Genomic DNA, 144,179 nt, shown 5'->3' on the forward strand with positions numbered 1-144,179 from the left:
GATATAAACTCTTTATATCTTCTTCATCTTTCCTTGTCATGCTTGTATGTTGTATGAAATGTTACACCCTGGCCACAGAACAAGAACTTATGTGGAATCACATAAAGAAGTAGCGCAGTCCATCATACTTTTAAAAACTGCACCAACCAGAGGAGAAAACTGAGGGCTGAAACACTAACGCTATTCGTTTTGAGCATGGCTTCTATGTCAGAGAACTCCATGTTTAGCTAGCTTGATTTTTAGCTATGTGTTAGCAAGCTACTGTAGTGTGGTAAGGCATTTAAAACAATACAGCGTTAACATATAGGCAATATAAACACTATATTTTTTGGTGTCTGTTTTAGCTAACTTCCATATTCAAATGCCAGTTATAGGCTAGACCATTTTTTAAAATGGAGACCAAAAGTGCAGTAATAGCGTCCTGCAGATGCTATACTAGCTCATGCATTATTGTCTGTATCCACTTTTGTTCTTAAAGACTCAGTTCAGCAGGTTGCAGAAGTGTATTACAGAGTTTTTGCTATGCTCAACTTATTCCTCGTGTTATAGAAAAGGAGACACCTGAATAGGATTCAATGCAAATAAAAAGCAGTTTTTCCCTTAAAATGCGCACTGTATTTTTTCAGTAGGCTGGGAAGTGAGCTGTTGCTCTAACATCACCGATTTTCTCATACCTCAGGCACTATTAAGTGATGAAGGCAAAAGCTGAAGCGCATTTTGATAAGTCTTTAAATGTTGTTTTTGAATATACTGTTATTTACCTTCTTTAATGCCAGGAAAGCAATATGGCCACAACTTAACACCTAGAGTTACCTGGTTACTACAATAGGTTTGTACAATGGCAACATCCCAGGCATTTATTCATTTTTAGCCATTCTACAAGATAGTCACATTGCCTTTCTCCAAATGTTGCTGACGTAACATTTCCTTGCAAAACTCCAAAACAAAAAACAAGATCTATACAAAGACCTGCTGACAAGCCATTTTCCCCCACACAGTGTAATTTACTGAGTGACAATAAGACAGAAAGGATTCTGATGCTGTCTGAACTTTAGTGGAGGTCTGACAGTACTGCTGAGAGCAGACTAAAAGCTTATTGTGACAAACCAAAGGCAGTTATGAATTGTCTGTGCCCTCTGTGACTATTCCAAATGACAAACCCTAAAAGTTTCCATAAAAATGCTAATATGGATTATAAAGAGAGCCTCCAGTACTTTCCGTCAGCTGAAAGAGGCTATTATCTGGAAATTTAGTTGATATTAGTCCTAATATGGTTCCTGTATAGATTTTTTTTCCCTCTTAAACTGTCAGTAGGTGAGGGAATTTCAACAGTAACAGCGTTGCAACAGTATAATAAGTTGTGTGTGGTTGATGGCGGTTTTTGTGTCCCAGCCACATCCAGGTTGATGATTGGCATGTTGAATCATCATCAGCCCTGTGTGTGTGTGTGTGTGTGTACTAAAAGCTAAGCAGAGGAACTGAACTCCCCGCCACCGTCACATTGCATTACCGACTCAGTGGCACGGTATCATCACATCAAATTAGTCTTAATGAACACAAGCGAGTCGACTGAGGAGAGAGATAATCAAACTTTTATTAAATGACTTAATCTTCTGTACATGCATAATGCAGTGGAAAGAGAGATGGGTCTGTGGTGTCTGTCTACGTGGGGATAATTTTTACCCCAAAACATGTGAATGTATGTGGAAGCAGTGAGCCTAAAGATCATTTGCCACAGCGCATGAGATCACCGTGCACCTCCTCGCTGGGAGAGGAGCGGCTAAATAAAATAAGAAAGTAAAATTCTGCTACCATCAAAGCCTGTTCCCTTGAGTAAACAAAAGAGATGCATTTCAAACAGTATGCTCCTTCAGTTCATTTGGTTATCATACAAAAAAAAAAAAACACTAACTCACTCCATGCATTCTAGAAGGCAGAAAAACAGAAGTAAAATATGGGGTTACTTCTGTGTCATTAAACAGCAGGTTTACAATAAAGAAACTGTAGATATTAGACCTAAAAATAGTTTAGGTGCAAGTAAAATTTATCATTTAAAATATTATTCCAAATTTGCTGTTTACAAAAGCAGAAGCTTTGCTTACCGATGACCTGAATCTCACGGGTCGGAGCTACAAAGAAATATGTAAGACACTTTCAAAGTAAAAGTTGTGCCTTATTGCCGAAATCGACATGTTTCAAAAGGCTTCATTTTTATTTTAAGGCAAATGGTCTCCATTTCCGGTTTGTTTCACAACCACTTTGCGAGCAGCTAGCAAATATTTGCAGATAACTCCTCTTCCAAGCAAACTACAGGGAACTACAGAATTCTGCTAGTGACCGGAGCGATTGCAAGGTTTTCTTTTAGTGCAGCAACATAATTCCTTGTGACAAATTTCACCAAGAGACTTCACAGGCAACCTCCCACAACCACTTGCCAACCAGTCAGGAAATACCAATTTTTCCCTAGTTACTAGCCGTTCATCGACTGGTCTCTAGGCCTGTGTGACTGGGGCCTAAATAATGCTGCCCTGCTAAGTGGCAACCAAAATATATGAGAGAGCCTATTTTTTCCCCCACATTTTATTAATGTACAGTGCCAGCCAATCGTTGTGTCTAAAAAGGTTACACACCCAGTCAGCATTCACATATGGCAGCAACCCTCTTTGTCTCTGTGACAGGAAGTTGTAAAGAGTAAGGTGGAAAATAAGATCTCGATCTCACTGCATTAATCATGCAGTACTTGGACCTAGAGAATTAATGGTTTTACATCCACTCTATCAGATGAAAGTGACACATAGCCAGAACATTACATGGCTATATTCATTTAGACAGGTTTGTGGACTTTAAAGGAGAAACTATTGCTGGTGCTAGCTTTAGCCACACTCAGCTAACTGATCTAATATGTTGAAGTCAAGCCAGAAAGTGTTACATTTAGCACATTTTTAAAATATAGTCAGATTGCTGAAGAATATAAAGATTTTCAAATGCATCTTCAAATACTTTATTATTCTGATTTTTTCCCCCTCATATTTAAGTGACGAGTAAAATTAGATGCTGGGAACATCCCTGGTAAAGAGCACTGATACTGTTTTCCAAAAAATAGAAAATCAGTGAACATTTGTATAGTCCCAACTTCAGTACTTCAATCATAGCATATCAATTGCTGCCAATTCATATAGCTCATTATAAAACAGCAGTCTACATGGAACAGGTCAGATGTAGCATCTTTGCTATGAAACTTTTGAATAAGCAAACCTTTTTAATTCATAAACAACTTTTAGATTTCCAAAAACATTGGATTTACAAAGATGTTTTTCTTGCAAGAAAACATTTTAAGCACAGTGTCTTCAGTTTTGCTCTCACAATTTTCAAACTGCCAATTAATTCTGTTTAAACCGCATATTAAAGGTCCAGAACACTCCGTACTAAACATCTATTAAATATCACAAAGGCTGAACTTGTAAACAAGAGCAAAATATCTTTTAAGAAAATGAATCCACATATATGATAGACAAGGATTTTACCCAAAGACGTTTCCGAAGTGTCAGCTATAATACTCAAGATGTCAACATTGAAATGAGTAAAGCATTTTATTGATATTATTTTTAAACTGATTGTTTAAATGGGATATATTTAAAATGCAATTTTTTTTCCAGATTAGCCCTTGTGGGATTAAGATGTACCAAAAAATTATTGAAAGAAAGTAAATCTGGCACCAGTGTCCATTAATAAAGCACCAGGCTTTAACCATTTAAAAAAAAAATCTCACATGCATTGCAAGGCACTATGCCCACTTTGGCTGCTGATACTGTAGCAATAATTATATTGGATTTGGTCCTAAACAGCAGCACTGCACTGGCTTCAGACACAATTCAAACATTGCAACAATGGAAATCTTTTTCAGTTTACCTGTGTGAGTGTTGGGTGTAGTTTGTGGAGATGTTTGAAAAGGTTGAAAAGACTTTGTGTGCGCTTGTTTTTGTAGCACATACATTCAATGTATTTTAGCATCTTTTTGTTTTTTTAAAGACCTTATCAGAAATCAAAAAAAAAAAAATTAACAATCTAAATGGCCTATATACAATACATTTACATATAATATGTATAGGATAACCAAAAATCCCCACCACTCAGTTCAGCTTTCACAACAATTGGAATAATCCTCCTCAGATAGGAGGGATGCATTTTAAGGCTGTGCGCCTCAGATGACAGCTGATTTACAGTCTCACTCTAACAGACAAAAAACACAGATTCAAACACATAAAAGGTGACCCTGCTGGACTTGACCCAGAGCAGGAGGCTGGTTTGGAGAGGGGAGACAACAGAGTTGCTGGGTTGTTGTGCCGGATCTGGTTCTACCTTGTCAGCTGGCCTACCACTTTCAGCAGAGTCTTGTTCTCTTGTTTGAGTTGCTCGTTCTCATCTTCGATGTCATCCAGGTCCTGTGAAAAGGGCACAACACACACATATCTCTCTGTTTAGTTCCATCAGGACCCATTTAACCACATAAATATTCAAGACCCTGCCTCTATACCGCTGAGAGGCCTGATCAGGTTGTGGAGTGTTCGTCTGAGAGTTAAAATGAGCATTGCTTGCTGCCAGGTTCCCCCCCCCCTCCCCTTCCATTTGGGCTGCCTTGATAGCAACAAATTAGACATTAACAGCTTCAATTAGTTGCAAATGAGAGAAGCTCTAAGTTGCCACAGCGCTGTCTCATCAAAGTGACACTCCTCATTTTCGGTTTCTTCCATCACCGGCCATGATTGCATGACTGTTGGGAATGAGCTGAACAACACTTGGAGGGACTTAAAAAGTCAAATTAAGCAGGTCACAGGTTTACAACACAGCTTGCTGTCTCTGCGGCAAAAAAGGGACGTAAAGACTAATGTAAGGTGAGACACTAACAAGAGAGAGGTGGGGTTTGGTTCCCTTCTTTTGCACCAAGACGCAGATAACTTGATCTGCCGCTCACAAACGGGGTGGGAGGGGTGACTGTTGCTGTGAATTGGCGCCACATAGATACAGTTGATTTCAATTTTATTAGCAAATTTAAGACATTTGAAGACTTTAAAGACTCAAAAACATGATAGCTGTCACCTGTCTGACAGATGCCTGTAACACGTAGCTGCTTCCAGAGAAAAATCTTCAAAAGTTTAATGTAGACACTACAATCACCTAAAGAATCTAGTGCTGCATTAAGTAACAACTCTATACTGAGTAATAGTGATAAGCAAGTAAAAAGCTGTTTGCTAAGAATATTATATCAACTTAGAAAAGAAAAAAAAAAAGGGCAATTGTTGCAGATTTAACCTTTAGGAAATATAAAAGCTCTTTTTCTTTCTCATTAGATGAGCCCATCAGTATTTACTGTGTAAGCTTTCACTGAACACTCTGCAAGACTCTTTTCAAAGCATATCAGTGGGGAGAAAGACGTCCAGCAGTTGAGCTTTATCTCTTCTTTCTCTCCCAAATAAACTTCTACAGTGACTGAGGGTTCAATTTTACTCTGCAGAGACACCGACTGGATCAACTCTTATCTCCTGCTATAACATCAGGCCCTGCAGGAGCCTCTCTCAGGGACGTTTCTGATGGCTCGCTCCCTGCATTAACCATCCTTGGATAAATCACTTCTCTTATGGCCAACCTCTCCTATATGTGATGCTATCAGTATGATGCCTCCTGTATATTGTGCTCTTTTTAGGGTTTGCAGTGAGTTTTGCAGTGTGTTTGATAATGACAAAAGCATTTAGATAATAAGCAAGAAAAATGTACATCATTTTCCACCCACCAGACTCGTGATCCAGAAAACACAGTAAAAAGCTGCAAGTACAGAAGGTTTGGAGAGGTTTCACTACGGATATAAAGCCATCAGCCAACATGTTTCTCACCCTGCGTGCAGCATGAGGTGAAAGAAGGGGGAGAGGAAAAAACAAAAAACACACTCCAACCCATCAAGCCAAATGTGAAAGCACACCTGACCCCTGCTATTGGGTTCACTTTAGTGTGAAATGATCAGACTGTGATAGTTACGAGATCTGTCAAAAGCTCTTCTCACTATAATTGCAGCAGCAGCACTTATTATCGCTCGTCTTGCCATTCTCATGTCTTAACTGATCTTCCTGAGGGAGAACTGTTTAGTTCCATTTTTCAGTGAGAAATGGGTGTTTTTTTGCCTTTGTAAACACTCAATATTATCACCTCATCTACAAATGTGTTTTAACCCGATTTGAATCTCCTCTTAATAACCGTTCAGCCTATATAAGAGTTCATATTTTATTGACTTTGATTATTTTTGCCATGAAGATTTTGCCAAAAACAGCATGCATCTCTTCATTGTTATTTCAAAATAGGCCTCAGTTTACGAAGTTACAATAAGATTCTTTTAACTAAACCCATTCTCATTCATAGTCATTCAAATACTACCACTTTGTCAATGCTACTGGGATTTCTGATGTAACCATAATGCATCTTGGCAATGACACCATGACACACATGTACGCTATAGCAATATTAGTCTCCGTAAGCAAATATTCTGACAAAACATAAGACCATTTCCGAGTTTGTTAACATGTGACATCAAAATACTCCATGAAGGAAGACCAAGCTTCCAAATCTGAAAAGTTGGGAGTGAAAGTAGACTTCATTATTATTTCTTCTGCTTTGCTCGTCACAGTGTTGCAGCTAAAGAAGAGTGATTCCATAGAGTGTACATCGGATATAGTAAGATCACCTACTGGATCTTATTCTTATGAACTCTCAAAGTTAATAGACAGTCACTGCTATGCTGTTTATTTTTTAGAGCCAGATGTTACCTTAATGGGATGAGAAGCTGTGGATTGCCCAAGGTTACTAAAGTTAGTGAGCTTAGTTAGCAAGCTACCTTTGTAAACTGCCTAGATGCAATATACAGACATACATCTACTAATAAGGTCAAAGTAAGAGTGAAATAAAATACTAGAAGTGCATTTGGAAAGATTGTACCAAACAACTAAACAGCATGCCATAATATTAATTATATTATCAACCAATGGACTGTTATCCAAACATAATTAAGCCTTATACATTCCTATGTGGTGTCTATGTAGTAGACTGGTTATCAAGCAACATGAAAAGCAACTCAATAATTAAGATAAATCTGTAATCAACAAAGTTAACCCAGAGGTGTAAGGTGAACTTCAATTTCATTTTTGAATGTGGAGCCCAACTGTGAAAGTCACTTTATAATAAATGGTTGCTGATTGTAATACCTCAGTGATTGGCTGAAATTGGCTAGGTTGTAATTTACTGTTCATCTAGTTTGGCTCATGGCTGAATTTTACTGTTTTGATTTGACTGTTAACCCTCTCAGGCTCAAATTAAACTTGTTGTTGCTAATGCACAACCAAGTCCTGCAGTGGTACTTCTGAGTAAAAAAAACAAAATATGTATGTGGGGTAATCAGGTTGTTATTTTTTAACTGTTGCAAATCGGCAACGCCTGCCTTGAGAAATGACACAATAAAAAAAATTAATTTTGAAAGTTTCAATTCAAAGGGTTTTGAACTGTAAAGGCCCAGTTCAGACTCATTCTCCAGAAAGGTCCAAAAAAACCATGATGCAGATAAAAAGCGTGAACACAGCTGTTAAAAGTAATTTTCAGTGGACTTCATCATTTCTTTCTTTTTTGCTGTATTCAACAAAAACTACTTGCATAAACCAAATGAAAGAAGCCAAAGAGGACTGTTTATCCTTCACTGTTCATCCAAGACGACTCAAATTTAGGCTGACAAAAAACAGCTCAGTGGTGACACCATGATTGACAAATCAGTTACATATGAACCTACCTGCTACACGGAGCAACAAATTTTAATACTTACAACTACTTGTGTTTCAGAGTGTTTAAATTGCAAATTACAGTAAGTTTTTTTCCCCCATTGTGTTTCAAGTTATATAAATTCAAAACTAAAAAAGTATGTTTATGTCCAGCTTCTGATAGACTGCAAGGATAATCAGTGTAGAAAAACACATAGCTATTACACACAAGGCCAGTAAAATGCCAGATGATGATTACAGCCCCCACAAGACGCCCACGCATGCAAACACAAAGGAACACTCAAAATATCAGACATCAGAGCAGAAAATTATGTAGGCTGTGCTCACTTGGTTCAGCAAGTCGATTTCCTCCTTCAGCTTCCCAATGAGATCATCTTTGTCCTGGTAGGCTTTCAGCAACCTGGCGTTCTCCTGACGCTCTCTGGCCAGCTCCTGAAAATGCACACAGATTGCACACATAGTTACATGAAAGGCAAATATTTTCACAAAGAAACAGTGCGTGGAATCTGCATTGAGGTGTACCAGGAAATCTGCCCTGTAATTAGTTTAGCTACACAAGATTTGGAATTTCATACATCGAAACAGTTGCCCTGGAGCATTGCTGTCTGAAAGGGAAAACAAAATGAAGTTAATCAAGATAAATACAACCCGAATCCAGTAAATTGGGAAAGATTGCAATGATGCAAATCTCTAAACTCATATTTATTCACAGTAGAACATAGAAAACATATCAAGTGATTAAAAACGAGACTTTTTAGCGTTTCCAGAAATATATTAGATCATTTTGATTATGGTAATCTTAAAAAAAAAAAAAAAAAAAAAGTTAGGGAAGGGGCAACAAAAGGCTGGAAAAATAAGGGTTGCTAGAATGAAACTGCTTTCTTTTGGTGCAGTGGGGACCTAGGTTCACTAACATAGGTTTTCATAGGTGATTCTGAGCCCATGCAGCAAATTTTGCATGGCTATTTTTAAAGCAGCAACACCTGTGGACTCACAGTTTATGCCCAATGCATACAGAGATTACTCTGGATTGTTAGACTCAGACTTTAATGATATTATGAAACTCTCTTAGCACCCTTTGCATGTTCTCCCTGCGCCTGGGTGAGTTCTCTCTGGGTATTCAAGCTTACCCTTACACTCCAAAGGTATACTTGTTAGGTTAATTAGTGATTCTAAATTGGGTGTCGGGAGCGAATGAGAGTACGAATGATTGTCTCTCTGTCAGCTCTGGCTACCAGCCAGATTGCACCATGCCTCTTGCCCTGTCATACAGCTTGGATCGGGCTCCAGCACACCTGCAATCCTGAACTGCATGGGCAAAGAATAAAACAGAGGGGTGGAAGTTGCTGAACTTTCATCAGAGCCACTCATAAAACTGAATTCCTTCCACTCGTGAAAAACTCCCAGGGATGCTCCTTTTATACCTAATCACATTACTAATTAACTTTATTTGTTGCCAGATGTTGCACAACTCTCAGCTTTTTAAAATTGTATTTTTAAAATCAGTTTCTGAAAAACATGCGACAGCTTTTTATTTGGATCTTACAAAGGCATAAGTGCCAAAAGTAAAAGTGAAGCAGCTACATTTACCAGTTAAAAAAAAGGAAATGAAATGAGCCTCTGCACTGGTCTACTGAAAGAGATTACTTTATTGAAATCATATTTTTACTAGCAGAAACATTTGGTATTAAAAAAGGTGTCAAGAACAGTCAACTGCATTGACTTTTTGTAAGATGACATTTTTTCAATAATGTATGTAATTTTCTATTTCCCACTTCCACAGACTCTTCAAAAACCCACAATAATAAATCCACGCAGACTGTCAGTGAACAATGCATTAATAGTTTCTTTTATATAGTACTTTTGTGTTATTTTCAAATTGTACTTAAAAGCCAGTGTGTTCTTGTCCGCCTCCTCTAACAGCCACAGAGAAATAATGGATATTGCCTTCCTGAGAGAGACAACGATTGTATGCACATCATAAACCGAAAGTTAATGTGCACACATTTTCAAACTGCTGCTATTTTATCATGGTAATGAAGATTAAACCAGGACTTTGTAGTTTCACTTTCTGGCTCTTCCAGATAATCATGAAATTGCTTAAATAAAAAAAATGTATTATGCAGCTACAGTAGATGGCAATAGTCAAAGCTGGCATAATATGACTTTTAAAGCTACCATAGATAAGTGCAGCATTGTATCTCCTCTCAAAGACACCTGAACAAACATTTGTCTTGTTTCTTTCATAAAATACAACAATACCAGCTGAATATTCCTTTTCTTTTATTCTGAATGTCTGTCATCTGACAACAACAGCGTTTGGGAATACTGTCCATTGTGCAAAAATTAAAAAATATACTGCACAAAATACATTGTGCCCCAGAACATTGTAAAATATGGGTATCAATCAAATATGGATTGAATATGGAATTTTCATTGTATTTTCACTTCCCCAGAATGTTTCTTGCTTGCTAATATTACATCTGCTCAAAGCATTATGGGGACCAAAAAGGATGATGTTGGTTCTGCTTTCTAAGTTGCTCATTTTCATGTAAGAACCATTCAGTGAATTATTTAAAGTGGACAATAATCATCAAAGTTCTAACCCGAACCCTAAGCATCTTAGACCGCAGCTGATTAATACAATCATCTTCGTCAGCTCGGGTTGTGAGTAGAATGAGGGGAAAAAGGACTTCCAAAATCTGGAATGACTCCCATGACTTAGCATTCAATACCTTTTCATTGTTTTTAAAGGAGACATGTAGATACTTTCAGCTTTTTCTGTGAAAGATATATACAGTCTTTAACAAACATCTCTTATTTTTAAGCAAGGACCTGCGATCTAATGACCAACCCCTTTAGGGCCAGTTTGCAGACCCACATGGCCTACAATGGGCCTTGCACCAGAGTAAAATGTGGCACATCTGGGCCCCGCACTGTGAGCTGACTGTGGGCTGTCCAGACTAAGCAGAGAGGGGCCCTAAAAGGGGGCACCTACTTTAGGCCCACTGTATATCAACACTCTAGGCTTTGGCTGCCCTAGAGGTGCCCCATCCAGGGCCCACATGTGCCCCATGGTACATTACTGCCACCAACTGGTAGGAAGTGTTGACCAGAATGTTCTTCAAAAATCAACAAAAACAAAACAAAAAAGAGCTACTTAGACCAAAAAGCTACCACAGCAGGTACATGCACTAGTTGCCCAAAGAAAATCTTTATGGTGACCCCAAATGGGCCCCACGTGGGTTTTCGGTGGGCTACCTACAGTGGGTTACCCACACTGAATTCCCTCTTGGGCGCCAAAAAGGCAAAATTGCTATGGGCTCCACAATAACAAGCCTAAATAGTGCCCGCATGGGATTTCTGTGAGTAAACCCACTGTGGAATGGTTCATTGAATACTCATTTTGGGCCCTAAAGGGCAAAACAGCTGTAGGCCCTTTGTGGGGTAAGTGTCTGCGTGCCCTGCCCACACAGCCCCACAGTTCAACCGCAGCTACCCACTGAGAGCTTGAAGTCTCAGTGAAGTCTGAGATTTAGGTGCAGCTGTCTTATATGAGCAGACCTGCATCTGGAATGAAAAGTGAAATAAACAACAATGACAAAAATATGTGTGAAATATGATTTCTGGACATTTGACAAAACCGCTTCATGCTGAAGTCACAGGAGGTATGACTTTTCATAAGGCCACCCAAGTGACATTTGATTCCAAGTTGAGTTTCTACAGTGGGAGCAGGGAGAGGCTGAGTGGCTGATAGGAGCGGTGCAGGAAGAAAAGACATATCTGTACTGAGAAAGGTCATCTATTCAACAACACTGAGGAGAATTTCTGTAAGTGCAGAGCCACAGTTTCCAGCCAGAAAATGTAGAACCTGGGCAGCTGCACAAAGGACTCAAAGTGGAATTTCATCCTAACAAAGTGCTACTGATAGAGGCTTTCAAGTTGGCCAAAAGATACAGCCTTGACTCACGGTTCACTGAGACGCTATAGAATTTTGATAGATGTCAATAACTGATGTTACCTCAGCAATTTTAGATCTCCATGGTGTTCTGTGGGGATGAACGTAGTTTTAGTAACACCCAGAAAAGTCTAGAAGCTCAGCTTTACTCTCAATCGCCGATCTTTGATCTTTTTTTTTTTTAAACAAACAATTACAAGTCCTGTTGTAATGAATCTAACCTGTGCATCAACTTTTGTGTTAGACCAATCCAGCTTTAAACAGCTGCATTTCCAAATATAATTCGGACATCACACTTAGGTTTCCTGGCCTTGTGGCAGATATGCCATCTTCAGGCTTTGAAACTACTTGGCAACCATCTGGTAAAGCCCTAGCCATGTAAGCCTAAAGATTGGTCAATAACCACCTGGCAACCAACCATGACCACAAGCAAGTTTACCTTCCCACCCCCCCCAAAGGTTGGGAAAAGTGAATTTGAACTATGAGATCAGATAGTCAACAATATCCTGGGATATCTGAGGATGGCAACTTGCCAATGCTAACCCAATCTCCACTCACCACCCTCCTCTGCTCGCATATCTGACAGTTAAACTTCATTAAAATTAAATCTACAAATCTGAGGAGATGATATTGACTTCTATATGTTCTATAATATGGAGATAGGAATTAAATCTACAATAAGAAGAAATAAAATTAAGGACTGAAAAAACTAACTAAAACTAACTTGAAAAAAAGTTTTTTTAAATACTCAAGAATTAGATCAACTCTAGTAATCCACAGCAAAACAATCAGCAGATTGTCAGTAAATATTAAGCTCATATGATAGGTAAGGACTGCCAAGAACAACAGGTGTTGACCTTATCACTGCAGGGAAACTATAAAATCTGCCAACACATGTATTCTGACTCATCTGAACCAGAGCAGACGCTTACATTTACTCACCTTTGTGTCTTTAATAAATAAAAACATCTAAGTTTTACGGCAAATGTTAACTTTTTCTTCACAGTCAACTTCAAAAAAATCAAGAAATGCAACATTTCTTTAAATGATAATATTCTTTGGGTTATGTTTATGTGGACGAGGTTCGACTAGTAATATGACTTGATATAAGGTCAGTCTATTTACCCTCTCCAGGTCTTCTATCCTTTTCTCCAGACTTCCAGGTGCTGAAGCTCCTCCATCTCGGCCGTGGCGGTTGTGTCGCTGTCGGCTGTTCCCGCCTGTGTCCTCCTCCAACCCCATTTGTGGAAAGCTGTTATTAACAAACAATATTGCTGAGCCTGTAAGTTGAATGCATCAAAATATTTCATACTTCACATTATACACAGCCACACTTCAAAAGAAAATGAAAGTTAGAAAAAGAGTAACATCTGAGCTTGATTTCTACTTTTCAAAGTGTCCAGTAGTGTATTCACACTGTGGCCGTTTGAAGGTATGAATCACACCCACATTGTAAAACTTCAATACGGATGACACAGCCATCATCAAAAGAGCAGGTGGGGAATATCTTCTGCGTGTTTGCTCTTTCAATTAGGCATGCATTATTAAAACCCCTCTCCCTTTTTATTCCTTTAATGAAGGCCATCAAGGATGTGCAACTTTGGTATAAAAAGGATTCTGATTAAGAAACAATTTACATATTACAACTTCAAATAGGCTCAGGAATGGCAGTGGCAACTTGTGCGTCCCTGCTGTTAAGCTTAGAGACAGAGTCTGGGGCGGCTGGGAATAGAATATTCATGTGCAGTCAATTTCCTTACTGACCTTAATCCAATAATTATTGACGTGGAAACTGGGAATGAAATGCTGGCTCTATACCTCATAACTACAACTACTCCCACTCCCACGTAGCAAGAGACTATGACAGGTTTATATAATCTCCCTGGAAATAAAATTACTTAGATTGTAGGATTCAGTGTGTTGTCTGAAGGGGCTGGTTGGCAGATTTCTACAGCTGAAACAGACAGGAAAGCTGCTGGCAAGACACAGGACAAATACCTCCTTTGTACCATCTGTACTCTTTAAGACCTGCCAGATATGAAGTCCGCATGATTAGACAACTTTAACAAGTACTTTTAACTCTGAAATCGTAGAAACAGCAGTGGAAACTCTGAGTATAAACTGTTAAATTTGTTTATTTTTCTCCAGTGCTCAGTTTCACGGAATGCCAATATTTAAAAAAAAAAAAAAAAAAAAAAAAAAAAAAAAAAATAGTAACCAGACAAGATCGGCTTTCTTGTTTTTGTTTTTCCTTTTGGCATGTTTAGTAGATATCTGAAAGTAATAAGGCTGTAGTCTCAGTGCTGACTGGCTGGCTGGTCTAAAAACAGCAGTCTTGTATAAGGATGTCCTCCCAACTTTTCCTACAAGGGTCTTGTTTTTGAGTCTAAACATATCAGAATAATTCCACTATGTTTGGTCCAATTGTTTCATAGGTACCAGTGCATCCAGCAACATGATATTGCTGGATGATATTGCGAGATTTATTTCTCAGGATATGAGGCTTTTTAGCATTTTCTTTAAATAGTTCCTGTGCTGGGGCCGGCAGTTGATATAGTTCCATCTAAATGAAAAAAATAAAAAGAGGGTGACACAACATCTGCTACAAGGGTAGCAGATGTTTCTGACTGCAAAGCCTTTCTTGCAAGGGCAACTGCTGACCTGCCTCCATTGCTACCAGGCTGCAATTTGCAGACTGGCGTGATGGCCAGGGAGCAGTTGAACTGATTTCCTCAGGAGATCTCCACAGCAGCCACGGTGTAAGCAAAAGAGATATGGACCAAATAAACCAAAGTCTACCCTACATAATCCTCTCCCAGTTCACCAAGAAGTCCTTGAGGGTTTTACTTCCTCTAGATTGATCAAAGATTATTTTGGCATGAACTGGAACTGAATAAAGGTACAACAAAAACAGGTCTCATGATATAAATGGCTTAAAATCCTGCTCCTACATATAAATTCTTCTTTCCTCTATTGAAGCGGCAGTGCCATTTCTCATACACACGCACAGGCAGTATTTTTGTGTACCTTGACATTTACAGAACAAGCATCTTATTTTCCTTCATTCTCCCAGAGCCAACATTGCAGCGGCCAGCGCTTTTGATCAAGAGGAGTCCTTGAAATGCTCTTGTTGACGCTCGTCTGCAAGATAAAGGGGACTTCATTTGTCTCTCTCATTGTGGCTCTTCAAGGCAACTTTATCAGCGTGAGTGCACACGAGCACACAGGCGCGTATATTGTGCAATTCATGCCATGATGTCCCAAAAAAAAGATCCACGAGAGTTACACACAAACATCACAAATACACGGACTCCCCAAGATGCACAGTGGGTGTTTAATCCAAGCCTAAACATCCGAAGCCTCGTCACTAAATATCACACCGTGGCACTTTAGCACCCCACAGGCTGAGGTCTAGGGGAGTTAGAGAGAGAGGCTAAGCACATTCTTGTGAGCCTCAGCAGGTGGGAAGAAGAAAGCACAGACAAGACCACCAATAACAGCAACAGTCACAGGTATAATAACATCTCCGCACAAACAAAAGTGTCAGTGTGTGGAATGAGTCAAAACTTCACTGGAGGCAACAGCACACTGGATTCAGTCGTCTGTTTAATGCTCTCATTACTTTAAAGCAAGACAGTATAAAGCCAGCTTCCATGCAGAGCTGCTTTGAGCTGCTAGTTTACAGGTGCAGTCACTCCTCAGTCATCTCAGTGGCTGCTGGGATTACAGGCAGGCAGAGGCAGCTTGGTTGTGCTTTGGTTTCAAAGTCTTCAATCTTTCAGGTCCCCTGCTTATGTAGTTTCATTCTTTTCTCCCCTTTGGAAAGACGGCACTTTAGACAGTGAAAATTTGTCACCACCAGAGTACTGCCCCTCATTCATAACACACAGCACCTGGAGCAGACCTGCCCTGCTAGACAGGATGTTTGTCAGTTTATGAAACAAGTCAAAAGCATGGTCCCAACTGACCTGAATCATCGTCTTCTGTGGAGATTTTTCCACTGAAAACTCTTAGTGACTGATAGTGTTTTTAGTTTTGCAACTCAAAAAAAGTTACTTAGTTTTTCTCTTTTAGGCTTAAATGTAAACACATTTCCATTTTTCTTTTAGTTGCACCCAAATAAAATAAAACCCCTGGTGCATTCAGACTGCTCTGTGTTTCTCTCCGACTTCTCAGCAGGTGGGTGCATACCAGAGGGAGGCATTTGTGTCACTGCACAAGTTAATTTTAGCAAACACAGCCTTGACCTGGTGGCTGTTTCTCACATTATTTTCATAGATGTGTGTCAGCTGCAAAAGGGCTCTGATTCAAATTCGGAAGAAGCATCTGGAAGCTCCAAAAACACTGACGAGGAAAGATAATGCTGGTTTTTGGATTTTAGACAGTAAAATGTAAAATCATTACATTTAAAATGTAGATGCATGGTAGGTTAGAATGCTCAGATGTGCAATTTTTGTTATATTGTTTTTCTTAGTAGGCAAATTAATATGATAAATGAGATGCAGCTGATTGGATTGCAAATCAGATTTGAATTTAGTGTCATGTTACTATGAGTTTTTAAAAAGGAAAAACCAAATGGTCTGAAAGGGAAGTAAATCAGAGCGCCACATATGTTTTTAAATTGTTCATTCAGCCATCTTGTGTTGCCCAGCCCACCTGGTGGGTTATCCGTAGCGGAACAGCTGAGTGTCCAAGTGAGGCTAACCCAGCTGATGAGAGCAGCAGCCATAATTACATGGCCAGATTGAATGTCAGCTGGTGAACCTGACTGTCAGGGTTGGCCACAACCACTCACTTTAGTTGCAAATAATGCAAAATAAATGCACGGCGGACTCACGCTGAGGGACGTCAACTCTAAATGATACAAACAATTTTCTGTGATGTACTTCATTATCATGGAAAATGAAGGGAAAATGCATCGTTTCAAGAGCCCTTCCCTTAAAAGAATACTAATTTTGATGACCTGTTTAGAAAGAACAGCAAAAACCAGTAAGCTGAATGAAAACTCAAAGTAGAGCTATTCCCAGGAGGTTTCAGTCCAAACTGAAACTGAAAGAGTTTTTTTAGGCTGTTTGAGAAGGAAAGGTTGAAAGCCATTTATCAAATGCCAAAGCAAACTTGACCAAACAGCACCTCTCATTTTAGAACCAAAACCTTTCAAAGCAAATCATTTACTCTGAGCACTCCCTGCCAGCCACAGCAGGGAAGTGATGGCCCGGACAAAGTGTCCAGGGTCCAGATGGTGTCCTGTCAACCAGAGTTCAAACACATCAGCTTTCTTGAACCATGATAGCAAGACAGTAGCAGCACTGAAGAGCAGAAAAATGTTTAAAAAAAACAACAACAGTGACACATGAGGAAAAAGGCCCTCGGACTATTTCGGAGGAAATCTGCTCTCGTAATTAATTACTCAAACTGCTCTTTCTCATCCTGGCCTTTGGTGCTTCCCTTGACATATTACTAGTGATGTTATGGCAGATAAACTCCACTCTCAGTCGGGGTTAGAAAATATGAGCCTCACCTCTTGTAGCGGCCGCTTCCAGATCTTGGAGTCTCCTGAAACAAACAAACAAAGGAAAGATAAATGCTGCTAGTCCAAAAACTATAACTCAAGAGTTGCTTTAAGAAAAGAAGTTGACTTTTCTACAGTAATAATGATTTCAGAGAGAAACGGCAAGACATCTGGGTGATTTTGGTGACATCATTATGCTTTGTTCATCTGCCTTTGGGTTGTATTGGTTCACCAAAAGAAAAAAAGTCATCTACAGGATGAGAGAAATTTATCAGGGGCGGCATTTATAGAAAGCCTTTAGGTTGTCTGTGAACCTTTGTGAATTGCAACTGCAGAGCTGATATATAGATAGGCTTTGTTGCATTTAATAGTTCAGGAGGAGCCCCATAGCCCCGAGAGGTGGAAGGCAATCTCATTTTTGGAACATGTAGTTGTGTATTTATCTTATTGCTTCCATTATTGCGTGATCTAAAGGTTGTTTAGATCTTTGCAGCAGTGATGCTCCCCATAAAAAACGCTTTTGGTAAAGAAGCGATTCCCTGGAAAAAATGAAGTGTGTGTGAGATGAATACACATCTCCTCTTTCCTAAGGTCCTGTGCAGTGAAGGGTCCCGTATTTGATTGAGGAGCCTTGGCTTTGCTGCAATCTATCAGTCAGAGCTTGGCTTTTGTCTGACTCTCAGCATACAGCAGCCTCTGTGCCTCAATGACAAATCATCCATTACCTGTGGATGAAATCCCTCCCCTTATCTCTTCCCTGGATCGATTTACAAAGATGGAAAAGAGTAAGAGGGCAAAATGTAGCAACAATAGGCCTTTAACTAAAATACTGCGCATCTTAGCATGAGGCCTGGTTGAAGTGGCACCGGGAATTAAGAGCAAATTAAAATAGAAGGTTGTCTTTTTGTAGGATTGTGTGTAAGCCAACAGCAGCCACAGCTGCTCCTAAAAGGCCAAGTCTACAGTAGCTGTTTGATCTTCTCCCTCCTTCATTAATAGTTGACTCTAAGGCAGACAGATGCTATTCTACTGCTGTACCTTTTAACTATAATACACAAGCCTCAGAAAACTGTGTTATAGAAAGTTTAGTTTAACTTCTTTTTATATACATCTGTTCGAACTGAATATGGTCAGAAGACAAATTATCCAACGCTGTTTATGGAGCTATAATCGCTATTTATTTATTTTTCTGTCAGTCAAGAACACACACACACACACACACACACACACACACACACACACACACACACACACACCTGTCTAAATGTAAATGTGAGTTTACGCTGTGACTTCCAAACTCTAGATGTCCAGAATATGCAACCCTCCTAGAAACAGTTTGATGGTGTCCAACGAATGTTGATTTTAGTAAAGAACATTTGCTTTTACATTTTCCTAGAAATTCAGCTCATTCAATCCGGTGATGCTCCACGAGTTTTATACATCAGGTCTGCTGGTGTACAAATAAACTCTACACTGTAAAACTCTACAGTACCAGGGCACATCTGGGTTAGAGAAAAAAGCGAGACCATGTGACATCACTCCTGCAGTTTGTTGAAGAGCAGCAAACACACAGGGTAATGCAGTCTCAGGTGTGGCTGTACTTTTCAAAAGTCCATGCAGGTGACACCCTCTGTAACTTTGTAGTGATTAATGCAAAGCATGCCAAGGCAACACCTTATTGAATGGCCCGAGTAAAGAAAAAATAAAAGAAATTGTGGCAGCTGCCAATGGTATCGCTCAGACTCCTCAGACACACCTATGGCATCAGTTTCAAAATCCTACGTCACCTTGTTCTCGAGTTATCGCACTCACAAAATTTCAGAACATTTGACCTCTGACCTCAAGGTTAAGGTCAGTGAGAGTCGAACTCGTCCAAATGTTTTTTAGTAGATACGCCTATGGTATCAATTTAAGGCTTCTACGTGGCCTCCTTCTCAAGTTATCCCATTCACAAGCTTAGGCGTGTACGAGAAGATGAACCCAGGGATGATGACACTTTTAGTGAGACCCTGTGAGCCTTATCAGTATGAGTATGAGGTTTGAATTTCCTTTTTTGCAGAGAGCTATAGGTTATAGATATATTAAACTGTTTTGCTTGTTGCTTTTTTAAAATCATTTGCTCTTTTGTCAGAACCTTGCACTGCTTCGCGATCCTGCACCACAGTCTAAGTACTCCAGACAGCTTTAGTCAGTAACACAGAGGGAACAAGTTATTTATTTCTACCAATATTCTTCTTTATGCCTGCTATAGTAGAAAATAAATAAATATCTTCCGTCTTTTTGGTGGATGATCAACAAGTTTGGTAAACATATTCAATTTAAATGTCACCATTAATTATCTGCAAGAATATGAATATTTAATGAGTAATCACAGCAGTGCGGGAGATGATCAGATTAAAATAACAGTACATTACAATAACACGACTCCAGGACTTTTAATACTGTTGGTAAGTTTTACTCTGTGATGTTGGAATAAAGGGTTGCTTTTAAAATTTAACTTTAATCATGTTTAGTATTTCTGCACTGATGCAGTATTTGAAACTAATATTGGTGAAATCTTGATGCAGAAAGCTGGACTGTATCGATGACAACCGGCCTGTCTGTTCAGTTGAATTCAGGTATTTCTAACAGTTAATGGTCAGCAGTTTAGAGTTATATCACAGGTTTTCTTTGCACTTTTGCAATCGTCTTTGACTTTACCGCAACTGTTGTCAAGCAACCACACTGAGCATTGTGAACCACCTGCTTGGGATACGAGTCTGCAAGACAGTGTAAATGTACAACTACTTCACTGCGCACAACACAAGCCTGTGTAACTTTATTTAGAATATTCAAGCACAGCGACAGCTCCTACAACCCACATCGCAGCGCTCACTTACCAAGAATACACCGAGACAAACATCTACCGTAGAAATGAGCATTTTATCACTAAAATTGAGCACTCTACTTATTTCTGTGCTTTTGTAACCTGCTCCTTCTCCACAACACTCAACACCAGTTGGAATTTGTGATGAAACGCATTCAAAGGTCTTGGTTTAGACATTTATGAGCTGCTGTGGTCACAGATTTATGTTTTGGCAGCTCATTAAATTGAAAAAAAGAAAAAAAGAAAAAGAAAGAAAGAAAATGAGAACATCTCTGCCCATGAAAAGCTGATCTCATTCCAGCCAGTCGCCAAACAGCGCAGGCTTCAGTCGGTTTCTCTGCACAAAGCTGATAAAAATCACAATTTTACTTGGGGCATTCAATAAATCTGACAGACAGAGAGAGAGGGGGAGAGAGACGCTCAAATAAGATGCATGATTGGCATTTTAAGGGATCCTGAGTAAACAGCAGCAAGTACTCAATGTGTTGAGATATTTGCAGGTTCTGGCTGCAATTACAAGCTAACATTTTTTATCTTACCGCTCTATTGTTATACTCAAGCTGTTTTGCAGTCCTCTCACACATTTTATTAAGATGCTAACCACAACTGGCTGTCTGGGTCTTTGATGCCAGCTGAAGAAATAGATGTCAAAATGCCAACCTGGAACATAAATCGAAGGCTGGAGATGAAAACAAGGCTAACCTATAAGCAGCGCTGTAAACAGTAGCAGAAAGTCATGTTAACCTCTTGTCCTCCCTTTCAGATTCCTAAAAGACCTTTTCTTACCCCCTAAAGTGCCTGAATTAGAAGTTAAATTTAAGGATTTTTCAAATTTAACTCCCCCATAGTTGTTGCTGGGAGCTTGCCTGTCAGAGATAAGCACTGGTGGTTGGCCCATATAGCCATAATCTTGAACAAACAAAGGTGTGAATGTTATAAAATACTATTTTAGGCTCTACAGTGAACTGCACTTTGCTGCTAACACAGCTCCTGCTGGAAACGCCATGTGACGGGTTGTGAACACTTCCCTGCTGCTCAGACATGATGCTCTGCATCAGCACCGCTTCTTGGTGTTGAAAGGTGATAATGAAAAATGCAAATGTGGCTTAAAGAGTGCTGGATGAAGATTGCCGGGGATATGCTTTCTCCAGGTAAAAAAGAGAGAGCGAGAGAGCGAGAGAGAGAGAGCTGAACTTGTCTGCCGTGGAGCTGGCTCCTTAATAAAAGCAGAGGATCCAGAGGAATGTTCCATGTGGTTCTGGGCTGCTAGATCACTAGAACAGGTTTCCTTGTAGAACCTGCATACCAGAGGGAGGTAAGCCCTGATAACAAGGAGCACTTGCCTGCACTGGGTCTCTCTGATTATCATACTTATACATGTGCAGGAGAAGAACCGTGTGGGTCTGAGCTCTAATGCACACACAGTGAACACATCTCAGACTAATTTAAATGCATCATGGGTCCCTTTTATAAACAGAGGCATTGCTGAATTTGAAACATCTGAGCGTCTCGAGCAGCTTGTTTTGGTTGGAAAATGCTCTGAGACCTGGGAAGGCAGTTAGCAGCAAAACAGCTCTGAACAGAAGGTGAACGGAGCTTCTTTTCAAAAAACTTTTTGTCCACATATCTTGAAACAAGCTAAGAGGCCTGGCCTGATGTTGTATATCATCATGGAGCTGACACAGAATTTGATAAATGGTGCCCGAGGGGAACGGCACTATTTTTTAATTTTTTTATTTTTTTTTTAAACATGCTCCATCTTTGCAGATGTCCAACTGACAGCTCTGCTGTAAATCTGCTGATCGAATTGTATCCCTCCTGTTGTTTTTTCTCCAAGTCTGACTTCTTCTGAACAAGCTGGCACCGGAGCCCCATGAGAATAGAAATATCAATTTTAGATGAGTGACAGTGAGACATCTAATGGTTAGTTCCTGCATAGCCACATCTGCTCTGAGTTAGAGCTAATACGGAGATGGTGAGATTAGATTCAGCCAATGCATGATCGGGCATATTCTGCTCCAAATTATAAACCGAGGGTCCTCCCCTCTACAAAACTGGATGCGTGGCAAAGAGCTGATTCTATTGAACTCCCTGCTGTTTGTTTACATGTAGAACACTTTATGTAAACAGTTTTTTTTATTGAGGCCACATCTCAGCAGGTGCTGTCACAGTCTTCCTGTTAGTGGGGTTGTTTGTGTACATATTTCATGCACAAGCCTTTGCTTCGCGTAAATAGCCTCAGACAGTTCCAGCCCAAAACAAAATAAGCCTGCTGATGCATAACAGCCAATCCATCTGGAATGCGTCTCCTCACTACATCCACACGAGCTGTCACACAGCGGCACAGCCATTAGATATTCCTATTTATTTTTTATTTCGTTCAAAAGCCGATTATCATGTCAGTCAGATGATTTTCGTACAGGATGTCTGAGTCGTCGGTACACAGCTGGATGCTTTCATATCCTCTCTGCACTCTAGGTTATATTGAAAATCAATGCATGTCCATTAGTAGAGAGTTTGAAATTACATACACTGGAATATAAACTCCTGTTCTGGTGAAAGACAGAACTCAAATTACCAATGTGGTATTATTTATTAAGGCTCTGTTTTTACTCGTTCATTTACATCCTCGTTATACAGAACACCTGCTGGACTTAGACAAAGACCAGACGGCCTCTGCAAGAGCTCACTTCTATTAAATAAACACAGAATCACTTGCCAAGATTAAAAGATTCAGTTTGTAGACATCAACAGTGTCAGGTTCACACTCTCAAGAACCAGACGGCTTCTACACAAACCAGATTCTGCAGATTCTGAAATTTGATGAATGTGGCCCTTTACTTTGTTGGCCCGAGCTCCACTATGCTAACGCTAAGCGGTGGTGGGATGTGATGATCCTGTTGCGTTTCCACTCACGTTCAGGACGAAAGCTAATCATTATCAGTTATCTTTTATTTTTGTTTAGTCTATAAAATAGCGCTCTACAAGTATTCACAGGCCAAGATAAAGTCTATACACTGCTATTTTTCCCCTGGACACTCAAAGATATTTAATTTTGCACAAAAAAAAAAAAAAAAAAAAAAAGTAAAAAGGTGCACGATTAGGAATGATTCCAGCCATACTAACCAAAAATCTCATAGATTTAACTTGGCCATATAAGTCATCCTCTTGGTCAGCGCTGTACCACTTCCTGGGTGGCACACTTTTAACCACTTGAACTTCAGTGATGTGTGCTGGATCTGCTTCGGTGTTTCAATCCAACGCCTCTTTAACATATTTTAGAGCAGGGCTCGCAAAATCGCTAGCCCGACGTCCCGGAGCTAGCGATATCTCCGGTCGGGCAACCAAAATCTATCTCAGCCCCGCCCGTCGGGTTATCATATAGCCTGACGGGCTAGCTCCGGGACGTCGGGCTAGCGATTTTGCGAGCCCTGCAGAGGAAAACAAACCGTCAGGGAGGCACAGCTACTGGGAAGAGCAAGTTTTAAGCAAAGACTGGGGTCTAAATTGTTTGTGCCAGTTCTTCCTTCCTCTAGTGCTGCAGGGTGTTAAGAGCAGACTGTGAGCTCTTCTGCTGAAAATTCATTGATTTTCTGGGAGACCCAGTTCTCATTACAGTGCTCCCTGACCTGAAAGTCAGGTTGGTTTGACACAGAAGTTGTTTGTCTCTCTAAAGTCCAAGTGCAACTGGTCTGAACAGGACTTCCACAGAGAAAACAGCAGGAGCACAATAAAGAGGGGACTGATTTCCAAAAAAAGAACTTTCTGATTACACCTTGCATCTCAGTGTTTAAAAAAAAAGAAAAAAGAAAAGAAAAAGAAAAAAAGAAGTTAATTAGACCACTAAAAAACCCAGACTTATGAGGAACTGTTGCACCAGCTGCTTTGTTTGTTACATTTTGCCTTTAACCTCTTTTTCCATTGATGATGAAACACCATGACACCTTTGTGTTTTGCAGCTTTTTTTGCAAAAACTAAGCATTCTCAGTGCCTTCCTGAGCTCTGAGTGTCTCTGTTTGGCTGCACTGATGTTACAATATGTAAGATACTCTACTCAAAGACATAACAAGCGAAAAAATGCTGTCTGTACTCTGTGGACATCCTGTGCTGAGGCTGATTTGCAAAATAAAAAAACAACACTCCTTTTTATGTCATGTCACTTCTTACCAGTAAGTAGCCAGTGGCAGGGTCAGCTGTCATCGACTCATTCTGAAACGTGTTGGCCTGAACCAGCTCCTCCTCCTCCCTCCTGTCCTTCTCTCCGCCATCATCATCATCCAGCTCATCCAGGCTCTGTGATAAGGTGATGACAGACGAAATTAGGAAGTGAAGTGGACACAAACTATGTTTACATGCACCATCTGTGTCAAGGTTGGTAAATTAAAGAAAACTTCATGCGCACAGATCTAACATTGGTCCCATTTTACCAAATTTGCATCATATAAACGACTTCCTTGTTGGTTGCATAACCGTATATCGCATGAGGGTTGTACGACTTGTAAAAATGATGAGGAATCATTTGTGCATTTGTGTTTTCAACAGGCAGCTTGTCAGCAGCCAAACCTCTTCTCTAAGCCAAGGTATGTTTTTTTTTCCTGTATACAGAAGATAAGATGCTTAGATAAAACAATATATTTAACAGTGAGAGACAAAAACAACAGCTTCAAGCGTTCACCACACTCTAAATATTCACCCAAGAGAGATGCATGTGAGAACAAATCTCCTATAAAGCCAAATCAGGCCTTAACTTGTCCAAAAACAAAATGCTGAGTGACGCACCACAGGACAGCCTCCTGATGTTGGCCTTGTCGACTCACATTATTTGCTGTGTGTCAGCAAATAAAATGGCATTTAGAGGTTTACTTGTTTTTTCTGAAGCAAAATTGGGGACAAACATAAGCAGAGAGTCAATTATTGGTGTCAGCATCAACTGTTAGCCACAGGTGTAGGTATTAGACCAGAACTTCACAACTGGTGCATTCACTAGTAGCAGGTGAGCGTCTTTTGTCCTGCCTCTGCTTGTTGCACAACAGAAGCTCCCTCACATTAATCCAGTAGTTTGAACCATTTCCAGCTGTGTGCAGCATGTGCAAACTGAAAAGTTCAGACAATGCACTGACCTAATTATCACAATAATGTCAAGAATTCCTCTGTGAAAAAGGCTTTGGGACAGATTCTGTCTGACTTTTTATTATTTTGTATAAAAATATGCTCAGCTTGTTACTTTTTATACAATCTGCTTCTATGAATTCTTTATTCTCATCTGAAACCTTTTGTTTACTCTTCAAGATAAGTGTACAATCAAACCAACCCCACCCTCCAGTGCTTAACGGGTTGCTAGAGTCAGTCCCCCAGACAAATCCAACAGTAACTTCCTCATTTTATTGCATTTGAGTGCACTGACAAATGCGTGGTGACAAGCAAGGTCATTCCCACAGTAACAGCAATATTGACCTCTGGCTCAACACAACCAGGGTCTCCTCTTAATCCTCTTCAGACATGGTCACATTCACTTCCAGGAATCCCCCAGGAGCTACAGCTCGAACACTACCCTAATGCCAGATGGACTCTAGTACGGCAACAGGAAAACAGTCTGCACTCGGCCTTTCACCTCCTGAGGACAAGTCGGGGGGGATTTTTGACCAGTGGAATGTCCCTTGAAAACACAGTAAAAGACACAATATAAACATACGGAGTGCAAACATCCCTTTGACAGAGGCTAGCAGCTTTCATAATCGAAGCAGAGAGCTTTCGAATAGTCTTGGAAAACCAACTTTACTTCTGATAATCTTAATTTTTTTATTTTTATCTTAAAATATCTGCACAGCCCAAACTTCACACTGAGATGGAGTACGACAGAGTTACTGGGTTCATCTGTCAGGAGCGGCGGAAATGCATTGCACAAACACGTCTCAACACTGACGGCCGGATCGTGACACGAGACAGAACGGGGGCCAAACTCCCAGAGGGGACAATGCAAACCAGGCTTTCCCGTTTTACACCGCAGGGTGAACAAAAGATGGCTGCCCAGCAGACCCTTCATCGGTAAAAATAGCCTTACAAGGTTAAAGAGGAATGCAGTCATTTGCAAGGCTTTTCCTGCCAAACGGTTTATCAGTTGTCCTTGGGGAAAATGCTAGTTCCTTCCGAGTCTCACTCAGAACTTAATGCTAGCACTCTCCTCCACCTCACCGGTGCTCTCATCTCCCACACAGACACCTATGGAGGTATCCCATGATGGGGCATAATTAGGAGATTAAGAGCAATGACATATGGAAAATACCATAAAACAGAGTTCTGTCTGTGTCAACGCAGAGTGGATTGCGCAATGACTAACCACTCTGCTATGCACAAACTTTCCTAAAATGTGGAGTTGGGAATCTCAAAGTTTGTTTTGGAAAGAGATGGAGCCCACTTTGCTCTCTAGTATTCCAAATTGCTGTGCTTCTTTTTATTTCAGCTAAAGGAAAAGGGTATCTGTGTGTGTCCATATAAGGGGTGTTTCTGCTCCTGACATCATCACAGTGTGTTTATTTTTCTGGCCAGTTTCTTACCTTGGGCCAGCTGGGCAAAGCACTGAAAGTGCTGAAGGATGAGCGTCCAGGGCACTGACTGAATGCCTTGAGCAATGTATTTGCATTTCAGCATTACACATTATTTCTTCATCCCAAATAGTGTCACAGAAGTAATGCAATGTTCTGTAGCAACACTGTAGGGGCCTCGAGAGTCCCCCTCTGAAACACATCACTCTCCACAAGTTTGTACATACAAGGACCCACTTATAGCAGCCACTGTTGGCCTATTCTTTGCATATTTTAAAAACACTTTATATTTCTCTGTATACAAATGATATAATCTGGCGTGCATTTACCATTTTGCAGACAATTTTGTGCACACTTCACTGAGGCTAAAGTTCATTTAAAACATAATCTAAATAAGTTAAGAAATTAAGAAGGGAAGAGCAAAGACACATGTGTCCTCCCCCAAACAGTTTTGGAGAGTCGAGTGAATGCTGCCCAGCTGGGACCGATTATCTGCGGGAGAAGCACTTTTTACACAATACTAAACCCTAATTAAGATTAATTAAAAATACACTGAATGTTCTAAGATCATTAAATGTTGAGCCAAAATTTTAATGTACCAAAAGTCAAAGCACATACAGTAAACAAAGGTATCAGTTTGTGTACTGATGATATTAAAAAGATCATTACAAACTTGAGTGTTAGAGGACTCTCTCTCCAGAATCCTCTCTGCTTCCTGTTTACAACAGGACCAAGTGTCAGGGCGTGTTTACTTAAGAAAAGCACATATCCTGCTCTGCTTCAGCCTCCAGGCCTCTGTCAGTCACTCTCCACATGAAGAATAAAAGAAGCTACATCTGGAGCAGAGCTTCACGGTCTACTGGAATGTGTGTTGTGGTTGGAAAGTTTCTCCGCGGGGAGGAAAATGATCACTCATCTATTCTGAAGCTCCATCTCTGGCAGCAACAATGCAAAGGCTACAGTCTTTGTCTGCAGCACAGCAGGCTGTGTGCTTTACTTCCCTGCTCTTTAGCTTTTAAATGTTGGTCAAAGGGATGCTGTGTGATGGGAGAAGTGATCGGTTCCCAAACTAAAGTGGCTACTTTCAAATCATCCACATGAAAGACAACAATAAAATAAAAACATTTTAATTATAGTATGCTAAAGTGTATAATCATCATTATTATTATACACTGAATTTTCCCATGCCAAATAGGGTGAACACATCATGATCTTGAGAGTAAGAGAAAACTTAATCTAACAGAAGTAGCAGAAGCCTGCTTAATCTACTTAAGACATATTAAGATAAATGTCTTATTTTAAAATGCACAAAAAATAAAGCCTCAAACTGAGATCATTTTAGTTGGTTGAACACATGATTCAAGTTTCAAACCAAGTGTCCACAAAAAGCTGCTCAGCAACAGCTCAGCAGAGGTAGCTACAGCTGCAGTGACTTCCATGGCAACCATTGCTGCAGCAATGCTAACGTATACAGTGCTTTAATCTGTACAAACTCACAATCTGTATTCAAGGGAGAAATGTGTACAGTGTGTCACTCGTCCCGTCTTCCTCCCCTTAACCCCCCATGGCTGTTCTTCCCTGAGCCTGGTTCTGCTGGAGGTTTCTTCCTGTTAAAAGGGAGTTCCCCCTTCCCACTGTCGCAAACTTCATAATTAAAGGGGGTTGTTTGATTGTTGGGGGTTCTCTGTAGCATTGTAGGGTCTTTATTTTACAATAAAAAAAACCACCTTGAGACAAAGATAACCCAAGAAAATTTGCAAAAAGCAGTTTTTAAATGATGATTTCATTGATTGAGGAAGAAAAGATATGTGGATTAGTCAAATTCCTGACCTGAATCCAATTGAGATGCTGTGGCATGACCTCAAAAGGGTGGTTCATGCTCGAAAACCTTCCAATGTGGCTGAATTACAACAAGTCTACAAAGATGAGTGAACCACAATTTCTCCACAGTACTGTAATGAGACTTATTGCCAGTTATCACAAACACTTGATTGCAGTTGTTGCTGCTAAAGGGTCGATCAACCAGTTATCAGGTTTGGGTTCAATCACTATTCCACAAAGGGCAATGTTGGTTTTTTCCCCCCTTAGTAATAAACACATTCAATAAGAAACTTCACTTTGTGTTTTTACTTATCTTTGTCTAATATTTAAATTAGTTTGATCTGAAACAAACTGTTCATCTGGATGTAGCACAAAACGCTACGTCCGGATGAACAGAATCAACTTTTGGAGACTGTACCACAAAATGTCTGAGCTGCAGGAGGGCCTGAATAGGAGGGTCCCAGGATCACAGGATGACCCCTTTACACGTTTTGGCTTCACTGCATGTTCACCTTTTAACCGTTTTGTTTTGGCACGAGATAGGTTGTCCCTTTTACTTCCACTTTCTCATACTCGGTGCAGATCCAGTCTAAACATACATTCTGTCAAACTGCCAACAGCTCGACCACTTACTCCTCAGATTTATCTCCAAACAAGCAAAGGGCAGCTCCAACAAAGGCACGCTCGTATACAGCAGACTTAATGACTTCTGTGTATTAATCACCTGGCACTCGCTACAGCACAGTGACTTCATTAAGATGATCTATTAGGGAAGAGGTAAACTGGCACACCGATGCCCACTGTCTTTTAATCAAGACTGCCAGTCAAGCTCAGATAACGGGCACAGACAGGCACAGCACTGCGCTCAGGTATGGCAGAGATCAAAGAGAGGACATCCGCCCCGGAGCTGCAGGCTGATTAATGTGACACCACCGACTTGCCAAGGTCACCTCTTGCTCAGAGGTATGCCAACTCTGAGCAAGAGTGAGACATCATTTGACATCCTCCCCAAAATACGACTGGATCATCGCCAGGAAAAATATTACATTTAATTCTCCAAAGAAAATATTTTCTGTTGCTGCCTGTGGCCTCCAACCAAAAAAAAATAATGTTTTCTTTAATCAGTTACTGGTATGTCTGAAAAAAGGCTGAGAAGCAGAAGACACTAGATATCCAATGTGGGGGTTTTAGTGTGAAAACAGGGTGAATGTTGTGCGTCCAGAACTCAAGCAACTGAAGCTTGAATATGTCCAAGATCAAATGAATCATGATTTTGGTTTCTTAAGTATTTGCTGAGTTGTTATTTGGGTTATGATTTTATCTGATATCCTTTTCTTGTTTCTTACGTCTATTGTGTTTACTACTTTCTGCCCATACCAATTGTCTCACTCGTGTCCAAGTAGCCAATCAGCTTCCAGTGTACCACCACAAGTGGCCAGATCACCTTTGCTCTTCCAGAATCTTACCTTTTCATCCATCCCCTATGTTCCGTGATTTTATTTTTTCCATTGTATTTTCTTGTGTATTAAGTCTTGTTTATTTTTCAGATTTTTGCTGCTCTCCTGGTTTCTTTTGGTGGATTGCATTTGGGTGCTCTGCTTCTGTGGTTTGTTATATTTCCACATGCCGACACATAACCAACATTTATACAGAGGAAAGGACATAAAAGGCACATAAAAGCACCACTTCTCAAAACACTAAAGCTGTATATTTTAAAAAAGGTCTACCACCACGTCATTTATGATTTATCACAGTTCACAAACCCAGTCCCGCTATAGCTATCCTTTCCAAAATCAGATGCCTTTGCATTTGGTTTAAGTCTCAAAACTGTACAAGAGGGCCTTTTTTTTTAAAAAAAAAAAAAAAAGAAAAAGAAAAAAAAGATAGGGTTGTTTAGGGACAGAGTCGAGTCAAACAGCGTACATGACTTTCCCAAGAATCAAAAGCTTTCATTGGCCTCAAAGCCCCGGGCTGCTTTCTTTAAAACAGTCTGTTTATCGAGCAAAATCTTTCACTCTTCAGCTTTGAATTCTGAGTCTTGACCCTCATTTTCACTCCAAGTGAGAATATAATATTTTAATCAGCACTTCGCCAGACCTCAAAATGAGTTCCCTCTACACGGGGGGTTCTGGAGGGGAAGACGAAAGAAAGAGGAAAAAAAAAAACTTTCTGCAAACAAACAGGCACGGCTGTTATTACTGAGAGAGAGAGAGCTACGGGATACGTTAGCCTGAGATGAAGGCCTGAGGGCAGGCCAGTTGGGCTCAGCAGGTCTGGGCAAAGATCTCTGACCGTCTGCAAAAGCTTTAATACATCTGTGGGAAACAACTCTTTTCATGCTTTTAAGTTTGCCAAACTTGTTCTCCTGTCTATAACCTCCACAGTAGGTTGGAACAGAGCACCGACTTCGACCGGGCTTGTAAACAGACTGGCCGTGTGTCCGTTTTAAGTATGCGCTGGCAGGGTTGAGAGGACAGAGGAATATTTACAGTTTTGGGGAGGAGGGTCACTGTTTAAATGGCACGTTAAACTCCAACACCGCAGACCTCCACCAACAACCACATAGCCCCTGCTCAGCCCTCGGCTCAGTGATGTGGTACTCAGTGAGAAGTCTGAAACCAGAGACAACACGACTGCAGAGATGTCCGTGTCTCCATGCATGTGGTAGACATGCAGAGAGAAGCTACACAGTCAAATTGGATACATTTGCATAAATATTTAAAATGTTAGTCCCAAAGAATTGTATTGCAGAGTCTGGTTCTAATTTTCATTAATCTTAAGCCCTGATATTATTATTGGCCCTAAAAATAGCATCAGTTAGACTAAAACCAGGTTTATTATGGGGAGTTAAAAGTTTTCATATATAGAGTTCACCTGTTCACATCAGTTCCCCAAAGGAATTGTATTTATTTTCCATCCTTAGTGGGCAACACAAAACCATAGAACTGTACAACTGAGTGAACAAATAATTCGAGTTTATCAAATAGAAGACTACTGCTGTGCAACTGCTACTACAGAGCTTGTTACAGTGGACCCCACCGGACTAGACTGGACTGGAGGCATGTAAAAGAGTGTTAGACAGTCTAATCATGTGCTCGGCCACTAACAGTAACAGCAGCCAAAGAGAGAACTGCTTTCACCAAAGTAAGCAATTACTGGTAATTTACAGCAAAATTAATGAGGAAGCAGTACAATTTTTTACTTTCCTAAAACCTCGCACTCTATTAAAAAAGAAAAAAGGAATCTCTTGGAAAAAAAACAGATTCCTGGTACAAATCTATTTGGAGTCACACTTTTTCCTTAGTGATGTTCATGACTAGTCCATTAGACAATTAAACATTATCCCATTTGCTATTTGACACCCCAAAATACTAGTTGGTTACAGTACTTATTCCCATTTGAAACAATAGATAGCGCCAGTTAACTGCTGGTTCTAGGCTGTTACATCAGCGCTGTAGCCCCGTCACGACAGCTGCACTAACAAGCTCAGTTCTGCAGTACGCTGGTGCACAAAGTAAAAGGTTTAAGGCTTATAATCACTCGGCTGGAACGATGTCTAACTGCTTTCTGATGGAAAAGAAGGCTGCTGGTGCATCATTTCAGCCCCAGTCTGTAAAGTTGATATAGTGTGTGTGTGCATGTTACGCACAGTGCCACATGTTTTAGTAAGACATTTTTCCCCATTACATTACATAAGTAACAAACTATCATAATGCACGATGCCTTCAAAGGCAGCTCTTCAACATGGATTGAGAGAAGCACATGGAAGGTCAAGGGAAGACTACAGATAACTTGTTTTCCCCTGGTTTAAGCAGGCTTACTCGACTCTCGCGCTGCATCTCTGACCCTCAGCTGACCATAAAATGTTTGCGACAGTAACCCCTCTGCATGCAAAACTCGGAAGGCTTCAACACTAGCAGCACAGCAGATTAGCAGGATTTTATCAACATGAGCCTCCTCAGCTGAATATCAGTCCAGCTGACTCACTGCATCAATGAGAAAAACAGACGTGTTTCACCTGTCAAACTCTGGCACAAAACAGTTATTATCAATTCAGATCCAGCTGTGGATGAGTTCTAAACTGCTCATTCTAAGCATGACATCAAGGTGAAATTAGGAGTTATATGTAGTGACATTCTGTGTCAATGGAATACAAATTGTATTACAGGCTGTGCAAAACTACTTGGTGTTGCTAATGGCTGACATTAACCAGTCTTGTCAAATGCCATGAAATTGTGTAATTACAGTTGTTCTTTGGATCCATTGATCCAAAGTTGAATTTTGTTTACATTTGATTAGATTTGCTCAATTAGAGAAAATTAAAAATTCTCACTCCTGTATCAATCATATTGTAAAGCACCTAATCCACTTCATGCGTCCATGCTACATGCATTTATTATTTTTGTTTGTTTTTTTTAAATTCTGAAACCTAACCAATACCTGTTCTTTGTTTCAAGACCGACTGTGCTTGAAAATGCTGATATGAAGGACAAACACTGCATGGTATCCAGACTATAATCAAAACCTCTGTTCAGGAGCCAGGTCAGCAGTATGTGTGTGTTCAACTGGTTCTCTTTGCAATTATTTAGGCCAGCATATGCAGAGATTGTTGCCCCTTTTCCATCAATGTGGTGCCAATGACTAGTTACCCTAACTACACAAAGAACATCACAAAATTGCAAGGTCGAAGTCGGAACCGCAAAGATTTCACCAGTGATTAGAAGATGGAGCCCTCAGCTTTCATCCATCATGACTTTCTTCCACAATGTTTCCCAAACGTCTGCTATTAATGTTAAGTAATGATCAGTACTCAAACCTGATTAAATGTCAGCTGGTTTTCAAAAGCAGACCTTTCTCAGGACCAGCACCACATTAGAGGAAAAGTATAAAGACTGGATTCTTGCAGTACGCTAAAATAAAATAGCGGTACATAAATTAGGTATTCATCATTCATTTTCGCTGTTAACTTCTTGAATAACATTAAACATGCGTCATAGCAGGTCTCATATGTTAGCAAAATTGTGCTGACTTGCTCTGTAGTTTAGCCGTCAAGTGGTTTTTATTTCATCTAGTCACCGAAAGCTGAATCTTTAATTATGCAATCCATCACAGTGAACTTGTAGCCTACATTCACTTTGTCAGAGTAGGGACTTTTTAAAGTGATCTGCAGTTCAACTGCATTACCAAGCCGGCAAGAGAAAAATGAAAACACACAACGTAGTGTAGTGAATGACGCAGCTCAAACAAATTTTAAGTGTCTCAAATGAATCTATTGTAGTGTACAGCAGTGATGCAACTGTCAAATTGGTCTTAAGAGCCAGTTCATCTAAAGCTTTAAGTCTACAATGTTTAATGAAATATAAGCACTTTTATTTAGAACCCACAGACTAACAAATACTCAACCATCCTGACAAGCCCATACAGACACTCATCCTCCCAATACATGATTTTGAGTAATAACTAAGATAGTTTAAACATCTGCATGTCCCAACCGCAGACTGAGATGCTTGTTACAAAAGCCAGATAGAGATGGCGGGGGCAGGCTAGTGGTGAGGGCTGCTGCAGCGTTTATCCCAGCAGCCTCTCCTGAGTCCCGTTTCCCAGTAATGAATCCCGTTCCTGCAGGCCAGCAGCAATAATGGGGTACCTTCTGCACGAAGTGCCAAAACTGCGGGGGGAAGTGATCCTGTGTTTTGTCTAACCCCTAATCTTGTTTTCACCCCAGTGCTGGCATACGTGGGCCTTCCTTCCTGTCCTGAATTTTTTTTTTTTTTTTTTTTTGAAATTTCGCAGCAAACTTGTACCAAGCTGAATCATGATAATGGTATTCACTGTTTATAGCTGAGCAAAACCTCAGCGTTACCCCGTTGTTTTCTATCTTACGTCCCGTTGTCCAAATACAAGCGGGATCTGGAAAACCACACAAGCTGCTGAAAAACGTACAGAGGAAGAAGAGAGGAGCCAGAGGACAAGAGGGCACTGAGACGGCATCAAACATCCTGAAGCTTTCTGATTGCGCAGTTAAGCCTTTTACCCAACAAGCTGGATTTTGTTCTTCCACAGCCTGTTGATTTTTAGTTTCTCTTTAAATATTACAACAGAACAGGATAACGTGCTCACCAGAGGCTGCGACTTCTCTGGATTAGTTACAGCCGGGGCCTCTGTTGCATGCTGATTTTAAGGGGACCCATTACAGTGACTGCAAGCTCTATGCTTTTCTTCTTGGATCTAGTAGAGTAGCTTTGCATGATTGGCAGTTCAGCATTATCCTCATTTAGTTCATACTTGGCGATGGTGCAGACCCTCAGTTCATCCTGTGGACTCTTTACAATATAAATCACATTAAGGCTACTGTTGTTTTGATTAGGAGCTGTATAAATAAAATCGAACTGAACTTTGCAAACAAAAGATTCTACCAGCAGGTGGGCGGGGCTTAGCCCACCTGCTAGCCCTCAGGCATTTCTTGCACATACACTAAGCTCATTATTTGATTGTATAAATAGAAAAAAATGTGCAAGAGTATATATGAAAGCATAAAAGTCCCTTTTACTTCTTTTAAGAAATATGGAAAACAGTTAGCTTTCCGTGGTGAGAATATACTGTGTATATGCCATTCTGCCTGTGACATAGATAGATAGGAAGGATATCATTAACAGAGCTAAGAGTTTATAGGCGCTTATCTTGTGGACATTATATCAGAAGACTACAATGTGAACCCTTGACCCCAAGCTGCAGTTGAAAGCCTCTTATTCTCCACCAACGTGCTCCGTGGAATGTCTGCTATCTCCTCACATGTACAGCATCTCTACTATTGCAGGTAACACAATGCCAAATGGTTTGTTTAACATCTGCTATCCCTGGCCATTCTTCTGTTTTACCAATAAAGCCTCCCAAGTAGCTAGACATTGGTATGTTTTGCAACCTGCCGTAGATTGAGCTCATCCATTTGGCAGAAGATGAACAAGTGGCGCTTTCAGACAGAGCGGTTTTGTGTCGGCAGACCCTTCTCGCAATGGACTTCTCACAAAGAAAAGGGATGCCCTGTGCCGGTGTGGAGCACTGACACTTGAAGAGCAGAAATCTGTCCTGCCTCTCTGTTCACAGGGTTTATGTAATGACCGAAGCAGTCAGAGAGCCAAGTGCCATTCAGTCCTTGCTGCCTTTCTGCTCGGCCATCGTGTTTCTTGGCCACCACTGCAGTGTTTTCTTGGCTCAGGGCTCAGGCTTATTCACAGCTCTAACGACTCTGGGACTATCCAGGTTTCATAGACCTATCAAAAAGAACCACAGATATTCTGTGCAGGAGTTAAGCCAGATCCACTACATCCAGGAAGCTGCAGAAGTGCTAGCAGCAACTAAAGAGCATATAGCTTTCCACACACACACTGCCAGATGGATGACACTATAGCAGAAAGTCATTTTTCACAAGCACATATACAATAGTCATTTTTACAGTTCAACATTATAATAATAACAACTTCTAAGTCTATTTTACATGAGCCAATAAAAGCTCTAATTATGCTGTGCATTTCAGAAGGCTTAACAAGCAATTATGTGTACAATTTCAAACTTTTGCCCTCGTTTTGAGACTCAAACAGATTTGTATAAAATGAATTTCCTTATTAACCACGTGACTCATCTTTACAAGCACAGCAAAACAAAATTAACGGCGTTAGAGTAATTCCACATGGCTAAATTTGGATTGCACTTTTGCACGTTAATGTCTTAACAGGGTAAAATTACAACAGGCTGAATAATTGCTTCCGGATTTTCTGTATTTGCATTCCAGAGTAAGGTGGTTTCATATCCTGCTGCAGATTACTGCAGTACACATTCTTGTTTCTTTGGCTTTATTTCAAATTACTTTTCATTCAAATTTGGCATCTATTCTGATTTAATCCAATAATGAGAAAGGTGGGGATTGATCTAGCATAAACAGGGAGCAGGCTATACTCAAGATCACACTGAATTAACCATTACCCTAGCTTATCATAACAAATATGCTGAATGCATTTCCTAATCTTGCGGTTTCAACTACAACTTCTTCAACAACAACAGTCACCTGCTCTGGGCTAAACAGGCATGCACAAATGAATTTTACTTTAGCCCTTCACAATCTTGTACACTTCTACCTCCAAGAAAACCAAGATGGTGACAGCATAATTGGTGAATTTGAGACTTCAAAAGCAAATGCCAACAACCATCTTTCATATACAGTCTTTAGTGTACAAAGACTGCTCAAGTGCTCTTACACAGAAAGTGTATCATGCAAACCAGTTTGACATGGATGTTTTAACTTCACAGCACAGTGCTATTAAACATGCTCATCTGCCCTGCTTTCTGCCACCCTCTGTTTTTATTGAAACTTCAGAGAAACAAGTAAAAAGTCAGCGTGGGAACAACATTCAGGGAGAAGTACTGCAAGGTAGTAAATATATTTTGTAAAACTGTTCTTGCACAGTGCAGAAGACTGCACCTGAGATGGCCTGCGCTTGCCAAGTGATTATGAAGAGTAAGAGAAGAAGCAGCAAGTCAGCTGAGCCCTCAGTTTGCCGAGTGACTGCTGGGCAGCTGGAGAGCAGTAGCAGCCTGAGGGCACCTGATGGCAGTGCTTAACCATCCGGTTTCCCGACAGACACCTGAACAACACACCTGGCTATAGAAAGGTTTGTGGTTGTGTCACGTCTCCGGGCAAACACAGCTGTTGCTGTCATGGAGTCACAGAGGCGAAAGACCAAATCACAGTCCTAAAAACGTCTTGCGTAGCTGAACAGTCAGTAGGTGTGTGCATGTGTCATTTTGCAGGCATTATGTTGAGCTAAATTTATCTCTGAGTATCTGGGTGAGTTCTGTTGCGTTCCCCCCTCAGTCTATTTTTGGTTTTGATTGATTTTGATGATTGGGAAATTAGAAAAACAACCTCAGTAGACACTTTGTAGGTATTTCGTGGGTTTCTTGTGATAGAAAGCACCAAAACTAATGATTTATATGCACTTCTTCTCAAAAGAATGCACTAGAAGATCAGCTGAAAAGTACATTTGCTGCCACAATGTCTCTTGGCAGCGTCCATCTGCCCTAGAGTGCTGTTATCATGCAAAAACCAAACCCAAAATTGTCCCCAAAATAATCCAAAACTACATTTATTAGATTAAAAAGTAAGATTAGCACCTTCCATGCTCATTTCACTTTTAGATAAAGAGAAAATTTTAAATTCTTTAGTGAAAAAAAGTTCATACTTGCACCACAGGGAAATTCTTTCACTTACAAAACAGAGGAATAAATTAGCATTCAATCAAACACCACACAAAAACTGTGGTCCCCCCCCAAAAATGCCAGAGAGGCTGGGGTATTAGCTTAGAGTCTTGATCTTGTCATTAGTGGAGAATGTCCGCTTTTTGGCATTTTAAAAGGTTTGGCTTGTCGAAAAGGAATTTCTGAGTCTAAATCACAGCCTAATTAAGGAGATAATGTCTCATAGAGAAAAAAAATAACAAGTACCTCTGGCAACCGGTGCACCCTGCAGCTTCAGAGCAGGTCACATTCAATTATTTTAGACAGAGCATCTTGCTGTCTCTTAAAAATCAAATTTAGCAGTGGGATTAGGCTGCTTTACGGAAAATAAATTGCCTTCTTTGTCTTGTTAGCTCCGGATCATTCTGTATTTTTCACCATGTCTGGCTGCTTTTCAAAATAAATTAATAAATGAAAAAAGGCTCATATTTTTCTTCATGGAATCATTTTTGCTGAAACACCACCAGACTCACATAATATCTCACACTCACATGCACAGTAGTCTACACAAGGCTACCATCTGGTAAACAACCCTGGGACCCATTGTGAGGTCCCAGTGTACCATACAACTGTATCCATCTGTTTCAACTCATTTTGTTCCCCTTGTTTTGTTTGTTGTTATTAGAGCCCTTTATTGTGTTGGGAAATTATCACAAGACAAAATTTAAGCATTCACAGATATGGCATTTCGATGGATTATTGGCTGTGCGTGTAGCCATATCAATACCGAACGTAATTCCATCCATGTTGAGCAATTCAATGTTTGTTGATGAAATGCAAAAGCACAGATGATTTACGCTGAATAGTTACAGTTTCCCAGATATACAGCTTACTTGGACAGGCAGGGGATCTTGTTATATTGATGCCTGCCCAAGTATAGTTATGAAATTTACTTGCATTTTTCTATCCATACGATCCACAACATGACTAATTTACTACTGAAAAATCCTAGCACTATTATTTTTTTTTTTTTTATAAGTTCAGCTCAGGGCCTTCCAGCTTTAAAATCTTGGACTGCATCAGTCCAAGATTCTGGATGTTCTTGCTCTGGAGGTCTACTGCAAGCTGAGGAGCCATGCTAACAAGAACCAGAAGCAGGGGGAAAGCTGACACGGCTATGCAGAAGCTCGTTCAGGCTGTAGAGGCTTATGGGAACATCTTCACCAGCTATAGTCCAAGATGGAAGAATTGGGCCTGTCTACATCATGAGAACCCTACATTTTGTCAGAATGTATATACATTCTGACCATTCTTTTTTTTAAGTTTGCTAGTTTTACCTTCAGAGTTGCCTTAAATCTTCACAGCACAGATTGAACAATGTGCTGAAATCCTTCCTCAGAGATTTTGGTCCATATTGACACAAAGCATCACACAGCTGCTGCAAACTTCTCAGTTCCACCACATGCCAAGGTGTTTGATTGAGATCTGGTGACTATGGAGGCCATTTAAGTGAACTCATTGACACGTTCAAGAAACCAGTTTGAGAGGATTACTGCTTCGCGATGTTAGCCTGTTGGACCGTAAAAGGATTATGGGTCAGCAGCAATACTCAGGTAGACTGTAACTTGATATTTTGTTATGACAACAGGTAGGCTAACAATAGAAATATCCTGTTTAGGTTCTAAAGTAGTGCGGAGCATTACTGGCCCTACCTTCAGGCTTCTGCTGAGTCATGTTTCATGTTTTTTGTCAGCTTTAGCTCATCACTAGAATGAGACAGGTTGATTTGGGAGTGCAATAACCCCTCAAAACACATCAAATCTATAATAAATGGCAATGAAAAGCGTTCAGTGAAAGACTAATGAAGTGCCTGTTATTAATCGGTCTTCAGCTGTCATTCATGACTCATTGCTTGCCAACCTCCGTGGTTGAATCCATGGGTGGAATTCACAAGTTACAGGCTATAGGAGCAGCTTTTCCCCCAACAAACAGGACGGGGGCCTCTGGGACTCTGGTAGCTATGATTGACATGGCTTAGGAAGAAAAACAATGAGTGGAACACAGAGAAAACACTTCTATTTAAAGCCTACATCTGCCAAACTATTCTCCATGCAATACCATTCCCCATTTTCATTTCTATTCATGATGACTCCTGTTGAGAGATGGACCATTCCAGGTGAAAGAGATGGGAAGCTGGCTGGCGGATACACCAAAAAAATATTTATAATCAAAATAAAAAGTGAGGCGATACCCTCAGAGTTCACGTTCACGAACGGTGAAAATAATGGAGTGGCGAAATAAGAGGCTTTAGAGGGATGCGTCTGTCAGCATCAATGTTTTAAAAAAATTAACCAAGATGTCTTGTTGTGAGGCACGACAGGCAATGACGTCACTTCAGAAACAAACGCCTGAACCATTTGGTGCCATTTAAGACAAATGTGTGCTTTCTGTATGCCTTTGTGCGTTTCTCTCCTCTCTTTGTAAACTAAGACAATTACAGGCTGTTAACAAAGATTTGACTAATTTACTCTGCTTGTAAAAGAGGTGTAAGCATGAGCTAGAGGCAGGTGACGTGTGACACGAGCCATTTGGGAATTTGGAACAATAATGGGCTTAATTCAACAGATGTGCAACAATTAGATGGGATGTTGCTGATCTTTAAATAAAAACATAAGCAAATGATGTACAGTCCTGCTCCAACAAGACTTTAATCTTTTCTAACAAGCTCCCATCAGTCTGACAACCATTATTTGACTATCACTGCGGTCAAGTAAACAACATAACTTCCCCACTACCCTCAATTGTACACACTTGCTTATATTACTTTAAATGCATAAATTATACAAATCTTTACTTTTGTTTCCTTTAACATGCGCTGTGTTACATTTCCTTATCAAATACCCTGTATTGCAACCACAGCAATACCATCTCTCAGTTTTATAGTCATTTTTAGACACATACTCATAAGGTCAAATTCTCATTACACATGCCTTTAATACCTGAGATGCATCACTACCACATTTTGCTTGCAATACATCTCATTTCTGCTTTATTAAATTATTCAGATGCAGCTTTCTGGATACTTACTTCACTGCTATTTTCCTCATCACCTTTTTCATGTTTATGAGCTCTCATAAAAACTGTGTTACAGGCCCAGTTATGCTCCAACAGGGTAAGAAATCACATTTTGCATGTGTCTACCCCCCCTTATCTGATAAAGACCCCCCCATGTCTAAGTGAAGCAGCTGAATAAACCCTGACAGTTCAATAACCAACACTAAGAGCAACAGGACTGTGACAGGATTCTGTCAGCTGGGAATAATTGTCTGTAGAGGAAAAGCTACAGTAAAGAAATAAGAGTTCAAGAAAAAAAAGCAGAAGTTTAGTTTTTCAATATGAAAATTAAGCACCACAGTAGCAATGAGTGTGCTGCCCAATCCCAGACTCCACACTCGCAGACTTTATAGTTCTGTTCTGCTAAGACCACAGGGGCTTACGGCTGTCCCGCTGTCAAATCGTCAATCGCGTAAGGGCTCCTTCACAGACATTCTGAGCCCTTTCTGCCCACTTTCTGTAAGTCTGCATTTCTCCAGACTTTGCCCGAGGGAATTACTTTACATCGTGACGTTGAACACTCTTGCACTCAATCACTTGCAGGTGACGTCAGTTTAGTCTGCCAGGGTTTAGCGCTCAAGCCTGAGAGTTTCTCATTTTAGACCAAAGAGTAATCAGACTTAACAGTGAGCGGCGAGCCAGGTGTATCAGAGGAATTTCAATGAACTGCGAATTGATCCCCAGAGCGACGGCAGTGGGGCACTCATCGGGTTTCTGCGGGTTTGCTTTGGCAGGTTACACCACACTCTCTCCAGACTCGACTCTTCTCAACAGCAGAGAAGAGAAGCAGACACTTATAAAAAAAGGGATTTTTCTCCCCCCCTTCTGCAGCTGTCGAACATGAAAATTACATCTGGCGGAATGATCAAACCTGTGTGGTCACTGACCACTTTGGTCGAACCAGACCCGCCATCTCATTGCAGAGGTCCGTGTGAATGGAGAAAAAAATAGAAAAGTGATCCTTCCAGGCTGAAGCATAGATCCAAACTTTGGAGATATTATTGACTCTCCACTGAGAAGAACGAACGGTGTGAGATTAATATGACAAGACAGGCTGCCTGAACAGAACCAGTGTTCAATAAGTGAGTAGATATTATCTGAGGCTAAACAATAAACAGACTGTCTCATTTCACTGGCAGGTACGGTCTTATCTGACTTCTACAGACACATATCAAAACACGAGACAACAAAGATACAGCAGAGAAGATGAAAGTGAGTTACTCAGCTTGTGCATCGGTGGGCTTCCTCTGCATGCTATACCCTCAGGCAGAGGACAAACAAAAGGATGTTTTTTGCAAAGATTGGCATTTAACCAACTTCAGATATAAGCACACAACAAAGATGCTACCTCCTCTTCTTCTCTTGTCTGCACGCTGTGTTTTGATGCTCTGTGGTAGGTGGTGCAGATGGGGTAAAAAGGTGTCTAAATTCCAAACTACACACTAAAAACTGACTTGTTTTTCAAGACTGGATTCCAGAAAGCTTTGGCTTCATATTTATTTATTTTTTGCATTAAGTTGATAACATCTCCCTTATCCTCTCTTAGCTGCTCTCATCTATTCTCTCTGTGGGCCTCTTGTGGATTTGTGTAGTCTGCCTTCTTTCCAGGCATCTGTTCTTTTGTAGTCCAGCTCATACCAGCGGTCTCTCTTCTTCAATATTTTTATTTTATTTAGCCAATAGTGTTGCTGTGTAAATCCAAAAAAGTTAATTTCCTGCTGTTATTTATTTTAAATTTACTTAAAAGAAAAACTTCATATGATTCATCACTATTTTCAGGGCAGATGTCAGCCTCCTGAGTGTTTCCTACTTTTAAAACAAAGGAGCGCACCACATTAAAGAAATTTCCAAAATTTTAATTTTGTTTGCACTGACACATCAGTTCTGTATTAAATTTAACACTAAAATAATGAAAAAAGTGATACATAAAAATATCAAAAGATCTAATCTTTTTATCTGTGCAAAAAAAGAATAAAGAAAAACATTTTTTTTTTAAAATAAATGTAAGTAGGGCAAAAAAAAAAAGAAAAAAAAAAGATGGATGCAGACTCAAAGCCATATTTAAAATGCAGTCTTCATAATGGCCACCAGGGGGAGTCTCTGTTGATCATAGACTGAAATCTGATTGCACAAACATCTGTAAGTAAAAGACCCTAAAGATTTTATTTACATCAGGAAGTGTTTTCCTGATGGGGTAATGATCTCGTCCATCGTTCATTTCCAAAACAAGGCTCAGTGTATGCATTCATCTTTTATGTACAGTCTATGGCTACGTCCACACGTACACGGGTATTTTTGAAAACGGAGATTTTCCGTTTTTGTTTTAAAAAAATAATCCCGTTCACACGTAAAGGCAGAAATGAAGGAAAACGCTGCTAGGAACATGCCAAAGCAACAGGTGGCGAGATATTTCTAACCGTGTAGAAATGTTGGCCAATCAGACGTCTAGAAGCCTCGGTGGGAAATAGTAAACAAAGCTGGGGCATAGAAGCAGAACCGAGTTGCATGTGTGGAGGGACAGTAACTGTGTGTGTATATGTAAGCATTTAAACACTGCAGAGAGTACAATTAACAGTAACACTATTGTAGAAATTCATTTCACCGAAACAATAACGTGGTGCACAGTGTGACGTCAAAAAAAATGCGCACACCTTTGATGCTGCGTTTTCTCCGTTTTTCTGTCCACACGTAAATGCAAAAACAGAGTTTTAGAAAATATCCACCCTGGCCGGAGTTTTTAAAAATCTCCGTTTTCAGTGACCAAAAACGCCGTTTACGTGTGGACGAAAGGTGCAAACGCATAGAAAAATCTGCGTTTTCAAAAATACCCGGGTACGTGTGGACGTAGCCTATATTGAAGGTTCTGCAAACAGTCACTAAAGGATTTTCAGTTTAATAATCAAAATGATGCAGGATAAATGCAGGATAGCCTGTTGTTTCAAGGCACGGCTTTTTGAATATAACTATAATTTTATTTTATTCTCCATAAAATAAACATTTAGTTACTTTAGTGGGCTTGCTTCTTCAAATTTACGTTTGTGGACCCAAACGCTGCCTAAATTTTGGTCTCCAGTCTGAAAATAGGGCACTGCAAAAGCTTTATACCCAAAATAAACACATGGCACAGAATTACTGGAAGCTCTTCCACAGAGAGGGGGGGGATTTGATAAAGGCAGGAAAAGAAGAAGAATTATGCAGCAGACTGATTATTAGGTTATGTAGCTCACTGGAGGTTACAATTGCTTGCCTCTTACAGTTGTACACCAGCAGCCCTTTTCTTAGCGATTACATCCTTTCCACCACTAATGGGGTCAAGACGGGACCCTTATCTTTTTGGGGGCACGGCTCAGTTTTCTTCCAAGCAGGCCAGCTTCACAGATGCCCTCCCTCCTCAACCCTCAAGTGCCAAAACACACAGAGTAAACTATATACTGCCATCTGCTCTCCTCAAGGCAAACTCTCCGGAGCAATCAACGCTGCAATTTCCACCATAAAACAGTGGTTAAATGGATTTCCCTGTGGACAATCTGGAATTTGGACCAGCAAACTGAAACAAGCATTATAGCTGACTACACCCACCTCTACTCTTGGTGCTAAAACAAGCAGCAAATTAATCTATAAACAGGGGGAAAAGTTGATTCAGTCACACAAATTACAATAGTTTCAAAAGAATTACTCACTAATGAGTACTTCCAACTAAATGGGTTACAAACAAAGTGCTCTGACGGGTGCTTACGTGTAGCAAAGCATGTAATGAAAGCAAACAATCAGCACTTTCCCAGAATCATGCTGACGTCATCAAGTGCATATTAGGCACTCATAAATAGGAAACTGACCTTGACATTTATGAGCTTTTAGCAGCTAATACTCAGTCAATGCACGACTCTTGCACGGTTTTACTCTCACAGATCTCCAACAGATCTGAGAGAGACTTTCAAGATAAATAAATACCTTAAACTCCGCTGCATTGTTCTCTGATCAGGTTTTTTGTGTTTCTGTGGTGCGTGTGCACATTCAGGAAATAAAAACATGTGGCACTGCAATAGCTAGGGCAAGTTTTGATTAGGGCAGTGTATCCTGCTTTCATGTGTTTAATGCGGTTGTGTTTTGGATTACATAATGACATGCTGTGTTTAGCCACATGTATTTATAGAGGCTGTAAAAAAATAAATTAATTTGCCCTTGTAACAGGAGGCGATCGCGAGCTCCTCAGCAAAGCAGAAAGACAAACAATCGTACTGGCCTTCCTCATCTCTGGGAGTGGAGCCTCCCCCCTATTCACCGTCTTTTCTTGTGTCTCTTCTGCCACTTTAACTCTTAAATACCAAAAGATATTTTGGGCACTGCGCGAAAAAGAAGTCTGGTTTTGGTCATGAACTTATGCTGCATTTATCTTCATTGCTCTTGCATATTTTGTGTTTTAAGGCTTATCTGAAAGCACTTTGTTTTGGAAAAGTTCCACATGAATAAATCTTTGTCATCAATGTGATACTGTGAGGGGAAAATGTTGATTAACATGCTTTTCCAGGAACTACATTCCAGTTAATCAGATTGGCTCCATTCAAAAATTTCATACTCACGAATCTGTGCAGGCTGTGCATTAGCACCACTTGACCATTACCACAATTATTCTGGTCCATGCTGAGATCACAATACTTACAGAAGTTGCAGATTTTATGATCCGACTTCTACCTGTGCTCGATGGTGACTGAAAAGCCCTGTTCTGCTCACGTTATTTAGTTAAAGCTGCCATTCGATTACTCAACAGCATGATCCGCCTGTGGATTCATCCACCAACATGCATACTGTGGTAAAAAGAAACTGGTTTCCTTTAACGTGAATCCGGTGGTCCAACAGAGTGAGAATATTTCCACACACCTAACAGATTTGTGAGCGAGGACCATCACTCTCACCCTTTTTACTCAAAGTTAAAAGAAGTGAAACTTGTTTGTGCCTCTGTACATGACACTGGTTGGTCATCAACCACTGCAAATGTTTGGAGGGAGATCTCTCTGAATTTGACACCATCATTATAGTCTTCCCGCATGTTGTGCTCCAGCAGCACAAACAAATTAACTCGCATTAACCCAAAATTAAGAGAAGTGCTTTGATTTGAAGCCTGAAACCAAGGTGCTGGTTAAAACCCTGCAATACGTAATTTGAAAGTGATAGCAAGCCGCAGCCAGTTTAAATGTTCTCTGAACTCTAAAACGACAAATAATTAAATTCATCTCTGTATAAATGAAAATCTGTATAAATCAATTTAACTTGAGCGAATGGAGGCCTTTGTTTCAGACGCAGTTGTGGAGGTGGTGGTATAGACGTAATGGCAGTAGCACCATCATTAGGAGCATCGGCATACCGTAGGGAGGCATGTTTAGCTGCCCGTCTACCTGCCGAGAGGATGTGTTGCCAGATGGGGACAGTGACCAAATTATGTGGTACAACCGGTCTGTGGATGACTACTGCTCGTTTTGTTGTTGGTCAGCGAAAAAAAAAAAAGAACAGTTAAAGTGAAACAGTGTCCTTTTTTTTTTTCTTTTTCTTTTAGAAAATCAAACCTTTTGGTGCATTTGTTTTGCACTTTCACTTCAGAAATGTATTTCTAGGAGCAGCAGAATTTTTAATCCCCTCAGCGTCTTTAATCTGGGTCCAGGCCGGAGTGAATTCTCAGTTACCCGACACTGTTCCAGCGGTAATCTAATACGTCTTGATAACAATCTGTTCAAAGGAGAAGAGTGAACTGGACCCAGTGCAGCATGTGACAGACGGAGCTTTGATCATCGTACGAGCAGCTCAGAGGCCGTCAGTTTGCTTTGACATTTAAAACAATCCCACAGCTTTTATGTTTTGACTGTTGGCACCGCCAACCTTGACATCTCCTTATCCATTCAACACACTGAGGGGTTTCAGAGGCAAGGGTTACTCTAGATACAAGCCATGACAGGAGGAGGAGTTTATCAGGCTGTTTTTACACACTCACTGCAGCTCTGAACTTTCTTAGATATTCCCGATATCTGGGAACAAAAATGCTCCAGTGCTGTGGGATATTAATGGTGTCTAACCTGCCAGCTCCCTGAAGTAAAGCATGTGTGATTTCAGATTGTACCAATGTGTGAAGAGTACCTGTAATAGTCGGACAATCTGCTCTTTCTATAGGCGGCTTGCTTCCCCTTGCGCTATATGTGAGAAAAGCACAGCCTTTTTAAAATATAATCCTGAAATTGTCACAAGTTTTTGTGCAAAAATGGCACTGATTTTTAATGACAGCATCCATCCATCCTTATCCAATTCAGCCCCTTCAATGGTTGGAGGGGTACAAGCATAACAGGGCACTAGTCTATTGCAGGGTTCACACAGGAAGACACAACCATGAAGTTCCTAGACACAACCATGGAGATGCAAGGACAACACAGATCTGACCCAAGGACTGAAAACCCAAGACGACTGTGTCACATACAAAATAAGCATTGATCCATTCGCTTCGGCTTATCCTTTTCAGGGTTGCGGGGGGGCTATCCCAGTAGTCTTAGGGCGAGAGGCAAGGTACACCCTGGACAGGTCACCAGTCTGTCACAGGGTCAACGTAAAAAAGCCACAGATTTAAGAGGTTAACAGTTACCAACTCAAATATGGATTAGGGTTAATATTAAAGCATCGTGGCACTGAAATTGTACAAAACATTTCATATCCCAATACAACAGCAGTAGGATTATATTTGTACTTCCTCACTTTTTTTTTTTTCCCCCCTTTTGTAGAACTTTTTACACAATAACAAAATTAGAAACAAGCAGCCTGATCAGCCATAATCAGGTGCTGATGAGTGAGAAAACCACTTGCTGTCTCTAAATGGGAAACAATGTCCAATTATATTCATGTGTTATCACACAATGTGGTGTCAACAATAATTTAAAGGCATGAAAAAAAAATATCTTGAATGTGAAATTTTGTTTTCCGCTCCATGTTAGTCAGTATATCATCTGCAACTTCATTTTCAGCAGTCAGTCAAACTTTGAGTGACAGCGGGTTTCCAAATCTTAGTGAAGGCAGCACTTCGGATAGCAGATGGAGGACAAATTGCGCCTTTAATGTTTAATCATATTCAACTCTTCATGTGCTGCAAACTCGCAGGAAAATCAGAAGGGAAGGCAAATGCAGATGCAATAATAATATTTCAACTGATAAGAATGAAGTAAAATCCATCAGCGGATGAGTCACTTTGTCAGGAAAAAATAAATATGCAAAACAAACCAAATATAATTAACTTAATACAAAAAAAGTAATAATTCAATTTGATGACAATGCCTTAAGCAAGAAATTCTGAAATTTCAGGTGCTTCAAACGCTCTGCCGTCTCCTTGCTGCTGCCAATCGCTCATTCCCAAAATAGAAAATAATCTGAAAAATTCACTGAAGGCAAATAAAGGAAAGTTTAATGAAAAATGCACTGGTGCTGGAGGCCAAACGTCAAAGCGTGCGGAGCCTGACATTTATTTTTGTGCAAATGTGACTGGTTACAACATTACATCACAAGACCAGAGCAGTGGTATAGCTTTACAACAGGGAAGTGGAGCACAACATGCTCCAGGAAACAATAAGTTTTATGCTTCAGCTCAGAATAAATCTTGCTATGTAAAGCATGCAGACAGTTTTTGGCTGCGCTTAGTTGGACTTTATTGTCTCGTAAATACTTTTTCTTTTCTTTTTTTTAATGTAAACACCAAGGATTTACGAAACACACAGCTTCTGTGTACGTACTGCAAAAGGAAAGCCATACATCAAACCCGAGCCAAAATATTATGAAGAGTGCTGAAATCTGAAGATGTCTGTGACGTGTGAAGGCTGAGAGAAGACACTGAACACAGCTTATTGTTCTGTGTGGTACGATTCAACCCAGACTACCAATCGTGTCACCACATTCCCGTCATAGCAGGAATAAGAGAGAAGATTTGGGGGGGCTGAGCTTGTTCTGGAAGAACGAGATAAACATTTTCCACTATTTGAGATCTTTATGTCAAGCGTGCCATTCAGAGAAAGACAAATAGCTGAAGCCTTTGTAGTTTTTGTTTCAGTTTCAAAGTGCAGACAAAAAGGCAGAGCGGGCCTGGGCAGGGCAGGGCAAGAGCATGATTACCACATTCCTCGCTACTCCACCCCACCCGGTGCAATGCGATGGCACAGGCGCAGCACGCCGACGAGTTCTGGGCGACAGTAAAATTTCTCTTCTCCAATCCCTGCTAGCTGTCTCTACGAGGCTGATTCAATGCGTCACCGCATCTCCATATTTACATACAAATAAGAGAGCGGATGTTGATAGTTATCGCTGCCCTCCCCTCCGTGTGCCTGCGTTTGTGGTTACTTGCCAGTTTTCTTTCCCCCTCTTTTCCTTAAAAACCTGCAGGGATGTCAGATTAGAAAAGTCACTCAATTCGCCGAGGGCTATTAGAGCTGTGGAACCTCCCTTAACCTGGATAAGGCAACACAAAGAGGGATATGAATAACAAACGTGACTGAAGACTGCAGATATCAGCTAGCAACAGGGCCTTAGAGAATACACAGGCGTGTATTGACAGAAGGGGGATAATGGTCTTTTAAATAACGGTTTGTGCATTCCACGCTGGCTTGTCAACTTCCTCTGCTGAGAAGCATTAATTAGGGCTCTATACTACACTGGCCCTCAGGCAAAGAGACCTGATCTTTTGTCCTGTTCTTCCTCCATGGTAGCAGGTAGATTTACTACATCCTCACCCTGCTTCTTTCTCAGCTCAAGCCTTTGCCCATGGAGAGGATCGCCCAAGAAATTTGCAATAAAGTCTGCGGGACTTTCAGCAGCAGCCTGGAGGTCTGAGCTGAGAAAGAGAGGGAGCGAGAGCCTGGTGTGAACTCACTCCCCTGAGCCGAGCCCTGTTTGTTATTCATGAGAATGCTGGCTCTGCTCGTGAGGCTCTGGGAAAATTATACTGTGGGCTCGGACAAATGAACTGATCCTCTCCGGCGCATGACAGAAACGGGCGCTGTCCGTCGGCAGTTCTTCCACGACCCCGTGCCCTGATGCGGCTTATCTTGCTCAGCAGAGTAAAGAGAAAAGAAGAGGGCTGGATTTGGTGCGTGTACGAGGAGGAAGAGGACGAGAAGGGCGAAGGACAGCGAGCGGGTGAATTAGTTCAGTATTTTCAATAATAGATATGCTTGGAATAAACCCAACTGCTCATCGGTTTGGGGAGGGGGGAGCGGGGTAAGTGCATTCAGGCATGCCCTGAAGCCAAACCCAAGTTCAGAGAGGCTAAACATAACGACACAAACAGATTTAAAATAATAACTTGTTTATCTGCATTTAATGTCAGCATGATTACATATTTTAACCCTGTCGCACAAAACGTTCATCCAAGTTTTTAAAAGGCGAATCCAGTACTTTATACAGCTTAGGTATTCAGTTTCAGCGCCTGCCACATAAAAACACAAGCACAGACAGCTGATTGAAACCTCTTAATTTTTCAAGGCTAGAGCTCCTTATCTGCTCTTTGAAGTATCACTTGAGGAGAGAAGGGCAGTTCTAATGCTTAAAGAGAATGAGAGTGGCAGGGCTTTGCATGCAAATGAAGAAAGCGGCTAGAAAACACAGCCAGATTAATGGAAAGCACGTCGGTCCAAACAGCACACGGCGAGTCCCGAACTAACTCTCGAGACTTGCCCATTAATGTCTGCGAGTCCTGCTGGAAGTTATAAATCAAACATAAAATTGGACAGCCAGAGCCTTGCAAATTAGCCTTTTCCACACATCCAAAATCGTCTTTCTGATCAAACACTGCCGGAGGTGTCACGATGGCTTCTGTGCAAGGTTGCATAACAGCACAAGCGATGTAATATTATGTAAGGGATCTCCAGAGGGACATCAATCACCATTATAAATCACTTTCCTCTGAAGGCGCTTGAGACTCACCAGGATTTTCATGGTAGGCGTTCAGAGACGGATACACAAGAAAGACACATGCAGCTGCATGACCACAGTTTAACCTCCTTTCTGCACGCATATGGCAGACCCCTACTTAAACAGAGCGCCTCAAAGCGGACAGTTAACATCTCAACAGTGGAAGGAGAGCGAATGACCGATAAAGCTGGCTGGCAAAACGAGAGGCAAGTTTGTTACTTGTGTAATTTGGATCTCAAGTCTCAGAAACAGCAGCAGTTCCAGTTACCCCACCCCCCTTTTTCCAGTGAGTAAAAAAAAGAAAGAAAGAAAGCTAAACAAAAATAAAAAATAGTTTGGAACACACAAGTGTAAGCCTGACAGCCGGTATGTGAACGGCTGAAATGGTGAATTTCTCGAGGCTACGTCGCCACAATCATCACACTAATGTTCTTGGATTTGCCACAGGTCCCAGTGAAGCTCGACGTCCAAGCACTGACATCAGAAGCCATATTTTTTCACGTCAAAAATTCCTGTTTAAAAGAACATTTCTTTCCTATTCAAAAGTAGTTTTAAGAAAGATTTTACTTTGTAGAAATTTTTTTTTTTTTTTAAAAATAGAAAATTGTAGCCGATAAATGTGCACGCTAATCATCCTTTCTTTTTCAGAGTCATACATCTCCAACACAGACAGACAGCATATACAGGGTTTTTCCCTTTGGATCACAAACAGCAGCAAAGTCATGATAATTAAGTGCATTTCTAGGCCGGGGGCATATTGTTGAGTGCACCTTGCTTGCTTGCTGGGTGACATAATCCTCAGATATACAGTATTGGAAACCGTTAAGGCATGTTTTGCATTCCAGCAGAAGCGAGGCAGGACCATTGTGTACAGGGGCCATTGTGTTTGTCTGCTAGCAGACACCACACCAGACCGTGAGTCATGCTAAGCAAAGTCTGAATTCCCCACCAGCAGCTAAAAGCGCACGCTGGGAAAGGTTATGGCTCGCTCACCACACAGACTTTAAATCAGCTCAAAATTCAAGCTTGGTTCACCTTTACACCCGACTACCAAGACAGAAGAAGTACATGAGCCTGGAAATTAAAAACTGGCTGTTAGGACAATAGACTGCAGTTTGTTGAAAAGTGGTCCGCGATGAGATCATGCCACTGTAAAGAGGAAAACAAACAAACAAACAAACAAAAAAAACCCTCTAAGACTAAAAAAGAAAAAAAGAAGAAAAAGAAATTCAATTTCACATGTCAAGCTAGCTACATCAGCTACATGAGATGGGTTCCCACTTCAAGCCCGCAGACATGATTGAATTTTAAGGTTAGGTGTTTTTTACATTAATATCACCTCCTGTTCTTTTGGAGCAGGGGTGGGGAACAATTCTTCTCAGATTCTCAGAAACCTCACCAGGGCTCGCAAAATCGCTAGCCTGACGTCCCGGGGCTAGCGATTTTTCCAGTCGGGCTACCAAAATCATTCTCTGCCCTGCCCGTCGGGCTATTGTAGGAAGGAAAAATATATGTCAATGCTTTTGCATTCTTTCGGAAATGTAGCTGGGTAATTATGTCATTGGCATCGGTGAGCCACTGTCAATATGTGACATATTGAAATCGCGTTTGAATTTGCGCTTGTTTTTTGCTTTCACTTTGCAATCGCGCGAACTGTGTATAGAGAGCGACAGCACTGATTGGTGAGTGACGATAATTTGCGCACCAATTCCTCTGACATCGTCTTATCAATCGTTAGCTTACTATCAAACATGACAAGTGAAATCTCCCGCAGCTTAAACATGTGAGAGGTTGATCGCGCAGAGAATCGCTGAGCGTTATGTGAGTGCAGTGCGCGTGTAAAAGCAGCAGGATCAAGGCTCGCAAAATTTCAAAATCTCTGGTAGCCCTTTGGGCAGGCATTCTTCAGTTTTTGGTAGCCAAAAATAAATTTAAGTAGCCCAAATAGAAAAGAAAGCTATTTTTTTATGTTTTGTTTCCTTTACAATATTATACATTAAAGTATAATATTATAACGGAAACAAAAGTTAATCAAAAAAAATTGTTAAAATACAAATCACAACAACTGTATAAAAACAACATCAACTCAAATACTTGGTTCAAATTGAACAGAAATTTCTATGAACTTGTAAGAACTGTGTAGAACATGAATCAGTCTGTGTCAGATCCTGAATCTGAAATTTCCACTGAAGTCATGGGTAAGAGGCAAGTGGAACCAAGATCTAGGCCATTTGCTTTTTGAAGTTTGCAAAGACTGATAAATTTTGCCAGTGGTAGTTCACTCTTTGCAATATAGCACGCTGTTCTAAACAGCTTTTTCAGGAGTTCTTGTTGTGCTTGGTTTATTTTTAGTATGTCTTTTTTTTTTGCAATTGCTGTTTGTTCTGGGAAAGATACTGCAGACTGGGCAATAATGCATTTCTCATGGGTTCTGATGGGGTCTTTCTTAAAATTACTGGTCCCAGTAACAAAGGTGCTTGTCGACTCAGAAATCAAATGAAACTCACAACACACCTGGCAGAACATCATGTTATTTAGCTCGTCATATTCCAGCCACAGAAATTCTTTTGTCCATGAAACCAAAAAAGTTGGGCTTTCTTTTTGCCTCATAGTCTGATTTGTCATAACCTTTCCGTTTTGCGGTAGGCTTTTCTTTGGCTGTCCCTTCTTCACCCTGACCCGTCTTATTTGGCTGAGCAGAACTAAAATACCAGCTTAAATCCTGCTGCTTTTACACACGCACTCACATAACGCTCAGCGATTCTTTGCGCACTCAACCTCTCACATGTTTAAGCTTGCTGTGAGAGATTTCACTTGTCGCGTTTGAATAGTAAGCTAATGAGTGATAAGACGATGTCAGAGGAATTGGTGCGCAATTAATCGTCACTCACCAATCAGTGCTGCTGCTCTCTACACACCGTTCGCGCGATCGCAAAATGAAAGTGAAAGCAAAAAGCAAGCGCAAATTCAAACGCCATTTCGATATGTCACATATTGACAGTGGCTCATCGATGCCAATGACATAATTACTCAGCTACATTGGCGAAAGAATGCAAAAGCATAGACATATATTTTCCTTCCTACGATAGCCCGACGGGCAGGGCTGAGTAAAGATTTTGGTAGCCCGACTGGAAAAATCGCTAGCCCCGGGACGTCGGGCTAGCGCGTATAAGCGCGTATTCTCGGAAAAGTGGTTGCAGGAGGTGAGCTGGCTTCAAACAAATGATGAACGCACAGAGATGTGGTGCGGAATGTGCCGTGAAAATCCCACTCTAGCGGACAAAAACAGCCTTTTATATGGACGCAAACGCGCGCTGCAACTTCTTATCTGGTGCGCGTCTTTTATTTTGACAGCAAATGCGCACATGCGGACCACTTATGTGCACCCGTGTAAATAACATAATGTTCTGCCGGGTGTGTTGTTGGTTTTCCCTCGATTTCTGAGTCGACAAGCGCCTTTGTTACTGGGACCAGTCATTTTAAGAAAGGCCCCCATTAGAACCCATGAGAAATGCAAGAAATGCATTATTGCTCAGTCTGCAATATCTTTCCCAGAACAAACACCAATTGCAAATAACATACTAAAAATAAACCTGAAAATCAGTTTAGAACAGCGTACTATGTTGCAAAGAGTGAACTACCACTGGCAAAATTTATCAGTCTTTGCAAACTTCAAAAAGCAAATGGCCTAGATCTTGGTTCCACTTGCCTCTTACCCGTGACTTCAGTGGAAATTTCAGATTCAGGATCTGACACAGACTGATTCATGTCCTACACAGTTCTTACAAGTTCATAGAAATTTCTGTTCAATTTAAACCAAGTATTTGAGTTGATGATTGTAATTTTTATACAATGTTGTAATTTGTTTTTCAACAATTTTTTGATTAATGTTTTGTTTCCGTTACAATATTATACTTTAATGTATATTATTGTAAAGGAAACAAAACAGGAAACAAAACATCAATCAAAAAATTGCTCTTTTTTTATTCGGGCTACTTAAATTTATTTTGGGCTACCAAAAACTGAAGAGTCCCTGCCCGAAGGGCTACCAGGGATTTTGAAATTTTGCGAGCCCTGCTCACTTTAACTCTTTACCCCTTAAAGGCCCACTAGTGGTAACCCTTGAAGCTCTTTTCTAAAAAGAGCGGCTTGTGTCATTTTTCAGACTTGCTCCCAGAACAAAATTACTGGGTTTGCACGAGAGGTTAGTGAGTGTGGTCTCTACTTATGCATCTACCCTTGGAAAAACAGGTAAATTTATTGAAATATAGTGAGGTGACAAAATTCATCATGACCGGTGGAGGGGAGGTCATCAAATGTAATCTTTATTGGGGGAAAGTTAAAAGGGGGGACCACACCAAGCTGACTCAGTATAATTCAGTGCTGAACTAGAGAACTTGAACTCACTATATTATTGTAAATGTATGTTTCTTAGCTAGTGTTAAGCATACCTAACCTAAGACTTAAAAACAAAAAACAAAACAAAACAAAAAACAGGAAACACGTGTAGCAAGTTAAACGGGACCAAGACTTGCGTCACTATGGGAACCACATGTGTCTGTGTCTTTTAATGCAAGAAATATAGATCTATTAAGTGAGAGTGCACATAAAGTTTTGACGTCTTCACTTCTGCATTGTTAGAGGCACTCATGTTACATTTAAAGCCTTTTGGATATATAACTATGCTCAACTTTGTAGCTAACAAAGCACCACCAAAACACCTACAAACTTTATTTTATCAAAGTGGACCCAGTATTTTATTTTCCATTTTTTTGTTTGGTAAAAGCTGCTTTAATTCTGTTACTTTGAACCACAAAAGGTCACTAAAATACTCCAGGATACCTTACAGCTCCAATCTGCATTCGCCTAAAAAAATGTGACGTTCCTGCCTACAGCTCAATTTTGTGATAAGGCAGGTGCACTTGGATGCAAACATCATGCCTATTGTGAGAATCATGAAGCTCCGACACAAAACGCTGAGTTTACATTCAGGAGTTTCTCAAATAATTTCCAGGAGAACATGCCAGGCTCTCTCTCCCTCTTTCTCTGGATAATATTGAGGCAACTGTTTGCACTTGATTGGGTGACCTTTGAGGCTGACACGAGGAAGATAAATCCAGCCCTGTGGACAGAGAGCGCTGGTGACACAGACCCATTCATCGTGTCCCGGACAGCTCCACATTTAGTACTGGACCAGAGGTAAAAAACAGGGAGGGAGAGCGAAAAAATAAAGGTGAGGAGAAAGAGAGGGCACACGGGCCACACACACAGTTATACCTCATGTTTACTTATGAGCTTGAAGCCTGAAGTCGTTAGACGCAAACAAATGGCGGTGCATCCATGCAGGCTCGAGGACTGATTTGCTAATGAGCTGTTTGAGGAGATAGCCGAGGACAGCGGGGTTTTTATTAGAACTGGAGAAGAAGAGAGAGCAAACAGAAATAGGAAAATAAACCTAAAGGGTACAGAGACCAAATACCAGAAGAAAAATGAAATGCAGAAAAGAAAAGGACCAGACAGAAAGCAAAACAAGGAGCTGCTGGTGGAAAAGCGGGATTGGCTGTAAAAAGCAAAAGCATACAATCAACCCGGATGGCTTGTGATGAAAATCCAATCTGTCACACTGATGAGAAGTTTCATTGGCTATGAATCTTTTAGGAGGCCATCAGCAAAGGTTAATACCCAGAGAAGGAGAGAAGCCTCAAAGACACCTTGATGCTCAAATCTGCCACTCTGACAGGCTTCAACTAAAAGAACGACTGAAACGCGTCTGCAGCCGTCCATTCAACTTTCACTCAGAGGTGTTACAGCCAGACGCCAACAAGTAGAAACCACTAAATAAAGCTATACTTTTTTTTTTTAAATCAATAAAGATATAGCTTTTAAAAAACAAACATAGCGGTCTCAATTATTCCACTGCTGGGATTGGCTTGGCGCGTAGTTTACATCACCGAGCCTGGTGATGCAAAATTAAAGGGGTGAGCGCACAGACCCCTGAGGAAAATAACATGGAGGAAATTACATGGTCTGCCTGCACTTCACTGAGTGTCTCATAACAAGTGGTTGTCTTCTAGTGCATTGCAAATCATGTTTGTCAGCCGTCCTCAGTTACTGGGAATAGAGTGAAAAGCCCTAATTTGTTGATACTTTTTTGAAAGTATCACCTTAAAAAGGTTTTAAATTTTGTTTTCATATTTTTAAATATTCACTTTATGCTTTAAAGCATCGTAACAACTCATCAGCCTGATTAGACGAGAAAAGAGAAAGATGATTGGTCCCGGTCTGTGAAGATCGGAGATCAGAGAACAAATCACGGCGTCTGCATCCCACTCTGTGCCGTGGCCTTCCTGTCCGATAATGACAGGCATCTTAAATTAATTTACCCGACATGCTTTATGTGTGAATTCAGAGAGCACGTTTGTATAACACAGACACAATTTAACAGTGGCAAACAGATGTTTCAGCTGCAATATGGAGCCTGTTTGTCATGGAAAGAGGGGAAACAGACAAACAGAAAAAATATTTATCATCAGTCTGACTTTAAAACAGGTTACAAAATCAACATCAAGGAGAATCTTGCCCAATAAGCACAGATGACGTAGTTATCGAGGCAGGGTTAAAAGCTCCTCGGACAAAACAGCTTGAGCAACGTCAAAGAAAAACACAGCAAAGGTCGATATGAATCCGACATACCTCTGATGATTCACGCTGACATTATGTTCAAAGAGAGCAGAAAGGCCAAGAAGTGACGCAAATCGTTTTCCTCCTTTTTAAACAGTTGTTGAGCGTGTCTGACAACGTGTTGGTTCTACAAAAAAAAAAAAAAAAAAAAGGAAAAAAAAGAGCGAGTCTCATCCCAAGTCCAAAGTTCAAAACACAAGGAGATATGACAAAAATTAGTTTTTCCCCACCAAATATTGCCAACGCCACAGAATCGGACCTCTGCACTCTACCAAGAAACCAAAGGTGACGAGGTCAGCATAGCTGTGTCACAGCAAGAAGATCCTGGGTTCAAATCATGCTGCATGGAGTCTCTATAGGTAATCCAGCTTCTTCCCACAGTCCAAAGACATGTATGTTAGGTTAAGTGGCAGTTCTAAATTCGCTTTAGCATCAGTTTGACTGTTAGCCTGTCCATGGTGTAACTGTGAGAGTCTCTGCTGTGTGCTGCTGATAGTCCTCTGAGTTATTCTGCATGTCTCAGACTGGACACTTGGGTTCAACAACTTGCTACATTACTGCAAGTACAGCACAAGTTTCCGCCAAGCGTTTATCCACCTAAAACCAAAGACAGCTGAAAAAAGTCCCCCCAGAACACCTGCTGAATCATTACTCATCTAGAAACAGTAGCAAGATGCTTCAACCTCTTCTGGTGATGGAGGGTGAGGCAGGCTGGGTCAGAACACTGGCAACAAAAGATGACACGTCGGCAGTAGGAAAATGTCATTAAGCCAATTATGGCTAAGTCATCTCATAAAACACATGAATCCTCTGCTTGTTGGTCAAACGCCTTCACAGTCAATTAAAGAGTGCTGTATGTAAACTGAAAAGGATCGAGAGGATTTCTCTCTTCTGTTAGGTAAAGACCGACCTCTGATCAGTCTTTCTTTTCGGTTAGTGGACCTGCATTCATGCCGGCCAGTCTAGATGCATTTGTCAAAGTATTGCTAAGAAGTCATGACGCTTTATTCCAGAAACTGCAGTTGAAAATGCAAATGTTTGTTTGCATGTCACTCCACAGTATGGAAGTTAATCAATATATAATTGGAATATTCATAACCCCTTTTTTTTACTTTTACTACCTTTAAACTAATGTATTTATTGCTCTAACAAAATATGCATTTTATAAATTGTGTGGCAGAGTGTTTCCTCCATCTGGAAACTCTCCAGTCTTCCTGATTATGCTTCTCATTTTATGATAATTTTGTTAACTGGATAAATGCCTATACTGCAGCTTAGGCTGTTAAATATGAGGCATTCTACTGTGTAAAAACAAACACACAATAGTCCCCTTCAGTTCATAAAAGTTTATTAGTTTTTTACGATGGTAGCAGAACACTTTGGTGGCCGAGCTGTGCTCAAGTTCACTGTGGTGAAAACCTTGAAAATATTTGCTCATTACTCACTAAAGCAATGCATCCAGCTATTAACTGGCTGGTCTTACAAACTGCACCGCATACTTTAACTCTGAGGGCTCAAAATGAAGAAAAAGAATGCACACTCCATGTCTGCATTACACAACAGACCCTCAAAATAAAGTCTCAAATGTATATTTTCCAAGTCAACAAGAGGAGAGTGTTTGTAAGTAGCATTGTGTCCCAAAGTGGCACACTGCCTTGGTAAACACAACTGTACACACACGTTCAAGAGGATGTTCAAACACAAAGACACTCGAGCTTCAAGGCAGATGCATGAGAGCAGGTAAGGCCTTCTTTCGACTGGAGCCAGTTTCTGGCTTCTCTGTTGTGGAGGAAAGCTTAAAGATCAAGGCTTCATGCGTTTGGCAGTTTAGAGCCACATATTTATTCAATTTCAAGGGTTCAACTGCGTGCATTCCTTGCCCTTTCACTGAGCCATGTTTTCAATACTGTGTCCTTTTGAAGTGTGACTTTCTGTGGCCCGTGTGCATCTTTTCAAACAGCCATGCATCGGGAGAATATCTTTCGCAGCTATCTGACTTTCAGTAGAAAGTTGAAAATTTCTACTGCAGCCAAAATTACCACATAAATCCTCACACAACTTGTTCTAATAAATATTATTTGTTTTCATTCAAGGGCAACCCGTGTGCCAAGAGCACCACTGAAGTTTCATATTAAAATATGCATTTTTGCAGTTCTGTTTATGAAAATTAAGTTTGTCCTCTTTGCGGTGAGAAAAGACGAGAAAACCTGCCAAACAAAGCACTGGTAAGACTTGAAAACATTATCCTGTTCAGCAGCATTTCCCTGTCTAACTCCTCAACTTTCCCTCTTAAGCTCTGCAAACCGTAATCATGTTTGTCCATCATTTGTCGAGTGGAGGTTCGGTCACACGTGTTAAACCAGCTCCTCTGATAGCAGCGATGTTCACAGAGCAGTTTGAGTGAGTCCCGTGGTGACATAACCCAGAGGCAGTGCGTGAAACCTGTTAGACTGCAGACAAAAATCAGCCTGTTAGTGTGCATTCACTCATGCAAATATAACTGAGGCTTATTGTCCCCAATGCAATAAAACCACAGCGTGAGCAGAGCTATGGCTGTCTCTGGTTGAATCGTGAATGAGGCTGGGCTCATTTCGGCCAAAGTGTACTTTGATATTTTAAATTTTAAATCCTTTTGACACTGAAGTGATGAGATGATAACAAAACCTGCTGAAAGGATACATTACTAGTTGAGTCTTTGGCATCTGAAAACTAACAGAGGTGCAACTTTACACTTGCAGTTAAATCTTTAACTTTGAGATCCACTGCTTCCTTACTTCCACATTCACAGCAAAGCTGCTAACAATCCTGGGAGTGCTTTTAACATCCAAGAACTGTTCTGGGAAGTTTTGCAAAACATAAACTTGATGATTGGACTTTTCTCAAACTATAAAAACCAGAAAGTTTGTTGAAGATTGAGCTGAACTTTTAGCAACTATGTGCAGTATTTCCTCTCTGCTTTTATGTCAGTGTCTGTGCTGTTTAGGCATTTTTTGTAAATACCTAGCTACACTAATAAGGTCAGTCGATAAAAAAGAAAGAAAATTGAAAGATGACTAAACAAAGTAGCATGAAAAATTCCGATCCACGTACTCAAGGCAGGTCTAAACAAGTAATAAGAGGTCTTTAGTTTAGCCCACTAAAGACCTCTTATTACTTTGATATTCTGTAGTCAACTAAAATGAAGGCATTTTATTACTTTTAAAAACCTGCCTCGAGTACTTGGACCCAGATTGTTTGTTCATAATCTCTTCATTTCTCTTTTCACCATTTTTCTCGTCCATGTGCACCAGCACTAGTGATTTTAAAACATTTTTTGCAAACCTTCCTCTAAGGGCGAGTTGGAATAACTGGACACAGGTTCTCCCCTGTGCTACAACCTGTACAGTGGTCACCCAAACATTGAGGGTGCTGCACAGTCAACCTCTTGGTGACTGACTGATCACTACAAATGCTGCAGGTTGTCCTTGACAGAAAAATAAATTCAATGCAATTACCAAGCAACCACCATTTTTTACTAGTCACGTGGAGGCTGTTGACCCATTTTTGCTGTAGTGTGACTGAGCCTTTACTGAATTCTCTAAGGTACATAAGAAACGGCACAAATAATTATGCAATCAGTATTATAGCACATGCCTGTTTACATTTTTCCATTGCTACTTCAGTTGGAGCTTGCATCAGTTTGTATGTTGTGATTAAACATCATGCTAGCTACTTTAACCTAATATCAAAATGACCAAACAACGCTGCACAACTGAAATGAGGAAATGTAAAATCTGTCCATTTAAAAAGAGACACTGCATCTCTTCTAACTTTAAGGCAACATTAAACCGTGCAATACATACGGGAAAAGGTAGTCTGAAATATCTTGTCAATGTAGAGCACAGACCAAAGGATTCAGAAGCTACAAAATGTGACCCAGACTCTAAAATAGAAGAGAGTGGGAAAGGGAGGCTGGGGTCTCCAAGTAATTCTACTTTAATGAATACAAACAGACAAGCTACCAAATGCCTACACAGAGCGGCCTGATTAGGGCTGACTCACAAATTCCCCACAGTCGTCAGCAAACACACAGGAATGTCCGACAAGTAGGTTACACACTGCAGACGCACCAAGTCACAACATTCGCCTCCTCGTTTGGTCCCCAATTTCGTTTCTTAACACCCACTGTTAGGTAAGCGCTGTGTGTGTGTCTGCATGTGGTCAAACCAGCGAGATCCCCTGCAGCAAAGTACAGAGTGATCCCCAACAACTACACAACGGAGGGAGGCTTGTTTCTAAGAAGCGGAAGCATGAAATCGATTATCGTTTATCTGTGCGTGCCTCCACACACACAAAAACAAAGTGCATTTTTATACACTGCATGCCAGTTACTGTAACACACACCAGATCTTGTTTGTTTTCTCAGCTTAAATGCTGGTAATGAAGACGAAAATAAAGGAAATGAATTATGACAGAGGCTCTGCAATACGCTGATATAAATGTCAAACAAAAAGGTGCAAAATTACTGAGTAAAGAGAGAGACGTGAACTTTAAAGCCAAAACAATGTCCCGAACCGAAGGTCAGATGAGGACAAGGCTATTCACTCTGACATCGTTTTGCGCCTGCAGAGAAAACAGTCAGGATGGATTCTGTTAAACACTTGCATGGCTTATGGATGGTGGGTACTCAGTTAAACGGCCTTTACCACATTTGACCAGTACAAACGCCACACCATTGATCATTTTCTGCTCTATTCAGCAGTTTGTTTTAAAATTCCAGGCTGACACGAATACAACAACACGTCGATTGATCGCAAACTTCTCCATCCTGGATATGCGCACACTCAAGAGTTAAAGATTAGCCAGAAAGATGGCAGAAGACTCAAGCAGAATCAACACGTTTCACTGTGTGTAAAAACAAATCTGCATCAATGGACATCAGTGCTGAGGCTGATTGCATCACCTACATCTGATCACATTTGTGAGAAATTTCAGTGAGGTCTCGACTTATAGCCGAGCCGGCCTCCAGGCAAGCATGCAGGATGGCTTTCACCTCACAAGATTTAGACTAATTCTGCATGACCGTGCATTCCTGTGCACGCTGCGCACGCTGCGCAGGGGGTATGTCATTCTTCAGTAATAATCTACAAAGTCCCTGAACCCACATAACTAAAGAGCAGTGACCTAGATAAAAGATAGTTTGAACTTTGTGTGCAGATTGCAGCAAAACTCCAAAAGTAAATGTCAAACTGAAAAGGCAAGTGATCTTTTAATGTCTGAAATGAACAGACTACTAACGGGATGGTCCAATTTTTAGTGACATCTTGCAGTTTTAAGTCAGTCACAATTCTTGTGTTTTGTCCCTCTCAAGCAGAGTGAAACTGTCACGTATGGTCATTTATGTAATTATATATGGCAGAATTTACAGTCGTACAGTGCTTGACAATCCAAGATGGCTCTCTTACCAGTAACGATAGATGGATGGTTTCATATAAGGTTGTAATTTTACTTGCTTTGTGACCTTTTTTGCCTCCATTTGTTTGTTTTTGTTTTATTTGTTCTCACAACAAGTAATTCCGCCAAGAGAGTTTGAAGTTTTATCCCGTTTTTGAAACCAAGCCCAAAGTCTCATAACAAATGTCCACAATGTACTCTCTGGTAAGACTTTACATTCAGTTAACGGCTGAGCTGAACGTACCAAAATAACAGAGTTTACTACCTACAGAGTTTGTGTTAATGATCTAATCAAGATAAAGCAATCAGACCTGTGGTAGACAAGAGTGTTACACCCTCCAAACCAGGGGCACCAAACTCATTTTACATCGTTGGCCACATACAGCCCACTTTAATCCCAAGTGGGCTGGACCAGTGAAAATATCTCATGGAATAAATCTGTGATATTTTAATATATGTATATTAAAAGAAGTGCAATTTAAAACATCTCAGTTTTTCCACATGATAAAGAAATGCTGCTTTGGCCCTAAATTTTAAGAAGTATGTAAATTTACAGAATACTTCTGTTAGCTCATTGAGCTCACCGTTCTACAACTAAAAATCTATAGTTTTTTTTAACTAATTGCAAAGACATCATTTTTAGCTCCGTTTTTTGTGAACCTGCTGTTAAAAATCAAACATTTCTATAGCAGACAGTGGGAAAACAGGAACCTTGTTATTTAATGGTTTATCCATTTTAGAAGTGTTTATCTTTACCAGTAGAAAAGGCTTAAGAAACTTAAGAAAATGCAGTTTAAAGTGTAAAATGAATGTCCTCTTTCACATTTTTCAAATCCAGGTTAAGCCAGTGGGCCAGAATGGCCCCCCAATTCTGGCCCACAGGCCTTATGTTTGACACTGCTGCTCTAAGCAAACTAAGGAGGGGGGGGGGGGGGGGGGGGGGACAAAAACAAAAAATCTATTTGGAAGACTTGTTGATGCCCCAGTTGTACGGGAAAGCACATGTGGTTTCTTTACACCCATCTCCTAAATGTAAGCAGATATGAATCAGTAGCAAAGTGTTACTGCCGTCTGTTTGAAAGTACACAAATTTATACACTCATTCTACGTTCAGGACTTTAAACATTCTGTTTAAAATCCTTTTGGTTTCTTTTAATGATTTATCAATGATTTTAACTGTACAAACAGTCATAAATTCTCTGACCAAGGACCAAGTTATAAAATGTACACACACACACACACACAAATGCACACACAGTAACATTTCCATCTCACAGCCTGTTTAACACTGATCTGATGCCTTCTGACAGCATAATGGCTGCTCACCTGGTCAGAGGTCACTTTAATGGGAGCAAGCATTTATGTAACAGTCTTACAAACTGAGCTAACCCATGTGTCGCAGCCCATTACAAGGGTGCTGTGTGCTTTATGTGGTGTTGATAGGTGCCTGGTGGGTTGGTAAAGACTTCATCATGGAAGCAGATCAGCTCCTTCCTTCCTTTGCTGAGGCCACAGACAAGGGCTTTTGTAAACAATTCAAAATGCTCTCCTTGGAAACTGGTGCTTCTCGCTTGGAGGAACTTCACTTTTACGAACACGTGCTTTAATTAAACAGGTTAGCATTCCTGCTGTTCAACCAACAAATGAAAAGGAGGAAACAAAACACCCGGCCCAAATAGCCCAATGCTTACCTAAGCCTATGATAAAATCCCTGTGGTATTTACTGTGATGATGTGACCTTGTTTGGAGAAGGTTTTAAACAGCAAGTAAAACACACTCCACCCCATGCAAATTTACATTCTTGCATGTTTTTGTCCAGCTGTGAACTGAGAGCCTTTAATAAGCAAACTACTGCAGACTTTAATTTCTACTGTCAGTTTATTGCAGCTTTAAACTTTAGCCAACTTTTTTGTGCCTTGCATTTACTGAACTGCACATTTTAGGTCACTTCAACTATAACGAGCTTGAAGAGCCAAAAGTAAAAGATTCTTTTAACTTTAAAGCTTTAAATTCTGTTTGTGGCGGTTTGCATTCATTTCCACAAAACAATCAAAACTTTAGTCAAAGAGAAATATCAGCAACTTGCCCAACTGTGACTCCATTTGTTATGCAGATGAAAGTTAACTCAACGGTCTTGGACTGCAGCCGGCAATGACCAGATAACTTGCACAGCAATTATAAACCTATTTTCTTAATTGCTTTTAAAAACAGATCAAGGACAAGAACGTGGACCTGGAGTTTGCCCAACTCACTGGAGAGGCAGCTAAATAATACTTAGTAAACTGCCCACCCTGTAAGGAAGGAAACATAAGGACCAAAGCTAGCCAAGTCACTTAAACTTTCAAAATAAGAGCAAGGAAATTGTCCGGCAGTGAAGCGTGCACTCAAGTTTTATATGCATTGATTCTACAGAAGAAAGAAACTTTATAAATATTTTGTCACAATTCTCATCTTGATCCGTTAACTGATTTTTATGTCATAAATGTCATTTTCTAGCATAAAAATTATGGCTTGATCACCATGGTGATGGTGATGGTGGTGATGATGATGATGGCGATGTTGTGCTGAGCAAAAACTGCCTATTTTCCTTGTAATGTTTTATAAGGTCACATCCTCTATTTTCAGTTTTTCCACAAATATGTTAAAAGAAAAAAAAAATCTGCTGATCTTCATCCTTTCTGTGAAACCAATTTTAAACATTTTCTCTGCATCTGGATTTGGGTTGGAAGGAACCAAACGTCTGCCCTCAGCATGGCCCTTCTCCAAACTTTCACCCTTCAATGAACTTCACCAAAGAACAAAATGGAGCAGAAACTAATTTGGGAACAAACAAGGCAGGGGTGTTTGAATTTAAGGTATTTGCTGATTAATGTCAGTGCAGACTGTATCTGTGAGAGCAGATGAAAGAACCGATGCCAAAACTCAACTGTGCACGAGCCCAATTTGAGTTGCACCACACTGCACTTCATATACAGTTATATACACTTTATCCTGAAACAGTTTTATTGTGTATCCTGACACGCACATGGATTTTTGGTGAAATTTCCATGTGGAAGGAATGCAGATGTGTTTGAATAGACTGCAGCTCGCTCTCCGTGAACTCTGTGCAGTTCTGGATGCCTGTGACTGATGTGCTGATTAGCTCAGTTTGAGGTGTGTCCTTTTGTCTGCACCATTTTTAGTTCTCAGTAATGTGTCATGTGATGCAAACACAAAATATCTCTGTGTGTTTTTCCACATATTCACAACAGGAATATGTGTTGCTAAACCTGCATTTGCTGCTGGTGCCATTTCACAAGTTGCTCCTGACTGGTACCTCTGGCACGTCACATTTTACAAATTTCATATTTTCTCATTATATTCCTATTAAAAACAGTACACGGGCCTTGCAGTACAAAAACTGTATTTTTTTAACCAACTAACTATATTTGCATTTGAATGCCTTAACAAAAACACCATTTAATTTATCAAAATACTGACGCACTCTCTGCATTTCTTCTGTTTTCTCTGCAGCACACAATGAACTACGGTCACGTGAAAAAAAGTTTTTGCAGGACACTGTGCAGGAAACCTAAGTACACCCTTACTGCTGCCATAGAAATCAAGATATTAAGTAGCAACCAGGTGCTACTAGTCAATTGTCCTGAATTAACCGATCACCTGGAAGCGTGAGCACCTCTATAAAAGCAAAAATTTTGGCAGTTTGTAGAGCTGGAACATTCAGGTGTGAATGAACATGTCACAATTTTCCCAGGAGTAGGCGTCCCCACAAATTCACACCTAGGTCACACCCAGACTGTGCAATACCTGGAGAAAATAATAATAATATCATCATCATCATCATCATCATCTGAGACTCTACGCGCCTCAGCATGTAAAACATTAATCTTTGTGACAGCCAAGAAAAAGACGGAACAAGTATGGCTTGTTTGGAAGAGTTGCTTTCTTTAGAAATCTTTAGTTTAGCATTTATTAGCTTCAGTGAAGGAAGAGTTAAGAAATCTCAATCTTAATAAGCAGATGCTTCCCTTATCATTTCATCATTGTTGCACAGGTGAATTTGGCCAAACTGACTAGGATTAAATTTAAAGACTAGTTGCAAGTACATAATATCATTGTAATTGGTTCTTTTGAGCCATTTGCAGTTGAAATCACATTTTTCCTAAAACCTAGTTTAGTTTAATTTTAATTAGTCATGTCTGGTTCATGTGTTAACAGGTTAACATGAGTTTGTACGAAGCCTAAAGTGTATTAACAACTCTGTGGTGTCACAAATAACTAGGTTAAACAGGGAGCCCTCTTGTCTCCCGTATCCTCCCATTGCCAGAGTGTTAACTGCGTGAGCACTCGGCCCAGCATTGCACCTTAAACCTGTTGACCTCCTTTTCAATGACGCTGCAGACAAATAGCTGCGAGGGGCCGGATAGCTCCACGCTCCCCAGCAGTGTTTGTGGAGCAGACTCAGTCATGTACATGAAACACAAAGTTCACTGGCTGGAGCGGCAGACCACAACCTCATAACTCTCAGAGGTCATACATTTTTTTTAAAAAGCAACGGCACAATGAGCGACATGACTCATCACCACAAGACTGCAGGCAGCGTGACCTGATGGGAAACGTGCTTACATCACAACCCAAAACATTTTAAGATGAGAGAACTCACTGAATCTAAACTCTTGTTTTCGCATTCCTCAGACACACACAATGTGCTGTGCAGGTCAAAGGTCAGCATCGGCAACAATGCCCTCGGACCCGCAGGAGTGAGCAGGGTGAGAGAAAGGAGACACCGTCCCGGCTCGCTGGACGAGGTACTGACTGATGCAATGCAGAGCTGGGAGCTTTTATCGGGCCATTATAGCCTCAACAGGCAGAAGATTGGGTTCCCAGGATGCTATGAAATCCTGCTCAGAAGCTATTATGCTGCACAGAACGAGCGGGGAGATAATCCCAGGCATCTCTATTCACACCTGTCCACTAATATTCACATCACAAAGGCAGCTTGTGTGAGCAAGTCTTCATTTGCATAGTTTGCTGTCCCCCCCAATCCAACAGGAGGAGAAAAGAGAAAACTTTTCACAAAAGGAGTCCATCTGCTGGGCAACCGGTTTCTGGATTTTTGTGTTTCCATCTGTGTGCAAAGCTCATAGGATCTCAAACCATGAGATAAAGCTTCCATAATTAAAGCTGGATTATAAAACTTACAGTTGGGTAAACATTACTTTTAAATGGTGACACAATGCCAAAAAACTTATATATATTAAGAAGAATATTAAACTAAAACAACAAAAACACTACGTTTTTTTCTATACAGATAAAAAGTAGGAGCTGGCGTTACTAATTCATCAATAAACAGAACAATACAACATCAAAAGATTGTAATTTTATATTTTTTGTAGAATCTGAGTGTTATATTTGAGTTAATGAGGTACACAGTAATTGAAAATTGCAAATCTTTACTTTTTCCTGAAGGGGTTACTGCACCAGAGGCAGTGCAGGAAATGACTTCAAACTGCAACTTTAGGAAGTCTGAAAATACTCAAGACAAATTTAAGATGCTGGAGGTTGATTATAGGAGTACACCCTTTAATGGTGAACTCAAACCAGGCAAGTGTGTTTAAACCAGTCCAGTTCAGTAATGAGCGTTTATGCTTCATCGTGCTCGGTTCAGCCCACTAAAACAGATGAGATTTGGAATGGTTCACTGAACTCAGGCGCGGTAATCATCTGGTTTGATTGCACTTCCTTAAGATGAGCTGCTCCGTGCAGTATGACTGAAATGTGATAAATACATGAAGGCAGACGAGAGCACTATACCCAGAAATAAACAAAAAAGCCTCAAAGTACAAAGAATCATGGCGTCCTCTGATCTGTGCACGAGCGCTTTTCTTTAACTGCAAGAAACGCAACAAATGCATTTACATAACTCTGACATAGCTGCCAAACAGATACGATCGTCTAAGCTGGTAACCATCTGACCCTGCTGACCTTCTGAATAACTGGCACGGGTGTGCGAAAGCATCAGACACGTGTCAAAATGTCCCCGGGGATGCTCCTTCGAAATCACCGGCCTAACTATAACGCGAAACACGTGCATTAATCTCATGTTACGCAGGTTTCTGATTGCCCGACTTGAGGAAAAGTTTGGCTTCCCATTCAGGAAATCTGTCACATTATATTTAGCAGCAGAGGTACTTCAGCAGCTGAAGACAAAAGTCAAAGATTGATCTTTGGCGGCCTGCAGTCACCTGGGCTTTAGGTCTCCATTTGATCACCGCTAACGGAAGATAAGCGGAACAGTTTAATCACTGTTATCTAACTCCAGGTGACGATGCTTGACAAAGTATGATGATCAGAACCTACCAATCAGAGTTGTGGAGTCAGATGAATACAAATGCTTTCAGCAGGGAACCTTTTTTTAAACCTGCATAGTATTTGTCATCTTATTTAACAATTGTAGTGATCTGCCTTCAGCTGTACATAATTAACTTTTAAATAACAATTAAAAGAGAACATTAACAGGAATTGCAAGGCGCTGACAGGAATTAGGGTATGCAAATAGTTTACAAGCACACTGGGCACAGTGTTGGACTGCAAGCACATCAGCATCACATAGCACCCATGTCTAGTGCACAGAAAACCTGCAGTTTCTTTCATTGGACACTTAAAGCTGAATTCAAAACCAGCAGGTACGTCCATCTTTATACTCATACTCACTATACTTTTAGGGATAAGGACCTGCCTCAGGAAGTTCTACAAACTTTCTCAGACCACAGCACTTCCACTTCTTTCTCCTTCTTCCCCACTCACACAAATCAGCTCACCACCTCATCAGATCACCTACTACTTCCCCCAATAATAGACGGTTCGCCCACTTTACTACATAATGAGCTGCCTATGGGCTCGATCTAGCATATCTGGCGCAGCCCAGAGTGCTGAAGCCCAGCATTACAGCCTGGCTTGTGACCAGTTTTCAAACGGCTTTGCTCGACACTGCGGAGCACCTAATAACAGGATGTGAGGCTCCAACTGACAGGCTGGTCAAACTCCAAGTTGTGCTGCCCCAGGGGCATATTGTTCTGGGTAGCTATCAAATAGGAGAATGAAAGGTGGTCACAGACCAATTTGAAACACATCAGAATACCATCCCCTTACCAAAAAAAGAAACCAACAAAAAACAAAAGGGTGGGCATCTATTCCGAGAATTTCTGTGTAATTTGAGTGTTTTTTCAGTGTTGGCCAAGCTTCATATCAGAGTTCCTGCATGTGTCTGAACCACAGGAATCGGCCAGGAGTGCAACATGATTTAAATCCAATAACAATGAATGTGCAGCACACATACTGTACACCTCCACCCTCTCCCACCATCTGAGAACTGCTTTCATTTCTCTCCAGCAGAGGCTCGATTAAACCAGACACATGTATGGGAGGAATTTGGAGTGTAGGAAGGCAAGTGGTGTTCAAGTGCAAGACACAGAAGCCACTATTTCCTTACAAAAAATAAAAATGCACAAGCATCAAGCATCCACCCATTTCCACACATACAAGAGGCTAACTTTCACTAATACTTTTTTGGGAATACTTTTATTCCCAATAGAGAAAAAACATGACCAATCCCAAAATGGGCCTCCAAATTATACCCATTCTGATGCTAAGGTGAATCTCTGCCCTCTTTTCCCCCGACTCACCTCATTGGATGGTATGTTCACGACACCTGTGGATCTCCTCTTTTCCCTTAACTTCCTCTTCTCGATCTGTCCTTTCCCCTTCCTGGCGCTGGGCCCGGTGCTCTTCTTCTCCTTGCCCTTGCTGCTGGGTGACGGGCTTTCCTTGTCACTGTCGTTGCAAGCCATGGGAGTAGAGTCCTGAGTCTTCTCCGGCTGAGGCAGGGCCTTCTTCAGGTTGCTTCCCGGCGTGGCTGAGGGTGTCACGGGGTGGTGCATTTCCTCCTCGGGCCTCTTTAGAGAAGTGCCAGAGGAGGACCGAGCAACCGCGTAGGAGGAGGGGTGGCAGTTCCCAGCGGAGGAGTTTCGGTCCGGGTTGCCGTTGTTGGTGAACTCGGTGGCCGAAGGAAGAGGAGGAGGAGATGGAGGAGGAACGGCGTAGCGGCTGCTGTTTGTATTGCTGGCACCCAAGGGAGTACCAGTGGCTGCGGCAATGTCCCCCAGCATTTTGGCTCTCATTTTCTCCCGTTTTGCCTTCCACTCCTCCAAAAAGTCCGTCGCGGCGCTTGACTTGAATCCGCCTGTGGCCATGATCCCTTTTTTCTGATAAGTTCAAAGTCGAACGGAGGAAAAAAGTAACTTAAAAGTTGAAGTTGATGTGAATTTTCAGCTCTCGGTCGCCGTCCTAATTGCACCGCATTCCTCAAGTGATTAACTCGGGAGCTGCTGAAAGGTAGAATGAAAATAAAAAGTCAGGACAAGTAAACTTTCAGCTGTTCATTATGGAGGTGTTTTCACCTCCACCTCGCGATACTCCGCGTGCAGGACGGGTTTTGTTTAAAAAGAAAGTTTACAAAGTCCGTTTATCTCTAAGGTAACTTTCCGCCCGAAAGAAGAAAGTCAGAGTGTGGAGAAGTTGACGAGAGAACAACAAAGGTATAAATTCAGGTAGAAACCCACCTGAGTGGAGCTGTCTCGGTCGCTGAACTGCTCTTCACGGTCCAACCAGGTGTGCCCGAGCTGCTCTCACATGAACTGCTGTAGTCTGCGGAGCTGGGACCCGCCGTGCTCGCTCTGCCCCTCTGAAAACACCGGCTTGAATCCCGTAAGTGCGCGAACACGTCCGACTAAAGCCGAAGCAGAGGAGGGGCGCTGTGTAATAACTCTTTACTGTTCCCACAGGTGCTTTCGGGTTTAAGGCCATTTGTTAAAGCTTTTACAATACTTATCGGCGATATTTCCATAAAAATAAAGGTTAATATAGTTAATTATTTTTATCATAACATTTCTATATTTTCATGCTTCCTTATATGTAAGTTGTGTAAAGTGTATATGTACAAAGTTTCAAGCAGCTCAGATTCTTTTATTCTGCTTGTATATATTTATATCTTTTTCAGTTTTAATTCTCATATTATTATTATTATTATTATTTATTTTTATTTTTTTTATTTATTTATTTTTTTACAATTGTTTCTATTGTTTTTAAATCACCAGCTGGTTTATTTATCTAATTTTGTATGTGGATTATTTTCTGTTTGCCATTTGCAGTCATTGCACAGGGGGACATATTTCTTCACTGTGAATATGACAATCATTTTCTATAATTTTGAAAAGTATTTATCTATCTATGTTACAAAAAACTAGCCAAGACCAGTAAAATGACTGCAAATCCCTCCTTACCTTTCTTTAATAAGTGTAAAGAAAGGAAAGAATTGGTTCCATTGTCGATTAGAAATTTGATAAACATTTTGATTTGTATAAGAGCTGCATTTATGCTCTTTAGATTAGCTTTGGGGCCTTTTTATTACCTTGCCGTAAGAAGAAAAAGTGTAAAGAAGAAGCATTTTCTCCTTTGATGAGCCACCCAGTTACAAAAGCATGATTAACTGCTTCGTAAGAATAAGGGCAAGGTCTGCTGTCATAACATGTGCATGCATATTTAACAGTGCAAAAGCAACAACTCTGCATATGTACAGTTTCTTTTGTAATAAACATTCGTATTTTACTTCTTTATGATCCGAACACTGTCTCTAGGTCTAGAATTCTGTTCACCCCCGTGTAGTTATGCTGGCTTTGCATCACCACTCAGCAATCGAAATTCATTTTTTACAATTTCATTGCTGTTTTCATACTTTTTTTTTAGCCATCAGTTGGTCAAATTGGACCCTCTGGTGGGTCCAGACCTGTCCTTGAAAATCCATCCACTCCTTGCTTTAAGCTGTAATTCACTGAAAACTTTCTATTTTGCTCTGAGAGTTGAGTTTGAGAGTTTGAAAATGTTATTGTTAAAGTCCCTGTACACCTATGCGGCTCTGACTTGTGTCAACAGCAACGGTGTCGCTGATTTCACGTCTTCAGTGGCCCTTTGATATTTGCATAGTCACAGTGCAACACTTCGGCACAAGGGCATTTCTCAACAACTTCTCTCACGCAGGTCCCACAGAGTCCCTTAGGCACCTGATAACTCACCCAACCAGCTCTGATCAGATGAAATGCTTTCAGGGAAACTTGATCCCTGGGTAGGGTGAGGGCAACTTTCGATGACTGAGCAGTTCATTTCATCTTATTTTTGTTATGACTTGACAGTTTACAAAAAATGTGCGCTGCTCAAAGTTGAAACTTCACTTTAAAAATCGACATGCAATTATATCTGTACTCAGTTGTTGCTCTGAAATATCCGAGTCCTCAAAGTACCGAATCATGCGTTCAACAGACAGAACACATGTTTGATAACAATAATAAACCTCCATTACATTAAAAAAAAGAGCAAAAATGAATGTTAGTGTGAACACTTTCAGTGTGTTTCTTAGACGGGAACAGTCCTTCTAGAAGGAATCCTTGCACCTCAGCATAGTGAAAAGCCTTCAGGCACTTACACGGCCACTTTGTTAGGTACAAACTGTTCAACTGCTTGCTAACAGAAATATCTACTCAGCCAATCACATAACTGCAGCTCTATGCATTAAGACCTGTACACATGGTCACGATGACATGCTGAAATTCAAACCGAGCATCAGAGTGGGGAAGAAAGATGATTTCGCTGACTTTGAATGCAACACGTTGTTGATGGTCTGAGTATTTCAGAAGCAGCTGTTTTCCTAGGATTTTCCCATACAACGATCAACAATCTCTGAGGAATGCTTCCTCAGTTTTGTTGAATCGATTCCATAATGAATTAAGGCAACAAAAAAAAAAACTGGTACCGGCAACATGTAAGTGGCCGGTGAGTGTATTTAGGGAGTTGTTTTGATGCAGTGTCCAAATTAACGAAACTTTTTATGATCATAAAAACTGCGTTGATGATTTCTGAGCCCAAATAAGTTTCAGGATTGTTTGCAATTTCTTAAACATCACAAGCTAGCCTATCCCAGCTGTCTTAGGGTGAGAGGTGGGGTACTCCCTGGACAGGTTGCCAGTCTGTCGCAGGGCTAACACATAGACAAAGACAACCATTTGTGCTCACATTCACTCCCCCATTCACACCTATGGACAATCTAGTGTTCCCAATTAACCTATCCCCAGTCTTTGGACTGTGGGAGGAAGCCGGAGTACCCGGGGAGAACCCACGCAAACAGGGGGAGAACATGCAAACTCCACACAGAAAGGCCCCGGCCTGATGTTGGAATTGAACTCAGAACCTTCTTGCTGTGAGGCAACATATTCACATATTGTTGGTGTTCACTGTCTTGCCTGATGACACTTTAGGACACATACTGAAGGAGCTGGGAATCAAAGCCACCGATCTTCCCATTAGTGGATGACCTACGCTGTCTCCTGAGCCACGGCTGCCTGACTTCACAGAAACAGGCCTTGGGACTTCTTTATGAAACATCCTGAGGTCTGATCATTGCTTTCAAGAAAGGTGCTTCACAAATCCAGTTTACGTCTACTATTAGTGCACAAAGAAAATGCCAGAGAAGCTCTCTTCGAGGACGAGAAGCGCAGTGACAGTTTTATGAGGGAGTTAACAAATGATAAAACTGTTTTCAAGCTCAAGCACAAACTCAGAACAAGGAGTTAATATGATGGGAAGCCGCACAACAGCTACCAGCTCATTAAAATACAGCAGGTTTTGCAGCTTTCAGTCGAGTCTATGTATAACTTTGTTTCTAAAAACAAGTCCCAAAGACATCATTATCATTTCAAACCTGTTCTGGAGTTCTCCTGCATAATGAGCCGTAGTTAGAGGAAGTATAATTAATACAACATCCTGCGAGTCCTTGCAGCATACTGTTGCAAAGCTCCGTTTTCATTACTCTGCATTGCATTCCAGTGATATTCCAGCCACATTCATGCCATTACCCAACTGTACAAGCACAGGCTTCTCTGCTTGCAGTGATTTAAAGCTGCTATAGGTGCTTACTGTCAGGAACCTAATTTCATGCTATGTTAATATCCCCATAACTCACCTGTGCTGAAGGATATGAGCCTATTGGTGCTTGATTTGTGTGCGGCCAGCTTGCTCACAAGGGTGCACTGACTTTAAGGGAAGTTTACCATGGATACTCAAATGTGCATATCTGAAATAGATTGGCTTACATGTTATTAGTTTGGTGTTTTTCTGCCATAAAGAGCAAAAAATGTGACCTATCCACGTGTCTCAGGAGTGAGTGGGAGGCCAGGCATTCAGCCATTATCTCTGCATGTGCTAACCCTGGTACAGATAATGAGAAAACCTGGGTGGAGCATGGGAGTGAGGTGCCTCTCCTAAAAATAAACCTTGATCTATGGACTCGGGTCACTCTGCTGCATATTTAGCATATTTCTGTCTGCTGTTGAGGAGGGGGAGAAAAAAAAGAATGAGGAACGGGGGTGCTTAAAGGCTGCTGCTAAGTGTTTCCTTTCATGCCAACACAAACGCTGCTGTGCAACTTAAATGCCCAATAGCATTCCAGTAATGCATTACTGAAATAGCCAAGCTCAGGCTCGGTATATAATGAACACTGAATTTGTATTCAAAGTACCCAAGAAGACTCTGAGAGCTATAATAAGTGGCCCTATCATGCATTTTGTAACCAATAACACATTTATGGTAAAGAGGAATAAAATGCAGCGCTCGCTAGGCTGTAAAATGAGCAGTGCACGTAAAAATATATTATACATAACAGTGTGTAATAGCCACTCTTGCATTCACACATTTTCATTTATTTGACAGTAATGCTGCAGTCAGGAGCTATTAGGTGGGTAATTTGAGCAGACTCAATCCGAGCTCGCTCCCCATGAAATTGTTTGTCCAATCTAAGGAAGTATTCAAGAAGTGTTTCTCCCAAGCCTACCAGATGTTTGCGCACATATGTCGAGTGGGCCAGGAGTCCACAGAACAGGGGATTTTCACAAGAGAAAGCCTTGGAAATATTTATTTGGTTTTTAAATGAGAATCTGGTAATTGTGATGTGTTGTTGTTTCATAGAAGAAAAGAGTCACAAAGAAAGAGTCCTGTGATGAATCCACTGCCTTATTAGGCACACCTGTTCATCAGATCATCACATGGTATAAAGATGCAGTCAAAAAGATCCGGTGAAGTTCAAACTGAGCATCAGAATGGGGACGAAAGGTCATTTTAGGGGCTTTTAATGCAGGTTGATGGTACCAGCCAGGCTGGTTTGAGTATTTCAGAAACTGGTGATCTACTGGGATTTTCCCCACACAACCAACTTTAAGTTTTACAGAGAATGGTCTGACAAAAAAATCAACTGAGCAGCTCTGGGTAAAAATACTTTGTTGATGTCAAGGGTTAGAGGAGAATGGCAAGATTGCTACAAGGAAGGCAGCAATAACTCAAATAACCGCTTGTTACAACTTGAAGAGCACAACACATTGAAGCAGACAGCAGCTAAAGACCACACCAGGTGTGGTCACCTGTCAGCTAAGAACAGGATTACGAGGCTACAGATTACACGGGCTCACCTAAATTGGACAATAGAAGACTGAAAAAACGCTGTCTGGTCTCGTGAGTCTCGATTTCTATTATGTCATTTGGATCGAAGGGTCAGAATTTGGAATAAATAACATGAAAGCATGCCCGGTATTAGCGGTTTGGGCTGGCGGTGTTGTTGTAATGGCGTGAGGGATTTTCTTGACACACTTTTGGGCCCCTCAGTATCAACTGAAACACTACATCCTACATGACCATGTCCATTCCTTTATGCCCACAGTGTACTCATCTTCTTGTGGCTGCTCCCAACAAATTAACAGAAGAAGAATTAAAGCATGTATGAAGGCAAAAAAATGTAGCATTAATACATAAATTAATACTATTTGTGTGTTTAAGTTGAGTATTGCCATATTTGAATAATAGGCTAGCACACTTGATTAGCGAGGCTCATCTGTGACTTGTTATTAACAGAGATGCTAACAGGGCTAACATTGAGTATCTTTTAGGAGAAACAATTGTTAAATAAGACTAAAGAGCACCCACCGATCACTCAGCACAGTATGTATGTTTTTAAAAATAGGGGGGAAATTAGCTAGAGAAACCAGACTGTAAACACACTCTTCAACTCTGTCAAGTTGGGTATTTTAATATGGGCATCGGCTCATTCTGTAGCTTCAAGAGTTCAAGAAGAGCTTGTTTCATGATCAGTCACTTGCTGTCATATAGCTTGAAATATGCTGTATTGGTGTCTATTTGCACAAAGCTCTTTGGCTGCCCAGGGAAAGGGACTGTTTGAGTTCAACCTATGCAGAAGCAACAGCGTCATTTTATGTAGACATAAAGGGTATGCCAATCTTATCATGATCAAACATTAGGAAGTGTTATTCAGAAACTGATACTGCTTTCTCTAGAAATGTATTTAAAAAGACAATTGATGGAATTCTTATCAAACTGGATATATCTCATTTTTGTTTGCTGAAAGGTTTTTCAAGATAAATTATTATAAAATGTTAACACTGTTCTCAAAGGTCAGCACTGCATTACCTCACAATGATGATAATAGAGGCTCGGCTAATCTAAGAGTCTGAAGCTTGATTATTGCAATGTCTCAAAAGCTAAACCAAACTTCAATATCACATAAATGAATACAGGAGGGCATATATTAATAAAACTACTGAATCACTGAGTATAAAATACAGGCTATGTGAGCCTGGTAAATGAGGCCAAGAATGTGAGCACGTATAGATTCAAGTTTCTTGGTGGAGAGCTTTTTGTAAAACCCGGAAAGAATACTTCTTTTTTCTTTTTGCTCACTTTGACCTCCCTTTTCCCCCCAAAGTTGATCCTGGATTTATGCTGCTGAGCTTCCTGTTACCGTCCTGTTGTAGTTTAATCCTCCATCATGTCCAGGACTGTGAGTCAGCAGAGCTCAGCACTGAGCTACAACAGCAGGAAGGAAGTTAACCAGAGGGAAAGCAGATGGTAGTAGGTGACACACTTCCTGTAAGATACCGGAGAAATGCAGCAGTGATCCATTCGCTGATCCATTCATTTTGGCCCTCAAATGAAACAGTTTGAATGCAAGGCACAAATTATAGCAAGTAGGAAGTTTAAAACAAGAAACAGCAGGTTATTCAAGACCGAATGATAAGTCCCTCTTTTAAGAGTATTAATTTTTTCCACCCATTGTATTTGTGATATCATTCTTTTGGTCACTACCCAGAGCTCGTGGCCACAGGTGAGGGGAGGAATGTAGATCAACCGGTAAATCCACCGCTTTGTTTTCACTCTCTCTTCACCACAACAGACCAGATAGAGGTGCATCCGTCAAATCTACAGCAACTCCAGAATTTCTGGGGAATGTTTCCAACGCCTTGTGAAATCTATAACTCAAAAAATTAAGGAGGTAATAGAGATAAATGGTGGTTCAACCCAGTAATAGTAAGATATCCTAATAAACAACCTTCGGGGCTGAAAAATGAAGCTAATGTGGACATGCAAAAAACTGCAGCCTCTGGAATGGCCACTCGATGATGCTAATCATCAGCCATGAAAATAACAGATTTACAGCCTGGTACGGAAAAAATATTTGGACTCTGTAGTATATTTTACGATAACTGTATAGGTTGATGATATATAACAAATAAGCTTGTTATTAGGTAATGCTAACAGCTTGCTAACCAAATAAGCTGATTATTAGCTAATGCTACCAGCTTGCTAACCAAGCTTGCTAGCTTTAGCTAATAACTTAGCTATCCACTCTCTAGTTTAATATTTTTCCTTAACATTTCCACTGACTAGACTAGACAATTGTTTAGAATGTGTGAAAATGAACCCATGCTGATATCCTCAAACTGTAACAAAAGTGTAATGAAGCTAGAATCAGTCTCATCTTCATCTGTGACTACCAAAGCCAATTTTTTCTTGATTAATCTAGTTAAAACTACACTCATCTACAGGTTCTTCAGTGTTCCCTTGACAGAGCAGGATGTTTAGTTTCCTGTAAATCCAGCCGACATCTAGATTCATCCATCGCAATCCAACCCGCCTTGAATCCAATTTTTCTTAACTGATCGTGTTCATCTTTGTTTGTGTGGCAGACTTGAGCTGTCACGTCACCCGTACACCTCGATTAGTCATCGTTTGTCATCTAGCAAAACCCAGCTGCTGTTTGTCCACAGAGTGAGCCGAGGGTTTTGCTCATCTCTCAGAACCTAAGATTATACTTGGGAGTTTAAAATTAAAACTGGGAGGAGGTTTGTTTGGGGCACTGTAACGATGGAGTTGGGTAACGAGGGAGATTAGACCATCAGAGTAACAAAAATGAGTGAGAGCATCTCACCAACCATCGTTGTGGATGGTTCCCAACCTTGAAAAGCAGAGCAAGTCATGTCATGGTGGAGATGACATGACATGACCATTTAGGTCTGCTGAGATTTATTTCTCTTCACGTTTCTTACGCTTTATGGAGTTTTAACAAGACCTGACCATGACGATTAAAGAATAAAGCTAATGTTTTATTATTCATTTCAAGCAAAAGTTTTACAGATCAAACCTAATCTTTACCACATTCTAAATTTATTTAAATACCTGCTAATTATTACAAAGTTACAAACAAACACTAGAAATTAATACACCAAAAATGGTGCACAGATGTCTTAACCAGTCTGTGAGTACAGTTAATGACAAAACAGGCTCTATTAGTCACCAAAACATTGCATTAAAATATTCCAAAAAATGCTGAGAACACAAACACAATTCAACTGGGGTCCGGAATGTGGGGCCTCCCTGCTGCTGCGGAGTTGGGGCGGTCTGCTTCTCCCCACCGCAGGGAAAAGGGTAGCACCACCTGGGTCTGGGTGCGGTTCCCCCCACCAGGGGCAAGGGTACCTAGACCCGGTTCGTAGAGTACGCTTAGGGAGTGTGATTGTGTGTACAGTGTCTCTTTATGTCTGTCTCCACGTTGGTTGAGTGTGGAGTAAGTGCATATGAGAGCATGAGGGTGGGAATGGATGTTTGTATCTGTGTGTGCCTGTATGTCTGTGTCTATATGTCAGGTTGGGTATCAGACGCCACCTCTCTGAGGACATCTCAGGCCCTCCAAGGTTTGGAGGCCTATCTCCCCCCACCACTTACCCTGCCGGGGGCGGACTCCCTCAGACATCGGTGCGTTGGTGGTTCTTTGTGTCCGGGGATGGGCGTCCAGGTACACACCGGCTCACTCCTTGGCGGCTGCTTATCGGGGCCTGGAGCCTGGGGCTTGCTCGGGCCACTTCGGAGGTGGGGTGCCCCCTGCCTCTCGGCCTGGGGCTCGGTCACTCAGGCACAGCTGGCTGCTGGCGGAGCTCACGGGCGCGTCACTGCAACCCACCCTGGCTTCTGCTCTGTGGCTGCTGAATGACCCCTCATCTGGGACTCTCCTCAGCTCTTTCTGGGACAGTGGCACGGCTGCCCCTCTGTTGGTCTTCCTTGGTCTCTTGTGTTCTGGGGGCCTCTGGATGTCTGGAGTTTTGATCTCCTCCATACCTGCTTCATGCCCTGGAGGACGGGGCAGTGGCCCCCCACACCCTCTAGCAGATCATTACATGAAGGAACCTTTTAAAAAAAACAAGCGCGTCCATGCTCACAGGTGTACACACGGGTGATCACACACACAAACTACACCCTTTTTGGCTCCTACCTCAAAGCACACTGTGCTGTCGATCTTACGTGCTGCACAATAATGTTTAATATTTAGTATTTACTGTCATATTCCCATATATCATTGTGATGTTGTTTATTCTATTACTCTCGTTTTCTTCTGCTTGTTTTCTTTTTTCTTTCTCAACAGGTGATCCAGGTGATCGATATATGTATTTTTTTTTCCTGCTTATTCTGTTGGTTTTTGTTTTTTGCCCTTCTCCCCCGTCCCTCTTCTCAACTGTTTTTCTTTCCCTCTTTCTTTCTCCCTTTTCTTTCCCCCAGTCAAGTCTGTCCCGTATTCAGCAAGTGAAAATAAAATAAAGAATAAAAGGTGAATCAAATGGACCATTACGGCAAAGCTGGGATGGTCAATTTGGTAAAGAAAATCCGTTGGGCATCTTTCTTCGCCTTTAGACAATAATTCTGATGGCAAAAGAGCCAAACGGGACAGGCAAAAAAAAAAAAAAAAAAAAAAACACAATTGAGAAGTCCAGTTCAGTGACTTGAAAAAGCATCTTTTTCAGAAACATAAATTTTTGACTTTAAGTCTTAATAAAATATAAAACAGTTGAGTTACATAGACATTTACTCCTACATAGTTATCATAAAGAGGAAAATTAAAAACAACATAATTTGTAGCAGTTACAGCTTGTAAAATCTCACCACTAGATATCAGTAGCTGAAAACGGAATTCTGTTTTCTTATAATTCTAGATACAGTAGCCCAAGCCTATTCAAATGGCGGCCCGCGGGCCAAATGCGGCCCAGAAGCAACCTGCGAGTGGCCCTGCCTGTGGTCCTGGCAGAAACACAGAGAAAACGCAAAAATTTATTCATTGATTTTTAAAAAAAAATTAAAAAATTAAAAAATTCCTACAGCGTAGTGTAGACTGTGAATGCAACACTCCTAGTAGCCTAGCAATATTTAACCCACAATGCACCGTGATGTAAACATATTAAACAATCATCGTAATATATGATGCGACAACAGCATGTCTTTCTCACTCCAAAAGCGCAAAATTGACAATGAAAATTGTCGGTTTAACCCTACCTGGACTGACAAATACTTATTCATTTTACCGAGTTTAATAATCTTACAACCGGAGTTGTACTACCATGATGAGGGTCCTGTACAGCCCAAGAGAGAGCTGCAGCAGCTTCCCTTCGTGTTTACTTCTTGGCGAAGAAGAAAAGGCCTTTCACAGATTCTGAAACAGTGAAACACTGCATGCTGGCCGTGGTGGATGCGGTGAAAAGTGATGAAAAAATTAAAGTAAGTGTGACATCTGCTATTTATAACGTACCCCTGTAGGACAGTTCAAATATTCGTAGAGTAGAAGTTCTGGCGTCAGACGAGTTTGAAATGCTGTTAGATGACCTGAAGAAAACTGATGTAATGTCTATAGCAGGAGATCACAGACAGAACTGATAATGCACAGTTGTGTGTATATGTCCGTTTTTTGGATGGGAAATTGCTCGGCTTACTACCGTTAGAGGTACACACAGCTGGCGAAATAATGTTTGAGAAGATTTCAGCTCTTTTTGAGGAAAGTGGTCTGGATATGAAGCGTGTCTGTATACTTGTGACGGATGGGGCTCCATCCATGGCAGGAAAAGTGAGTGGTCAGTGAAATATTTATTTTAATTTGAAAGGGAATTATCAAAATGGTTTTTTGTTATTATTATTATTATTTCAAATGTGCAAAAAATAGTTTAGTTATAGCTCCCTTTTTTTAAAATGGACCTTTTGGTGTGCATTTGTGAGAGGTCACCAGATTTACAGGGGAAAAGGAATAAAAAAATTACTTGTTTTTCAATACAGTTGTGTGGATTTGAAATTGATCATGATCTGCTGCTTACTGGCTTCAAAAAAAATATCTGGCCCAGATAAATTCCTCGGTTTGAAAATCTGGCCCAACTAACTTCGTAGTTGAATAGCCATGCCGTAGCCACTGTATGACAAACAACTGTACCTGGCGTTAATATGTAATAAGTCACTCCGCTCTCTGATACAGGTTGATGAGTCAATGTTTGTTTTTGTAGAAACAGAAAACGAGTGGTTGAGAATATCCTGAACTAGCTAGCTGCTAAATATTAGCTGCTGCTAGCCTAAGTTCTTTAAACTTTTTTAAAGAGAATAAAACGACAGTATGATGAATTTTTAAGTACTTTTATACACATTTTCATCGCTCAGAACCCTGACTTCAGTTCAGACTTGAGGTGAGTAGGAAGACGATGACGTTTTATCCAAATGTTGTTTGTTGTTTCTTTCTTTCTTCTGTCACATTTTTGCTTACTTGGTAGAGGGGAACTTTTTTAGATGATAGATGATGGCTGAATTAATCAAGCTGTTGAAAGATGTAAGCAGACACTAATCGGTGGGTTTTTCTATTAAATAACCTTAAAAACGTACTGACTCAACCTTGAGTCAATGACTTTATAGCAGACTTTTGGGGGAGCACGCCCCAAGTGGCCAGTGGAGGAACTGCAAGTTTTGGTACTTTGCCACTTTGCATGGTCCCATTATTGACCCTGATGATTGGCCCAAAACATCTCAGTAATTATTGGACAGATTATTATTTAATTTTCTACATTTAGTCACCAGATGATGAACTCTAATTAGGCTAAAAATCTGAAGTACATTGGTTAAAGTATTTTTGAATTCAATTCAACCATTTTACAAATTACCCAGTTTTAGTGATAATAATCATGGTTCCTAAAGCATCCCACCAACACACACACACACACGAAGTCTAAAATTTCCTATAACTCCAGGTTAGCCTCTTGCCTGTATACACTGAGTCCTGGTGTTTTCTTCTAGTTTGAAACAAACATCAAAGACAGGGAGCATTAATTCAAACCATTTGTTTCTATAACTGCATGGAGTCACACTCAAGGCCAGGAATCTTCTTTTCCAATCATCTGTCAAAATCCTCATGAAGACATTTTGCTCGAGACGCTCGAGGAAGCATGTCCATATCACAGTCAAGATGCAGACCACACTTCTTAACCACATGCTGAGGCAATGGAAAATAGAACAGCAAGACACTTTTGCATGACTTTAGGCAATTACAACATATACCACAGCTTAATCGCAAAGCCCTATCTAAGGATTGGAAATCATCACAGACCCAGACAGCTACTGACGAAACAGGGAAAAACAAAGGCTTGCTGCAAAGGTGTTTCCTCACACGGTCTTTACAAAAAATGTCAGTGGTATGTAGTGGAAAGTCAGTCACTTAATGTGTATGTGTGTTTTCAGATTCTTCACTTTATTCAGAACCCAGTATCATCCTCTGGGTTTCCATTAAAAGCAGCGAAGCAGTGCAGGCTGAGGAGTGTGAATACTACTGCAGGGATTTTAAGCTCAGGAAGGAAACTGAGCACAATACGAGCTACATGTCACGAGTGTGTGAGCTGTGTATGTTTACATCTTTGAAGCAAAATATAAAGAAAGACTGATCAGAACTGGAACTGAGTGGCTCAGACTGCCTTGGAATAATTAAATGGTACATAGTTCACATGATAGTCTGCAAACCTGAGCACCATCTACTGGTAGTAACAGAACCTCAAGAGGTTCAATCTAGCCTGGAAAAGGCAGGAGGAATAAGGGGTATATAAAAAAAAAAGCTATTAAATAATGTATGACTGCAATGATTTTGCCTCTCTGATTAAAGTATGAACGCATGAATCAAATTCAATGTTCTTATTTATTTATTTACTTTAAATAAACCATGAGTTCTGTAGATAAAGATGTGTCCTGCCACTCAAACATCAGCAAATAACATGGACAATTTCTGTCTTGGGCAAATTTTGTTTACATTAGTAAAATTAGTATTTTTTTCTTTTGTGCTAAAACTGGCCTGCAAAAGTGTTCGATCTGGTTTACTGCATGGTGCTGTGAAGAAACTGCAAAAAGGGGCATAATTTTTGGACACATGCTATAATACATTTACTTTAATATGAGGCATGACCTCTGAGTGTGATGTCTGCAGTGACATGGTGCATGGGCCTGCAGCTGTGCAATGGTCACTGTGCCCATGTCAACCCAGCTGCATTGATATGGAAACCTATCAAGACTAAATACTGGCTAAGGAAGTATTTGTACAGACTCCTGGTCCAGAAAGGCCTGCAGTACTCAGGCAGTGCATGAACAGCTACTGTCCTGGAGGTCGGAGCAGCTCATCTTGGTACCTCTGTCCAGTCCGATTTCCACCAGGAACAATCTGATCAAGCATGCCAATAGCCTGGCCTCAGCAGACTTCTGACGACAATGTTGGGTATGCACTTTTGCGTATGTGTATTCTGAGACCACTGGCTTAAGAATGCAGTAAATTGAACCAAATATGAGGCGTACATTTCAATTCGGCACACAGTTTGCCAATCCCACAGTTGGCTAAAAACCAGGCAATTGAAACCATAAAGTACTCATTTTGTTAAGAGTGACAAAAACAGACAGAATTACAAATGAGCAAATTTACAAGCTACAACCTCTGTAGCTTATGAACAGAAACACTGTAAATAAAAGGGTGTCCCATCTGCTGAAACAGCTTTAAAATGAAAAAAGAAAAAGAAAAAAAAGAAACACGGTAAAATAAAGACACGTAGGAACTTTACAATGTACAAGTTTATTTTTAATGAACTCTTCAGTGGTTGGTAGTCACAGCACAACTTGCATGTATTAAGCCACACACCTATTTTACAAGATGATGGGAGAAAAAAAAATCAAAAAAATCAAAAAACAAAAAACCCCAAAACAAAAAACAACAACAAAAAAAGTTGATGGTCAGTCCATCTGCAGTGACTTTGTCTTAAATTCTTTGACTAAAATATCCTTAAAAAGGCCACTGAAATGCATAAAATGTTCTCAGATGAATGGAATATTTGATGGTGGCGATTTTGCTTCAACCTGACATCAAGACTCCTCACATGGCATTGACAGTGCATGTAGACATTGTAGAAAGGACTGGGTTAGCAATACCTAAGATACTTTTTTTTTTTCTTCCTTTTTTAAGTGACAACACCTTGGCTATAATACTAGAGCTTAAAAAAATGGAAACAAAATTAACAGCACTCTTCCAAGATACTGAATACAAAGAAAGTGAAATGTAGTGAAGCGATTACTTTTCTTTTTTTTTTTTTTAACTTTTACAATTGTGCGAACACTTATTTTAAAACCGGAAAACAAAAGCACTGAACACTGCCAGCCGTCCCGTGAACAAGAGAGGCTCTACTGTATTGTATCCAATGTCTTTAGTCTATAAAGGAAAAAAAAAATATAATAATAATAATAATAATAATAATAATTAAAACACACCTGTTTGTCCTCTGGAATTTTTAATAGTAACAGACGGGAACCATAAATGCATGCCATGTGCTGGTCTCAAACAAATACATACAGGTATATACAGCATCACTCAGTACCTGCTAAAACAAAGTGAGAAATACAGAGTATAAACTGACTACACTACAAACCTAAAAAAAATTAAAAAAAAAAAAAGGAGGGGGGGGGGGAAGAAGGTGAGCGATGGGAGTGGTGGAAGAGTGAAAAATCCTACTTGTGATGGACTCGTCATCATTAAAGCATTTTAAAAAAAGGAAAAAAAATGAATATTGCACATACAGTGAAAGCTTAAATTCCACCAGGTCCGCCTCATGTCGCTAAAGCGAGAATCCAAAATTTTCCCTCTTGGAGGAAGACACGCAGAGGTACCAAAAAAAAAAAAAAAAAAAAAAAAAAATTTTGGAGGGGGCGGGAGAACTGTGTGTGCATTAGTGATTTGTGGGTGGAAAGGGGAGAAGGGGGGTGGTAAATAAAGAAAAAAAATGATGGGGCCACAAGGAGCTGATATTAGGCAGAAGTGGCACTTTGAGGGTTTTGAGGGGAAGTGGAGGGACTGCACAGCACACAACACGTACACAGGAAGAAATGTTACATCAAATAAGAGATTGTGGCACAAATAAAATCAGGTGGTGGATAATATCTGTTCTTCAGAGATAGCCCAGAGTGGGAGTGGGAGGAGCGAGACAGAAGAGACCGATGCAAGTGCGTTTCTTTTTCTCTTTATGTACAACTAAGGCTTACTGGTTAAATAGTTTTCAGGCTTCCCCACCCACAATGCTTTTACATGCCGATCTCTCACACACAAAACACACGCACACACCCTTCTTCCTTTTGCTCTGTAAACTCAGTGGTTCCATCAGGACACCAGCCACACAATCTAGTGGGTTCAATTCGAGGAGGTGCATGGGGAGGGGAGGGATGGATGAACATGATGGGTGGATGCTGCAGTGGTGAAGGAGCAAAAGGGCGATTAAGAGTCGGGAGAAAAACAATGGGAGAGGGAAAAAAAAAAAAAAGAAGAAAAAAAAGAAAGAAACACGGGAGTCTTGTCTCTGATGTCTGTTGCAATTAATATCTAAATGTGCAATTCCATTAGTCACTGCCATGGGGGACTAGGGGGGTGCAGAAGATGGGGCGGGTGGGGTCTGTTCTACTTGGAAAGCTTGCTAATGACTCGAATGAGCGCTCCGTTCTCGTCCTTTAGTCTCTGGTTGTCTGCTTTCAAGTCTGGGAGCATCTGAAAGGGGATAAAGGGAAACAGGAGAGAGAGAGTGAGAGAGAGAGCAAGAGAGAGACAAGGCTTAGACAAGTCTCGCCACGTAAACAGGTTAAAAACCAGCCACGCCGCTTCCCCCCCCTTTTTTTTTTAAAAACAAACTGTTAATTGCAGTCTGTGTAAAGCAATCTCAGGAGTCACACACAGCATCTCACTTTTGGCCGTCTGACTTTGATTAAAGAGGAAAAAACAAAACCCAACATCTTTGTTCCAAGTCAAAAGTAAAAGCGGGCACACAACAGGCCAAAGATTCTGGGAAAGCCATGCAGAATCCAAGCGGCTGCTGCAGGCAGCCTCAAAAATACACACAGCAGAGGGGGAAAAAAGTCACATCTGATCAAGTGCAAATCTGTTAAAATGTTTAACGTTAATGTTCCTGACTTAAGGCCATTATACACATGCTCATCGTCTGCAGAAAATTATTCCCTAGCTCAGAATCATGCAGACTTGCTGCCAAATGCAGTGATCTGATTGGTCAGATCTGTTTAAAAATTGCAGTCTGTGTGAACGGCTGCATTAAGAACACGCTAGTCGAAAAACACTCTTTAAACGCACGGATTCCAGCTGATCTCGCCTTCAAAGCTGTCTACTTGTGCACCTCTGCCTCATCTCCAGCACGGCAGCCAGTTTAAGACCGCTTCATGAAGATCCTGTTCTGACAACTTACGCCTCAGATTTTATTGAGATTTTTACCCCAAAGTTGTGCAGACAGAAAACACTGATTTCTGTCTCAAACTTTCACAGTGAGGATCATCACTGGCAGTTAAAGCTGCTGGGGCTTCTTGCATCGACTGAAGATGCTACTTCTTTGTGACACTGTCTAACTTTTAATATGGGTTCTTACTGTAGCATGCTGGCAAACCGCCTGAACTGTGGAACGTGTCATCGCGTGCTAATCTTCCAACACCGCTCACTCAGCTTGGGGGCCTGGCTCTTTTTTTTAACTCTTCTTCAAAATGCAATGCAACTTCCACATTGCCACGAACACACATGCAAGTGGTCAGAATGGGATTTTTAGAGAGCGATGCAGGGCTGCACAACGAGATGACCCTGAAGAGGAGATGTGCCAAATTTAAATCAGGTAAAGTTTTAAATTTGCAACGGGCAGAGATGCAGAACTTTGTGATCACAACTCAAATTTGAGAGTTTAATTTAAGTAAAGCCAGATTATGCATCAGTTTCCTCTTCTTTATGACATCTACTGAACTTCAAAACACATTCTTTTAAACATGTGCATATTAATGCATTACAGGCAGCAACACGGAGCTGAATGAGCTGTAGTAAGTAAGCCAGACTTTCTCTTGCCCCATAATTTATAAATCCTGGAACTGGCTGTCAGTTGTAAAGTTTAAATATCTCCCATAAAAGCACAATAAAGACTTGAAAAGTTCCTATTTGGACAGCAGCATGCTTTCAATATGATTAGCTGATTAAATAAATGACTTAAAATATTCGTACAAGGGTGTAAGACATGTTCTACAGTGTTTAGAGGAGACTGCCCCAGAGACCCAAGTCCTGCTTGATTTCATATAAGGACTGACTGCTTGTTTAACTTACGACACTGAACACACTATATTGTGTACAAGTCCAAGATAAAACCATACGTGCATGCATTCGTCTTAAATATTTGTTGATGTCATTTGGTAAACTCAACAGAAAAGGAGGGGAGGATAAGGTGGGTTTGGTCTCTGAAGGTTTGGGTCCAAAGAGTTGATGCCATAGGAAGCCACTTCATGCAAAGAAGCCAAAACAAGCCAAACAGAACTACTGAGCTCCCCCTGAAGTAATTATCACAAGTAGAAACTTCAAAGAGGACACTTTCCTTCACAGTACAGTCAGACCTGTTAACCCGCAAACATTTACCTGAGCTTTGCTTTATTCCGTTATCATTCACATGTTATTTGAAATATTTAGAATAATGTTTAATGCGTTTTGGAGGTGTGGAAACCACCTGACAGGTGTGTACTGCAAAAGGAGAGTGTCCTGCTGTGAAAACCAAAGAAAGACACCCTCCCCAATCCGAAAACAAAAAGCTCTGGGGAAGCAGAGGGGGGCAGAAAGGGTTGTTTTTCAAAACCAGTGATTGCTGGACGGCTGGACACCTGCCTGTCTATGGGTGCAGGGCAGAGCACGAATGGAGCATGAGAAGAATGGGGTTGCAAGGGGGGAGAGGACAAGGAGGAGAAGAAGAAGCAGAAGAGGAAAAAGAGAGAAGAAGAAGAAGCAGGAGATGGTGGTGGACAGACGGACGTGGCTTAGAGGTCGACGGTGGGCAGCTGGCTGCAGGCCGACTGCGAGAGCTTTGCCACCACGCGGGCCAGGGCCCGGTTCTCAGCCTGCAGCCGCTCCTTAACCTGGCGTAGGGCCTGAACCTGCTTTACCTGGGGGAGGTTCTGCAGGAGGGAAAAAAAAAGAAAAAACCAAACAACACAGAAAGAGGAGGAGGGACAGGGCGAGAGTGGCAGGAGAGGAAACATGTTTGAGGAGACAAAAATCAAGAGAGAAAGGATTAATGAAAGACAGGACAATATAAATTAATAGAGAAGAGGGGCCGAGAGAAGGACAAAGGGGGAAAACAGAAAAGGAAGATTGTTAGAAAATGGGGACAGATTTTGGAAATTGAAGGAATGATTAAGAGGTTCAGCTTGATGCTTGTCGACAGAATGGAAAAGTGACACTGATAAGATCAGCCAGCTGGCTAAGCCCTAAAAATAAACACTTTGTTATCACAGTGATGGGAGAACACATGCTTGCTACAGTTTAATAGATTTCTTCCCCCTCTTTTCTTAGCTAAAAAACATTTTCCCAAAAAGAAATACATAATTAATCATCCTTAAATGTTAACAGTGGACAAATATTACAGCAGCTGACCTCAGATGTGCCCTGAAGAGCAGAAGGTGAGATTAGCAGGTGTACAAATGGAGACAGAGGTGGTTAACTGTGCCAGTCCAAATATAAAAATCTAAACACAACTGTGCCTAAGATTAATATATATTTTTAATTATTCATTTAATATGCCAAGAGTGAGGTGTTTTAGTATGAGCGAGACTAACTACATCCCTATATATGATAAACAAAGCTGGTGACTCCAAGTTTTTTTTTTTAAAATTACCTGCCATATATTCAAGAAAAAAAATTGTCAATTTTGATTCATGACTATTAGCTTACAGAGGTTCTCAAAGGCTTCACCAAACAGTCTTCTGACACATTTGGTAATGTTTAGCTACTTGTCAAGTGATGCTAAGTCTAAACTAGTTAAAAGAGTAAGATTACCTCCCCTGTGTGAGGGGTACCTGGTCCCAAATACTCTGAGCGGCAAGTGTAGCAGTGTTACTGTCTGTCAAAATTATTAAATTAAGTATATAATATGCCATTTACAATTTTTAAATTCAGTATGTGTGTGCTGGGTACCTTAAGTTCCTCCTCCATCTCAGAAATCTTCCTTTCTAGAGCTCTTCTTTCCTGTTGGGTGGAGGAACGCAGATTAAATCTGAACCACGACACAAAATAAACACTCCAGTGCAGGCATGGAAGGAGAGGTGTAGGAGATGGTCGGGATGTAGTGGTGACAGGGCACGCTTGAACACAAGCTTATCTAGTGAGGCATCTGCAAGCAGCAGCCAGTTCAAACTTATACATTCAATTCATTTAAAGCCGTCTAAAGACTGGAATGAGTCGAGAAACGGGGATGAAGATGTTTAGAGGTTGTGTTTGATGGTATAGCTAATGAAATGATTCATGGGCAAGGATGTCAAATGTCTTTAAACCCAAAAGACAATCCTATAATGTAAAAGGCGGCAAGGAAAGAATGACTTGTATGATGACAAAATGTTGCTTAGATTAAAGCATGGGCTTAAAAATAATGAATGATGTTTAGGAATCTGTGGGTTATGATGATGTGGCTACAGGAGCTGCAGCTGAAGATGCCAAAGCCATTACAGAAAGGGTGAAAACACACATGCACACTTTTTTATATAACAGCAATTTAACAGCCTGCAATTATTCAACTTTCTACAGAAATTGAGGTCATTTCACACACCGGAAAAAACAAAAATAAGCAGTCTTGAGAAGTGGTGACCACACGCTGCCTCTGAGGTTCAATAAACAGGTGAATAAAGAAGGTGGCAGTGTTCTGGGTGGCGTGGAAGGAGGGTGGGCTTCCCTTTGACCCTCAGCTACGTGAGAGACGACAGCCAGCAGCAAAGAGGAGACTAACACAAAAACTGAGGGTAAGATCATACCACCACCCAGATGATATTGGGGCCTGCTTGTTACCTTCAGACATAAACCCATTGGGGCAGTGTTACTGGGATGTTTAGCCAAAGTAACTGAAATAAACTATATTTAGTCTGAGACACACACACACGTTATACATGTTTTTAGTAAATGTGTTAATTTAAAATAAAAGGGACATTTGCAACAGAAGTGGGTTATTACACTAGCTCATTACCCTTTTCTCCATCTCAAGCTGTGATCGGTCAGCGTAGCGTTCCTGCCTCTGCAATGGGAAACAAAACTGTGTCAGAAACCTTTACAATCCCATCAGGATGTTTAGCCATGCCATGAAGTGCTTCTCCATACCTGTGTGGCCTTCTCTAGTTGTAACTTCAAGTCTGCCAGCTCCAGGTCTGTGTCACGTAACTGAGCCTTCAACTTCTCGTTGTCAGCTAATGTTTGCTCATAGAGCTGAAGAGAGGACCAATCAGATCCAACAGTCAGAAAGTGCAGCAGTCAAACTATTTATAATCAAAGATTTGTTGAGACTGGCCTACCCGCTGAGAAATGGGGCACATACATAAGCTTTGGTTTGCATTTTTAGCTAGTTTTTCTGTTTAGTTTTAAGCTTTTAAAAAAAGTTTTGGTTTACAAAACCAAACCTCAGAGACGCGCAGACATACCAGCCTCAAATATGCACAAAGACCCTGCTAAAGCTCACTGTGTTAAAAATATTCCTTTGTGTTTCCAAAGCAAAAACCTGTGTTACATTTATTTTTATTCTTGTTTAGTCACTTAACTAAAATGCATTTTTACATAATTCATTTTACTTTTAATTAGAATAAATCTGGGCTTGAGGCAAGGTTTTATTACTCTACCATCTGCCTGTTTAGGCAATTACAAATTAAAAGGGAAGCCTATGTTTTGTTAATTGGTGTATGTGCAGTACCATTGATACTTTACACTACTTGCACAAGACAACAATGCTCGGTCCTACTTATGTTGGACCTAACATCGGCTTTTGACACTGTTGACCACCACATCCTCCTTGAAAGGCTTAAACACTGGGTTGGTGTATCTGGAACTGCCTTCGAGTGGTTCTCCTCATATCTACATCACCGATCTTTTTCGGTGGTGGTCTCCGATTTTAGGTCATCCTCTACCTCCCTCACTTGTGGTGTCCCTCAGGGTTCGGTTTTGGGGCCTTTATTGTTCTTAATACATCTTCTTCCCAGCATATAATGGGCTCTTTTGAGGACATTCCTTATCACTGTTATGCTGATGATATTCAGTTGTACATCTCTTTTAAACCCCAGGATTTATCTAAGCTTCAGCTTCTGAATGACTGCTTAGATTCCATCAAATGTTGGAACATTGGGAAAACTGAAGTCCTCATATGCGCTCCGGACAGATTTTTTATCCCAGATAGTGAAAGCCTTGGTCCTCTCTCAGTGTATGTTAAATCCTCTATCAGGAATTTAGGTATCACTTTTGACTCAACTCTTACATTGGATGGGCATGTGAAATCTCTGGTTCGGTCTTGTTTTTATCATTTAAGAAATGTGGCTAAGTTAAGCCCTATTTTATTTCGTTGTGAACTGGAGATTGCTATACATGCATTTATTTCCTCACGTTTGGACTATTGTAACTCGTTGTTTATGTGTCTAAGCAAAGGTTCTCTGGATCGTCTGCAGGTTGTGCAAAATGCTGCAGCTAGGCTGTTGACAAAATCCTCCAAGTGTTCAGTACACTGGCTTCGTGTTGAATTTAGAGTACATTTTAAGATCCTGGTCTTGACATTCAAAGCCTTGCATGGACTGGCACCATCCTACATCTCCGATCTGCTACAGCCCTATGCCCCTAGCAGGTCCCTGAGGTCATCTGATCAGGGCTTACTTGCTATAAAACAGACTAAGATGAGAACTAAGGGTGAAAGAGCTTTTGCCACTGTGGCCCCGAGACTCTGTAACGCTCTCCCTCATAAATTAAGAACCCTGGACTCTGTAGTTGTTTTTTTTTAAAAAAACACCAACTCAAAACTCACCTTTTAAAAACGTTTTTTGTTAATTTTTTTGCCTTTTTTATATTATCTGTTTTACCTTTTTATTATTTGTCATCTTATGTGCAGCACTTTGTGACTGTCTAGAAAGGTGCTATAGATATTTTTTATTTTTTATTTAACAGTACTGTGCTAAAGTCTTAAGATTATTATTATCACTATTAGGCCTCACTCCTTGGAAGCAAAATGTAAAGAAATGAAGGATGTCTCAAGACTTTTGTAAAATACTTCATGTTTACGAGTTTGAGTTCTTTTGAAAATAAATACCTTCTTGTAGTCAGTGGCGTCATCTTTATCCAGTCGGCTAGAATACGGCCTTCCACTTTCACCGTAGCTACGGGTAAAAAGAGTGTCATTACGATCTAAGGATGAAGTGCTCTCATTCCTGCAACAGTAATGACAGGCATTTGTTTAAAACAGAAACACACACACACAAAAGGAATAAACATAACATGATGGAGGGGAAAACCTACCTGAACAATCGGTCACTCTGTAAGAAAGAAAAACAACAAAAAGTTAGAAAGCAGTTTATTCTGCCATAAGATGTTTTCAGTCTCTACAAAAATGCTAAAATACTAGAAGATTCAACTCTGATAGAGGGTTTCAAAAGAAAAGAAAAGAAAAGAAAAACACTAAACAGTAGGATGGAACCAGTTATTTAGACTACAGCCTCCTCTATGTCTCAGCACCCGACCTTCACTCCCATGCAGCGGCCTTCCTCCCAGCTGCTCTGCATGCACATACAGACACAGTAACAACTAACAGCTGACAGGCCAGCTACAGCCTTGAGGTGCCTGCACTGTGCCTCTAGGTCTGCTGTGCTTGTGTAGTGCCACAGCCATGAGAATGGAGCCAGACATCAGATAGGAAGGTCAGGTTGAGGGGTCGGTCTTCCAGCTATTTTAAAAATTGCAGTCTCCTTCTGGAGGCAGAGAGAGTGTGGTGACACAACTATGCTACACTCTGGGTTTTCCTGAGAGTCCTGAGAGTGCTTCTAGTGGGGGGGTGAGATAAAAGCTATAGAGCTAGCTCAATATTATTCAAGGTGCAACTGGAGAGAGACTTTGAATACAGACTCTGGAATCAAATTGGCTGTTTTTTGTTTTTAAATGATGTCTTTAGCGTCTTATCTACTAATTAGGAATCAACCAAGCATTTTGTTTCGGTACCAACATTTATCAGGATGACCTTAGATGAGCTTAAACTTAAGAATATTTGCAAACTCAACTTAAAAATACATTTTTATCCTTGTAATTAAGAGAGACGAGCTAGAATGAAAGAGGTTTTCCTGTACATTTCTGGATAAGGGCTCCTTTCCGATTTGGTCCACCCTTTTTACTGTCCTACAGGAAGTGATGGTAAATAGCTGTTGTCTCTCTCTCTTTCCCAGGATCTCTGTACTCAAAGGAAAACTGTGTTCTCCATTATGCTTCAAAAGACACTCCCATCCAAACAGGAAGTGCACCCAGCCAACAATATTTTCACAAAGCTGCCCTCTCTGTGGCTTCTAAAGACAGTATGAATGCACTGGATTCCACTGCTTTTTTATGCTTATGTCACCAGAAGCCTTTAGGAAAATTCTTACATGTTATTTCTTGTTCGTTTTAAGCTGAAATTCTGACTCCATTTGTGGAGAGAGAGAAAAAAAAAAAAAGGGCTCAAATTTCAACTTGTCAGCATGTCATTTAAGTGTGTGTTCTGCCTATAAAAGACCTGCATTTCCTTCCTTTTGTGCTTCTACATGTTTTGAAAGCCCACCGATCTGTTGCCGAGTGAGCCTTTGGTTTGCAAGGTCACCCTCATACACCAGACAATCACCGGAAGGTGGAAAGGGGGAGGACAATAAGAAATTCAAAGGCAGGAGTCCAAAAAAAGAAAAAGAAAAGATAAGCGGTAGGGGAGAAAATCATAGCTGTACAGCAAAGAGTAATGAATATCAAAGACTAGTCCACTTCCTTGGCCTTAACGACATGAGTTGAGGCGAGGAAGGACCAGAATAGTAAATAAATGCAAAAGAGCAAAAGATGAAATAGACATCATGGGATACAAGGAGAAGAAGGATGGAGGCTGGAGGGCTTCTCCTTAGTCAGTTTAATCTACTTTTTCTCCTATGCCCCGAGTTACCTGTGGCTCTCCCTTGGCGTTGCCCTCCTCCGAGTCCGACTGTTGATCGGGGTCATTTTCATCACCCTGGAATTTAAAAAGATATGAGGGTTAGGTGCTGCTTTGGGCCATCCATATGATCAAAGAAACACCCGAAGCTGTGCACGAGTTATGAACTGTGCACTTCACAAAGAGTGCGATGACCACTTCAAGAACTGAGCTCTAAAGAGAAACCTTTGCACTGTGTGCAAATCTCTTACATCCTGACTCCAGAAGGAGACCCCAGTGGAACGTCTCTTTTCGCGGGGCCGCCTGCGATCCCGTATGGAGCGGGGCTGAGACTTGTCCTCTCCCTCCTTTTCCTCCTCCTTCTTGTCTGCTTCTGCTTTCATTGAGAAGAAAGTCAACAATTATCGGACAGATTATGATTGTGTCACATAAAGAAACCTAGAGAATTACATCCATGGAGGATTTAATCTCTTCTCTTGCAAACATATTAAAAAAATAAATAAATAAAAATAAAATACTCTCAGCACATATGCACAGACAGCCACTCACACCTATGTTCGAATTCAGAATCCTTAGTTGCCCTAACCGGATGCATGTTTTTGAACTGTGTGCATCTGTGTGTGAAAACATGCCCTAGCCTGCATACAAAACAAGGACTTTCATGCTGTGAGGTGAAACTGTTACCCTGCCACCGTGCAAGTTTGCGGTCTTCTCTTATTTTGAAAGCTCAGTCCTTAATCAGCTAGCTCTGGCCTTTCTGTTGAGAAGGCATCCTGCTATTTTGGGGAAAAGCTTGGTCACAAGTCTGTCACAGTTTCCTTCAGCTGCTTTCAATTTTCCAAGGACACTTCATGCATTGGTTTGTTTAATTGAAGAGGTACTTAATTTAAAAGACAACCCAAACCCCTTCTGTGTCAATGGTCTAAATCAACATTTGGCATATGGCCCATGTGAAAACAGTGGAGACAGTTACAGCGGCAGGCATGTACGGGCTGTGCCTATATGGCTTTATGTGAGAGCACACCTCACCAAAGATGGCACAGTTTTAAACAAGAGGGATTAGCAATCCCCTTGAGGCAACATTAATAAACATCCATTTGCCCAGTTTACTACAGAGCAATTCAAATCTGACAAAGTGCAATGACTGTTTAAGATCTGAAGACATCTGTAGTGCTGCCACACACATACTGCCATGCTTTTATGTGCATTCGGTTTAAATTTGAAGACTTTTCCTCATCAAACACAACCACAACTTAAAAAACTTCTCAATACCTGTATCGGGTATGAAAAACACTCACCCTTTTCTGTATCTCTGGAGGAACGGCTATAGGAGGAGGTTATCCCCGTCAGACTGTTAGGCCTGTTGAGGGAGCTAGAACTGGAGGACGTGGTGCTAGAGTAGGAAGGGATGGAGGCAGTGCTGACTGAGGAAATGGTGGAGGTGGAAGAAGATGAAAGCCTTGACCGCTGGGAGAGAGGAGGGTAAGATGAAGAGGTCAGGCTAGCTGTAATATTTAAATTTTTATAAAATATTGTGTCTTTTCAGTAATACATTATAACAATATAAACATTTAAAGTATGTACCTCATCGTAGGTGCGGTACTTGTATCGGTAATCATCGTCCTTCGTCTCAGTCTCCTTCTTCTCCTCTTGCTTTTCCTTGTCCTGCTTCTCTTTCTCCTCCTTCTCCTCCTCCCGAGTCTTTGTGGTACGACTCCTGCCGATTGTTTTCTCAGCCTCTTGTAAATCAGTCAGAGTCACACCCTGGAAGAAGGAAAGTCTTTTTTAAATTTCTTTCCTTAATGATTTTTAAAAATAAGTCTTATATTTGCAGATTCTATACATGCTGCAGAATTGGTAATTAATTAGTTCGAAAACTGGTCGACTGATCCAAGCAAATTTTTCTTTTTAAACCAGGGACAAAGCTCAAATTCTGTAAAATGAGCTCTTGGTACAAGAGCTGCCTGTGTACACAAACAAAAAATAAAAGTCTGGGCTGTCTCAACAAGAATAACAGGTCTTATTTGAACAGTCTGTGGCCATAGAAATACAATACAAACCAGGAACATGCAGAGGTCATCATTTGTTAACAGTTTGTTTTGATGTGGGAATCCACCTTTATTTGGCTTATTAGCAGTTTGAGCAGTAGTGACTATTCTGATCATGTTAAAGCAGGTTTCCTACAACTGAAGACTCAGAACAACATTTAAGAACAAAAACTGATGGGGATAAAAAAAAAAATTTAAAAAAAAAGTCAGATTAGAGACATAAGTTATGTTTTTGTGGTTTGGTTGAGGCTGTAGTTGTAGGTTAAATTAAACATGTTCCTATGAATACCAAATTCCCATTCTATTTACCCTACCTACAGATAACATTATAAAAGAATGGTTTAAAGGCAGCATGTTATACTCATTTACTGGGTCTTAGTGCAGTTATATCACTGTATTTTAGCTCCCTTCCCCCTGCTGGTAAACCAACTTTCTTCTGGTTGGCTAGTCCTTGTAAGCACAAGGCTAGAACAGCAGGTGGGTTGAGTTCACAAACAGAGCTTTTTGAGATGGCCATATTAGGATATCTGCTCTTACTGACATCATACAGAGCCAAGGAGTAGGACAAACAGAGTGGAGCCTGACATTTTGGCTCACAGGGTTAAGGGTCATTAAAAGGAACATACACCTTTGCAAACATAAGAGATGAGTACTGAGCATATTTAAGGTGATGTGGTTTAACTAACCTGGGTGGACCTCCTTGACTGTCGAGCCTGTCTGGAGCGAGCTTTCCTCTGAGACTCCGACTCCTCATCTCGCTTTGGAGTCAAGTATGACCTGAAAGAGACACAAGCAAAATACACAAACACACAGAGGTTAAATATTTAGAGGAAGCCAAGAAGAAGCAGAAGCAGAAGAAGCAGAAGAAGCAGAAGAAGAAGAAGAGCCCCTCCTGAATGGGGAAGTTAATCTACTTAAATATGCTTCGTTCTTGCCCTCATGATATTGAGCTTTACCTTTCGTTAAAGAAACAGGGGTTACTAAACAGGCTCTCTAATCAGCAGAAATTGCATCCAAATGTACAGATTTGCTGATAAAGTATTAACACACCTGCTCACACAAATACATGGGGCATTTACAGGTGTAAACAAGACTTTAGCAGTGTTTTATTTCCACCTTAAAACAAGCTTGCAATGGAAATGCGGTTAAACTACATGTAAAGAGCCAGGCGTTGCTTTCATCTGACGCGTTTTCAGCTCTTATTTAGACTACACTGGACTAAATCATCATGCATGTGACACAGGTCAACCTGTTAATGTGATCCTGCTAACCTTCAAAGACGCAGTCACATCACAAAATCTAAATATAAAGATGGAGGTAAGACTGTGTCACTGTGCGCTGGGAAGTCCTAGAGTGAAGTGTCAAAGACAATTTAATACTTTGTATCAACTTAAAGTAGCAGGTTCTCTTTTTACTATGTGCTTGTTCAGTGTCAAGAATGGAACCCATTAATCCTCCTTACACATCTGTTTACCTCCACAATATTGCTGTGCTTGTGTTTTTACCTAATGGTACATTTCTTTTCTCTGGTAGTTTATTAAAAATGTTAATATTAACTGAGGAAGCAGTCAGCTGCAGTGTAGCTTGGCTGGAGTAAAGCTATTGTGAAAAAAAAAATCACTGCTGTCTGCTAGATATATATTTGTAATATAGCAACAAAGAACAGATATGAGAAAGAGAGGGGAAAAAAATCTTGGTCATTTTCCCTCCAAGCCAGGATTTTTAAAATAATGTCTTCCTCGTGTGTTATAAGTTGTAAAATGAGATATAAACCTAGGGTTTAAACGTTCCGGTACGCGAGCTTCATGCCCAAAAGGCAACACAATTTGGGAAATAAAACAGTAATCGCTCGTCTCAGGCTGAAACACGCTTCTGTTGGCCACACAAAAGTATGAACTCATTCAGCCCAGACTGGGGTCTTGGCCTTGAGGAAAATGTGCTTCTTCTGCCCACGTTCCTTATAAGGAGAAGTCACTGGAGCAGTTCAGGCTCTGAAGCAGCCCGGCCCCACTCCCACCGTGACAGGTGGCTTATTTCAGCCTTGCTACAGGAGGACATGCACTGGACCCCACTCAAACATACACGTGCAAGCACAAGCTCTCTGCTCGCTCGCTCACTCCCTTCCCAGAATGTCTGCACAGAGTCTAAGAGTGAACACAAACCTACAGAAATGGAAATGATGGTAGCTTTTCTTCATGAAATAAGTCTATGGAAATGCTGAAAGTCTCCTTACATTTAAACAGCACCATAAATTTGGTGGACAGATGTGATTGCGATAAAAAATTCACAAAGTTTAAAGCGCTACTAAAAACGAATGAAATCGATGTTTGAGTCGGTGTTTGGTTTACCTGCGTCTTTCGGTGCCAGTGCCAGTGGTAGTGGTGGTAGTGGTAGACGTGGTGGTCGTAGTAGAGCCAGTGTTTATAGTGGGGACGACAGCAGCAGACTCCTTCTCCCTCTCTGCACTCTCCTCTGACCAGTACCTGTTTATACACACACATTTTAAACAGATTCCCTTTCAGCTGCTGTAATACAAATACAACAATCCTAAGCCTGTATATACAATTCAGGGCCAATTACTATACATTTTCTTGCCTGCCAGATGATCGTGTCAGACCGTTTGTTATAAAACCACTTCGAGAGTTAGCTCACCATCTTTTTTTAGCACTTTGCTCCTCTCTGGCTTTTGGTATCCACCACTTATGCTGCTGAATTTTAACAAAATAAACAAAACCTAGTAACATAATACAGTGTTTAAATTTCCACTACAGTAATAATACAGAAAATAAAGAGAATAAAGAGAAAAAAAGGCAAACTGTTCAAGCTTTGAGAAACTTCTGAAAATTAGTAAATTTATCATCATGGACATGGCTATCAACTAAATTAGAGGACAAACTATATTATACAAATATAATACATGAATATGTGGTGAAACTGACCAGTATTACTGCTGCCTTCTAGCTTGTTTAAAGAAAGAGTGCATGACCTCAAATGATAACTGTATAGATTCATTCAATCATTCAGCTGCAGCTGAATTTCTCAACCTGAAAAGAAATTGTACCTGCTGGTGAGACTGGTGGAGCCAGTGCGAGTGGAGGAGGAGCCCAGGCTTGAGTACAGGCCACGATGGCCGGTGGGCGAGGTAACAGATGAGGAGGTGGAGGTGGTCGTGGCGGAGGAAGTGGTCGAGGAGCCCAAGTCCTCGTGTCGTCTGCCGAATGAGCCGCTGTGGAATAAAGAATCACCGGCAAGATGGAATGAGATGCAAGTAGAGCCATTTGATAGTGGCCAATCGTGGTTTCGACTTTTACTTCAATAATTAGGACGTGAGTTTATCAACTTTGTTTTTGTTTTTTTCTTTTTCATTGCACTGTATAACAACTAGTGTCCAACTAGTTTACTACGCTGCATTGATGGTGAAGGCACATTAGGTGGGAGCAGTGATTGTTGTTAAGAAGGGACAGATGATGATGTCTCACCATGGCATTTTTAGTTGCAGTGATGGCGCTACATCCAAACAAATTTTTGTTTTATATGACTTCTAATTTTCTCTTTAAATAAATAAATAAATAAAATCCCCTCTTAGATGAGTGTTTAAACAGTTCCTGGGACATTCACACTTCATATGAATGTCTGGAGAAACTTCACAGTGACCATTTACAAACATCCGGGATGCCTACACTGATCCCAACAACAAACAGTTACTCACTTGAAGAAGATGCTAATACGTTCTTCTCCTTGTACTGGAGTAATGCACAACTATAGGGTGGTAAGTGTAGTCGATTACCATTAATCATGTTTTAAACCACAATTCTAACTTTACTGAAAGTTGTAACCAGCAGATAAATAAAAAGCCTTCCAACATTAATTAAGACATTTAATATAACAGGGAACACAAAACACAAGGTGGTCACTCCAGCCGAGCAGAGATGCAGAAAGCGAGAGAGGACAGGTGTTTGTAGAGATGGTGGTGCCTCGGTGAGGCTGGTGTACCTGCGGTAAATGCTGTAAGACGGGTAGTGGGAGGTGGGTGGCTGCCAGGGTTTAGTATTACAGGTGTTAGGGTCCAAGTTGGAGGTTGACGAAGACTTGGCTGGCACGTCCCGCGTGCTGCCGCTCCGCCCTAGCGCTAGCGTATGGGAAGTGCTAGCGTGTTGGCAGGCAGGTGGGCGAGAGAGGCATGTTAGCGGTGAAGGCGCACACATACAGACATATATACGCAGAGAACAAGAAACATACATATTTAAGACTCTAAAGCTTTGACACACTGTTTGTGCATTCATCTCATTTGGGAGAAGGATGATACTTTGCTGTATTTAAAGAGTTAAAGAAGGATGAGATACATCTAAAATCATCCAACTGTTGGGAGATCTTCACCATTTCCCCCCTTTTCGGCATTAGATTTAAGGATGTCTTGGTTGGAAACATCGAAACTCAGAAACGCAAGAAACAACAAGTTCCAAAGCAGCTTTTACAACCTGAAACTTGAGTGAGTTCATTAGTGGCTCACAGCCAGCATTTCTCCCATACGATACAAATGCAGCACAAGTCCATGTCCAAGTTCTGTGCCACAAACAACCCTTTCTTATTTAATTGATTTATTAGATTGTTTGAGGCTTGTAAAATATCTCAGTGGCACAGCAACCTGACAGGACAAGTAGAGTCATGCAAAAGACTCTTTGGCGGTGACAGAGAGGCACTGGGCTCATTTGCATGGCTTTCAGAGTAGCTGCTTCAAATGCAAGCATGTACATACACATCTCTGATGACATCACTAAAAGCAAATTTCCCTTAAGGTGACTGATAAATTCACTATCGATGATCTACACAGTTAATTTGGGTTTCAAAGCTATGAAAGGCACCCGTATGATGGACACGACGAGATTGGGGTGGGAAGTTGTGGCAGAGGTTTGTACTACAGCCGAGGCTAACCTGCGCTGGTAGCTGGGGGTTCGGATGGTGGAGGCACTTCCTTCACTGTTCTTCAGGTCGTCATCCCAGCGTCGCCGGGTGTAGGAGCCGCTACGTATCAGAGCAGTGGAGTCCCTGGGAAACCACAAGCTAGAATCGTATCCCACGTTTCCACAGTAACATGTATACTAAAGGAATAGGTCTCCCATTTTTAAAAATTGTCCTTAATGTGTTTCTCAATTACTAAATCTATCACTGTACATTTAAAAAAAAAAAAAAAAAAAAAAAAAAAAAAAAAAAAAAAGCAGCTGCTTAAGGCCACACCATGCACAGCATTGGGGCACCCAGCAGTGAGCAACAGGAGCCACACAATCCAATGCATGTTTGCACAGGGCCACACGTCTCCAGGGATTCACCTGTTTTCCTTCTCGTCAATGTCCGAAGTACTGGCCAGTCTCCTGGGAATGGTTGGAGCCACATAGGCGAGCCGGGTTCCTTTATCCTTTTCCTGCAGGCAGCACAACAAGCAGGACATAGCTGTAAAGAAGCTGTGTAGTATTGCTACAAGAAAACTCTGTTACCGCGATAAAAAACACAAAACCTTTCCATTAAGAATCATCTACCCAACCCCGCCTACTAAAAAAAAAAAAAAACAAACCAAAACTGCTTCAATCCCTTCTGACCTTCTCCTTGTCTTTGTTGTCCAGAGATGTGGAGAGGCGAGGGCTCGAGGCCGAACGCATAACCCCAGTGGTATCCTTCTCCCTCTGTGCCTCCTTGGTGGCAGTGATCTCGGCCAGCGCTCCATAGCTGCCCGTCTTCCTCAAACCCAAACGCCAGGACGCTGGAGACTCATCCTTCCTCTCCTCCTCCACTTTAGTTGAGACCTTTCCAGCAGGCTGAGTGACCTGAGTGAGGAAAGGACAGCAGTCTAATTAAGACACCGTTGAGCATTTAGAAGGACAAAGATGTTTAGAGGTTTTTAGTTATCGTGGTAAGTAACGCAAAAGTCAAACAGGTTAAAAACAAGTCAGATTAATCCATAAGGGCTGCAAATTTTAGATTTTTTTATTTCAGGTGGAAACTTTATTATTTTTAAAAACATGTCAGATGTGACACATGACCAGAATGCCTCTTCCTGACTTCAATACTATATATAAATATACTCCTGGTTATGTCATTTTCAAAATATGATGACTTCAATAACTCTTACAGCCTGTGGAGGTTTTGTCTGAAAACAAAGTTTACAAGCAGCAGCGGTCGCACAGATGTGAAATGAAAGCATGATCAAGACAGTGCATTTGGTGATTACAAGTGGAAACGCCATGCTAGGGTGATAGGTGAAAAGCAGCTACTGGCAGCAATCAATCGCGATTTTGGTTTTTCCACTGCGCGTGGTTTGTCGTGCCATGAACATCCACGGTTAGGTAATGGTTTCCCCCATTGCACCACGGAGGAGGGGACAGGTACCAAAACAATTCCTGTCTGTTATTGCTGCACATTTTATCAGCCTGTGTATGAGGGGCAGGGGCTCATACGCTGCAGCACTGTCACCTGGATAGCTTACTGCACGAACAAGCCCTACTCGATCTTCAGTTGATAATATAACGATGTTTGGAAACTAAACCACAGCTGTTATTTCACCACATTATGTCGGCAACTTTGTTAACTTTGGAAAATTTTAAACAACTTCTTAACAAGAAATCACAATAACTGCCTCTTTGTACTTATTGTGATACTAATTATGTAATCAAAATATGAGAATAAATCCTTAGTGCAGGTAGCAGGTAAATTAGCAATTTACCTGCTAGTTAACCTCTGTCTGTTCTGTGGTTTAAATGCATTTCCTACATTCTTTTCTTCACAATAAAAGCATCCTGTTCAATCACCAGTGGAAATTTTTATTAATGTGAAGCATGAAATGTTCAGTTTATGCCATTAAACTAGTGGAAAAACCCTATATCGCCTGGATCAGGTCAGAGTGGTTAGGAGTGTTTAGTGCTTTATCAGTGCACAGGTGCATGTAGGATTACAGAACAACTCTGGTGCACACCAAGGCCTCACCATAAGTTTTTTGGGCACTAGAGAAATGCCAGTTTTGCGCAAACCTTGACGCCACAATGCAGGACAGCCTGGCTCCGCCACAGGCATGAGGGGAGTAATACATTCAAACTAAAGCCAACCAAGACAAGAGCCCAGGGTGAGAATGATGCAGAGAGAGAATGACAGAGGGAGGGAGGGCATGGAGGAACAGAGAGGTTGAGACAGAATAAGAGAAGCAGCAGCAAAAGAAACACACTTTATGAGCAAAGACAGGCATTTTAAAGCCTAGTCACACCACACAATGCTCACTGACATTAATGTTCTCAAAATAAGTGACAGATGCAAACACTGGAATTTGGACTTTGCTAACTTATTAGACAGAGGACATTGTGGTTTGAGTGAGAATCAGGCTTCAAATAAGGACAGGAACAAGAAGTTTATCTCAAGAGAAGAAGCAGAAAAAAGAAACCAAAAAGGCTCTAGATGGGTGTCTGGTGGTGAGACAACCTCTTTTTTTTTTTAAGGTTCATTTAAGGGCTAAAGTCAGGTTTGGAGGTGGCATCACATATCACAGACTTGGGTGCCTCAAATTTAAATTTTAAGAACATCCCCTACATGTGCAACATGTTTGTTTCACACTTCAATCTTGCTTCCTTAACGTTTTCTTGCTTGTGTTTTTACAACTTCTACTTTTCTGTTCTATTTTTTTAACCTAGAACAAAGAACAAAGACCAAGAAGCACTAATGACAAAAAAACAAAGTTTATGATTACATTACATATTTTTGTAAACACAAATATTATAATTCACAATATTTTAAATGCGTTCAATATTTCCCCATTAAATCAAAGAGGAAAACCTGCCCTTGGGGAAACTCAGAGGGTTCACTTTAGAAAAAATGCTTGGCATTATTCTGCCAGCAGAGGGCAGCAGTTTCAAAAGTGGAACATGACTGTAATTCAAGGCCTAGTTTTACTTTTACCACCCAAATGCATTAGTCTGTACACTTTCCTCCAACCTTTAGAACAACCTACAACTATACTGCAGAATTTTCCAACCGTCCCTATCCTGTTGCCGTGTTTGTTAAAAGCTACTTACATTTATGTTCTCATTCAAGCCAGACAGAGCTATTTTTAAATTTATATTACTCATTAATTTAAACTATAGAAATGTATATGTAAACACCTGACTGCAAAATCAGGTTTTTGTTGCAAAGGGAGAACAAGTAATCCCCATCCCCTTTCTCCAGACAGGGCAGGACGGCAAAGAGTTCCCCGGTCGTACCTTTTTAACTGGTGAAGTGGGGGTCGTCACCTGGTTAGTTGGGCTAGTTGGAGAAGACACCGTGACGCTGGTTGGTGTTGTGCTGTTGCTCACTGCTACTGAGGGCTTGCTCTTTTCTGCTGAGGTTCCAAAAAACCCCCCCCCCCCCAAAAAAACCAGGTGAGAATAGTCACAATATGGTTTCTTGACCAACATGCAGAACAAGTATAAAAGGCCCAGAAATTACAGAATTAAATTGGTGGTTCATAATTAAAGTTTTGGCTCAAGACTTGAGCCAAAACACAAGTCTAACATAAAAATCATACAGTACCTGCTTCAGTCTCTGATTCTGAATCTTCTTCCTCCTCTTCTTCACTAGAGCAGCTTGATTCATCCTTCTTACCCTCCTCTTCTTCGTCCACTTTCTCTGGCTCTAAGGTCTCGATGCGAGGAGCGCTCTTTTCGGGCTCCAGAAGCAGCGTTTCTTTGCTAAAAAACACAAATGTAACACTGTTAGTATAGTACTGCAGCATCAGTAGAGAGTAGGGCTCACAGATAAGCAACGTGAACTAGATTTTTTAGAGTTTTGAGTTTGGTAAACTGAAGACATTTTCCTTCACCCCCTGCCTTAGACAGCTTCACTTTCTGGCCAATTGCAGGAATAATAAGACGCTACTCTCATACATGAAAGTAAGAAAGAAAAAAAAAAGTTTAGAGAGAACAACACTTGACAAAGTGAGATTGTTCTCCTAAAGATATCGTCATACCTTAGCATTTTTGATTCAGTTAACCATTTCCATTCATTACTTCTCACTAGAAAGTTACCTCTTGATTGGCTTCAGTGATTGATTGTTGTCCCCAGTGGTGGTTGTTTCAATCAGAGGAGATTTCTTAACATCTTTCTTCTCACTTCTCAGCTGGAATTAAGATGATAACAAGACACTCATGAGTCCAGCACAGGAAATGAAATTATACTATAAAAATTAAGACATGTTTTCCCGTCATGAGAAGGTTTCTTGGAATCTTTCAAGAATTTTGTTCAGATGCCAAAGTGACTCACCAGATTTTGTTTCTTCTGTAGTTCTTCTAAGTATCCCAGAACATCTTCATCTGCTACATCAAAAGCAGTCTGACCCTGAAGGGAAACACGTAAGAGTTAAAGACTGCACTTAACCTAATGACTGCTTCTAGTTCTAGTTCCTCACCATTTTATTCATGATGTCCATGTCACATAGATTCTCAACCAGTATCCTACAGGCCTCCTCTTTGCCCCAGTGTGCTGCTGCATGTAGAGGAGTCCAGCCATCATAGTCCTTAATATTTACATCATACCCTGCTTGGATTAAAAGCCTACAAGGAAGACACAGGGAGGGTGAATGTGCGGAGTGAATGACGGATTTCATTCTGTAAACTGATTTTTCAAAGTGTTGCTAGGCTTCGAGCTCTGTTGTGCGTCAGTATTGTAACCCCAGGTCACTTTTATGAGATACAGATTCCCCGAAAAAACAGAGACGTAATCTGAAAATCTTAGTCATCCCTTAGCAAAGCTCGGTGGGGCTAGCAAATATTTCAGCCAATAAATCTGCCATGATGGGGAAAACATTTGGATCTCTGTCCCGTGTACGGTAGTTGTGCTAAACATCAGAGATCTTAGAGCTATCTATGGCAGCAGAGTGTGCTGGCTGGCTTCCCGGACCAGATGGACAGGCCGTTGCGGTTTCTATCCTTGAGCAGTGCAACGGTATTAACAACCCACAGTGACGATGTCAGAACGAGGCAAGATGACAAGATGCAGAGACCGAGATATGTCTGGTATTACCAATGAGGCTAGGCATCACCACCATCTTTACTATAAATAGTGTTCAAATAAAGTAACATACAGGAGACACTTTATGTACCAAAGTGTGCTCCAACTGTTTTACCGTCTCTGAGGGCTACTGCTTACTTTAAAACCTCGACGTATCCCTTCGCGGCGGCTACATGGAGCGCCGTTCCTCCAGATTTCGTATGCCGCACGTCTTGGATCTGGCCGCTGTTGAGCCACTGCCGGGCATCCCTCAACATGATGCGCTCCTCCTCTTTCCGGGCTGCCTCGATATCAACCCCTGGAGAAATGGAGAAGCATGATAGTGTACAGACAGACACCCAGGGATTACCTGCTACTTAGGAACAAGCTGCCCGCTGCAGCAATGAACCTAGAGAGAGAACAAGACCCAATTAGATCAAGATATTTATGACTTCTACTTGTTTACATCCAGAGTAAGGTATGCAAATGTTTGGAACAGGTTGCATTAGTGACCTGTTCATATTCTGTTGGGGGGGGGGGGGGGGGGGACCATTAGTAATAGCAGCTGTCTCTCTCGCAAGCTGCGCAGAATGCAAATGTTGAATATTTGTTCAATTCTGCGCCCCTTAATAGGGATAATGTAGCCAGTGTAATTCACAATAGCAAACTGTGCGTCAAAGGGACCACAGCTGTGTAGCAAAGGTGTAGCTTTCACATTTCTCAGATTAGCCTACTCTAACTGATGAACATAAGCGACAGATATCAGCTGAAAAAGTTAAGGTGTGAAGTCTGCCTGGTTGCTTTTATATTGAAAACATTTTAGAACAATATAGAAACAAATGTACCTATGCAGACACTTAAATCTCTTGTATTGGTTTGTCCTTTTGAGGACCTAATGTAATGGCCTGGCCTGAATGAACTTTTCACCAAGTTTGCCAGCACTGCTCTAGATTACAGCCAAGACAAAACAAAATATTTCAGCTCTGATGAATGAGATGAATTTTTAGGCTTTTTCAAACTGCACTTTTATCAAGCCAGGCACTGTTGCATTTCATTGTTAGAAACTTTCTTTGGAGGGAACTAGACACAACATGGTTCTGCCATGCTCTGGTGTCAGCCATTTCATCTGCTCTAGGGAACAGCTTTATGCCAATAATCTGTCAATGTAACAATACAACGGCGGCTGCGAACACTCCAGCCGGTAAGTGGCTCAATATGTTGAAGCTATATGCTGCATGCAGAGCAGCCTGTATTGACACGCCTGTACTGTCTTGATGACACCTGGTTGGAGCGCAAGACTGTCTGAAATGCTCTGCTGCACGATCTGAGAGCGATAACTACAATGAACTGTATAAACAATGATCCAAAAAAAAAAAAAAAGGGTCTGGGGCAGAAGCCAAAACTTCAGCTGGTCTTCTAGGTTTTTGTTCTGCACCCAGGGAAACATCACCACTCATTTCCTGACAGCATAGAATGATTTAAGACCTCAAGCTTTTTAAAGCAATGAAAGGACATCTGTGTCTGCAAATCTGCCATGAGGAAAGGGCAGTCAGAGGAAAAGTCTACGTTTACCCAGAGGTTTAGCTTCAGCTAGCTGGAGAGGAGCATGAGAAGGACATTTGTTTCCTAAACAAAGTTCGCCAGACACAGACACAGTGGTTTTCACTCTTTCAGGTTTCTGATAATGAGTCAATGAGTATTAAATATCATAGGAGAAAAAAGAAAGAAAAGAAATTAACCCACACTCGACACAAGCTGAAACAAGAGCGGTCCAAGACTGCGTGTTTCCAAGCCTAAGGCTGAATATTTACTTTACACAATGCAGGACATGTGAATCTCCGAGATATTTAAAGCTCATTGTTAGTGATTTAATGTAGTTTCCCTGAGTACAACTGCTTGTTTCACGCTAATAAAAAATGAAACAAAAACAGGAACATTGAAAACACTAAAAACTATTTTTAGTATAAATTTCATATTTTCAATAATTGAAAATATGAGGGTCTTTGGATTATAATGTTTGTTGCAAACACACACTTTGGAAAGGAAACTGACTCAATTATGTAGACATCAGAGGCTCAGACTACATATATGCACAAATATCTCCTCGTGCCTAATGTGTTGACAAATTTTTACCATACTGACTTAATGTAAATCACATTCTGCAGAATTTAAGTTCTAACAACCCTCCCACATCTGGATTATTATGAGCAACATCTAACATTTTTTGGCATTTTAATTTACTAAGATTTTGTAAAGGTATAAGACAAAATGCCCAATAAATCTTGCACCTGGGAAAGAATTATTCCAAAAATCCAAGTGGTTAATGACACACTGAGCAAGTTGCTCATCCTGCATCGCTTTGAAAACGATGGCTGGTCGCTGGTGGACATTTAAGGCCCCGGTTGCCTAGGTTACACTCTAATGTGTTTTCTAATCTGTGAGGTGTCAGTCACCAGTATCGTGCACTCTCATTGATAGTCCCTTCAATCTCTCACCACAAAGTTTATCACAGGATCTGCTCACTCTACATTGTCAGTGGTTTTCTTTCTGGCCTAACTTAATGTCGGTAACTTTCTATGATCTTTGGCCACAAAGTCATTGTGGATTGCTTACCTTGTAGATGCAGCTAAAATGTGCTTGCAAATCTGTCCGTATCTTTTTCAGTAATCTTAAATGTACCACAGAAAACCACCATGGCACAGATAATTATGTTGCACATTGAGAGGATTAGTAAGCTAAATTCTAAGAAAGTGAAACCAAACAGGAAGAAAATGGATTTCAAAGTTTTATGTCAAAGAGAGCAGCTTTGGGACAAAGGCTGGGCCTGTTGACTCACTGTCGTTGTGTCCTTCTCTGACCTGACAGTTCTAATAAAATGCGGTCACGGTTAATATCTACCTGGAAGTGTCCTGAACCAAGAAGGTAACATTAATCAGACTTTGCTTTTTCCAGTGTTTGGAACAAATCTAAACCTCACTAGCTTGGTTTGGTCAATGAAGAGGTGAACCAACTGAGGCTTGGGAACTGCTGGTGGTCCTATGGCCTACCAGGGGAGTTCAATCAAGTTGATTAAGTATGACTTATTTATGGAAAACGAAGACAACAGGAGTTATTAATTTGCGATTAAAAAAACAACAACTTTTATTCCTTCTGAAAAGAAAAAAAACAAGAACAGAACAAGAGGCGAGTGGAGGAATTGGCAGCAGTTCAACTTTGAGTTTTTACAAGGGAACAGCACATCTTCTACCTGAGCAAAAAGAAGATAAAGAGAAAGTCCACTACACCAAAAAAGGCATCGTGTCCCACTTTGCCCTGTTACCACTTGACCAAGAGTTTGTGTGGTGAACCCAAAAAGAAAACTTTACAGAAGCCCACACCGAAGCAACCAAAAACCCAACAAGTAAATGTAAAGACAAGTCAAAAGAAATCAGGCTACATTTTCATCTGAAGAAAAGCTGCTGCCAGCTAAATCCACATTCCTCTCTTCTTATGCTAACAGGACCTTCAATCAATTGTGAGGCTGTCCACTTTCAGTCCATTACAAGGACAGGCAGCAGCTTGCTTGCTGTGGCTGATGGAGAACACAAGGAAGATGGCAGCGCACGTAAATCATTGGCCCAATCAGGGTCAAGGAGAGCATGGAAGGGTTGTCCCTGTAAAGGCGAAACTACGGTCAATCGCTAACAAGTTTAACCTCATGACTGGCATCTCTTTGCGAGGAGAAAAATCACATTACAAACATACAGAAGCATTACACAACAGCTGGTTGCATAATGCTGCCCGCCCTACCTCTAGCATAAAGGGCTGAGCTGTGGATTGTCTGCAGCTGCCTTCAGCTTTGCAAATTCACTTTGCAGCTGAGTTATAATCTTGCTAGCACTTTATGCAAGACCGTGTTCATAATTAAATTCATAATATCCACATATTGAAAATGTATTCAGTAATCTGGTTTTAAAAAAAAGAAAGGAAAAAAGACTGAAATGTGCAATGATTGTGGGGGAAGCAGTGCGAGGATGAACCAGGCGATGCATCCATCAGGCAAATCGAAACTGACAACCGCCACTGGCTAAGACACCTGAGGACTGGGTGGGTGCAAACTCCCCTGACATTACATAATATGGCGCAAACAGTGCTCTAGGTTCAATTATCACTGGATGCCACAAGCTCTCAAATATTTGAATCCTGAATTAAAGAGAACAGAGATTGACAGCTCAGAAAGCCTTTTAGACTGTTAGAAAGGCAACTTAACACCTGAAATTTGTGCAATTCTACGCACTTGCACAATCTGACTACCTGTGTAAGGTTTCAACTTTGAACCTCAGTGCAAACTATTAACTAAAGTGGTCGAACACTACATACGTCCTCCAAGACTATAAATTTACTCCACAGCATGCATGAGTTGAGTCCCTGGATCAAGAAGGGTGTAGACAGATTCATTTGAGAAATTTTCTTGAGAATACGCCCACCAGTATTATTAACATGTATGCTAAACCTTCCTTTAATAACTTTAATGGTTAGTCCTTTCTAAGTTGGATCAAGCACCACCTTTAGTAAAATATAAAAATATATAATATTCATGCACCTTAACCACAATGTGTACCTAAGAGAACAGCAAGCTAGCCAGGCTTTATTAGTGAAGCCGAGGAGCACCCCCTCTGGCCTCAGGCCAGTTAGCACGTCTGGGCATGGCCCCTCACCACAGGGAAGGGCCTTTCATCAAGAGCGCCCTGACCAAAAATAGTAACACCTGACGTTTTGCTTTTGAATCATCACGAGTGCTCATGACACAAGTGGATTGCAACTCTATATTATGTAAGTTTTTCAGTCAAACAGGAGGGTGGAAAACAGCAAGCGACTGACACCCAGTGAGAATTCAGATCCTATTTGAAAACATACTCATACATGCATGAATACAAATGGGGCCCCTGGCTGCTATGTTACCTTCAGCATGTCCGCAGGCCTGTTTCTAGACATCACATGATTAAGTTGGAACAAACAACAGTGCTCAACTATGAGGCACTTACAGTGTACAGACACTAAACTTCAGCAACCAAAAGCTCAACATCCATCTGTCTCCATTTCATTCTTTCTTTCACATTTGGGTCCTGCGCTGCACCATCAATCACTACAATCGCGGAAACACTACAAACTGTTGGCTGATTTATTTGTCATGGCTGGAGACTGGAGGTGCAGGTATTCTGGTGGAGTTTTTACCTGGAGACAAAACTCATCTGTGTAAAGTCTGCCACAAATTTTATTATTATTATTAACAAACCATATGTTGACTTTGCTTAAAAAACTGTGGTGAAAGGAGGTGCAATGCCTTGTCCTCTAACCCAAAAGATTGGCTACAGAGTTGTTCAGGCCTTAACAAGTGGCCTGCTAAGGGCTAAATTAATCTCTATAGCTCTGTGCCAGATAATTAATATTTGCCAAGAGACACTAAAAGCAGATTATCCAGTTTTGGTTGTTTGCTTTTGTTTTATTTACGTGGGGTGTGGGATAATAAGATTAGAGCTACTGTACACTGAAAACAAAAGGACTTATTGCAAACCTATATAAAAGGGTTCACTTCTGCATAAATAATATTACTACAAACTAGGAGAGCAAAGTTCAACATTACTGTAATACTGTACCTTGCCGGTTGATCTCATTCTGCAGGAGCTCCTCCATTGCCTCCTCTTCGGCAATGTCCAGAGGCGTCTCGCCCTCACTGTTTACAACTCCTACGCTGGCACCCTGGCTGATGAGATACCTACAAAACAAAACATCACAAAAAAAAAAAAAAACCACCACAAAAAGAGTTAAACTAGTGGCAACAGAATATTTTTCAGAGCAATCTTTAAACTGCAAGAATCAGCTGTATTAAAGGTTGCGGTGAACTTTAGCTCTCAAGGGTTTGAAAATGGGCTAAAGGCAAAAGTGCCCTCCTTGAACAAATGAGTAAACGGTTCAAAATGAGACATGTGCAATGTTTTTCTTGGTTCTGTGCCAACATTAGCCAATAACTACACCACAACCTGTGTCTCCAGTTTAGACAGTCATGACCTTCACATCATGGTGTGTTTAAACTGTATTGGGTCCTCTTCCGGCTATGTAAACACTGAACATACCACACCTAAGAAGCTAAGAATGTAGTGATGGCGAGGAGTGGCAAAACCCCGGTCAATGTGTAGTAACAATTAACATTTTTCTGCAAAATAACTGGTCGATGATGATGAAGCATTTCCATTCTGAGAAGGCAGTTCTTCACCAGGAGCAACGGATCTGGTGGACGACACCTCGACAAGATTCCCAGTTGGAGATGCACTGAGGCATCCCCACAGTATAATACTGCCACCATCATTTTTCACTGATGGGACTGTTCTTTGGGCCGTACGCCTCCCTCTTCTTTCTCCCAACATAAGCAGCATCTCTGAGCTCTAGTATCATCTCAAAGGACACGCTTCAAGCAGATATGTTTCTCCAGGATTATCCAGGAAGATCAAGGTTTGGGCCATGAAACCTTCTATAAAGAACACAATTTAACACTGCATTCACGTCTACTTGGTTACATTTTAAATACTACTCTCAATAGTCACTCAAAATATGTTAACCCGTCTACATCTTGAGTTAAGCTGCCTCAAATTAAAACTGTGGCACGATTCAAGGCCTTCTCATTAGACTTTAAACACGCACAATCCAATTCCCACCCCCTTAAATAGCAACTACTGACTTACTACACAGTTACATTTCAAGGTTTTTATCTCTTTTTGATTGCACTTTCTATTCTGCCTATTTTAGGTTGGCTTTACTAGTTTTCCTGGCTTTGCGGTCTGGAGCTTTTGAACCAAGCCTACAATTAGAAGGCTGTGGTCACTTCTAGGGACAGATCCAGCCCTGCTTTGCAGTTCCTGCTGTTGTCAATGAAGATCCTGGGATTAAAATGGGTCTACTGAGAGCTCACCGCCCACATCAGGTTGTCGAGTTTCTCTCCGTGACATGTCGTCTCCATTAGTCACCAGTATGAGGATCGGCACTTGACCTTTTGCTTCAAAATGCGACAACAGAAAGCTTCTTGTTTTCTGTGCTGATGTCAAGTTCAGGCCAGCTGAATGCAGATTTTGCTGCTCTGAGAAGACCATTTGGGCAGTTCAGTTAAATGGCTAATGTAAGATGTTTTTCCTCCAATGGCTGTTTGTAAACTTTGGGAAAACACCAGCAGTGAGGAATACATTCTTAGCCAGGTTCCTGTAATGCAACACAAATAAAGCAGGTCATAGCACTCTCTCAATAATCTGAACAATGAGCACGACTGAGCTCCATCAACCCCCTTTAGCTAGTTTAAATATCCTATGATAGCATCTCTGCCCTATGAGCAGTCTTCTCAGTTGAAAAAACACTATGAGCAAGAAAATACTTGAGTGAAACTTCAGAGCTTGATTCCAGATACAGCAGGTGACCCTGATCTCTCCATATTTGATTACATCACAGATGTACACACATAACAATGTGCAAGTTATCAGATGGGCTGCCGCTGCTGTCCAAATGTGATGAGAACTGTTGTACAGGCTATGATTGGTTCTTGGCATTTTGATTCTGGCACACCGTATGAAATGGCATCATGGGTCAACAACCCCCCAGCTTAGTTTTTTTTCATCACCCCTGAGTGAGGAAAACCCCTGAATCTGTACAGCAAATGATACCCTTTGTCCACAGGTGCAGCTCAGATAAAGAAAACTCTCCACCAGCTTAAAGGACTGCCAAATATTAGTCAACACAGTGCCAGATATAACAACAGAAAGGCACACATGCAACGTTAAGTGAACCCATTTTGAGTTTCCTTAACGTATGTCACATATACACTCTGGTACAATATTTGATGCTCATATTAAACCTTGTCACAGTTTCCAGTAACGAGATGAGGATGTGCACAAGTATATCATGCAAACTAAAAGCTCTGGTTTCAGACTGCTCTAAACACTGTCAGGGAATTTTTTTGCTCTTGGTGTTAACGTAATCAGATATCACTTATATTATCATCTCATGCTGTATCCAGCTGTACAGAGACGATGCATGATAAGAAAACTGCTAGGCCAGCCCTAAAGTCACTTTGTGCCTCACAGTCCAGAAATGTTAACGAAAACTTTGCACAAAAGGTTCAGGGAGGAGTTTAGCAGTTACAAAATATCTGCAGCACAAAACAAAACAGGAAGTGAGGATGAGTCGGCAGAAATCAAACCTGATGAAATAGATACTAGCGCCAAAAAGGCCTCTTGATACTCACTCTGCTATGTCTAGGTATCCACAGGAAGCTGCAGCGTGGAGGGGGATCCAGCCCTCGTTATCAGGCTGGTTGATGCAGGCTCCATGCTCCACCAGGAAAGTCACCATGTCAACATTGTCATCTATGCATGCCTGAGACAGGGGAGAAAAACAAATAAAGCCACAACTTCTTGACTGTGTTGAACTAAGTGCACTTGGGTACATGCACACATGCTTGAGTGCTTATGTCAGTGGGGTGGCCTGTGCTATAGTTGCATCTCTCATGGAAAGGGCATTACACCCCCGATTGGTTGCCATGTGCATTGCTGGGAGATTTTGGCAGCTGAAGCATTCTCAAAATGCTCGCACATAGCAGGGGTGCTAGAAATACCACATAGCATAGTACTGCTGACAGAGGCACTGGGGTGCTGTGCATATATTTGCTGCTACTTTATCCTGAGAGTTATATAGTGTAGAAACAAAAACCTGAAAAAAAGGTTAGCTGTGCTATACATCTTCAAGTACAGAGCTGTCAAAAACAATTGGATTTTGAATGCATAAACCATTTAATTATCATTATTTGCAGTAATAATACAGAGACACCAGCTGTGCTTTGTTGCTCTAAACCTCAACTTGACAAACTGCAGTGCCCACATATTTCCACCTCCTCCCACTTACAGTGCTATCACCACCTTCATGTCACAGTCTTGTTTTTATGACAAATAAACAGGGCCTCGAGAAAATAAATAAATAAAAAGGCATTCATTTAAATTTTGGAGGCCCTGTATTTGCAGCGTCTAAAGTTAGGAAGTTTAGTATTGTGAAAAATTAGTAAGTCTCAGTAATTGAAACCACAAAAACTACACATGCACATGGACAAACACAAAGTACATTCTCTTCATACTAAGAAGATGATGAATTCTTCAAATCAACATCTGTGTGGAAAGAAAATTTAATGCCTCTAATTGCCAGCACTCAATCCAATCGTTTGGCCATTCTTTAGTGCTGGTGACAGACAGGATGCCTGTTTCTTGTTTACAGACAGGAGGGAGGATGTCCTTAACAGGTATGCAAGTTGGGGTGAGGGGAAATTGGAGAACCCAACAAGTAAAACCAGAAGGATTTCACATTAAAAGAACTCTGTTCCGCTCAGAGGCCGAGCTCAGAACAGACTTTCTAGGCTGGGTGAAGATACCAGAGGGAGACTGTGCACAAACCCATCCTAAATATAGTTTGACTCTGAACATTAAAGACCACAAACACTCCAAAAGAAGCATATTACTGTGCAGCACACAAGGAGACCACCCACTAAAATAGGAGGACAAAGGACATATTACAGAGTGTCACTAAACAAGATCAGGAGCACAAAGACTGCTTTAGAATTTATATGAGCAGCTTTGCAGTTAGTGTTCATCATAGACCAGTATGATGCTTCTACAGCAGTGGTAATATTGAACCTCTCTCTGGAAGGCCCCACCTAACCAAACTACCCAAATGACACAATTAAAATGAAAGTAACACAGATGAGATTAATTTAAGATCCTCTGACTCATAAAGTGGGAGGTATAGTGACTCTGCTTAGATTATGAAGGCAAACTTGCACCATGATAGGAACAAATTTGCATTTTCTATTTGTTAGTTAGAAAAGGAAATTTACATTTCTGAAAGCCGAATTTCCCATTTCATTAGAAGGGAAACCACTGTTTAAGGCCTGCCAGTTTTATTCTGTATCCATGATAGCTTTCACAAGTTTTCTAAGCAGTAAAATACTGCTCATTTTGTTTGTTTTCTTGTGAATTTCAGAACTCGCATTTGTTCACTGCCCTTCCAGGGGTGCATGCTAGAAGCATGAGTGTTTAAATCCACAACCACATGTCATTTTCATTATGCCAATCCTTGCTTCCTTCATTTTGCATCTCTTCCTTACATCTGAGATCCTTAAGAGCTGGAACTGAAAATTTCAAACTATTGCCTCCTTATTGCCCATTTACAGTAACATCAGTTACACACACATTATTAAGTGAATTATTATTGTCGCTGTGTATATTCATTCAAGTTTCCCCTTTTTCAAACTTATTTAGGTATGGCCCAAGCTCTACAAGGAGTTGTTTTTCTTTTTGTCTCTCGGCATGTTTAAGTACCAAAATAATATAGATTTTTTAGGCCATAACTAAAATATTATAAATTGTGTACAATTCATTTATCAAAAGGCTGAGAGAGAAAAAAGAAGCTGTCGAAATCCAAATCAGGAAGTTAATAAAAGCAGAAGAAAAGAGCATACAGTGCACTTTTCATTCAGTGCACACAAATGGCCTGAGGTTAAATAATGTCTCACATCAAACATGAGGTGACATGTAAAGCAGGGGTCATAAATAAAGTCATGAAGTTGGAGTGCAAAAAAGTAAAAATAAAAAAATGTAGCTGTAGCTTTCCTAACAAAATGCTCAACTGCTAAATGATTGTAGTAAATACTTGAGATAAACACTTGAAATCCACAATTACCACTTGCGCAATATATTAAAGAAATTAAAAAAAAAACAAAACAAAACCAAAACTTCAAACTCATATTTGAACACAGTCAGGCCATCTCCTGTAGTTGCTATGGCAACAAACGTGTGGACAGGGGAAACAGACGCATGAACACACGGCGTCCTCACGTTCAGGGCAAACCGCTATCTGGCTGGAATCCTTGTCCAAATTTGGGCCGTTTACAGCACCAGAGCTACAGAGTGCCTGCAGAGGCCTCCCTGAGCTTACTGACCGTGTGAATGAGCGTTTGTGTATGATGATGTCGTAGGGTTTAATGCCCCACCGAGTCCCTGAAGCTGCAAATGGACTTTGATTTAAAGAGATCAACCACAACCAAGGCTGCAACTCTCATCATTAGTACAACAGGTTTATTAGTTTGATGCCATCATCATGGGAGAATTATGTGCCCCTCTGTGTCAACACAAAGCACTGTGTGGTCCCTACGCAGGAGCTGCACTGGCAAAACTGATCAAAAAACAAACATAAAAAATAATTTAAAAAATCAAAACCACATATACCATATCCTGTTCATTTCAACGACATACTGCTTGTATAGGTAAATGCATCTCAACATAAATATCCTTCATTTAGTTTAGGTTATACAGAATGGGTAATACCACAAATTGTTGTTTTGTTATTCCAGGAAACAATTTACTCCCTAATAGACGAAAGCATGTGCAGTTTTTCTTTATTTTTAACGAACTAAGCTATAATCAATAAGGTAGCTAATGCATGCATTAAGGCTGATATGAAACAAAGTGTCCACTATACATACTGAGGCAAATGGTAAATGGATAGGTACCTGCATACTGCTTTTTGTGATCTGAATATTGTCTAATCATCATCCCCAAACTCAGACTCTGATCTTGATCCACTGATTGAACCACTGACCTCCTGGGCCATAGCCACCACAAAAAAAGGAGTCAAAGAATTCACATCAGTAGTGCAACATCTATAATAAAAATTGTACAAATAATGCTACCAGTCAAAACTAACTTTAATTCACTTAACTTTAACAATTCCGTATTAAGGTAAACAGTAAATAGACCATTTGCCTTAACTAGTCTGAATGATGTCTGATCTAAAGCAATGACGGCACATGCTTTTACACAGCTACAGAGCCTCAAACTGGATAAACACTGTCGAGTCATGACCCAAGGCACAAAAGCACACACAGGAGCTAGTGTTGACATTTAGAAAACAGACCAGCGGGGGAGGAGAGAAGACAATTAGGAATTAATTCCTCAACAAGCTTTACTCGAAGTAACAACAACTTAGCTGCACCTCTGTAAGCGACTCAGTCTTAACTTTTGTTTGGGTTTGTTCTCTCCCGGGAGAAGTAGCTGCAGCACCCAAAAAGTGAATACCTTGAACAGCAGTCAGCCCTTCTTTACTCATCCATAAAACGTGAGCTAAGCTAACCTCTGGCTGCACAAACTACTTTACTATCAAAAAATGTTAAAACAAAACAACTGCTCGCAACTACTGATTGGTCTGTTTTACCTAAAGTTATTGAAATTTATGCATTTTACTGTTTTATTGACCCAATTAAAAGATATTAAGTAAAAGTAAATTAGACCCTGCTTAAAAAAATGAAAAGAACAACAAGATTAAAAAAAAGAAAAAGGATAAGATTTTCTATCAAAATCTTGTGATCTTACTTTTGGGGAAGGCAGAAAACCTCAGAGTGTCACAGTTTTGTATATGCATGCAATAATACTAATCAGCACAGACAGAAAGCAAATAGACGCTGCTCCCATATTTTTCCCCTATAAGGAGGACCAGCTGTAATTTGTCACTTCCAATCACCGTCCTTGCTGTGGCCATTTTGCTCTGCGTATCCTCCAGAGATTCATAAAGGAGTCTATTGCTTTGCAGGATTGGAAATAAAGATAAGTGGTCCTTACAGACAGCTGACTGAGTGTTCCTGCATTCCTCAACTAGAGGAAGCCAGGAAGTAAAGTGAGCTGTCCAATAGACTGTACTTCAATTGAAGTAGCCAATCAAGTTTTTCTTCCACATGCAAAACACCACGAGTGATAACAGACATGCAAAGCACAGACAACTGCTAGTCTCCTTTTATTAATCTGACAATTTAATCTGTATTGCAAAAATAAACCACCCAATATAGATTAGCGCTTTTCATTTCCTCGCTCACAGCTGCAAAATGTGCATGTACTTGGCGGCCATCTTTACAGCTTTCTGCTGCTCATCTGAAAACTGTCCCCCATACTTTCATCTAAATCCTCTCCCCTCAGTCATCCCCCACACTTATTATCTCTTCAAAGTCTTTGTCCAAGAATGGAAACAAGCCCCTTAAGGTGAATGCACTGGTGGCTGCGACCTCCCTCTTCAGTGCGTCACCAGCCTTCCTTCACAGGCTCCCACCAGGAGCCCAACAAAGGTAATCCCTTAATAGCTGTAATTTTCTGTGGTTGACAGGTGCCATACTAACAGCCTGAATCAAAAGTATGATAGTATAGGAGCCCCAAGAATGGGCTTAAATTAGTGGATATAAGAGTTAAATAAACTCGTAAGTCATTTTTTAAATTTTCTATTTGTAAGAAAATAGAATGCTGCACCAGTGCTAGGCTCATCTTTGACCCAGGCCTATTAAATTATACTAGATAATGCTGCTATGCATGTACTACCAAAGTGTAGCCACATTGCATTTTAGTTGTCTGCATTGTCTGGCATCAAAACTGAAAATGAACTCATGCTGGACTTAAGAGCTGATAAAGCTCAACTAAGTTACCTTTATTGAATCACAGGAAATAGGGTAGAGATATCAGCCATGTGCCAATCAACAAACCATTTACACTGTATAGTAGTACCGCAGAGACCATCACGATTGAGCTGTAGTTACATTCGTGGTGCATGGCAAGGTATAGTGTGGGGTATAGCACTATTCTAGATTTGGTTTATAGTGTGTTAAATCTACAACAAAGTGCAAAGTACAAGTTGTACTGTTCTATATACAGTATATAGTACATGAACCTTAAGTTAGTCTTCAAATGGATTTAGAGTAATTATAGCCAAGTATAATGAATAATTGCTGGTTATTTCTTAACAGGTTAACAGTTAAGTTCAGGTACGTTCTGTTAATTTTTTTTAATTATTAGTTGGAAGTACAAGATCAATTAGAAGGAAAAAACATTCCCAAAGTTGGTAATCTAAAACTGGACATTTTCATATGAAAGGCCTCAGATTTATTACAGCATCTTCAAATAAGATGATACCCATGTGCTCTCATTTTAATCTACGTCACCATTCAGGAACTATGCAAAGAGGAAAGCAATGGTACCATTTCCCCTTTGATCCGACAGCTCTGTTCTGCTTTACGACAGTCATTCAGATATACAAAGTGGAACAGGTTAAATTCATTGGTTTCTGTTTTGTATCATGCAGAAATGCAGGGCTACAGAGTGTAATTTCAAATAACAAACTTAATAACTGAAATCATTTTATCATCTCCAATCTTAATGATGCTAAAAGAATCCACACCCAAGGGAAAGAAAAGGAGGAATGAGACAAGTACCATGACATCCTCGTCTAGCACATCATAGAATCTAAAGGCCTATTCATGCACCTTTGGTTATAATGCTGATGTAAGGGAGATGGCATACTCCAGCTGAGCTTAATCATGTTTATACAATTCAATCAGCCCCCGAGCAACATATAGGTGCTGTAGTGTGCCTTCAGACATGGAGTGACTCACTCTGAAGCAGACATGTAGCCAATTAAACCTGTTTGGCCAGTGTGCGGAGAGGAGAAAAGAAGGCCTTGTGAAGTCTGAAGTTATTGGATATGCAGGTAAAATAAAGGTGTGCTGAAGCATAAAAATAAAGGTGGTAAAAAACCAAAAACATTTTAGCTAAAACAATGTGAATTCTGTTCTCCAATTAATCCTTGAAGTAAATGAAATCCTAGATTGACCTTGGAGACAAAGTCATAACTCACTGAAGGCTGAGCTGCCATGCGTCATTAAACATATGATTCATCCCGTCAGGGCTGAGTTCTTGCTTCTCTTTAAGATAAAAAAGGTTCTCCGTAAGAGAACATGACACTTCTGGGAAGGAAAAACAAATATACGCACACGCGCGCACACACACACACACACACCTCAAGAACTAATCAATGGATGCAGGATGCTCCATTTGACTGGTCGTTAAAGTACATTATGTGGCTAGCTTCTGAAAACAGCTCTGTTAATCCATTGTGGGATGTGGCTCAGCAAGAACTCTCAGTGAAATGTCGAAGAGAGTGCAGTTCTCCAAGAAAACCCTGTTGCAATTTTAAAATAATCAGAAACAACGAACAAGTTTGACAATCATCTATGCTCCTTTCATGTTTCTGTGGTGGTGACCAGGGTTTTTTCCTGGCTCAGAGTAGACCTGCCTTTGCAGTATGCATCTTTGCCACATACTGCAAAGGCAAAGAATGCGTTATCCAATTTTTTTAAAAACCCTATCAATTTTTCTGTGATTTCTCACCATTTGACAGAAACATTCCAATTACTACAGTAAATAAAGCTATTCATAGTAATTTATACACCGGCACATGTACATATTGTTGAAATGCCCAGTGCTATAATGGTTTTTAAGGCCAGTGCAAACCTATTTTAACCCATCAGTCATAACAGACGGCTTGACATCTAATTTGCTCTAAATCACAAGATGCCTGTGTTATATGCCTGCATTTGCCACTTCAAGTGGCAGTTTGTGCAACAGCAAAATTAAACCCATCTCCTTACTCAACCACAGTAAGATATTGATACAGCTCATGAACATGTCATCAGGTTTTATCATCCTAAACAGAGTCATCAAAAATGCTCAATATAAGCATTGCTTTCATTGTTGACTTGCTTTTTTTTTTTTTTTTTTTTTTTTTTTTTAAGACAAACTTTCAAAGAAGAGCAGCTGCCAATGAATTCCTTGGACACACAACTTAAGCAGCACAATGTGCATGTCTCTCCTTTCCATATTTATAAATTACCGCACCATGGAGGGCTGTTTAAAAGCACAGTTGTGAGATTAAATTACTAAACCATTCCGAGCCAGCAGAGATAAATATGGAGCAGATCAGGACAGAGACAACAATACTGCGTGTGTCAGCCTAATCCTGAGATAATATGGAGGAATCAAACCATACTCTGTACAAGTGCTGCATACAAGATGGGAAAAGCCAAAAATGCACCCATGACGTGCATTGAAGAAAGGAGGCCGGTGTGTTGCCATGACAAAAAAGCCAAAGAGAGAACATGGGTTCAGGCCTTGCCGGGCTTTTGTAAGAAACATAAATAAATAGAGAAAGGACTTCATTTTAAAGCACGCGGGGGTTCGTTGGATAACCCTTCAAGGCAGCACTTGCAGCAAACCGCTGAGAGAGACAACATCAAAAAACTAACGCTGAAAGGAGCATCTGTGGTGCCATCCTTCTTTTTTAACCTCTTGCAGGCAGGACTTAACTGTTATTGAAGCAACTCTCAGGACCTTTTATGGTCAGGAAAATTGTTGTGCAATTATGCCTTTGTTTTTATGACATTTAGTACTTCTTTTAACACTTTCAAATTTGTTGTATATTACAACAATTTATATTTTTACTTTGTTTTTACTTCAACTATTTAAAGACATACTGTATTCAATTTTGAGATACATGTTCTTGTTTAAGCTATTCATTACGCATTTGTTGTGCTTAACTAGATTTTTAACTACGTAACAAAGGACTCCCAACACTCTGGGATGAACAACGCATATGTGCAGGTCCCACTGCCAATAATTGTGCTCGAAAGACTTGGTGTGGTGATATGAAGTCATTCACCCAGAACCCTATTGTGTTGTGCATGGATATTAAAGTTGGTCCTTGGTTTCTCTTTTTCAGGAGTTTCTGTGAAACTGACTAGTTTTCACTAGAAGCGTTGTTAGACCTGGCTTGGCAGGAGTACTTCAGTACAATCTGATGTTCTGCTGTAACGCTAATTGCTCACAGGAAAAGCAAGAAAGCGGCAGGTCTTAATTTCTTATTATCAGCATGAAGAGAAAGGCTACTAAGATTTATTAAAAATAAATAAAAAACAAAAACACACACCTTGGTTTTTGTTGTGTAAGTATCTAAATTACAATTCCTGGTGCACAAGGCCAACCTGGTGTCAGAGGTCCTCTGGCCTGCCTGCTTTGCAATACAGTGGAGGAAACTGTGCAGATTAAACCTTTTGTACTCTTATGGTTTATTTCAAATGTGTCCACCGTCATTTTTTATTAATTGCAGACCTAAACTCATTATTTCCTTTCATGGATCCCACATTTACATTTTTTATTAAACTCACCATCTGACAAGTGTCATAGTGACACTTTATAAGGAACAGTATATGGCCTGATACAGTGAAAGGGTACAGGGTATAGCCACTGCTCGTCTATAAAAAGGGTAGGTCCATTATCTAGTGGGACATCTTACAGAGAGCTCCAAGCTCAATTTAGCAGCACTCTACATCAAGGGGACACTTCAAGACCCCTCCCCTTCTTGACTTCCTTTAGTAGCACCCTCAGATGAGGGACTCGAGCACCCTGCAGAAAGCTGCTGTTGTGCCTTCTGCACAATTTACTGCTTGGAGTGCCAGGGAAGTCACTGCCACAGACTACCAGGCTATTATGTTGGCGGTTATTCTATACTGAATGACAGTGTCAATGGTGCACACCCACGGTAGGACTTCTGACTGACAGTGATGTGTCTGGGTGTTAAGAAAAGCCATCAACTGGTAAGACAGATGACGTCTACAACAGGAGAACTTGAACAATTCAAATAACCATAATACCTAGAGTATCATTTCAACTTGAGTAAACTGGCATATATATTTACAAACAAACACACACCCCGCTGTGCATTTTTAAAATCACATGTTATAAATGGTTAGGAAACATTTTTATCAATCAATTTCTCCTTTAACTTTTGATAGTTTTTCACAGAAAGTGGTCTATTAGTGTGGCAAGTGCAATGAATAATGTGACATAAATACATATGCTTCAACATTACATGCTTTGATTTTATTGTAATTGTCCACTTCCAGAAGTAATACAAAAATGTCATCAGCCATTTAACATATGTTGGCATCACCTAATCTCACAGTGCTTATGGACTGCTGCATGCAATGCACAGCATGCAAGTCCCAAATACGGCAAGAAAACTTGCAGTACATCTGATTCACTTGTACTACTGACTATATAGTCGTGCCACATCTTTATAGATGAGTTACAGGGTGATAATTAAACACGTTGGCAGTAGATGTTAATATGCAAACAATAACATTCACTTGGCATGACTGTACATTACTGCTTAGCTGTTTGGAGTATTATCATGTAATTAGCACTTAAGGACATAATGTAAGGCCTCTATTACCTGATATCCACACTCAGTTAACATATGAAATAATGTTACCATGAGCATAATTTAATATGAATACATATGATCCATGAAGGGATCATTTTACTATAATCAGACACTGATCTAGCCATGCATACAAGGGAGAACTATTCTTTTATTTGCCAATGGCAGTGTGTTTCACAACTCAACAGTGGCATATCCGTTTAGGAACAATGTCCAGATTGCTCAGGATAAGTCACACACCTTGCAGCAAGTTTTCATAGGGACTTTTCCCTATTTGCTTTTTCCCTGCTAAAAAGAACTGCAACAGCAGTAAAACAGAAGATTATAACGCTGATGGTTGGGTAACTATGTAAAAGGTTTAGTCCACAAAAGGCTTCAGTCACTCTCACTACACGCTTTAAAAAACAAAAATACAAAATTTAAAAAAAAATCAGGTGAGAAAGAGCCCTGATAGCTTTCAAAATTTGTGTTTAAGTCATGGAAACAATAAAAGCTTAATAATATATAATTTCTTTCTTGATTAGGGAAAGATCAGCTTTCTTCTATATAAAGCAACACTATGTACAGTAAAGTAGCTTCAGCTGGAGCTCAAAGCTGGCCTTCCTTCCTTTACTCCTCCTCCCTCCCCCTTGAACAGCACAACTTCTCTCTGCTACCACCTAGCCAGTACGCAGCAAGGACCTGGACTAACATACCAGTGGAGAAATTCCCAGATAAGTAATACTCCTAGCCTTGAGGGTTCAGGCATCAGCGCTCTGGCCACTCCTCATGGGCTACGTCACCGGCTCAGAGGCACACAGCCACTTCCACAAAAGGAATTCCTTCTTACCGCCTGCATGTAAGTATGAGCGCCCCATGTGTCTGCATTTGCATGTGTGAGAGAGAGAGAGAGAGTGAGAGAGTAACATGCATCAACCCAGACAAAGAGTTGGGATAAATATTAAAAATTAAATACACAGGAAAGCAAAGAAAGAGATTATATGCATTTTTAGGGAAAACTGGAGTAGGACATTTTATTTAATACAGCGGTATACATGTGAAAGTGTGTGTTTATGTCAGTGTGTATTTACGTCTGAGACAAAGAGCTTTCAGCTCCTGTGCTATTGGCAGGGTTCAGGAGGCCAGAGGGTTCAAGGGGGAGGGCTGAAGCGCTGCAAGGCGACCAGCTGGGTCCCTACACTACATGAGCTCTGTCGGGAGCTGTAACTACACGCACACACACACTTTCCTTCAGCGCTCTAACTGCTGCTGCTACTGAGGACAACCATATATGGCCCTGGGATTCCCATGGAAAGAGACCAGGATTGTGGAAGAGGGGGAAAAATGCCTGCAAGATTCTAACTGTATGCATCGCCTGAGCTTTTGCCCAGAAGCCTCAACAATAGCCTCACTTGAGAGCCAAATTTGTTTCCATGTCAGGGGTCTAAAGGCGAGAGCGGGCAACGGGAGAGGAGAGGTAGAGGTCAGATAGTCATGGAGAGACACGACCTCTGTTGATATTTCCATATAATAGAGCCCTTATGTAGATGCTTCTCTACAGACTGCTCAGTTGACTGAAGAGGCACTGAACCACATTACCATCCTTCCATGTAACGGTCCTTTGTCATCATTCACACCAACAAGCTGCAAATCTAAGAGGTTAAATGGAAAGGGTACATCTGCCTGGTAGGCATTTAATCTATTTGTATAAATATGGCTGACCAGAGTAGCAATAAAAAGAAAATAGCTACTACACAATCACACATAACAAGACTAAATTTATAGTGGAGTGGCTCAAAATGAGCTAAATATTATGTGGGTAGTTTCATTTTTGATTATTGAAGATACAAAAAAGGTGAACTGAGGTACACAAGAAAACTTTCATAAAGGGGCAAAGCCCTTCTAGAAGCAACTCTTGGACCTCAGTAACCACCTTGAAAAGAGATCCAGGCAGTTATTTTGAAGGCCATTTTAAAATGAATCGGTAATTCAATGATAACTCGCATAATAAGTACATGTATAGCCTATCCAATGAAATCAGATTTAAAAACTGCTTGAAAGGTTTTGGTGAGCACCCTCACAAAAAAGGTCTTACAGGCATCACAAACAGCATTTCTGCTTATCCCACAGGAGCACTGAGCAAAAGTCATGCTAGTCACATTATGGATACAAGCCAGGAAATTTAAAAAAATCCACCTATCTTTTTATGACAATGAATAGAGAGAAACATCCACCACTGCAAAGCTGAAACTCCAGTAAACTTCTACTATGCACATGCACAGTGCAACAGTGGCTAATGTGTTTCCCTGTTGGCTCTACTGAGACATGGATTTCTACTGAAGATTCTTTCGGTGCATTCTCCTTATACAATCTCTGCTCAAGTGAGTCCCAAATTACAAACTGATACACAGATCCAACAAAGCCCTCAGTCATCTATGAAACTATTTGAGAACCTGTTGTAAGGGAAATTGTGAACCATGATGGTGCATGTAGCAGTGTACATGTTCGCACATATGTCTGTGTTATGGGCTGGTGTCAGTGATAAAAGCACAGGGAGTGGAAGGAGCAAGCTTACTAGTGGAGCCTCAAAGAGGAAATGAGAAAAATAAACAGCCACTTCCTGTTCCTCTCTGGCCTGAAATCTCCAACACCCAGATCCCTCTGACCATCACCACCTCTAAGAGAGCGGATGCATCCATTTTTACTCTCTTTCAAACACAAAAAGATCAACAGGACAGGAATGCTAATTTTAATTTAAACGTCGCCATATTAATGATTAATAGTTAGTGAGAAGTTTCCTTAAACATGCATCCCATGCAGCTGATAAACGTGTGACAACACTACGCACTGTCACTAAATACAGAAACCATTCATCACGCAACATTGTGAGCATTTAAAATAACTGCTTAGGTCTTTACCATCAAAATAAAGGCAATACATTTTTTTTCAAATGAACATGATCTCTTAAAAATACCCAGTCACTTTATACTGAGGATCATGAAATTATTGTCTCTTAGTGCCAAAACGTAATAAATTGTTGGTTCCCTATACAGCAGCTTGAGTGGTTTTGGGTCATTAATTATTAATTTTACAGTCTATTAACATCGCAGCTTGATTGGACTTCGTGACCTCACATTTATGCTCCATAAAACAAGGAAATAAAATTGAGTTCGAAGGCACTAATTAAGTTTTACCTAATCTTATTTTATAGTCAGGCTTTTTGTTAAGCTAGCATGACTTTTGTGACTTCAAAGTATCACCCTCACTCGCTTGACCATCAATTTTAATTAATTTTAAACAAATACTTTAATAAAAAGAGTTTAAAACAAAGGGAGAGATTACATTTCATCCTGCTACACGTTTACCAACATTTAGTATTTTGCATCAGTAAAAGTCAATTCATTTTTCTTTACCAGGCACACTATTAATTCTTGTTTTCAGGGGGACAAAACAAGAACACGAAAGAAATATGCCAAAACAAAGCATGAGCTCTGAGCATACACAGGGGCTATACTCGTATCTTGAATCACTTAAATTACTAGCCAAAGCACTTAAGACTCTCAAGGTCCAGGCCCATTTACTGTCACTGACATTTAGCTGCAGGGAAAGTATGGCCTGCATGGGCTGATTCACAAGAACACAGCAAACAGCAGGTTCAGTCAATCTCATGGCCACATGGATCAGCATTAACAAGAAAAATCAATGTCACTCTAGTATAAAGGAGTACAGTTACACTTAATCGATATATTCTCCAAGTTTAATTTCTGATAACCTATTTCTAAGATCCAGTGAGTTCCAGAGTTTAAGATGAGTGAAAACGCAAAAGAGAAAAAAAGGTTTGTGATCATCAGTGTTATCATTAAAGGAGCTCTTGAGCCCGTCCGCAGGTTCTTAAGTTTGAGAATAGCCGTCTTATTAAAAAGCATCCAAAATTTAGCCCAATGGAGTTGGAGTCTTAATGGAGTTACATTTAAGACTGTCAGTTCAACTTTGTGTGTGTTTTGTCAATTTTTGAATCCATTAAAACACATTTATCAATAGTCATATTGTATTTTTAATGCAGGTGAACTAACGCGCATATAGCACTGAAGTCACATGATGAGCGTGGGTTAATGTCCACACACCTGTGCAGGATGTAGTCATTTCTCCAATGGAGTGGTTATATGCCAGCTGACACAGCAGACACACAACTCTTTACAACTAAGGCAAAAGCATGCCTATTAGTTTGGTTATAACCTGTCTTACTTCCCAACATGTTTGTTTACAGCTTCCAATCAGAAAACAGGGAGGTTTCTGCTTTCTAGATGCTAAACAGCTGCTGTCATACATCAATAAAATATGAATCAGTTACAACGAGTAGCATTTCTGGTGCAGACAAGTGAAGGCAGCAACTTTGACTATTTAGTGGGCATGAAATAGGTTTTTATGTAATACCTGGAAGCAACAATAAGTAATAATTGTGCCAAATAAAAGAACAAGGTGACATGTCAAAGTCAGGTGACGTTTAATGGGCCAATGGCCGCTTTCCCTTTGTTAGCTGAAGATGCAGCCATTTTGAGACTAAATGGAAAGAATGTAACCTCACCCTTACAGACAACAAATGGACATGCAGCCTCTGCCTTAATTGTACTCGCTGTTCTGTAAGACAATGAGGAATTCATAGTGTCTGAGTCCAGGTGTTTTCACTTCAAAAACAGCTCATAAAAAACACTCAGCATGAGACGTGTGCCTGCCGCCAAGCAAACAACAGCGGGATCACTCCAAGACCACCTGGCTTAAGTAGAAAACGAGCACTATATGCCACAGGGTGTGGGAAAAAAAACAAAAACAAAAAACACAACACCACAAGCTGAAGTCATCTCAAAAACATTTCACAGCAGCTAAATACTATACGCAGCTTGAAAAAGTGGGGGCATACAGAAAAGCAAGTGGCGGTCATTAATCTGTTAAAGCTGACGAAATCCTTTACCAGTTCTGCAGTCGAGCTTGCATTTTATTTATCATCAACCACTCAAACGTTTTCCTGATACAGTGAAGGAGATGTGGTCTAATTTTAAGGGTGCTAAATAACCATCAAAGAAAGTGCAACACTGACCTCATCAAAACACTTAGAAAAAGCAGGCTGGTAAAAATAGCAACCTCTGGTTTGAGATCAGCGTCTCATTTTCCTACATTGTTATAGAGCAGTGCTGCCAGCTTCCAGCAATGCAATAATTACAACTGGCTAAAAACGTATGTGTGACATAAGACATTTTGTCTGACACGAAATGCACTTTTGGGCAAGGTCACAGCAGCAATCCTCAAACATGGCAGCAGGTTTACTCTGCTGAGGAATTCGATCCAGCTGAGTTACGACCCCAGGTGAACCAGTTGCAACCTGCAGCGATGCTCAACGAAAGCACTTCAGCAAAATCTCTGTTTCAGGTGCTATGGCGGGGAGGTCTCTGGCATCTCATCCCAGCAGTGTCAGAGCCGCACACACATACAAAAATAAATAAATAAATCATCTGCCCTACAGTTCTTATAAAGGGCAAACAGTTTCATGCAAACTCAGTGAGGTAACGCCTTATTAGATTTTCATTTAGGTTACAATGTTGGTCTTCAACGATCATGAAAACAAGATAACCAGGATAAAACTTACTTTTTAGCCTTCATTTTTGCTACAAAGCTCTCATTTTGTCTTGTGTTTTAAAGAAAGCACACCTCTTCTCTTTACAACAAGATGCTTCGCCACTGTACTGAAAGTCCAAATTGAAAGATCGTCAAGAAGATCAATCCAACTGTGGTCAAGAAAATCCATGTGGAAATAAAGGTCATAAAAGCTTTCTATACATGAACCTGTGGAAGGATCATTAACAGTTGCTGGCAGCTGCTTTTCATCTCCTAGAGTCGCCGGTTGTCTTTGCAAGTGAGCTTTATGGTAAAAAGCACCAGCTAGTCAGGGCCCAACTCCCTACCTGACAACCCCCCTGCCTCCCTCCATTACCCCCTTATTTATCCCCTGCAAAAAGACAAGTCAAGTTTAACAAATGCATCAAGATTGACAACAGTTTTTGCCATACTCGAGAAACCCTACATCACCAATTACAACTAAACATATACACTGACTTGATATATTTACTAACTACAAATGCTCTTCATGTCAATTCATGGCATTTAGTTTTAAGCCAGACATGTTATGTCAATACAATGTACATGGAAGTATCATAGACGTGTCACAATCAGCAGATGACCTGGCGTGTTGCAAAGTGTTGGCACACAAACACCACAGGGACTTCCTGCTGATGATTATGGGGTTGGTAAAAAAGCTCAATGAAACAGCAAGGAGGGCCAGCTTGACAAGGAGAGACCTGCCAATTATACGCAAGTAAAATATGTTGCGGGACTCCAATATACACTCAGTCATCAAGTAGGCTCTCGTTACAATGGTGCTGCAGTGATTCATTCCAGACTGGAATTCAGCTTTATACTTGCAGTTCTATGTCAAAGGTTAAATTTAGATTTATTTCACGCACGAACATACAGTATTATGAAGCGCTGGTTCTTGCTGTGTAAAGCTCAACACCTTTCATTGTAGTCAGGCACCACACTAATTCTTGTCAGCTCTTTGACTCAAAGGGTGGCTACAGTTTACTCTCACGGTCCCCGTTTTGCTTTACGTAGTTAATAACTTCATGAGGAAATTATATTTTGTTGGCTTTCTAAGACTGCAATGCTGTCAGAGAAGACAATGACTTATCAGATTTACGCAAAATGGCAATCAGAGGCTAAATAAGAATATACAGTCTTTCATGTGGTCTGTACAGTTTCCTTGTTTGATTTTAGACCATGTTCTGAAATATTAAACAGCAATGTATAATTAGAAATTATACACAAATATAACTCTTATAGTGAGCAGCAATTAGGAATAAAGATTAGGAATAACGATTAGGAATAACAAGACACAGTCAAACATATTCAAAAACGACAGTCTGAAGACTGTTTGGGCTGAACAAAGAACAATAAAAAACTAGACTGTCTACATTCATGTCCATGAATTATTAAATTAATGTATTCAGCATTATGTTAGAAATGCATGAGTGATTATGCAGCTCCTGTAAGTCTGCCCTTAAACCATAACAAAGAACCTCAAAGCCCCGTGCAACCTTTTACAAGAAAAGTGATCTGAAAGCAGACTTGTAAAATGGGCTACAACTGCAGGGTATGAAGAACCTGTTTAAGCCTAAATACTGTGGTGTGTGCAAACACACACACACATTTAAATTAAGCTAACATTCTAGAATGGGGTTTATTTATGATATTCTCATTCCCCCAGTAACTCTTTAGCTAGAACTAGTTTTGTGAATGAGTTTAAGCAAACAAAGCATCCCCTATACACATCAAAGTCCCTTTGTGCCATGTATTGTTACATGCTACACGCAAAGTCTGCACTCACAAGATCCTGCTTCCTGTATATCCCAAGGTCATCTGTCGTACACAACAAATTAATGAATTAAATATCAAACAGTTATCAGTTTTGATTGTTGTCTTTAATATTCAAATCACACTGAAGGCTAAGTTTTTAACCAGTCAAGAAATAATAATACACTCTAAAGCTACCTAACAGCAAGCGATATCCCTAGCACTCAAAAGGACCCCAATTGTGTTGCTTTTGATGATCAGGTATATGTCAATGCATTTAAAATGCTTCACATACTGTACCAAACCTTAACATACGTCTACTTAAAATTACATGCAAAGGTTTTGCTTTGTCATCTGTGCTTATTTTCCTAACGCTTTTAGACCACACGCTATAAAGCCCCTCCAAAACCCCATAATATGCTGAAGTACTCACAGCACTGTGCATTCCAGCTTATCACCAAAATATGTAATCCTAGATAGTCTTTATCTAACAGCCATCAGATCTGGAGGTTATTATGCAGGCAGACCATCTAGCTGGGCTTATTTGAGGATTAGGAGCCTCTTAGTAAGTCACTAGCCTGGACCTTTATCGTGTGAACTACCAGAAAAGGGAAGATCTTTAATGCAGAAATCGACATAAGGTTTCTACAGGCCTGATACACAATCAGGAATTAAGTAGACCAATAATCAATATAGATTTCCCTTTAAAAAGTGCATTATTTGGGCATTTTTGTGTAACAGGTAAACTATGCATGTTTGTCAGAAATGAAGCTACTGTCTTAGATATGGAAGTTCAACAAGAGATGATGTTTATTGCACCTTTATCAATAGCAGCATAGCTCCACTAGCTCACGATAGGTGCTTGAGAATGAATGTGTTGCTCTGTGCTTGATGCAGATAAGCTTTCAGTTGTGATGTGCAAAGTTATGCAGGTAGGACATCAGACCACAGAATGGGGACGGCATCAGAGCCAAATCAGCACATTTTAAAATAAATTTGAGTCGAAAACAGTCTACAGAAAAACAAGTCAACTGTGGGACCAGGTATTTAGATTGCAACCATCCTAGACCTCTCCAAATGAGATGACGGGGTGTACCTTCTTCTTCCAAAAAGACAGAAGGCCTAGGTTCTATAACAGAATAACATGCTGTGTTTATCAGGAGGACAGCAATGTGTCAAAGGCATTTTTTGTCCTCCTCTCAGTGGCCAACTGCAAGCCTCAGGCACAGCTGAGAATCTCATGTTTGGGACTGCAGTGAGATCCACAGCAATTATGTAATGTGTTAAAATGACTGATGCTGCTCTGGATGAAAAGAAACACAGCCATGTCACATTATCATCATCTTCCACTACATAGTCTGAAACTGTTCCATTACAGATCCATGAGCCTGACTATTTCAAATTGCTAAGCACCGCCAGAGAGTCTTTCTCTGTTCAGTCTGTTATGCAACTCCCACTCTGTTCATGCAAATCCACCAACACAAGTGACTAGCAACCCTCGAGTCGTCATGGAGACGAGGCAAGATTATGTTCATAGACTTTAGGGCAATAATGAGGGTGTGCAATGTCAACAGAGCATGGGCATTGTAATGTCCAGCTATGACATGTTAAGCTGAGCTGAAACCTGTCACCTTGGTCGGGGGGGGGGGGGGTGTCAGAGACCCTGAGCGCCAAAGAAAAAGTTCAGGTGTAGGTCAGCGGGTAGATTTTGTTGTGTGAAGCGACAAGCCCCTCCACTCTAATTGCTTCAGTGGAGCTCAGTGAGCACCAGTCAGCTGGGCTTTGGCATTGTATAGGGAAAGTCAAGCCAGAGAGGGAATGACTGAAGGGGAGGGGTTTAGGTGACAGCTGAGGAATGTCTTCTCTGCTCCCTCTTTGCTATGGTTTCCAGCGGCCGTCATGTGAGGAATGCACGGGCTAGAACGACAGGACTTGGAATGCGACAGCTCTGGGACGAATTTAGCCAATGTGATCTGGAATCTCCGCTTGTCTAAGGGATCCCTAGTTCACTGAAACATCCCATCTCTACCCTCAACCTGCATCCGTGCAGTCTGTGTTTTGGGTGAACCAATCTGTCTCAGTAAATCACGTCACAAATTCAAATCAGCTATTGAAACACTAATGTTTCTCTAATACTGGCTTAGACTTAGACTAGAGGAGTGCCAAATATCAGTACCCACCAAGGTCCTTGAGGTGAAACAGGAGAAAAATATTGACAATGTGAGAAATTGAAGAACCAGTCTTAAATCTCTGGAATGGCTCAAAGACTCAGAAGAGTTACCCAAATAATATCAAACATGTCTGATATTTACATTTACAATTGTGTCTTCAGGAAGAGTGAATGAATGAATGAATGAATGAACCTCAAATGAAGTTAATGCCTATACACTTCAAGTCCCACAGCAAGTATCACTGACACTCTAGCCCTTAAGGCTAATATGATCTAGAACACTAGTATTTAGAAATACTACAGAGTTCTCACTGAAGAACAACAACCCATGCTGGTCTTGTCTCACCAACCATTTTCTCAGATTCAGTCAGGCTTCTTATTTTGTTTTGTTTTCCAGTGCAAAGCATTGCCAACACCCCAGCAAGCTGTTGCAACAAAGTCTCCATTTGTTTACATCTGCATGAGGTGGTATATCGCTTTGTCCGGCATGGTAATCGCAATAAGAGTTGCATAAATATTTTTAAATCTTGCAAAATGTGCATATTTGAGGTTTGTGAGAAGAAAATATGTGACGTTGGTCCTTATGTTTGTGTTGCAACTGAACTTCAAAGTCCTTTGGACTGAGCCTGGCAACAGTGTGACTTTTCACCTTGATGCTCTTGCTTGTACACAGTCATAGTGACATCATTGATCATCATCACTGGTCAACCATCACCTTACACACACCTTAAGAGGTCTGCAAAAAGACATTGACATGTTTACAGGTTCATCAGCAACAGGTCATTTTTAAAGAAACACAAGGTTCATGACTCACAGAGGCAACCTCTTGCCTAAATGTGAGATTATACTAGAGCTGAACTACAAAGCAAAGCTACAGACTGAGTCATACCCAAACTTAGTATCATCTACTGAAACCCAGTTAGGAGAACTTGTGTTGGCTGTGGTGGTATTTATAAACCTGCACCGGTCACCAGTGATCAAGTCCTCATGCAGCAACATGGCACATTTCATAACAAAGAGAGGTCACTCATTCACAAGGATAGCTATTATCTGGAGGGATTTTTTTTTTTTTGGTCTATCTAAAATGCAACAAGAAAAGCCACACAAAGACATTAAGACAAGAGAGGCAACTGACTGTTCAGCTCATCTTTAAGAAAATTAACAGCAGTTTAACCTGGGATTCGCCCTTTAATCACAAATCCTTCCATCACCCCTCCTCAGCTCCTTGGTAAAACACCAAACCTAGAGATCACATGGCCTTTAACACACACAGAGCAGCCCCTCGTCTCCAGAGATGGTTATGTCCGGAGAGCCGCACTTCAAATTCTTTCCTCACTCAAGTTCATCTCTGGACATCAGCCCAAAAAAAGGCAACGTTTCCACCCAATGAGTTTGCATTGAGGGGTTCATGCTAATTCCAGATTTCATTAAAGCAGACTACGAGCTTGAAGAAAGGTCAATTTACCAGCAGGATTAATTAATGCAAAAAAACAAAACAAAACAAAAAAAAAAACCATGCATGAATCACATACAGATAAAGCTGATGATGACCCATGCCTTAAAACCTGCTTTTAAAACTTTTAATCTGTGCAGTGGCCTAAGTCTTGGAGAACAAACACACCATGGGAGCAAGGTGGTGCATAAAGCAGTGCTCATAATTACTAAGACGAGACATGTGGACATGAGTAATGAAGTGACATCACAGGAGATCTATGCAAGTATAAAACATTTAATGTGAATAGTTTTGTAAATCCTTACATCATGTAAACACTATCCACGCTAGTGCAAACAAGATAAACAAATGCTCGTTTCCACTAGCATTATCCTTTATTTCTTCAAATTAAAATACTGATATCCAGGATGCAATACGTAGGGAGAGAAAAATAAATTAAAAAAAATATAGAGGGGCAACCACCATTTCCCTCTTCAGAGGATGTTAGCTTCATAGCTTCAATGTTTAATATGAAATAACCCGAAATGTAAACAGCACAAAATGCTGTCAATTAAAAAAAATAAATTAGATAAATAAAAATTCCACTATGGTACATTACAAATCAAAGAGAAACGGTCTGCTTTGATGACAGAGTTTTTCTGCTTCCCTGTGGCTCATCATGTAAAACGCATCACCCTCTTTTACCTGAACCCATAAAGTCTCTGTAAAGGGAAGAAGGAGACTTCATTTTCTGAGATCACCAGCAGACTTTCCAGTGTGAGTGTTAATAAACATGTGGAAATTATCTGACTCTGTAATATGTTCGACAGCATGTTCTAACTTGCGAACGAAGGTCAGGTTAAGGTTGATCTTTTTAAACCAAATACTTCTGCCCCTCTCCATCAGCCTATCACAGCAGTTGCGCCATCACGCAAAAGGCGACAAACGACTGCAGGATGTTGCAGAGAACAGTCCTGGTGCTGAGCCACAACTCAACAAGAAGAAAGAAGAAGCTGCACAAATCACCTTTGGAGAGAACTCGGATGTCAACACAGAGGCAACTGGTTGGCACACAATATTTCTGATGTTTTTTGCAACTCTCTGGATCCAGAGATCCAGCGTTACAGTTTGGCTGGAATGGAACAGATCCTGATCATCTCACCCCAGCAGCCTCACAAGCACTGAAAGTGAGATCAGTTTCTGATTGGACTGATGTTTGCACTGTTGACTGTTTCAAGACACTGCAAAAATCTTGGGGGGGGGGGGGGGGGGGGGGGGGATAAAAGTTTATTTTCCAGTGGGAATGAAAAATTATTTATCAGAGGCAGAAACATGCAGTCAGAAAGGGGAAATCCCACAAACCCTTCACCCTTCTTATTTCCACCAAACAGTAAAAACACTTAACTACAATGTTCTTGATACAAAATGAGCAAGATATCTTTAGAAAAGTGTCACTGTAAAAGCTAACAGTATACCCGTAATGACTTGATCCAATAAGCACAAACTGAAAAACGTTATTAAATCCTATCGTTTTTAAAATAAATGTACTTGTTTAATGGTAAAAGCTACTCTGAAGCAACAGAACAAATTCATAAATTACACGACCAGGTTCTTTGTTATTTACGTTTTAATTCTAGTCTAGCTTTTGCACACCTCACTGGACTTAACCTGGTCACAACTTTAAGTAAGCTTACTGCACCAACAAGCAACCTACTTCCATCACTGGATCCATGGTGGTTTTAAAGCTTTTAAATCAGGCTTTAAACCCAATTTGGACTGAAACTACCTCACACCGCCTAAAACCCATCAAGATGAGGTGCCATTTTCAGTTTATCGGCTGTGGAAGTACAGATGCTAGTGAAAGTAGCTACCCCAGTTAGCGGGCAAATGACTAGCTTGGCACGGTTAACATCCCGGTGTAGCAAAAGCACTAATGACACAGGCGTTTCCGATTAACTATACACAAACAGCATAAAATTATGAGGCCCATAATTTACCGCTGACGCCGTTTCTCAGGTCAGTTAATGAATGAATTAACTTCAGCTAAAGCCCCACACAGCTAACGACAATTATCTTAGCATGCTAAAGTACGTTAGCAGACACTCCGCTGGGCTAATACTGCGCTGTTACCATTCATTCTTTCCTGGCAATTAAACTAATATGCCCAATATTAATGAGGGACTGCATTTTTTAAGTCAGAGTGACAAGCAATCATTGTTTTGCAATCGTAACATTAGCCTGTATCTGAATGACGTTGTATCTAAAGCTAGTTAGCAAGGTAGCATTCTGCTTCCTCTCCAGAGAGTAGCACAGTCGAGGAGGAGGGTTTATCAACAAAACGACTTTTACTGCTAACCAGGTAGCAGCCATCTATTGCTGGGTTCATTCTGCACGACACACCAGTTTATATTAAGCTCCAAACACAACTAAATGGGATCCGACAATAATCAATTGACCACACAGACACTAGGAGCTTGTCTGGCTTGATTGTATTTACAACATAAAACCGAGCCAATGTTTCAACCCGAAAAATGCAGCAGTACTGCAATTAGACTGCACCTACAGACTCAGGCTAGTTTATGGAGGCATAAAGTAGAATTAGCCCTGTAAATTAGGTGTTTGACTCTGCTGCTTCTTGCCACTTATACTCAGACAAGTGTATGCATAGTTAGCGCGGTTTACCAGTTAAACAGCCTCAGGAGGACGCCAACGGATTCATCCCTTCTCTCCGTCGAGAAGGACGAGTATGCTAGGTAGGTAAACAACGGGATGAGAATGGCTTCCATTTGACAGGTGTACCAGGGTAAGCTTTTGCTAGCAGCCAGTCGATATTTATGTCTAATGGTACCGGCTGCTGACATAAACACACACGGCAAGCTAACACAAACCTGGTGGAGGGCGGTGAGACCGTCTACATTGGCGTAGTTGATGTCAGCGCCCCGGTCAAGCATTCGGAGCACCTCCTCGGTATCGCCGCTCGAACAGGCGGCCAGAAACACGGCGCCATCATCGAACTTCACCTTCGTCTTTTTCTTTTTCAAAACAGGAGGCTCCTGGTCCGTTTCCGAGCCAAGCCATCGCTTTAACTGTTCATTCCGCTTCTGCTTGGCGTCCGCCATCTTCATCCCCCTCCTGTCTCGGGCTTCTTATCTTTCGCCGAGAGAGGATATACTTTATAGTGCCACTATCCCACAGCGCAGTGGGGCGTGGGAAGGGAGGGCTGGGGAGGAGGGGGAACTGAGAGTGAGTGAGAGAGAGAGAGAGAGAGAGAGAGAGCGTCTGGATTCCCGTAACCTCGCGAGAACTGAAGCCCAGGAACTGCAGCATAACGTCATCATCAGCAGATTATAAGGGAGAGTGAGTGAGCGAGCGAGCAGGGTAATCCTTATAGACTGTGCACACCAAATAAGACAAGATTACTTAAAAATATTGCATAACCTTCTGCGGGTTGACAAGAAGTTTCTAAGAGAGGCTCTCTAATGTGCAGTAGCTGATATTTTTTGACCACCTCTAGGCTATATTTTGCTGTGATGGTAAATGGTAAATGGTAAATGGCCTGTATTTATATAGCGCTTTACTAGTCCCTAAGGACCCCAAAGCGCTTTACATATCCAGTCATCCACCCATTCACACACACATTCACACACTGATATAGCTGGGAACACAGAAGTAACGTAAACCCGCAGATAACAGTGTTATCTGTAAGAACTACCAAATCTTCCCACCTTCTTCGTGCCATTGGTGAAGGAAAGGAAAAGGAGGTCTGAAACAGGGACGTTTCCAGGATTTTTTCAGTGGGGTGGCACATGCACCCACAACATCTTGCTTTTGTCAATACATCATAGACATAAGACATAATCTCTCCAGTGTGTCCTGTCTTTTTTTTAATGTTGTATTATAACTAGCAATCATATCAATTAACTTGTGATTTACAGACGTCACCCTTTCTTTTCATTTGAGGAAGCAGAAAAGATTTTATTATGCTATCTAAACAAACATACTCTTCGCAGATGTTTTGCACTTCTTGTGGGTGGTTCTTTTAAAGCATTTTGTGCTAAAGGTACTTCACAAGGTGAGCCAAAACTTTCAGGCGCACCTGTCTTCTCATACTCAGAAAAGAGCACGTATCTCATCTGAAATACCACCAGTTCTCCTTTAAATACATAATATATTTAAATATTTAATGTCAGATGAATTTAATTAGTTTTAGTTTTTGCCACACAAGAAAGCAAAAGTTCTTGGCCACCTACACATTACACTTTCAGGAACTGCCTATCCTTGGAAACCTATGAATACCATGAATTTCTTGGTGCACATTGTTTGTGCTAACAATAATGCCACAGGAGGTATGCAACTATGCCATATGCGCCACTGCACTTGTAACTTCACAGCTGCTATGATTCCTTAACACTTCAACTTTTCACTGATATGACTTATACTTGATCACACAAAATTCAGTAAATCTTTGCAATGACCTGTTCTTGTAAAAGCAGTCAGAATTGCTTTATACACCTGTGGCAATGGAACTGAGCACATCTGAATTCGAAAGAGGTGTGGCCCAGTACGTGTGTCCATATCAAGTAGTTGCACAACCAGATGAATGACCTGTTTTTAGCTCCAAAACGACATACAAGGTACTTTCCAAACTGTAACCTCCACAGAGCCATGTGTTCCAACGTCAGTGCCCTTCTCCATCAATGCTGGTTACTGCTATTGCTGCAGAAGCGCTAAACTACAGCTAACCAAATTATTGACTTCAGCTTGTGCTGCAATAACTTACATTGCAGCTTTATGGCATCATGGGTGTTTACTTTTTCATTACCGAACTTTCTGACTTGATTTAAATAATGGTTGCAGAAGTGTATCAGCTCAGAGGTCTCAATTCACATTTTTAGGCAGGCCTGGACCCCCAAAAATCCATCAATAATGGAGAGGGCAAATGGCATTTTAGTTATCATTTTTAACATTGCCAATCGGTGACAATGTAACGACATTGCTCTGTGGCTACAAAATACCCGGACCTAATGGAGACCGTTGCATGAAAATTAAAGAATATCATAAATACATTGTATTCTAGTAGCATCACTATGAAGTTATAGCAGAGTCTTGGGTCTGTTATTTATTTTTGTCCTGTATTTGTGCTGAATTAGTGTTGATTGAGTCTTTTTATGTTGTCTTACAATCAGCGGCAACTCAAACAAACCATCAATTTTACAAAGTCATGTTTTTTTTTTATTTCAGGAAGTAAAATGATTTTATTGTTCTAATTAAACAGTCTGTCTCGGTGGAGGTGTTTCCCCTTTCTTCTGGGTGGTTCTTTCAAAACATTTGGTGCCAAAGCCATCCCAAGGGCGGGGAAAGATTTAAGGCACACTTTTCTTATCTGCAGTTATCTGCACATCATGTAAAATATCATCACTTCTGTATGTGTACTGATATAGTCAGTTCATTCATTTATTACCCCTTTGTGCAACTGTGGTAATAACATTTGGCTGACACAAAATCTCTTGATAGCTGGTAATTATATACTGCTGGGAAGCCTTATCTATAATATTACAGTATAATATTAATATATTAGCAGCTTACTACTACTACTAATAATAACATAAAGAAAAAAATGTAACATACTCTCAGCAATTACCCTACAATAAAGGTGCTTTATTTTCGTATTTTTGAAAGACATTTTGAAATTGGGAAAGTAAGGAAAAACACAGGTAAATCATGTCGTTGAATCAAGGCAGCCTACAAAGGCAAATTCATGCATTTAGATGCACTCACTCACTTATATGTCCCACTATATACCACCCTGTAAATCGGCTACCTACACCGACTCAGAGTTTTTCCTGTGCTCCATCCAGCTCCCCATATGCTTCTGCACTTTATTTTTTAATGGATCAATTTACAACATTTTCCATCTTCATATGTATTTCCCTCTGCCAAAGACCTTTACCCTGTTTTAAAAACAGTTTTAATTACTTTTTTCTTTCTGTCACACTGTGACTCTCTTCAGTTTATGTATTTGTGTACAAAGATCTTTTTTTTTTAATGCTTCATTATCAACGTTGTGGTTCAAATGAACTTTTACAGACGTGGCTATTTTCATTTCAGGAAGTGGAAGGAATTTTGTCATGCTAACTAAACAAACTCTCATTTGGCGGTATTTCCCCTTTCTTCCACCCAGATTCGCGAAACAGCTTTTCCAACTATGTAACGCGTTTAGTTTCCATGTCATAAAAAAGACATCGCTCCCCAAAGGGAAATGGAAGCCGTCTTATTACAGAGTACCTGCAATGATTTGATGAGGAACACTTGAAGTGTTAGTAGACTTAAGCACCAGGGTGGTCCAGTTCAATCTGGAGTGAAAACAGGGTGGTACATAAAGTGCATGTGATTTTTGTTTTGTTTTGTTTTTTTGGCACCCTCATGTGTTATTATTGGCAGACATTCATGTGTACTCAGCAGGGGGTGCGGTGTTGCCATCAAGTTGTAGGTATGAAGCATGCAGTTGCTCTTGTTTTCTTTACAGCAAGGTGTCACTTAATTATGTTTTTTTCTGTTTAAAGACATTAAAAATGAGAAAGATAATCTCTGTGCGCAATTAGGTGCCCCCCTCCAACTGAACTTGAAGTTGACATCCTGAATAACAATCTGTTCAAGCAAAATCATGAACCAAAACATTTATACAACTGCCACCGTGAGCCATTGTGTGGAGTGTGTACACGTAAACCCAATATTATTTCATTTCAGAAGCATTTACTGCCTAAAAGCACAGTAAACCGGACTTAGAAGACACTCAGCTCGGCTGTTACACAAATGTCATGGGAAGTCTGCACGGTTCTAATGAGTCAGAGCGATATGGAACACCAACAGCGTCAGCATCAGGAAGTTGCTGGCCACTGGCTTCAGTCTGCTGATACCAGGAGGGTTGCAGGGAAAGTGATGTGCAAGCTGCTGTTTGGCAGGGAAAGCCGACCTCACAGTGACTGACAGAACAAGGCGAGCGCTGTGGGTCACTTCCAGCTCTGAATGTAATAAGAGTCTTGTATGTAGGTGTTTGTGTATCTGTGTGATACATCAGCGAGTTTATGAGCTCCAGACAGCACAAACAGCAAAAAAAATGTGCTTACTTGGAGGTTTTGGTTCAGTTGCTTGAAAAGATTGTTTTGTAAGATTAATTTTTCCAGTCCCTGTCAACATATGAACACCAGGCTCTGAATATGTGATGGGGTGGAGTCCGCATGTTCTCCAGGTTCCCCCACAGTCAGAAACATACATGTTAGCTTAACTGGCAATTCTAAGTTGGTCATAGGTGTGGATGGCATCCTGTGTCTATGTTAGGGTGTACCCATAACAGCTGGGCTAGGTTCCAGCTACT

At 40.7% G+C, this 144,179-nt stretch overlaps 2 protein-coding genes and 2 long non-coding RNA genes across 21 annotated transcripts; all 4 read right to left on the reverse strand.

Moving 5' to 3' along the window:
* Positions 1-1,574: 1,574 nt before the first annotated feature.
* On the reverse strand, positions 1,575-71,657 carry pawr (PRKC, apoptosis, WT1, regulator). Of its 2 annotated transcripts, none has more exons than XM_085137470.1 (7): positions 71,518-71,657; positions 70,582-71,280; positions 24,315-24,440; positions 17,291-17,325; positions 12,895-13,021; positions 8,139-8,243; positions 1,575-4,442 (listed from the first exon to the last, which is right to left on the reverse strand). In XM_085137470.1, exons 2-7 carry the CDS (start codon positions 71,146-71,148, stop codon positions 4,356-4,358), a joined length of 1,047 nt encoding a protein of 348 aa, XP_084993596.1. In that variant the 5' UTR covers positions 71,149-71,280; positions 71,518-71,657; the 3' UTR covers positions 1,575-4,355. The 2 variants fall into 2 exon arrangements, with proteins under 2 accessions (XP_084993596.1, XP_084993595.1); XM_085137469.1 differs by having other exon boundaries at positions 70,582-71,283.
* LOC146499385 (uncharacterized) lies at positions 14,022-17,284 on the reverse strand. Its single transcript, XR_014870131.1, has 2 exons — positions 15,885-17,284; positions 14,022-15,836 (listed from the first exon to the last, which is right to left on the reverse strand). It is a non-coding gene; the product is annotated as an uncharacterized LOC146499385 (long non-coding RNA).
* Positions 71,658-84,326: 12,669 nt separating the features above from the next.
* On the reverse strand, positions 84,327-140,047 carry ppp1r12a (protein phosphatase 1, regulatory subunit 12A). 17 transcript variants are annotated; one of them, XM_085137620.1, is made up of 27 exons: positions 139,693-140,046; positions 115,936-116,066; positions 113,306-113,424; positions 107,829-107,988; positions 107,089-107,233; positions 106,944-107,018; positions 106,709-106,800; positions 106,215-106,372; positions 105,905-106,023; positions 104,643-104,750; positions 103,262-103,486; positions 102,995-103,086; positions 102,600-102,713; positions 101,661-101,813; positions 100,729-100,893; positions 100,016-100,150; positions 98,354-98,444; positions 97,204-97,383; positions 96,918-97,086; positions 95,871-95,992; positions 95,632-95,697; positions 93,981-93,997; positions 93,775-93,892; positions 91,815-91,919; positions 91,684-91,731; positions 90,645-90,695; positions 84,327-89,626 (listed from the first exon to the last, which is right to left on the reverse strand). In XM_085137620.1, exons 1-27 carry the CDS (start codon positions 139,927-139,929, stop codon positions 89,489-89,491), a joined length of 3,333 nt encoding a protein of 1,110 aa, XP_084993746.1. In that variant the 5' UTR covers positions 139,930-140,046; the 3' UTR covers positions 84,327-89,488. The 17 variants fall into 17 exon arrangements, 16 of the variants coding, with proteins under 16 accessions (XP_084993746.1, XP_084993745.1, XP_084993743.1 ...); XM_085137619.1 differs by having other exon boundaries at positions 95,871-95,995; XM_085137617.1 differs by lacking the exon at positions 104,643-104,750 and adding an exon at positions 91,475-91,508 and having other exon boundaries at positions 84,327-87,194; positions 95,871-95,995; positions 139,693-140,045.
* On the reverse strand, positions 108,886-113,299 carry LOC146499387 (uncharacterized). Its single transcript, XR_014870147.1, has 2 exons — positions 113,042-113,299; positions 108,886-112,998 (listed from the first exon to the last, which is right to left on the reverse strand). It is a non-coding gene; the product is annotated as an uncharacterized LOC146499387 (long non-coding RNA).
* Positions 140,048-144,179: the final 4,132 nt, after the last annotated feature.

Source organism: Neolamprologus multifasciatus, chromosome 17 (genome assembly GCF_963576455.1).
Source record: "Neolamprologus multifasciatus chromosome 17, fNeoMul1.2, whole genome shotgun sequence".
Taxonomy (NCBI): domain Eukaryota; kingdom Metazoa; phylum Chordata; class Actinopteri; order Cichliformes; family Cichlidae; genus Neolamprologus; species Neolamprologus multifasciatus.

What these genes read in the sequence shown, in the direction of transcription:
- pawr (XM_085137470.1), bottom strand. Translation starts at nt 71,148, where the DNA reads ATGGCCACAGGCGGATTCAAGTCAAGCGCCGCGACGGACTTTTTGGAG. An exon ending in CTGCCACTGGCTACTTACTG is followed by an intron (nt 17,326 to 24,314) that starts GTAAGAAGTGAC and finishes TGTTTGTTTCAG; the next exon opens with GAGACTCCAAGATCTGGAAG. An exon ending in GGATAGAAGACCTGGAGAGG is followed by an intron (nt 8,244 to 12,894) that starts GTAAATAGACTG and finishes GTGCATTTTCAG; the next exon opens with GAGCTGGCCAGAGAGCGTCA.
- ppp1r12a (XM_085137619.1), bottom strand. Translation starts at nt 139,929, where the DNA reads ATGAAGATGGCGGACGCCAAGCAGAAGCGGAATGAACAGTTAAAGCGA. An exon ending in TAGTGCCCAAAAAACTTATG is followed by an intron (nt 103,487 to 104,642) that starts GTGAGGCCTTGG and finishes TTCCTCACTCAG; the next exon opens with GTCACTCAGCCTGCTGGAAA. An exon ending in TCTTACAGCATTTACCGCAG is followed by an intron (nt 100,894 to 101,660) that starts GTACACCAGCCT and finishes TTTATTCCACAG; the next exon opens with CGGCTCATTCGGCAGACGAC.